General features: G+C 39.4%; 1 protein-coding gene across 3 annotated transcripts; it reads left to right on the plus strand.

The window, feature by feature from the left end:
- Window positions 1-6,519: 6,519 nt before the first annotated feature.
- On the plus strand, window positions 6,520-120,541 carry SUCLG2 (succinate-CoA ligase GDP-forming subunit beta). Of its 3 annotated transcripts, XM_032120810.1 has the most exons (12): window positions 6,613-6,629; window positions 26,298-26,386; window positions 27,319-27,460; window positions 57,145-57,244; window positions 57,372-57,462; window positions 63,513-63,665; window positions 64,629-64,718; window positions 67,158-67,254; window positions 70,600-70,761; window positions 72,182-72,324; window positions 110,617-110,737; window positions 118,584-120,541. In XM_032120810.1, exons 2-12 carry the CDS (start codon window positions 26,354-26,356, stop codon window positions 118,697-118,699), a joined length of 1,248 nt encoding a protein of 415 aa, XP_031976701.1. In that variant the 5' UTR covers window positions 6,613-6,629; window positions 26,298-26,353; the 3' UTR covers window positions 118,700-120,541. The 3 variants fall into 3 exon arrangements, with proteins under 3 accessions (XP_031976702.1, XP_031976700.1, XP_031976701.1); XM_032120811.1 differs by lacking the exon at window positions 26,298-26,386 and having other exon boundaries at window positions 6,520-6,629; window positions 118,571-120,541; XM_032120809.1 differs by lacking the exon at window positions 26,298-26,386 and having other exon boundaries at window positions 6,521-6,629.
- Window positions 120,542-144,179: the final 23,638 nt, after the last annotated feature.

Genomic DNA, 144,179 nt, shown 5'->3' on the forward strand with positions numbered 1-144,179 from the left:
GATTTACAAACCTCTGTATAGGGGAGATGATGCTTGCAAATGTAGTAGGAATTCTGTTAAAGTATTTAGGCTGTATGGTCAGGAAATTATTTACAGTCCACCATGGGTATGATCAGTTCTTAGTCAATTATATTCAGTGTTTTCATCAGATTCCTAAAGGCTCCCTGTATGTAATTTGAAGGGATCTAAGAAAGAGTCACTGTCTGTTTGTTCTACTCCAGTAACTGACATTTTGACTACATTTTCATGTCTGAAGAATTGACACATTAGCTGGTAATTGATACATTAACTAGCAAAAGAGACACCTGGAAGCACCCCTTGCCAGTACCATATGCAGGAAGATTGCTATTTACTGGTAGTTTTATTCTAAAGGGAACAGACTACAAAACAAATCAGCACAGTCTGTGTGATTGCATTTGTAGATATTCTCCTTCTTCTCACAGCTGGTCTGAGAGGTAACACCATACAACACAAGAAAACCAGAAAAAATTTACAAACTTTGGCCTTTTTATATAGAGGCACTGAGATCTTTTCAAAGCACTGGTGATGAAGTCTGCTTGCTGTTGTGACTGAGGACAGCCCAGCTCCAGCAGCTGTAACTGCTCTTGCCACCAGCTAAGGTAAAAAAACCTCCTTTATTTTACACACTTGTAAATGTCCAAATATGCTGTCTAGACAACAAAGCAGTGAGCATATGCACCAAATGCCATAGTAACTGTTGTCATCCTGCTTTATGTTTAGGCAGTTCAGTTTCCTCTGGTGGTGTATTCAGGTTTTGTTACAAGCTTTTTCACACAGTGCTGCACTTCTTTGTTAGGCTCCTCAGAAAGGTTATGGTTTTTATAAACTTCCATGATCACTGAACCGCTTGCTGGTGTCCAACCAATTGCAGTGAAAGTGAAACCTGCCTCCATGACAAAAGATTTCATTGAAATAGGAAAACACAGCAAGCAATCTACAAAATCCACAGAAATAGTACCCCATGACCCCAAACTAGGTAGCATAGTAAGCTACGTTTAGATCAATACTTCATTTGGCAGAAAAATCAATTTCCCTGCCTCTGCAATCCATAAAATTCATCAGGAAAAAATTACCCCTCACATATTAGCAGCCCTTTCACCTTAATGGTTTTGAAATTAATTACAATAGACAATTTCAAACCCTGTAACAGGTTGGGGCAACATGCTATAAGGTATTTCACAACTTGTGGATTAAAACATGGATTAGATGTGATGGGAACACCTATAGCTTTCCTGACTTGCCCAGCCTGCCTTTGGTAGGGGCAAACACTGCGTTTTTAGCTACAGCCTTCAACAGTCTCAAGCAGTAACCAGGTTTCATCCCTGGAAAATGCTCACCTGTTTGCAGATACTGTGCAGAATACACACAACCCCATAAAACAAAGCTTTTTCTCTCAACATCCAAGTAATTTCTCTAACGGTGGTGACATCTTGCCTTTATTCTTCCACATGGGGATGGCAGCCCTCCTGGGAAAGGGTTAAAGAGCTTTACTGCATGGCACAGGTGGAATTCACAGATTCCTATCAGTCAGCATGGTGGATATGGAGGTTTCACATTTGACTGCCTCGGCAAACTTCATCTGGAAACTTTCCTGTACACTCTGGAGAGCTTGCTGATAGGAATGTTTCTAAATATAATGGCTTGTTGCTAAATATGTTTTTAAATACAAATGTACAGAAGATTATCGATCTAGTCAAGATTTTGCTTCATATTTAATAAATCTAATTTATTTTTAGAATGTTTTTCTACATAATAAACTGCTCAGCAGACACAACAGAGCCTGTCTTTTCATTATGTCACTGTTTTGCTGCTACTCTAACCTCCATTCCTTCCCCCAAGTAAATTTAGCTTTATTTTTTAAGACTGTTAGACATTTCTTTCCTGAATTTAGATTCACTGTATTTTTTAGAGACTTCAAAGTCTTTGTGATGATATAGTGACATCTTACCAAAGAGGTCCAGCCTTTGAGAGGTTGTTTTCTTCCACTGTATCCCACAGCTCAGATCTTTACACTTTTTGTATTCACAGTCCTGTATTGTCTCTGACAGAAGTTCAATAAAATTGTCTTTCTACCCTCAATATCAGGGTTCTCAGCGTTGTTGGAACTGAGTGTTATAGACCTACAGTCTATCTCTGCTGAGAAACCTGAACTCCCCTGTCTGCCTCATTATACAGCAGGCCACTGGAAAGAGGTAGCAGTAGCTCTCCTGTAAACTGATGCATCACTTCTATTGTTTTCAGCCTATCAGTTTATGTCATCATTCCTGAAAGTTTTGTTTTTACAAAGTCAGGTGGTTAGATAGCAAAAAAAGTGGAGCATTGGTGTTGCTATTGCTACCCTCTTGCTATACATCTTTTTAAAATTCCTTATTCCACTATTTTTCTCTTTATTCCTACATAATATTATTTAAAGTCTTCCCGGTTTTAGACACTTTTCACTTTTCAAGTCAAAGTTATCACACAGTGTTAAAATGCATCACCCTGGCTTCCCACAGAATTGAGCAGAAGATGCAAAGACTGTTTTAAGGCTTCACTTGGTTCCTTCATTCTGAGCCAGACACAAGTTCCACTATGTACAGCAGAGGTGCAGACAATTTGAAAATGAAAAGGGCAAGCTGATATTTACATACACAGCCTAGTGATGCAGCAGTACACAGAGCTCCTGTGTTACTGCAGACAGCGCAACCAGGACATTTGATCCTACCTAGTCAAAACCACTCTATCCTGCTTCCTTCCAGGATACCTTCTGGTATATTTCAAAAATGTTTTCATGAATGGAAATTTTGTGGCCATATGTAATGACTGAACTTGGTGACCTAGGAGGCAAATTTACAATTCTAATACACTGGTTTTCCTTCCTTATTTTCACCCTTCCTTTTAGACCCAAACATTATTTTAATCCATTGTTACCCTTCCTCCAACCATTGGTGTATTTACCACTTACCACACATTTTTCTTTTTTGTTTAACATTTGAACAGAGAAAGGGAATGAGAAATAGCAAAGGACTGACAGAGCATCATAGTCTGAGAGGTGCTTGTGCATCAGGACCCACGCTCTGCAGTGACACTGTCAGACTCACCCTATGATCTTGTTTCCTGTTCCTCAGCCACCTACATTGGGACTGTTCTACTGAGTTTGCTGCAGCTTTATTACCCTCACTTGTTATTCTTGGGAACACTGTGTGTGGGGTATCTTTCAAATAAACTTATTTATTATAAACTTATTCCCTATGAAATCTGTGTGAATATGAAGCTCAAGTTCTGTGGTTAACCTAAGAATAATATGGAGATGAGGAAGTGCCTTTCAGCCCACTGGTTCCAGTACTCTGAAATGAAACTACAACCCATCAACACCCAGCTAGAGCAACACATTATAAAATTTAAAAAAAAAAATTGTTTGGGAGGTAGTCTGCACAGATAAGAAAATGAATATACAATGTCACTGCAAAAACACTTAAAATTGTGCTTTACCTGTGATAAGGTGATTTTTTTTTTGTCTTTAAATGTTTTCACTTGAACACTACCAACCATTTAGCCTTAAGGGTAACTTCTAAAGAGGTATAAACTTTACACAATGTTCTTTTTTAAACTTAATTGCAAAACCATTACCAGTTGTTTTGCATTAAGTAGACCACTGCTAAAAACTTAGCTACAATCTAGCCTTTTGTGCATCCTGGGGAAGGTAGAACAGAAGCACACTCAAATGCTGCATATCCATGAGAGATACAGGGAGGAATGTCTGGAAATCTAGAAGCAATGACCTTTGAAACCAGCCTCTCCCTCTATCCTTTTTCATTTTGCACTTCGCTTCCCTCCCCTCCTCATTTGTGAGGATGGTGTGTTGAGAATACTCCTTAGCTGTTCCCGGATTCCTGCATTTCAAGCGTGTTCCCCAACAATAATTCATAATTTGTCCCTCCTCTCACACACCAACATATCCCGTACCTCATGATCCAAGAATTCTGGCTCTTGCTTGCTCTAATTTCGTCAGAGACCTGTTTCATCTAAATTTTCTTTGGTTTACACATACATAGAAGGAAACTGGATGTGAAAATTATGAATCTCTCTATCTTTTCTCCTCATACTTTAAAGGTCAGCTATGTTCTGCAATAGATACAAAAAAAAAAAAAAAAAATCATGTCTTGGTGACTACTACACACTGTGCATTTGCACAGTGGTTTTCCACTAAATCTAAACAATAAAAATATAGTAAAGTAGGTCCTGCATTATTTATATTAAGCAGTGAAAATGCTCCTCATAGCATTAAAGGATAGCCTTGCATGCAATTCACAGACATTATCTGAAAGCTTATATACCTGCTATATATATAAACCTAATGCAGACAGCCATAATAGTCTGTATGAATAGGGAACGCTGTACTTATTGAACCACAGGCATGAAACTAAAAATGAAATTATAGTTCCTCCATCATAATACCCAAGTCAGTATATAATAATCTGAAAGAACAAGCACACAGTAATACCTGGGTTAATACGGGGTACCATACATTATTGCTCAATGCTATCAAAAACTAGCATCTCCAGATTCTTTATTGAAACATATTACATTACTTAAATTGTCATGACAAAGACAAAAGTGTTCAATTTCAGACTCTTCTAGCACCTCAGTTTTTATGGAATTGGAGATTTTTTTTCTAATAGATGTATAATTTATTTGCTGATTAAGTACCAATAAAGGATTTGTTTGGTCCTGATTTTTTAAAAAACATTTGGGAGTGTAAGATCTAAGCCCTGCAATGAGCATTCTCCTTTGTTCCCACTCATATCCTGGAGTAGAAGATGTGGATTTAAGTGTTTATCCAACTATTTCATCATAAACCACTGAATAAATAATGTTCAGCATAAATAATGCCTCCATATAATGCTAACTCTGCATGCTTCAATATAGGTGAATTTCACATGAACCGTTGTAAAATTGCAAGCGTATCTCATCCACTGCTAAATTTTAGCAATTTTTTTTCAAACCATGACTGTAAATTGACCATTTGTGTGAGCTATTTGGTTAACTCTCTGTTACTCATAGGTGGGTTACCCAAAGTGTGCACTAACCAGAAACAGATGAGGAAATGCTCAGCTGGGGCACATATAGAGACTGTAAGCGCAAAGGCCAGGCCATCTCACTGTTGAGTTTGCTTCAGATTGTAGACATGGTACACCTGTATCAACACCAGCCCTTAAGTCATTGCTGATGGATGGAACAATGTTCTCAAATCCGACTTCTGGGACTCTCTTTCATGAAACCTCTGCTCAGACTTGGAACTCATGTTAGATTTGAAGTCCACGTGATGGACGTAAAGCTACCAGGGCTCTGCTCTTCTGCTCCATCCCCCAAGTAGGCCTGAATTCAGTGTCTCAGGTTTGGCATTAACTAACAGGTTTCACAGAATCATTTAGGTTGGAACAGACCACTGAGATACTCAAGTCCAACCTGTGACCAATCACCACCTTGTTAAATAGACCACAGCACCAAATGCTACACCCAGGCCTTTGTTAAAAACCTCCAGGGATGATGACTCCACCACTTCCCTGGGAAGCTGACTGTAATGCCTGACAACCCTTTCTGTGAAAAAGTTCTTCCTAATGTTCAACCTGGCATTGACACATTTCACCTGTGGATGAAGAACAGAGGCATTTTATGCAATTCAGATTAAAGTCCCAAGAAAAATCAGCTGGATTCCAGCAGGCCTTATTAGGGTTTATTAGCTTGGGTTAATTTGATATGTCCTAATAAAAACCAAAAGAACTTTTAGTCATGAAAAAAGAAGTCAGAAGGCAATACAGCCTCCAGCAGTTCCAGGCTGTCACCTCACACTCCCCAGCCCCTCCACTCATTGCTGCCTGCATTGCTCCCAGGCCCTGTCTTCTCCACAGAGCCTTTTCCTGCTCTGGTCACCGCACTGGGCCCCAATCCCAAACCCGGCCGTGCTGGGCACAGTCATTTCAAACACAGAATAGGTCAGGCGCGAAGGGACCACAGTGGCTCCTCTGGTCCAACCTCCCTGCTCAAGCAGAGTCATCCCAGAGCACATGGCACACGATTGTGTTCAGACAACTTTGGAGTATCTCCAGTGAGGGAGACTCCACACCCTTTCTGGGCAATTTGTTCCCGTGGTCGGTCACTGCACAGCAAAGTAGTTCTTCATGTTCAGGCAGAATTTCTGGGCACCAGTTTCTGACCATTGCCTCTCGTCCTATCGCTGGCCACCACAGAGCAGTGCCCGGTCCATCTGCTTGAAATCAAGACTTTAGACACCTGTACACATTAACGAAGTCCCCTCTCAGTCGTCTCTTCTCGAGGCTAAACAGGCACAACTCCCCCGGCCTTTCCCCGTCAGAGAGATAACGCACCTTCTCTCACCCGGGCCGGTACCCCTCACCACGGCGCCGACCCCCCTGGCCCGGCCCCTCAGGGCGCACCCCGACCCCGCGGCCCCGCCCGGCCCCTCTCCGCCTCCGCCGGGGCTTCCTCCCGGGGCGCGGGGCAGGGCGGGTACGGCGGGTAAGATGGCGGCGCCCTTGGCTGGGCAGGCGGGGGCTGTGCTGCGGGACCTGGCCCTGCGATCCGCCCGCCTGCGGGGAGAATTCCCGGTGAGTGAGCGAGCCCGGCCCCGCATCCCGCCAGCTCTGCCGCCGGCAGCCTCCGCCCCGCTCGCCGTGCCCGCCTGAGCCCCGCGGCCGGCGCGGCTCCGCTCGCAGCCTCCCCGCGCCCGTGTCTGGCAGCGGGAGGAACCTTTCTCCTCCCGCCTGGCTGCGGGTGCTCGGGCTGGAGGACGCGTCCAGCCTGGAGCCCCGGCGCTTGCGGGGTCGGGGCGAAGCTCTGGCGGCGGCGGCGGCTCAGGGCTGGGCAGACCAAAGCTGACCGGGAGCGCCAGCTCCGAACGCCTTCCTCCCCCCACAGCTAACAGAACTCCGACTTATTTCAGTGGCAGAGCTGGGGAACGCTGTGCACGAAGTGATATCGTTTGTCTGACAACGTCTCGGGTGGCCCCAACGGGTTGGTTTGGCTCAGTGCGGGTGGCTGAGGTCAGGCTGGGGTGAAGATGCCTGTTTGTGCTCTCCTGGGAAAATGGATCCTAGCTCAGGCTTCCCGGTGGGCTTGAACCTCAGCAGAGCGATGGGAAAGAGTAGATGAACCTCCTGGAGTGGTTCAGGGGCTCTCTTAAGGTGTAGCAGCAGTTCATTATTCATGTCGACAGCAGCCATGCCGAGGTAAAATGAGATACGCACATTTTATACAGCTCTTATGCTGTTGGCAACCAACTGTTATTTTACCTTTTCATCATGAGCAGCTGCATGAGAATCTACTTTGGTCCACACTTCTGAGCATAAGTGTTTTTCCAGAGCCAAAAGCCTCTGGAGCAAACAAAGCGTGTTTGTGTCCGGTTCTCTCCGCAGGTGCCATTGCAGGGAATGCTCCTGGCTGCAGGTGCAGGGCTGAGAAATAAAGAGTGGTGTTGGTGCTGAGCTTGTGTTGTACAACTGCTGCCGTGTGATTTATCTTCTAAGTCACCCACCTCGGTTGCAAATCTGAAATCTTTTGTGCCCAACTTTCCTGTTTGAATGCTGGGTACAGTATGTGAGAACTCAATGCAATTGATTTGTTGATTTAGCATTCGTCCATTTCATATATGTATGCATCAACAGGGAGACTGTTTATGTGTGTATATATACACGCACAATGATGTCTATATATATACATTTATCTGTATATATACAGATTTAATTTCATTAATGTAGATGGGCAGTGCTGTCAGTCATAACAGTGTTTGGGGAATATGCATTGTATGGTTGAAGATGTGTTCCTGCCGTCATGGCTTAGGTGAGTGTGATCCTACAATAAGGATTTCGGAGGTAATATCCCTGTTGTTGTAGGGCTGTGATATGGAGGGCTTGGAAAGACTGGAGTATGGAGCATTGTCTGGACAGAGTTATCTCGGTGTGAACTGTAGAAGATGTTTTGGTTGAGGTGCCTTGGTTGGTTTCAAGCCCTGTCTTTATCTGGTGCTGCAGTGGGAATTTGAGATACAGGTGGAAATTAGGAACTCATGCTCTATTCTGTCATCTCTCAAAGCATGGAGGCACTCTGTAAATTACCCCACTGAAATAACTGGGTATCAGCTCAGATCCTCAAGAGTATTCTTAGGATATCATGGTGGCCAACTTAAAAAAAAAATGTATTTTTTTGTGCATTATTTTTGAATTAGAGATGTTGAACTTGTATTATAAATCACATTTTGTTATTCTGCTTCTGAACTCTGCCAGATACTGAGAGCATCTCCCAAGATCAGTGCTTTCCAAGTAGGCTATTTTCAAGAACCACATCAATACTGTATAATAACAAATCAAGTTCTTGATTTCAAAGCAAACCATTTTGTTTTATAAAGGTCTTCAATTTTACAATGTTGCATAATAGAATTCCCATTTAAACAGTCTCCTAATCTTCCAGTGGCTCAGACTTTAAGCTACAAATAAGTTGATCAGCCAGAGTCTGGATTTCTGTGCTACAAAATAGGATAAAGAATCTGAGAGTAAGAGCCCTTCCATTGAAGGTTTTTCTCATTTGTATCGCTCATTCCCTTGCTCAAATGAGAAGTTACACTGTTACTTTATTTAACATAAACGTTCAAAACCTGTCCTCCAAGCCCATCACAGTGTTTCTTTCACAGATGAGGGTCTTCCATATGGTGTGGGTGTGATAAAGAAATATCAGTCTTAAACTTTGTTATTTCGGTAACCCTGTGTGAGATTTAGAATCTTGCCTCATAACCCTTATGACTTCCTGTTGGAGTGGTGTTTCTACACTATTGCAAAATTTTGTATTATTTCAAAACTGTTGCTGTTCATAGCTGTGAAATTTGGTTGTATGTTGTAATTGTAATCTGCACACATATTCCTGTGTAACTTCATTTTAGGGCTGGAGTAAATGGTAATTGATCCTATCGCATGAAAATATTTTATCATCCTTCTGCTTTCCCTTTACTTTTTTATAACTGTTAAACATTTTTTACTCCTTTTGCTGTTTATATTCTTGGTAGATTCAATTCTTTGTGCTTCTAAAGTTTTAAATCTGACCAAGTGTTTCAAGATGATAAAAGATAGATTTGAGTTGTCTACAGTGCATGTGGACAGGAGCATTCAGGCCTGCTCTTGCTGGAGCAGTATTTGTAAAGAGCTGTGACAAACGCTCCTCCGGGCACCACTCGGCAGCAGAATTCAATCTTGTTGGCTGGCAACAAATAGGCTCCATTGAAGGCTGTTTATTTGAATGGGAGTTGGATTGGGCCCTTCGGGAGAATGCTGTGTTTTCAAAATAGCTTCAGATGCAGTGAAATTCAGCGATGAATATAAATGAGGAACAATTAGAATCATAAAAAAAAATGCTTACGGTAACTCCAGTATTGTAATAGAGTGAGCAGGTTGGTTGGTGCGTTATGAGCCCTATCCCAGCCTTCAAAATGGGCCTCAGTCCTGCCAGAACACATCCAGATTCCACGTGTTGAAAATATTAAAAAAAAACCAAAAAAAAAAGGAAGGGGGGGGAAGATTAAATTAAACAATACTTCTGTTATAAAATCTGCTGGAATCTATAGATTTTACAAATAGGGAACTGTGCAAGGTTGCTCACTGCAGATGCCTTCAGTTCCTAGACTTGGATATCTGTAAAACCTCATTAATGTTGAACAGAGAAAGTTCTGCCTTTTTTAAGAAACTATCAGCTGTGGTAGCTGATCTTCCATGCAACACAAAACATTACTGAAAATAACTTTTCAATTCATGGCTTCAGAAGCTACTTTAATGTTGAATTCTTATTTTTTTCTTAGTTTTCTTTGGAGTTCTTGAAAATTTCTTGAAGGTTTGGACTGCTTCCCTATTTGGCTTTTCCTGGTTGGCAGTTTTGCTATATTTTCAAGGTTTTACATTTAGAGGCAGGAAATACATGAGCCTACAGACTTTCACAAACAGCTTTTTCTAGAGGCTCCTCATCCAAATGACAGGAAAGCCCTCTTCAAACTCTAGACAAAACTGAAATGCCAAAGTGGAGCAGATGTTTGGCCCACTCCTCCCCGGCAGTTCCATTAAACACATGGTTATTGAATCCTATTTTGAGATGAAAGAAGGAAATGAAAACATAAATATAACCTCAGACTGTGATTTTTTTTTTTTTTAATAATTTTTTCCCCCAGTTAGTTTTATACTAGTGGAACTTCCACCTTGGGAGCAATCTGGCTCTAACACAGTCAGTCACAGCTTTGTCTTGAAGTAGAAAAGCTGCACTTTGCTGCATTGATTTGTCTTCCTTTGTACCTCATGGAGGTATAATCGGGGGATAGGGCTAACTAGGTAAGAGGAGACAGCCTTCATGAATATGACATTAGACTGAGAATTAGCCACACCTGTAGTCTTAAACCTGGCTCTGAATGAATAAATCCTTCTTCTTGACCCTCCAGCTGAACTGCCAGCCAGTTTATCTAGAGACTCCTTGCATCCTTGGGTATGTTTAGGATTGGTTAAAGTTTTTTTATATAAAAGCAAGTGGGTTTTTTTCATTGATCTGCCTCCTGAGGAACTAGACGAAGTGTCAATAGACAAACTGTGCTTTCTTTACAGTTATCTGAGTGACTGTTTCCTCCTGTTTTTCTCTGGAAATGTCAGTGTATGTTGTAATTTTTTTTTTTTTTTTTTCTTTTTCTTTTCTCTTTTTTTTTTTTCTATCTGGCTGATGACTGCCAGCAGGGATTTTATGAAGAATGTGTGAAGATACTGAGATTCTTTTGGGAATACAGAGAAGTGAGATGAAGGTTTAGAAGTTTACACTTGGGGTATAGTTGTTTCTTAGAAGTAGTTCATTTCTCTGCTGTTTTATCCTTTCTCTTGTTTGGAAGGTTCATTTTCAGCAAAAATGGCCAGTGTCCTCATTTAGTTTAGAGATGAGATTGTCTCCCTCCCCGTTTTGGAGACTCACTTGTTCCAAGATGATTTAACCTCAGATGATAATTTTTATTGTTCGCCACACCTGTAATGAGTAGCTCAGCTCATTATTGCCTTGGCCAGTCCAATTTTTCTGTGCATATTTGTGACTATCATCTACAGCTTTGAGCATATACTCTGAGGATTTTCTCCAGAAAATTTCCTCCTTTGATACTCACTGCTGAGAAAAGCAGTTTCTAACCATCTGTGACTCAGCTTACACCCATCTCTTCCATAGCATTTTAATAAACCACAGGACAAAGAAGTCATATTACCTGTCCAACTGCTTATGACAGTAACTTTAAACTGGTAATTAAACATTGATCCATGATTAACTGGCTATTGATTTTATTTTAACTAGATAACAGCAGGAGTGGGTATGAAACAAATAGAAGTTAAGATTGACTATTGTGAAAAATTCCTTAATAGTGGAGCTATGTCGTGCTGCTGAATTCTTTGTTGCATGAGTGAGACTTAAAACAGATTCTGAACTGCAAGCTGAAGCCATCCTTTAATGTGGTAATGAAAATGAAAACTCTGGGTTGGTGTTTTAGTTTGCTTGTGACATTGTGCTGATGGAGATGTTTTTGTATAATTAGTGGTTAAATGTTAACTGTGAAGGAATTTAAAGACTTGCTATTTTTCCACCTACTTGTTGGAACATCTTTTTTAAATCTTCAGTCAACAATTTATACTGATAGCACAAAATATGTTCAATAAATGCAAGTTTTGTTTAAAAGGTGCTGCTTTGAGCAGATTTACCCATGAGCTTTTTTCTTCCTGTCCTCTCTCTGGTCTCTTTCTAATTGCTTATAGGTTTCCCTAAACTGTAAGTCTGTATCCCGAAATAGAATTCAGTTTTATTTTATTTCTATGAAGATCTGAGAGTTTACAAGCTTTGAATCCAAAATCATAAAGCTCTAGGCACTCACAACTCCATTGGGCATGAATGTAGGTTGAGGTATTTAACTCAAAGACTGTTTCTTAAGACTTTTTAACATATTTTGTGATACATTATTACTCATTTGTGTTTACTTACCTTGCACATGGGTAGCACTTGGTGACAGATCAATTTCTGTCTATCCTGTTTGTCTTCAATTTGTGCAATCACAGTCTAGGTTGGGTTGGAGTCTGAGCAACATAAGCTGTGGGAAACAGCCTCAGTTTGTGTCAGGAGGAGAGAGAATCACTTGCACTGTAGTTTACCTTTGATGTCTTAACTCCTGTCCACCTAAATTCTTCATGAGATGCAAAAGTTTTGTAAGAATTGTCAGGAGAGGAATGAAAAATTAAGTGGGATTTTCAATCATGTTTGGTAGATTTGCCTGCTTATCCAAGACTTTTGACTGAAAAATAAAGCTGCAAATTAAATACCAGACACAGATTACTAATGGAACACTTCATCATCTTTTGCTATCTTCCTCTGAAGGATCTGTGGACAAAAGGACAGTTTAATTTGACATCTGCTAATTTCATGGCAGCCAAGAAAGCAGTTACTGCCTTGTGGGGGGGAAAGGAAAAAAAAAAAAAAAAAAGAGTTGTTCATACAGAGTACTGCTATAAAAGTATCAGGGAAGTTCTGGTTATTGGAGGAGTTCTGTGTGCAAATTGTACATAATGCTGATGGCTATAGGTAAAAGATAGAGCTATTCATGATAATTAAAGATAAAAGGGCTATTTAAAGCAGCCATATCCTTTTTATTGTCAAGATAGTACTAGCTAAGGTCTGAAGATGGCATAAAAAATGTATTTTCCGTTAAATTTTCTATTGTCTTCAATTCTGTCACTCCAAACACATTGGAAACAGTGAATCTATTTAATTGAATTCTTTCATGCAGAGTTTCAGTCTAGATTTGTTTTTCAGTTAAATGGCTTAGCTTAAAATAGTCTAAAGTAATGCCATAAATTTTGGAAGTAGAGGAACAGATATTTGGAGCTTGCTTTAAACATGATGTGAGATGATTAAACATGATTCCAGAGCGGCTGGAGTGCTGGAGCTCCATCTAGGGAGAGTTGATGACCCAGCTGAGAACCCACGAGTCAGAGTTTGTGGGCAGACCAACATCACTGACAGGGTTATTGTACATTCCTGCTGCACGCACCTTGATCAGCAAGAACCAGATGAAGCTGCAGACAGCTGAAGAAGCCTCAGTCAGCAGGCCCTGGTCCTCATGGAGGACTTCATTCCCTCCAGCATCTGCTGGAGTGACAGTGCAGCAGGGAGCACATAGTCAAGAGTTCCAGGAGGTTTCTGGAGAGCTCTGATAACAGCTTCCAAATGCAGGTGTCTGAGGAGCTGACAATAGGAGACATTACTGAACCTCACATGTGGCAACAAGAACTGGTCAGGGCTCTGGCAGCTCCCTCTGGGGAGGTGTCTGGTTTTAAAGCTGAAGGAAGAACCATGGTTGTTTATTTCTATGGATACAGCATGGACTGCAGTAAGACAGAAGGAACAAGGCTGGGCATAGTCCCAATTTCCTTAACCAGTGGAGTAATGCCATCATCCTTTGGGCTTGGAAGTGCTGTTCCATTGGATCAAACTTTACCTTCCTCTCCCTCCATACAGTCGGAAATGTAAAAATCTGCTTTAAGGTCAGAATTTTTGAGGATGATGAGATGATGCTTCTTGTAGTGTCCTAAGCTTGCTTTGAGATTTGAGAATGGCAGCAGGGTGAATTTATATAAATAGGTATAAATAATGGAGAAATATTAATAAAGAAATGACCTGCAAAGGAAAGAAAAATATTCTTAATGTTTGACTTCCTATTAAAGGCTTACTTTCATTGATTATTCTGGGCAGTTTCTGGTTACTCCCCAGCTCTGCCCAAGCAGCTGAAGGCTCTCTACCTCTTGTGTCTTTGTCTCTTAGAGTTTGCTTCATGTCAGTCTACGTCAAATGGTCTAATTAAAACCAAGACTTATTAACAATAAAAGGTGTGAAGCACTCAGATTGAAACAAAAAATGGGTAGCAGTATTTTCTTTTCTTACTGCTTGCAGGAAAGAAATTGGTACAGATCATTCTGCACTGGTTTGATAGGCCAGTTATGACTTAGGCATGCAGTGAAACTGTTTCTGTAGATACTTTTCTGTGTTTCTTTATTTTACTACCGTGGGCATTTGCATTTTTGTTGCTTCGAAGTGTTATGTTGCTTACTGCTCAAAGTCATATTCTTCTGTGATGACATAGTTGGGTAGCGTGGAAATTATGATGATTTGACTTCAATATTAAAGAACTGAAACAAAAAAGCTGTGATTATGTTTCATATTTCCTTCTCTGTGATGAAAAATGGAGCTCAAATGGTCTAAATTGACATTTTATCGGTGTTTTTCTTAAAATATCAGCGACTTCTAACACTTGAAAAAGCATTCTTCCAGGGTATGGTAGGCGTGAAACACTTCTTTGATAGATATGATTACTTGAGATATGAATGCAGAAACATTTCTGTTCATCTTATTGAATATGCTCTGAGTTTCGTAACAATTTAGGAAGCTTAATTTGCATGCAGGAAAGAAAAAATTGATAGTGGCTACTTTGTCTCATGTTTGGTGGTACAATAGCTTTGGAACTATTTTTTCCTGGCTATGTTTGCTGTTTAGAACATTTCTTCATAGTTGCATAAAAGTATAATTTTAATCTTGTAAAATTTAGGAAATTAAACACTTTTATAAGATCAGAACAAAAATATAAAATTTCCCCTCAAGATACTTAAAATAAAAGAATATTTCTGATTTATGTGGAGAAGATGGCTTATTTCACTTTTTGAATGTGTTGTGCATATCACCAACAATCTTCTTTCGTTTTCCAGGGCAGGGTATGTGTTACAGTATTTTCTGCAACTGATTATGCAGTTGTGTATGGTAGTGAGTTTATTTTCATCAGATACTTCAAAGCCTTACATTTTAGGTCAGGAAAGTATGCTTCTCTTAAAGCTTTGAAGTTTGAAATAAGCGAAATGAACATAATTTGGCTAAAATTAATTACTAATGCAAAGCAGAACTTCTGATGGCGAGCGCATTGACAAAAGCAGAAATTGAATCTGGGAATTCATGTTCTTCCTTTACCCAAGCAAAGGCTCTGAAAATCGATTCCAGAGGTGTAAAGTTTCTGTAGACACGCTTGCTCTTTGGGCATGTGTGGATGTACAATAAGTAATTTTAATACTGTTTTATTCAGCTGGATTTTGGTTTAAAAACACAAGGAAAAAATATTTTGCTATCAGTTTGTGCAGTAAGGACAGAGGGCATCGTTTAGCCCTTCGAGTGTTCTGGCAGCTTGGTGTTTGGGTGGCCAGCTTTGTTTTGTGACATCCTGTTTGTGATGTGACCTGCATGTTGTTTGAACCAGACAGATTTCGTGTAATCCCACAGGGTAAGGAACCTGCCCTGTTTCAGGGTTTTTAGAAGCTGCTAATTGTTCACTGTTCAGGTGAAGGTTTGTGGGGTTGGGGTGTGCTCAGCCCTGCTCAGGCAGCCTGTCCACACTAGCCAAAATGCATCCCAGAAGTTCTCAGGGTCACAGGGGTGCTGCCACTTAATTTGCAGAAATTTAATTTTGCTGATCGCATGTGAATAGAGGCCTGAATACTCCCCTGGGTGGGGAGCAGGACACAGTTGTCAGGGATTTGGTAATGTCCTGCTTTATTTGGAGGTCAGTCTGTAGCAGCCTGACTGAAACAGCTGCTGAACAATAGGCTGGCAAGGTGTGGGAAATGAAGAGTGGTCAGGGTCTTACTGTTCAAAGGGACACTTCCCACCATCTTCTCTTTTACTTTTGAGGACTGTAGTCCTCAAAAGCCATACATGCAGACACCCAGAAGGATCATCCAGGTGGTGGCTGCTAGGATCTGGCTTGTAGGGCCCGAGGATGTGGGCTTAGATTCTGGTTTTGTGAGATAAGGAGAGTAAGAATGGCAGAAGGAGCTCAAGTCTGACCCTGTGCATGTTTCTGGTAGATTACAATGGAGCTTAGTGGGTAGGAGAGTGTATTTACAGAACAGCTGTCAAAATCCCTGAGCGTAAGCAAGCTGTAAATAAGTCTATAAAGTGTAATCGTTACTGGAGACTTTAAATCTGCAATGAGTGAAGGACTTGCTTCAAGTTCATTCTTGTGTCTGCTTCCTTGCATGAGAAGTAAACAGAAGGATAAATCAGAAAGCTGAGTTTATACATATATAGGCACATTGGAAGATATAAAGGCACATTAGAAGAGAATTATGTAGTTTCCCTAGTGTTTTCTGGAGCTAATGACCCAAATGAGCCCTGCAGTGGAAGAACATCACACCACCCTACATCATGTCCAGGAGAAGGCAGAGGTTAAGCCTGGCATCAATCAGTTTGCAATCAGACTGATTATAGGTGGACAAGGAGGAGTACAAGATCAAGTCAAAAGAACATAGTAGGGCAGGCATTCAGGAACCCTTGAAATGAAAGGGTTTCTAGCAGTAGACAGGGAGCAGGAACATTCAGGAGAACTGATTATGGAGTCATGATGTTTTGTTAAGAATGCAGTCAGGATTTTCAGTCACACTTCCAGCCTGACTACATTTACTATCCTTACTATTTCATCTGCAATACTGTGAAATATCCATATAACTGAGGTGTTTCTAAAACATTGTGGGTTTTATGTGCATATTGCTATGGTTTTGTTTAAAGGGAAAGGTTCATGAATAGATACTGTTCTGGTTTTTTTTAATCCAGTCTATATGGTTTTGTAATCTAAATTTCAGAATTGTGTAAGAGATGGGTGCTGTCTTCTGAAATCCTCTTCTGTTTCTGTGACATTTGTTAAAGGACAGCGAAATTCTACTGTTTCCTGTTAGAGCCACTGTGGAAAGATTTAGAAGGTGGGCTTTAATGAAAGAGAGAAATAAAGCAAAGAAAGCCTTGCTAGCATCCAGCCACTTCAGAACTGATGGATATGCTCCTGATGTTCCTCTTTCCCAGCTGAGGGATTCCACCACTGAGAGAGGAAAGAAAGCACTGAGTGAAAAATAAAGAGGGATGTTGAAGTATCATTATATGTTTCCTAATAAATATTGATTTCTATGTCATTGCAGTTTAATCTATCGTTTAGTGGAAGGGAACATTGTTTTAGAGGTGGAAGAGGTAAATCCTCATGAATATTTCATGTATTTATTAATGAATTAATTTTAAGGTAGTGGGTAGTGAATGAAATGTTTAAACCCCCCAGTAATGGTGGTATTTTAATTTTAATGTGAAAAAACTTCAATAGAGCCACATATTTTTAGATTCAATTACCTTGGAAAGCTGGCAGTTCATCTAGTGAGCGAGTTTTGGGAAGGTTCTCCCACTTCAGTGAGCAAATCGGGGGAGAGTGCGGGAGTTTGATTCATGACTTGACTTTGGGGTCAAATCCAGTAGGCTTATTTCTTTAGTTAAATCATTCACTTTCCCAGGTTAATTTTAGCATTCTGGGTAGGCTGTTCAGGTTGAGGCTGAAACTGTTCTTTTTATAATTGGTTTCTGCAGGATCTTGCTGCTTCGAACTGTCCTGTATTACCCAAAAATGTCAGACCTTCCTACTCTGCCTAAAAGTGCTCCCTGCTGCAGTCCCTTGTATCTGACTTTGTATTTTCTTTTTAAAAAGCAGAAATGTGGCTTATGTGGCCGTATCATGCAGAGGGTATTTCATAGGTGTTTATTTGATAGAAATTTCTGTTCATTTCTGTGGTATTATTGAAATAAAACTCCTTTGGTAAGACTGAAATTTGAAGGACAACCTAATACTGTTTCTCATTTAAATTGTGTAAGAATAAATGATTACAAATTGACAGATATTGCTTGTAGTGATTCCTTTCTTGAGTGAAAAACCAATTTCTATTTCCTTCTTAATTTAGGAACTTAAAATTATGAAGAGAGAAAAAGAGAAACTAGATGCAGCCCCAACACAAGCAAAACAAACTATGAATTGAAAATGTAATCACTGCTTTTGTTTTCAGGGCCTTGTTGCATTGCACTAAATCTGCAGATGAACCAGCTTTTACTCAGGATTTATTAGTAACAAATAACAGAGGTACAGCAGGTGCTTGTGTGGAAAATGCACTATACAATGTTCTCCAGTGTCCCTGCGGAGTCCCTCAGCCTCTGCCCTGGTGGGCTCAGTGCCCCCCCTGGACACTTTCCCTCCCAGTTCAGCACGTGCCTTTGCAGGGGTGTGCAGAGCTCTGGCATTGTGCACCAGGTAGGCCCAGTCTCTCACCTGTGTCCAGGAGCATCCAAATCCCTGGGGGTGAATTCCTAGGAGACATTTGCTGCTGGAGCAGTAGGTGTTTGGGTCCATGCACTTCTGAGAACTTGTGTCTTTTTCAGAGAGCTCACCCAGAGGATTCGCTCACTACCGGGCTTTTATTATTCCATTAAATAGTGTACAATATTTTCTGGTTTAATTTGTTTTGAAATAATTCAGCCATACTTTATAATGCCTTATGGAACTCATCAATATTGCCTGTGTAGCTGTCTAATGAGAGTTCAGTAAATTAGCATATTCATTAAACAAACAAATTATTGTTCCTTTAGTAATTGGTGACTGCCTATTTCTCAACAGTGGAGTGATGTCAACTGGCATCAATTAGTTAGTTTAGTGTGCTTTGTTACCTGGAGTTAGGTAATCTGTGGCTGATATCTTGGCTTCATTAGGTTGTATTAGAAAAATCACTGCTGCCTGGTGATGGGAGAAAAGTAGTTTCTCTTGACTAAAAGGATGAGATCCCTAAATATACCTTCTTTAGCTTTTCAGTTAAAATAGCTTCCTTCTCTAAAATTGACATGTTACTAGTTTAACAAAGCTCTTCTCTTCATTTCTTTGATGTTTGTCACCATCTTTGTTTCCTGCTGTGATGCACTGTGATTCCTGTCTTCCTCTGCCTGGTTTGCAGTGGCTCCTCCTAATAAGAATCTTGCAATGTGTGACAAGAGAAATTGGCTTTTCCTTGAACTATGGGAAAGTATTCAGGGGAAGATTTAACTGAGCACTTTTGATTGCATGGACTAAAACTAAATGGTGACACAAACATCTAATATAGTAATAAAAAAAATCCTGTGATTGTTTCAAACTAGATTTCTGAAGTTCTTCTGGAGTGTTACTGTTCTGGACAGTGAGTTGCAGTGAATTTGAGTAATTGCTTTGGAAGGAGAAATGCACTTGAGCTGGTAGTTTCATACTGTCTTTCCCAGACTTGGTTTGCAGCAGGCAGTGCAGTCTCATTTTCAGCGATGAGCACTTCTGGGCAGAGGTGGTGGCCTGTTTCACTCCATTAAAGTTTTTAAACTTAAACAAAATGTACGCTTTCCAAGCTCTTGGCCCCTCTCTCAACTGTTTAAGTCCAATGTTTGTAAACAATTTAACAGTAGCAATCCTAATAATTATAGTAACTGTGAGCTCCTTTTATAACCAGGCCCCCATTTATTTGTCTGTGTTTTTTGAGTATATGAAGAGAACCATTTAGTTATTTAACACAGGCATCTTGTTTCAAAGAGTCATAGATGTTAGGAATAGTAATAATTATCCACCAGAATAGGCAGTCCAGATTTACTAAACAAAAATATAAGGGCATACTTCATGTGTGGTTTTTTATTTTATTTGAAGTTAGATTTCATAAACCTTTGTTGCACTGACAGATCTCACTCGTTCTGAAAAGTGAGTATATGGTTCAGTGGTATAAAACAGTAAATTGCCCCTGCAGTTTATTGATCAAAATGCCTTAGCCTTCAGAAAACTGGGAAATGTGATAGGTTGGGCTTTTTTTTTCTGACAGGCATACTGCATTTTACTGCTCAAGATATTTTGTGTGGTATATTTTTAGAAATAAATATGGAACTAAAAGGCCTATAGCTGTTAACTAGAGTTTGTGTGCTGGTTTTAATTCAATTAAAATAAATTCCCATTTGTAGGAATAGGTAATGGAACGTAACTGTTTAAAGGTCTTCAGCTGTGCCTGTAGATTTTAAAATCAAATGCTCTTGTTTAAGGCCCTGTCTGCTTATGGTGCTTTGATACAGACTAAAAAATAAGCAATTCCTGACTGCTGTGAACAAAAGTATGGAAACTGTTTTTGTCAGGGAAATATTCAAGACTTCTTCCTAAACTAGCTCACAGAATCAATTTTATCCCTCATAAATATATCACAGAAGTCTAGATTGAGGCTTTGATCATAATGCTCAGTGTTGGATGAGGCTGCTGGACTCTGCTGATACCAAAGGGACCTTGCTGCCATATGGCATACCAGCTAAAGTGGGCAATTTGGGATGTTGATGGAAGACAGTTTCCTCTGTGGCTTTTAAATAGGATGACCTGGAGGCTTGCTCCTGCTTTGGAAGATTAAAATTGCTGGTTTGTGGCAGCCAACAGGACGTGAGTTTGGAAGGACATTTGCTGTCCTGTTTTCCATAATGAGCCCCCAGGTTTACAGTGTTGGCCGTCTCTGGAGAGAAGGGGATGTGTGGTTTGGCTCGATGGGACAGCTCTTACAGCCCATGAGCCTTACCATGACTCTTTCCATTCTTTTGTGCTTGAAAGACTTGCTTTCCTACAGAGCATATTTTTGCTTTTTATGACTCACATTTGTGATAAACTTCTGTTTAGTGTGGTGCCTTTTTGCTAAGTTTTTGTTTCTTGTCGGGTTAACTTACTCATTTTGTGGGCACTGCCAGCAAACTGAAATAAGTGGTTTAGTTTGTTTTCAGTGGCCTGTGTGGTGTATTTTAAGTATATGACCTAATAAAATGTATACCTGCAGTGGTTTATATTAGGGTATTCAGTTTATTTCGTTTATTTCTGATGGTTTGTTTTTGAGAGAAACTTCTACATCTTTGTCAATTGCAGAAGCTGTATGTCAATAAATATAATAAAGGTTTATGCCTCATATTGATGGATGGCCTACTCTTTCATTACTGTCATCTTTGTGTATCTGTTTTCCTTCATATGTGCTTGGAATTGCATTACAGGTCAGAGTACACAAATGGAATAAACTGGAATGCTGTAGGATGTGTTGGCTAAGCAAATAGATTTTTACTGGTGACAGACATTTATTTTTGATCACATACACTAAATACGCCTCCTTTTAAGTTCAGATACAGAATACATCTGAAAGACCTCAGGAACACCACAGTTTTTATTCCCAATTTACTTATTTCCAATATAACCATTACAATAAAATCCAAGTTTATAAAACTTGATACTTTATGTATTTGACATATAATTTTCATTCATGTAGAGTTAATTTGTGTTGCTAGAGCTATTTCACAGGATCTATGAGCACAGTTAAAGGTACTTGGCATCAGTGGAGCAACAGAGGAGGAAGAAAGAAGTGGGCGTTTATTTGACCAGCTTTACTGCCAGGTGCTTTTCAGAGGTCCATCTTTGTTTTGTGATATTAATACTGACTTCCATTCGTACTTCAAATGAAAAGGAAATGTTGGATGTTAAAGTGTGTCTTCCTTTTAACAGTTATGCAATAAAATGCATTAAGCTATGTTAATGAAAACAGTAGAGCTGCTCAAATTATATAGGTGTGTCAAGGGATGTTCAATTATCCTAGAAATTTGCTTAGTGGTGGTTTTGTTTTCCGTAATAGTGTTGATTAACACTGGATTCTCTTCCCCAAACTAGAATTGTTTGGCATTTTACAAAAGTAGAGATTTGACCTGGAGAGTCTTACCAAGGGAAAACCGGTATTTGAGATTTTTTTAGGGAAATGATCTACACATGAACACTGGACTTGATAAGGTGAAATACATAGTTGTGGATGGTTAGCTGAGGTAGTTTCATGTGGAATTAGGCATAAAATGGCACTAAATTTTTTTAAATTTGATTTTTTTAAGACCAAGAGGCCTCAGTCGTAATAGAGGATATAATTTGAATTTTCAGTTGCTTGTCAGACTTGACCCTTCAGTTATTCTTTTTGACAGCTTTTTCATATACTTGTTACAGAACACACTTAAGATTCTATTATATTTATTCTATTTTTAAAAGTCAGCCTTGGACATTTTACCAGGGAGGCCAAAGAATGAGAAAACCTTACACCGAGTGTATAGGTTCAGGTAAGAATTAATCAGTGACATCATCTGATGAAGTTTGGGTTTACTGATGCTGCTCCTGTTTTGTGCTTATATGGAGCATTTATTTTCGAGCAGAGTTTTGCTGAAGTAGTTAACATGCAACTTGCAAACTTCTTGATGAACGTGTTAAGACAGTTTCTCCTGGTTTTATGAGCATGTGCTTTCTTTTTCCAAAAGTAAGCACTCAAAAGATACCTCCTGGGTCATCTGAAAGATATTGTGCATCAGAGTAGTTAATGCTGCATATGTAACCACGATGTCTCTGCTGCGGTGTTTTCTAAATCTGTTTGGGCTTTTGGGGTTTTTTTTTTAGTGTTTTTTGGTTTTGGGGTGGGTTTTTTTTGTTTGCTTCTAGCAGAAGCAAATTTCTGCTAGAAAATGTATTTGTAGTTCCACTCCTGTTTAACTAAGTTGTTATTTTTTTAGCCCTTATTATTTAAATAATACAATTTTTTTTCTTGTCTTGTGACTGCTAAAGAATTGGCACATGGAAGAGTGGAAGAATAATGCAACTGCTATCCAAATACATTATTTCTGCAGAGTCTTCAGCATTTATGAAAAAAAAAACCAAACCAAACCACCAAACAAAGAGGAGGTAAATTAGAGATTATTGCAGGTTATATGAAGAATCAATTTTTTCTCTAGCAGTAGTCAATAAACCACTGATGCAATTCTGCAACACCTGACCTTGTCAAGATGATCAAAAAGAAATGTTTGATTTCTTGATGTGTGTGCCACTCATTTAATCATGTGGGACCAAACATTGTCTCTGCTTATATAGAAAAGGAACTTTGAATGGAAGACTTGTCCAGAGCAAAATATGCAATTCCTAGTAACAGCAGTTTTCTAAATCCTCCTTACTCTATGTACTTTTGTTCTACATTAGTGTGATTCTGACTGGTAACAAAAATCTTGGAGGTTGGAGAAGGGAAGGAAGATTAGAAGTGAAACCCAACCAATCCTTTGTGCTTTTGGAAAATGCCAAATAATTCTAGCCAGCAGGAGAAAATGTGGTTTGAAATTTGTATTTGATTAAATAATTCTGACTTCATCTCACTTCGTGTTACTGCTTAGTTGAGGCCTTTTGTTCCACTTACTTGAGTTTTGGGATTTTTGATGTTGTTGTCAGGCTCTCAGGAAATGTTATCAGTTGTAAAAGAACCCTGTTTAAGTATATTAATCTCTTTGATAAGCACTTATGTTAGAAATTTAATCTTAAGGAATATCTTATTAGGATGAATTTAATTCCTCTTTAAAGCTTTATTATTTTAAATAACATTTTATTTTCTGTGTACTGCTAGTAATGTTTTCTTAGTTTTACAAACTGATTTATTCTTAAACCTTATTTGTGGTTTAAAAATAAAAAACAAAAACACCTTTTGATTTACCAGGCAGATCTGAATCTCAAATAAGAGCCACTCTGCATCTACAATGTGTACATCAATACACAACATGAAGTTCCCTTATGAAGGATAACAGAAAAATACCATCAATGGAAAATTTTCTCATTTTTTGTCTGTCATCTTATGAAGATGAAAGAAGAGATGTCACACAGGGAGTCAGGGTTTACTGAAGTCCACACACAATTTCCAGTCTCTTCTTCGCAGGCTGGTGGGACAGGATCTACTCCTTGTGCTCCAGCCCAACCTTGCAATAAGGAAACAGATGAAGCACAGACACATCTTGAACTGCTGGAACATCCTGGCTTTCAACTGGGACAGAGCTTCATGGAAAGATCTGAGAGACCTCTGGTGTTTTCTGACTAATATGTGGGGGGAGGAGATAAAAGTATTCAAGCAGGGATAAACTGGGAATAGAAGGTGGTGAGAATCAATAATGAACAGAAATTACTAAAAGCTGGGCTCTGCATTCCTGTGCTTTAGGTTCTCTTTTAGTTGCTTCCCCATTCCCTCTTTCAGATTGAGATTATTTTTCTCATGGTGATTTACCATCTAATTCTTGAGTCTGTCTTTGTTGAGAGCTGGAACTGAATTGGCAAATCTAGCAGTGCTGTTCGATGCTGCTGCGAACAATGAAACAGAGCTGTAAAACAGGAGAATAAGCAATACAAAGACAGGTGATGGCAGAGTTGTGTTCTGTGCCAGATTAAAGTCTCCTTCTGATAACTTTCAGGGGGAAGGGTTGGATTATGGCTGCCTGTAAAAGACTATCTATGGGAAATTGCTTTCTCTCAGACCTTTTTAGACTCTTCCCTAAGGTTTTTTTAAGCTGTACCTTTGTGCATTACCACTCTTACTGTCAGTCTCAGGTGTGGATTTATCTGTAGAATGCATAAAAGTTTATGATGCCCAAGAAATGCCTAAAATGGGCTATTTGAAGCCCATCTGAAATTTTTGAGAATCCTTGGTATAAATGTATTTGGAGGGTAGGGATTCAAGATTCTTGTATAAATTCAGATACAGATTTATTGCAACGAAAACATCTTTGGGTTGGGAATTGGTTCAAAGAATCATCTGTTTACTCATGTTTCTAAGTTTACATGGTCACTTTTTTTTTGTCGTCACCCTAAAATGTATGTCCACAGCTGTTTTGATTTTTCAAGATGGTCTTGAAAGAGCAGTCACCTTTGCAGATTCAAAGCTTGTGCTTTATTTCATCTCTTGTAACTGCTTTAGTTTTCCTGCTGTTCTCATGACATACTGTGTGTATCTTGCAAGGGCTTTAAAGCAAGTTTTTCCTGTTCCTTGTTCTTCAGAGCTTCTGGTACAGACTTCAGACACTTATTAATTTTATCAAGCAGTTCATTCACAACTGGGAGTTTTTTTCTGCAATAACTTGATTGAAAGTCCTCAAAAAGTTGGCACTCAGTAAGACAGTCTGTCTTAGAATTATGTAATATAGCAGGGGGTGAAAAAAATGTGCTCACTAACCTGGAGTTTGTAGGCTTTGCTTTTCTGTGCCAGCAGTTCTTGAGCAGACCTTTGTCTCATCACCCTTAGGACTGCTTTGACACTTTTCGAAGGAATTATTCTCTTATTTCCTTTCTGTGTTCCTCAGACTGGCCTGGTTCATAATTTAGGAAAGAAATAGTGTCATAATATCTTAATATGAATTGTCCAACTTTTATAAGAGAACATTTGTCCTTATGCTTATGTATGTCTGCACTTTATGCATATGTAATAAGATTTTTAGCATCCCATCAATGGAGTATCTCTGTGGTACATTTTGAGTTATATTTTTGGGTTGTAAAATATCTGTTGTATCCCAAAAGCACCCATAAAGTGCCGAGAGGTGTTTGGGAGCAGAGGTCACTGCAGTTCCCATCAAGCAACAGCCATAAAAGTCTTCCCCAGAATGAAATTTTTTGAATGTTTTCCTTCTTATTTATTTGATTTAGATCAGCTTCATAATACATACATGTGAAATTGATTTATTGTTCTAAGTTATGAATAAAAGCTGTTTTGAAGACTTGGTCTTAAATTATAAAACCAGTGACCGAGATTTTATCAGCTGTATTACTGATCTGTAGAAATTTTTAGATAAATTGAAAGGGTCCCTCCTGGCCCCCAGTGTTAATCCCTTTGTGGAAATGATCCTGAAGTAATAATTGTTAGAGCCTACCAGAGAATTTATAATAGGAAAACAAATTAAATGTCAACAATTATGAAAGGGACTTTAAATTTTGACCCTACATTTGAAGCATTGCATAACTGTAATAACACATTGTCTGTGAAGAGCGTGGAGGAATATAAATCATATGAGGTGTCTGTATGATGTGTAGAATTAGAGATAGCCGTAGAGCAAACTGACAATGTCATTTTGTTCCTCTAAAATATGTTAATGAGGTTATGGATAAAAGGATTTAAAATGTCATCCTGAGCTATTTTTAACTGTTCAGGTTCAGTCGGAGTCACTTTTACAGAAAACATGCAGTTATATACTGTAAAAAATGGGTTGGTGTTTTCTTTATGCATCAGTCTTTTGTGCTGTGTTTCAAAGAGAATAGAACAGATGAGAGTTTGCTTTTGAGGCAACTCAGCCTGTAAACCTTGAGTGTTGTGAGAGCATGTGTGTTACTGGAAGACTTTAGCATGAAGGGGTTTTGTTTTCAGTATAAAGTTGCATAAGGTTAATAATTTTTTTTATCATGCTGCTAGAAATCAAAGCATTAGTATAGTAAATAATCCTCTTTGTCTAACATTTCTAAATACATAGCACTGGCTTGCATGCTGTGTTTCTTACTTCAGGAGAAACCAAGAATTGATTGTGGCTGGCTGCCAGGAGGACAGCAGTTTGTCTCTCCATGTGGGAAAAGCATCTTTTGCTGGCACAAAAGGTGATTATACCATTGCCAGGAGCCAGCTCCACCTTTGCCGTTATATCATTGCCAGGAGTCAGCTCCAGCTCCTTATTTATTGCTTTTGTGTGAAATAATTTTTCCTGTGTGGAGAATGTGTCCTTTCTTAAAACCATTCAGTAAAGATCTTGTGACTTCTCTAGTGTTTCAAGGTTTCCTGCCAGCACAAGCTGATGTGATGTCTTTGTGTGTGTCAGGCTGCTGTGTCTTTGTACCCATGCGGTGTAGATATCTTTGTATTCCCACGGGGATACCTAAACTGGCATGTTGGGAATGAGGAGGGAACTCTTCTCCAGCTGTTGTTGGCCTTGCATGGCTGATGTGGCTGTGCTGGTGTGCTCAACAAAACCTACTTAGAAGCACAACAAACAAAGCAGAGATAGCAGACCACTGAAAATATGTGTATTAGTGTATAGTTTCTTACAGAATAATGCTAACTTAATGTCAGTTGTTTTTCTTCTCAGATATGCTTCAAGAAACACAGATAATCAGTGGAAATAATTTTATAGGGAGGAATTAGATGAAATGTCATATAGTAAGGATATTTAATATGAAACTGGATTTGTTTTAATGTAACAGTCTGTTAGTATTTTTATAGCAGAGGATAATGTGAAAACATAAATAGACTTTAGATTTCAAGCCAAATTTGCCTTGATATTAAATGCAAGACATTTTGTCTGGCCAAGTGAGCCTTGTGTAGCTTTTAAAAAAATATCTGTAACTTTCAGAATACTTGGGATGCACAAATGTTAAGAAAAGGCACTTAGGTAAATCAATATGGATTTTACCTTTTCTCTGGGCATTGTTTGACTGCTGGTTTGAGATAACTGTAAGGTGGAAGATCTCAGTGGGCTGTCTCATGAACTGTTCTTAATGAGCATTATGTTATTTTCCCCTCTTGTTTTTTCTAGACTGTTCAATTAACCCCCAGACGATGGCTCAACCTGCAGGAGTACCAAAGCAAAAAAATAATGGCAGACCATGGGGTTACAGTTCAGAGATTCTTTGTAGCTGATTCTGCAAATGATGCCCTGGAGGCTGCTCAGAGACTGAGTAAGTTGCCTGATAATGGGAGAACTCTGCTTCACTGGATAGCAATCTGGAAAATAAATTGTTTTCTAATAAGTTTAAACAGTCTTTAAATTCATGCTTACTGAAAATGCTTAATTTTGTATGTGAACAAGTTTATAGCAGCAATACTTAGAACTTTATTTCTCAAAAGTTTTGCATGCAGCATGTAACATGAGTTCTTTAATTAACATAATAATTCAGAATGTCATGAATAGTTGCTGAGGAAATTTTTTTTTTTTTTTGCATATTTGATAATAACTTAAGGAACTGAAATAAATGAACTGGTGTAAAAAGCTGTTTTCAAACAAAAATTTGCTCTATTAAAAAGCAAAGAAAGGAAAAGGTTGTGGCCTCTCCATTTTAAAAATATAAGGATATTTTTAAAATATCTAAGGATATTTGTTAATGTGTGTGTGTCCATATGAAGAAATAGAAAAGGTGAGTTACTGTCGTGAAAGGATGTGACAGTGGTTTGGAGAGAAGACCCTGCTTCTGGAACTTTATTTTGGTTTTCTAGCAACATCCTCATTCTAGCATGGTGAACGTAAGATGATAATGTGGGTCAGAAATGGTTTTATGTAATAGCTTTTTTCTCAAAAAGAAAGTGTTGAAGTACTTTGTCAATCCATTCTAACTCTGAAATAATTTTTCTCCTTTTTAAAGTTGAGTAGTTTGTACAGTTTTCCTCTTTTCATTTAGCTTTTGTTAATATATCAAACATCAAAATGCCAGAGGCCAGACATTATTGTAGTCTAATTGTGTGGCAACAGGAAGGTTTTTTGGTTTATGCTTTACCTAATGCACAGGCCACTTAGTTAAATGCATTTCAATTTTGCACACTGGAAGGTAAATTAACACAACTTACTCATATCCAAGATCTTATCAGAGCTCAAGTAGCTGACTAGCATTAGCATAATGGCTTGTTCAATCTCTAGAACTTCATTAAGTTGATACATTTTTCAGTAATCAAAGCCTTCTTATGACAATCAGTGTATTTGAAAATATATCTGAAACAAAAAATTAAGTGCAAGTGTTATGGTCATTTAGCAGTACAAAATGGAAGAGTTGGACACAAAGCAAAGCACATAAAATTGGAATGTTTCCTCATGTCTGGGTGTCTGAGAAAATCAAGGAATGCTAACTGAAGCTGTGGCAGGTTTATCACCAGTCTTACAGCACTTAAACTCTCCTCTTCATGATTGAACTCATAAATGGATTAGTCTGTCCAATAACTATTGCTATTCTTGATCTCTATGACTGTTTGGAGAAATAAATTACTCCATTAAAGGCAGTGAACCTCCTCTGTTTTATGATGCTAAGTTTATTTTAAATAACCTCTCTAGCTTGCTTGCTTTGCAAATCACAGAAATACCTGTCTACTAAAAACAAACAAACTGTGTTTAAATAATCAAAAGTAAAATCCAGAACCAAAACATATTTGCTCTTGCAACTTTATCAGGTAAATTTTATTTTAATTGTGTGGGCTCGTTTGCACTTCAGAAAGTGTAAGTTAGTGGTGCCTTTCTTCGTTTGATGTAGTTGCATTCAGCCATGGTGCACTACTGAGCATGAAAGAATTGTGGTTTATGGTGTGGAATCTATTTCATGTTGGAATGACTGACACTCCATTGATCCACTTAATAATTAACAACATCCTCGTAATCATTCTGATGGTGTGCTGTCCTTGTACTTCTAACACTTCTAAGACTTTGAAAACTAAGAATCAACAAGAGCATCAGTTTTGCTACCACGGTCATTGTTGTTCCAAGATTTTGCCAGGTTTATTATGTTCTTTATGATCCCTCAGATTAATATTGTCTCTGTCACTCAGGTTTGTCTGCACACTTTGAAACTTACCTGCACAACAGGAAAGTTCAGCCCACAGGAGGCACGAAATATTATGAAGTAAGATAACTGGTGAAGGCAGTTTGGGGATGCTGTTGATAGACAGGCATTCTGCAGTAAAATATGGGGAGAGGCCAACCTCCCCTGTCAAGTCCTGGTCAAAATCGGATGGTTTAGGTGTTGTGTGCCACATTGCAGCTGTCCTTAACTTTGGCTTCTTCAAACAAGAGAAGATGCTTGTCAACATATTTTAGAGATAAAAATAGGATAAAGTTCTCAAAACTTGAAAGTCAAAGGTACGGTATTTTTCTTGTGAAGGGAAATTCTTTCTATAGCCTTTATATTCTTACAGCATTACCTCACTCATTCGGGTCTGTGTGTGATAAAGGGGTACAGATAAGGGGATAGGAATTTCTGTCATGGAATTCTGCATAAAGTCTGGAATTCACAACTTAATTTCACAATTTTACCAACTATTTTGTGCTTGATAGAGCTGTCTTTACTGCTGCAGGGCATGTGCTCACCAGTTCTGCTATTGTTGGATTTCCTGTTGATGCAATGGAAAAAGATGAGATTAGATGATTTTTGCTGCTGTCTTCACTTGCGGGAAGGTGTTAATGCATGTCTTCTTGAAAGGGTTTGCCTTTACCCAGTATCAGCAGTTTTGTTACACTTTGCTCATTTCCTCTGTTTCTCTCTATTTTTATTAATATGTACACTGAATGTTAATTTTCTCAAAGACTTTCAAAACTTACCAACTGCATAAAAGGGAGTCTACAAGGAATTTTTAATGGAAAGAAAGGATTGATTTTTTTTTTTTCCCTTTCTAAGATAAGAATGGCAGATGTGAAGAAAATTAACATGACGTCACTAATACCGACTTCAAAAGAAGTCGTACACAATAAAGAATACAGAATTAAGCCCCAAGGAATTCATTGCCTTCTATGTGCTAAGCAATTTTCAGGTGTAACTCTTGTAGGGAAGGCAATATTTACAGACTGCCAAGAAATTCAGTTACAATAGTTTTCTGGTTTATGTTAAAATTCCTTGGTTTTCAAGAGAAGAATGAAAAAGATGTTGTGCTGTTTTGCTGCACAGTATTGTGTTGTTTGATCTGCTCTCTGAAGAAACTCAATTTGTAGACAAGTTCTTACAATTCCAGTGCAACTATTTAATAGGAAAAAAAGTGAAATATTTGGGAGCCAAGTTTTTGTCTGAAATATAAGCTCATCTGGCCGTTTTTGTATTAACTCACAAGTCTTCTGATCTTATTCTCACTTAATTTAGGGCTTGTTTAGCCAGAGAAGGCATTTCCTTACTTGCTGTTTCTTTTCTGTTGTACTGTAGTAGCAATACCTAAGGAAATAATCCTTATATATGATATGTGTACCCCTGAGGGTGTGTGCATTGCCCCTGCCTGCACTGTGCATCATTGCAGGGCCATCATTTGCTCTGGGCTCCTCCAGCAGAAGCCCTTAAGTCTCGTGCTCTGCCTGATGGAGAGGTTATTAAGGGACCCATCATTTTAAACTAGGAGGTGGGCAAAGCTGAGAGGGGTTGTAATTATGCTGGAGGGGGTTGCTGTGCACTGTCATTTGGCTCTTTAAATCAGTAGAGAATTTAGAGGTGGCTGGCACTGCTGACAGTCCTAAATCGATGCCAGGAACTTGGCATGTGTTTCTTTTTCTGAATTTTAACAAAAGCAATAGAATGCTGCCTGTTGCCACTTAGTGTTTCATTGCATTTAGGAGTCAGTCAGGTGCAGTGTTCACACTCTATCACAGAGAAATGCAGTTCAATTGAGTGCAAGGTTTTTATTCACTCTTCTTTTAAAAAGAAATAAAACAAAACATAGCCTCTGCATGTCCTATTTCTATTGCTTATGCATGAGGGAACTCATAAAATTCAGCTTTGGACTGAAGGCATGCTTTTTATATCAGGCTGGAGAGGTAAGCATGTATTTTATAAAGAACAGAAAATGTTTATTGAAGCATCTTTTCATGAGGTCATTTACCTGTCACCTATTATTCACCATTTTTCAGAATATTGAAAGAGTTCTTGGTCATGTGAGCACCAGTCTCCTTCCTATCTCAGCTCCTGAGGTTTTTTTCTTCCCATGGCTTTTTAATTTAAAGGGAAGGCTGCATTTTTAGGTGCTGTTTTAGATCCCTTATCTGAAAATTCACCTCTCGAGTACAAGTTGAGAAAACCACTTGAAATTTACGTTTAGAAGGGTTCAAAAATTGACCTTTAGGTTTGTCCTTTTTGTGTAGATTATGAAGAATTTGTTGGTGATAAGCTTTTATGCTGGGAAAATGAAACACATCCTTAAACCTGATGTTTCTGAGGATATTTGAAATGCGAATTCAGGCTCTTTTTTGTTATATCAGGAAGAGCTTTTCTATGAGTATCCTGTACAGAGTGGCCCTCTATATAAAATTTTATTTGAGAAACTTGGCTACTTAGCTGATCTTTTTTTACTGTCATCATGGGATTGCTTATGTGATTTAATTTCCTCTCTGTTTCTGTCCATCAGGATAGATAGAAAAATTGCTTCTTTCAGCATTTCTATGATTTCCTTATTTCTTTCCATTGTGTGCTTCACTGTGAAGTAATAATTTTTCACCTGTGCATAATGAGTTATTTCTCAAAAACCCTCATGGACTGAGTGGTTATAGCTAGTTATTTTTTAGAGCCACTCAGGTTATCCTTTTCTGCATACATGGAAAAAATCGTGTGTTGCTGCAATAGCATTCCAGGGAACTGTACACAGAGAACTTGCTTGCTGGTGAGGAACAGCTCTTCCACAAGTCCTCTCATTTTCTCTGACAGCTTTTATTAAAGTTCCTTAGACTTAAATTGTAGCTTTCTGAAACTGTTCTTTCAGGCAAAATAATTCTGTAAGTTATTGACTAATACGATTCTATTCTCAGATGGGTAAATATTTAGAAAAGTCTTTTAAATTTAGTAGAAAACTGGTGGTGGATGAGCTGCCTTTGGACCACGTTCACTGTTACTGAGTATGAGTATTTCTCTATTCCACTTAATGGATTTTGCCTTGTCAGAGTGATGAAATCTAAGATTAGAGTGAATTTGCATTTTCCAGGCACTTCTCAGTGATAGAAAATACCTGTTAATACTCCGTTATTTGCAGTCTTCATAGGCATCCCTTGAATGCATCAGTTCAAAGCTCCACAAAATTTGTCAACGTCTGCAGTTTTACTTTTTGTCCCTTGTTCAGTTCCCTGTTGTTTCTTAGAGCACTTTCCTCCCTGTGTCCCTTTGCTCATTTCTTCCTCAACCCTTCTCCCACTTCATGAGTTCTGATTGAGAAAATCCTCTTCCTTTTTTTTTTTTTTGGTGCTAAACAGTCAGTTGTTACCCTATTTAGCATAGTTAGAGTGCATATTTAGCAGTTGTGTACTGCTAAAAACCATTTGTATGCATACTGGTTTTTTGCTTGCTCAGACCCACATTTGCTTGACTTGGCAATCATAGAAAGTAATGTTTCTGTGTATGATCAGAAGACAAACACTGATTGGTAACCAAGGTTTAAATTATATTTAAATATTGTCAAATAATATTGTTCAAATAATAGTTTTTTTCCTACATTTGTCCATGTTGCAATGATTTAATTTTTGGAAAAAATTCTGAAATATTACGGTTGTGTGAACAACTTTAAAATTCTCACTTGTGTCTGAAAATGATGAAAATAGTAAAGTAGAGTAAAAATTATGAAGGCAACATGTTGTTTGCTGCAGTTAAAGTAATTCTTTGTAGGAGGCTTGGTAATCAATATGTTAGTGATCCAATTTATTTACCTCATCTACTGGATGAAAAAGATCAGTCATGGAAAATCAGAGGAGCTAGGAAAGGTGTTAAAGGGTTCTGTTCACCAAACGTGCTTTGCTAGGGAGTTTGTTAGAAAGTCCTGGGGAATTAGCTGTGATACAGCTGCAGAACAAACCAAGAGTAAAGCACCTATGCATAGTAGTTCTTTTTATTTTTGGTGTTTTAACTTAATCTGTCTTGGAAGCTGAACTGCGCAAAGCACAGTCAAAGTGGAATTAGGATTTCATTTGAGGATTTCACACTCAATCCCAGTTGGTGCTCCAGGACCATTCCCCTGGATAGGAGCCCTAAAGTGCTGCTGCTTTCTCCTCCTTGTGTGCATGGGTTGGTTGGGTTTGAATCTTGTAATTCCTGCTTGTGCTCCCTCCCCTTTGCTTACCTTCTCCCTCTGTGTCTCATGCTAAGAAACTGCTTCACAGAGGTGGCAGAGAAGTGGCAAACTTCCATGTGCAGCAGTATTTAAGCAGTCCAGCACCCTTGGTACACCCTGCAAGGGCTTTCTGCCTTTGCTTTCCTGCTTGTTCATTCCACCTCTGCAGCTCAGCAATGTTTTTCCACATAAAGCCTTGGCACCTCTGTGGAAACCAGGCAGCTGTGGAACCACATATGCATTTGTTGGTAACGGCCACATGTGTTGCATCCTGCATGCCAGGAAAAACAGGCAGAGAAATTTGCAGCTTCCCTAACTGGGAGTTTGAGTTTTATTCTTTTCCAAAGAAAATTAATAATAGGTTTTGTCAAAGCTCACCACTGGGTATTGTTTTTTTTTCAAGTTGAACCTTTCTGTTTCAAGTTAACTTACAAATTGTGGCTTTTTTAATATTTTAGATACGAAAATTCTTTGCAGGACCCTCTGTCTCCAGAGGAATTACAGAAAGAGTTAATTTGAAATGCAGTGTTACGGAAAACAAATTGTTTTGTTTTTATTATCTGTTCCCTTCGTTAGAGAATTACATGCTGAGTGTGAGTCAGTAAATGCAAGCTTGAGACTGCTTACATTAGTTAGATATTTTATAACCATTCTTTGTCACCAAATGTCTTCATATTCAATAGATTTATAGTAATATGAGTAATGGCTTGGGGGCTAACAAATCAAAATCTCATTTCAGATGTTTGACACTAATGTTGAGCTGACTTATTGTTCTCTGTGTTGGATTTCTGATCAAATTACCAAAATAACTACTTGAAAGTAAAACACAAAGTCAAAAATACTCTAGAAATGGGGTACTGAATTCAAAACATAATGTGTGCCACAGAGTGTGGGCATTTGCAAATTTCAGTTGTGTTAAGTACACTACTGGATTTTCGTTCATAAAAGAAGGAGGCAACAGAAATTATAGTTTTTTCATTTCAAAACCAATCAAATTCTTGATTCAAGAATTTTATCAGGTGGTAAAAAATGCAGTTTTACAAGAAAGGTACAAGATGACTGCTGGTATTTATTCCACTCTTGTCACACCATATTTTATGGTTCTTCAAGGTAGTTTTGCAGCTGCAAAACAATAACCAGATGCGTAATTGAGAAGCAGCTGCATGAAATTGTCATTTTTTTATGCATGAAATCGGAACCATTAGACACACTTTATGTATAATATATGAAATGTATATGTATATATATGAATATGTATAATAATACGAAATACTAAACAACGTTTTCTCTGTAGTATTAGCAGCTGTGTAAAGGAGAGAAATCACTCCTTCTGCATTCTCTAGATGCCCATCAGCTTCTAAATATTTGGGGACAGTTACTGAAAGCAAGTTTCATTCTTCTCTGGTTTTCTTTCTTATTTTCCTTGTTTGTTACTCTGTGCTGTGTAGTGCTGCATCTTCTATGTGATCAGTCTCAGTGGATAATCCCATGTATAGGGGTCTCAAATACAAAATTGATGTTTATGCCTGTTTTTCATTTAAACTTTTCCGTGGAAGGACTAGTAGCAAAATCATGTTGAATAAAATCTAAGCGAGAATGATGGCAGTCCTAAAATAGGATAGTTTATAATTGGCATTGTCACAATTTCCCTAATCTCCTGTAGTGTCCCCCAAGTGACACAGGGTGCAGCAGGAAGATATTGTTGTTAGTTATCCACTTTCTATATATAATTTATTTGGGAAAGTTACTTTTTTTAAATTTGTCAGTTGTTTCTGTTAAATTTATAACACCTTTTGTCTTTAATGGACTAGGTGGTGGTTTAGGATGGGCTGGATTGACAAGTAAGGATATTAACTTGTACATTTGCTATAGAAGCACATGATTTTGAACCAAGCCAGGAATCTGTCACAACTAACCTTTCACCTCATATGAAGCTCAGGGAACACCCAGCATCCAGCCTCCATACTATGATTCCCATCCCCTATTTCCTCCTTAGCCCTCTCCAGTCAATGAGGTAATAATAACTAGTATTTTGCAAAGGTTAGGATGACTTGCAAGAGCTTGTTTTATCTTTAAAGATGGGAGTAAATTACAAGTTGAATATATCAGCAGTTGAGAAGTATGATCATAAGAGGCTGTGATTATTTTTTTTTTTCTGGTAGATAATCTCTACCTAAAATGGTAGAGCAGTTTTTGAAGCTAAGGATGTTCTGACATTTTGTTAATCTGCTACTTCATATTTGAGAAAGTGCTGTGAATTTTAAATATGTTTATCTACATTTCTTCAAATATTTGCAGTTCAAGAAAAGTAAAATATTTCAACACATTTATGAATACAAAATGTGTCTTTGTAACCCTGCTGGATTCAACTGGGAGATATTATCTGACTCTCTGCATCACAGTATATTTTAAATGATGCTCTAACCCTTGAGAGTGTCATCACAAAAAACATTTAGTGAGAATCGTGTTCAGAAGTTAGCTATGCTCTTATTTTAAGTGATTTTTGTTTTATTAAGAAAAATCTGAAGTTGACAGTTTTACCTATATGTGGTATACTCTCCCTGGTCCTACAGTTAAAGTCAGCTTTTGTTCCGTGCATCATTATGAAGGGGAACATTTTTCTTGCACCTCCCCTGGGCTTAGTTGCACTGCTCACCTGAGTAAGATGAATATGGCTAAAATACAGGCTATAAATCTTAAATATATTTATTGTTCTAAATACTTAAGAACAGCCTTGGGGGTTTTGGAGAAAGAGAAGAGAAAGGCAACCACAAACAGTTTGCTGTATAAACAGTTTACAATTTAAAGTCACTGGGAAGATTCCCACTGCTGCACTGCACTCCCCTCTACTCCCTGCCAAGCCTTACCCCTCTATTCCTCCAGTTACTCATCTGTATAGTTTAGTAATAGCTTTCCTAATCTTGGTGTGTTGTGCTTTGTCCCCACAGATTATCGTCACAGCAGTCCTGACGCCACATCTGCTCCTCTTGTTCTTGTTACCACAGATAAATCCTGTATCCAGTTTTTTGGTTTAGCTCATTAGAATGTTCAGTGTGGTTGATTTTCTTACTGGCCTTTCCACATCTTGCATTCAGTGTAATACAGCTTTTGCTTGGATATGTTGGAATAAAAGAGGAACAAGAGAGACTTGAGGCTGATCACTGCAAATTTGACTGTCTTAGGAAAAACTAGTCTTATGCAATCTCTCCCCTTCCCCAATTAAATATAAACTTAAGTCTCATGCAATAAAGTAATCTTCCATTTAAATATGATGATTAATGTATACTATAAATAACTTACTTATTTTATCTTTTGAGTCACATTCCTATTGAAGTGCATATGCAGATAGTATTTATTTAGTTGTTTCTTTGATCCGTAAGAAACCAGGTTAGGTGCTTAAAGATGTTTGTATGGAAAAGTTATTTTACAATTTTAAAATGAAAAACTTTCATGTGTTTTCATATTTTATGTTGTTGGTTTACAAGATGAGTCTCCTGTGTTGTTGAGCTTATGCAGCTTTGTGACTATTTTCACAATTTTGATGTTACGGGTTCCGATTTATGGCTGGGTTTTATATTGAGTTTCTGATGTTTAGTGTCCTGTAAATAGTGAGATGTCTGGACTTGTACAGACTGGAGTGAGTATTCCTTCAGAAATGTCTTTGCTGATGAAGAAACAAAATAAACCAGTCAACTTAAATACTGGAGAGAGACTTTTAAGGGCCAAGGTTCAGGGGTAATTTAACACGAGTTGCATATCAGTGAAGATGTCTCGATGATGTCGGAATTTTCAGTTGTGCAGAAAGGATGCAATTAGTGCAGTTAACAGCAGGTAAGGCAGCACTAATTATATGTTCTTTTGTCTCTAGAAATTGTTTTAGCTATTTAGAGCCTTCTTCTTTTGCATACTATTAAGTAAATTATACTGCAAAAGACTTTCTGAGAGTAAACTGTAACCACGATTTATACAAGTGTAATTTATACTGCCTTAGATATCAGTTCTGAACTTGACCTTGAAGTGAGAAGGTTGGAATGGAACAAATGACAGAAGCACAAACAAAACATCATGCAAAAGTGTTGCCTCTAAAGAAAAATTGCCCTGTTGCATATCTGACACGTCAATAAAGTCTGGAACTCTTTTCAGCAGCATAGAGAGAAGGAATAATCTGCTGTAGGTTTATTTTCAGCTGTTACCTTGTCTAATTCGTAAACCAGGCAGACACAATTACATGACTCTGCAGAAGCTGAGAAGTGGGTTTTCTGATGTGGTAAAGCAGCTTGCTGACCTAAAGTTAATGAAATATTAGCCAGTGCTTAGCAGTTGTCAGGATGACACAAAGCATCTGTTTTTGAGGATTCATAGGAGGGGCCATTGGGATGATGCTTAGGGCACACACTTGTCATTTAAATTGCAGACTGGCTGAACCTACACGCTCAGCTGCTCAGAGTTACAAAGCTGGTGTACAGGTGTGATCATCTGCTGCTGACAAGTTTGACAGAGATTTGATCCATGGTCCTGCTTGTCTGAAGCTGAGAAGGTGCTGAACAGCACTGTGCACGAAGAGTGTGACCATTTGAGATATTACTCACCTCTTGTGTCAGTCCTGTTATAGGTTCAACATAGGTTCAAGGCACTTAAATCAGCTGCACATTCTCTTTCTTTGCAAACAAAGTTGGTGTTTATTCCAATTTTTCATTTTTACCCAGAAAAGCTCCATTTATATGTGAGTAATTGAGGAAGTTCCAAATTCCACTGTTTTATATGACTGCTCACTCTTTTTGGTGTTTAGACTGTGCAATTTCATTAAAATATGTAGAGTTCGATTTCCAAGCATAATACTTGCCTTCAAAATCCCCACAGAGCTCAGCTTGCAGGAAGCCTAAATGAAACAGCTTTGCTGGTTTCCACATCACATTAAGATACATCCTATCCTGCAAATGCTGATTGCCAAACCAAAAGCTAATGCCTCTCTCTTGCTTTTATATTCATTTTTCTAGGCTAATTTAATGTTATGAAACCTGTAAAACATGAAGTTTAATGTATATAGTTATATATTTTCTGCTGAAGTGGTGATTGGAGCTGAAGATACCAATGCTAAGCTGTCAGAACTGAGGGGGTAGCATGTTTATATTCCCTCAAAGGACTGGGAAAGGGCTGTTGTGTGAGAAAGGCATGTGGGCTTCTAATTAAGCAGGGCAGCAGTATTAATAATTGAGACTTGTGCCATGTGCCTTGTGAATGTATGTACTGCTCTCTGTCTTTTAACTAACTGCAAAGTGCCCTATTGAGTACTAGAAGTTGGTTGTCATATGTACCCTTCCTGCTCTTTCCAAGTCCTAAACGCTGATCATGTATCTTAAGGAGAATCACAGATTGCATTCCTTGGGTTTCAGCTGAGCTGTGGTTGGCCTCACTACAGCCCGCTGGATCATAATTACATTGAATTTGCAATGCTATCCAGCAAACTGGCCTGAACAGAGTCCTGTGTGACACATCAGGTGCTGAATTGATTCAAATGAAATGCTTGAGCAAAGCTATGTAAACCCTTCTAAGTTCACAGGAAAAGAGAGATTAGAAAGACTGGAGTAGTCAAGGGAAGCACTGGGAAACCTGCAATTGGCAGGAGGTTCTTGTGCTTCTCAGTGGGCATTTGTGTGTCCTCAGCTTTCCTGCGAGGTTCAGGAGCAGGTCAGCAGTTTGTAAGCTCACATTTCTTAAAAGACTTAATAAGAATTTGTGCAAGTAACACAGGAAGTTTCTGGTCCAGGAGTACCAGTAATACCCACAGGTGTTAGGGAATGTTGGTTTCTGCCTATATCAACACATTATTCTGAAATACAAGTTGTGACAACAATCAAATAAATTAATTAGTAAATTCAATAATTTTGGTCTCACAGTGGGTTAAAATGTGTCTCAGCTATCTAATGTCCCTCCCACTCACTGTATACAAATAAACTCAGGGAGCATGGATGAGTGGGAAGAAAGAGCCCATTTTAAAAGAGTGAGGAAGAAGGAACCATCAAAACAAATATCATATTCCTCCCAACAAAGAACTCCAACAAAGAACAGCCCTAGACCAGAATGAAACTGTCCACCTTTGGATGCTGAAGTGCAGTGGAAGAATGAGCATAACACCAGGAAAAAAGGTAGCAATTAGGAAATAGTTGTATAAGAATTTTAACTGCATTATTATAGAGGTTTTTCTGCACATAAAAGCATTTATTCTTGTTCTATAATAAGTAAATCTGGAATAAAAAAAAGACACAGTTGAGATCATGGGTATATTTATAATATATTCTTGGCTTTATATGTGTCTAAATATGTAAATTGTGTTTTCTCTTTGCCCAGAAACAAGGTTTTGAGTGTAACATTGCTCATGGCTTAGGTTTATGCAAACGCCTAACAAGTGTGACCTGCTTCCCTGAAGCTCAGCTTCTGTACCTCTAGAAGGTTCCTGAGGTGTGTGTGCTTCTCTGCAGGAGGCCAGTATTTGGATTTTTAAACACCTTTCCCCTTTTTTGTTATGAATCCAGAGTCAGTACACTGAAAGCATTCCCCACTTGGAAATACTTTTTTAAAAGAACAAAAAGACAGTTTCTTTTGTATATAAAGGAAGAAATAGGCTTATGTGCAGGAGTGAAGGATTTTAAATAAAACATTGTCCTTTTTCTACCTTCGTTCAACTGGGAAAATCAATTTTTGGTTCCTCAACTGCAAAGAAAGATCAAAAGGAAAAACTGACAATCTAAACAAAGGGCAAGGTGATGTGGGCTGCTTGCACTCCTGTTCCCTGGTGTGCTTCATACAGGCACTTTTCCAAGCAGAATATATTTACAGAAGAATCAAGGGTATTTTTTTTTGTTGTATCTCTGAATCAACGATGTTGGGACTAAAAGTGACCTGAATATAAAAGTAAAAAAATGCTACTTTATGTTGCAATTTGTGGAGCTCTTTGGTGCAAATATAGGCAACAGTTCTCAGATGTGTCAGGTTCCTCATTGCAGAATACTTATGTTTTAAAGAATTGTCATTGATTTTACTTCACTAGAAATGGCCAAAGCTGGTACTTTTTTTTTTAGCATGTTATGTAATGCAAGAGAGAAAATATTTTTATTCTTGCTTAAATGCCAACTGGATTCACATTTAAATCTTCATATGAAAACTAATTTTAGTCACTGTGGAGGGAAACTTTATGGAGATTGGCTTTCCTGCTTTGTATTGATTCCTGTTTATATCTTTAATAAATAAAACATGATTTATTGTTATAAGCTCATATTTACAAGAGATTAAAGTGTCAGCAGGAAAAACAGAAAGGAGGAGTGTGAAAACTCTTTAAAACACACAAATGAAAAAGCACCCCAAACTGAAAAACAGCTTGAAAAGCTTTTATGAAGTATATTAATTACCTTCTGCATAAATGTAAAAAGTTGAAAGTAGTTATAAAAGTATTTGATTTTAATGTATTTTCACATTTTTGAGAGAATTACTGTGTAGACATCAATTTTTTAACCATACTGAATGTTGATTCAATGGGTATTTGTGGAAATACTCACAGCTTTTTACCGGCTAAGCTCATAGTTCAATGCCTTAGAAAGCCTCGGGCACCCTAGAGAGGCAGCATGGGCAATCCAGCATTTCAGTAGCTCTGAAAGCGGCAAAATGGCAGCTGCAAAGCTGATACCACCAGCAGAAGCAAAGAGGGAGAAATATATCCTTCAGTTTGCCTAATTCCTGCAATTAGAAGCTTTCAAACAGAGACAGATGCAGATGTTCGCAGAAGGGATGCAAAGCCAAAGAGCGCAGGCCCTCTCTCAGGTCCTTTCTTTTATTGGGAGAAGGGGAAAGGGGCAGACTGGGGGCAGACCCGGGGTGAGCGGCCAGTCAGACACTGCTAAAGAGTCTGAGTTACATTTGGTTTTGTCCTCACTTGGAACAAAGGGGTTCAGAGCACATGGCACAGGCAAGTCCTGGCTTGTCTTGGGGAGGGGGAAAGGAAGCTCGGAATAGGCAGCAACAGGTATTATAACTATAAAATAAACAGGCTGCATCTGACTCAAGGCACATCTTTGCAGGAAAGTGTTTTTGTCTGTATGTTGTGTATCAGTGTCTTGGGTCTTTACCCATGCAGGCAGAATGCATTTGCATTTGGGCCTCTGTGTTTGGCATGTCTTGGCATGGTAGGGATGCAAATAACTATGTACAGAATGCTCATTTCAAATACAGATGGTCCCAAGTTTCAAAAGCAGCAACTGTAGCTGTCAGCTCTGGGACTTTTGGGAGTGTTTGCAGGGAAGGGCACTCTGCACTGTAGCATTTGAAAAACAGAACCTTTAGAAAGTGCCTCCAGATGATTGGCACAGATGACCAGTGATTTATAAAGCCTGTGATTTTTTTCCTCAAGCACTGATTAGCTCCAAGACCTCCTCCTTCTCATCAGGTGTGTCCAAGGAAAGTTTTGAAAGCAAATCCAGTGATTTAAGGCCTTAAATTTGTGTGCCTGCATAATAGCTTTGTAAGGCTGATGTCAGTATTATATAATCAATAAAGTATGTCTGTATGTTTGATCTGTGTAGATTTTGAGGCATTTCAAACTGCTTGCAGCTTGTTTATTGTGCAGTTAAATCTTAATTTGTGATGACAAAGTGCTCTGAATTAGGTGAGTGGTAAGAAGCCATGTAGGAAAATTATGATGATAGTAGTGAAATGTGCCTGATTTTGTAACTGTGCTCATTTGCAAGATTTTTCTTTCTTTGTCTATTCATTAATTGTTTGTGTAACAGGAGAGTTCCTGGGAGATGTCAACAGAAAACTGGCAACTCCACCTGCTCAGTCTGCAGTGCCATGGAAGTGTCATTGTGCCACTTTCTCACTTCACTTAGACAGGAGAGCAGAGGCTGGCTGTAGCTCTCTGCTGAAAGTAATGCACTCTTTGTTGTCCTGCTTCTTCTTTCATTACGTCTGGGGCAGCTGGAAGCTTTATGAAAAGCTTATTGCATGGAGCACATGTGACTGGCCGGGGTGGCCAAGGTCAGAGGCTCAGATGTCTTGTTCTCTCTATCAACACCTCTCCTGCACTGCTGTCTGGAGCTTCTCTCCAGAGCTGCCCTGGACAGAGCTATGAAACAACGCACTCCTAGGGGAAATTACTTGATTTCACACAAATATTCTTGTTCATCCCTGATACTCCTCTCATGCTGCCAGGTCCCTTGTCCCCCTGCAGTTTTCCTGGGTTACAAGCACAGTGACAGTGCTTTGCCCTGAGGTTGGGGACCTTTATGTCTTGTTTTGTCTTCTGGCTTGGCCCTGTGGGTTCCACACAGGCTGCCTTGGAGGGTGGAACATTTAATTTTGCTCAGGCTATTGTTCTGTAACATGCTGGGGTTTTGTTTAAATCTCTTTGCCTCCTAATGTTTCCTATGCTGAAAACTCAGGAAATTGTTGATATTTCAACCTTTCTACAGGCTGCAAGTGAGTAGGACCTACCCTCAATTAAGTTGCTGCTGCTTCAAAATTCCTTCAACAAATGCAGACTTGGTTCTGCAGAAATGAGCCAAGGTAATGTCAGAAAAGCACTTCAGTGTTAGTCAATTGAAAGAAAATACATGATTGTAGATGTTCAGTTTCAGATCAATGGTAATAAAGTAAAAAAAAATTATTATGTGCATTATCAGATTTCATTTCTTGTGTATCCAGATTACTTGGCTTTAAAACTCTAGTCCAGAGGCTTTGCATGCAATTTACTTTGAAGAAAAATCTCTTAATATCACAGCAGCTACTTTTGTGATGAATTTGAAAGTCTTTCCTTGTGAAACAAAGGAATTTGTACATACAAAGAAGAAAAAAATAGATAGTGTTTAAAAAAGTGCACAAGAAGAAAATAAGGAATGGTTGAGATTCATGTAGGTTTGTTTAGGACGTGGTAATCTGTCTTAGGGGAAAAAACAGGAAAACTGGGAGTGTGGTTGATAATTACTGCAATATCCTTGTCATTCTGGGATAAGTGACTCTATACCAAGATGGACAATTTTACTAGCAGCGTTCTGTAAAGGTAAAATGGTGATTTTCAACATTTGTTGCGAGTTAAAACATCAATAAATTTTATAATGTCCCTAATGCTGAGAGAGTAACCTTTAACCTCCTATTGATTAACATTTGGGTTTTCTAAGATAGAACCATTTTTTATTTTTACTGTGGAATTGTTAAAATTCAACCCCTGGGGTTTTCTTGCTCTTTTTTACTTGGGACTGCATTTGCAACCAAAGAGAATGTTACTGATTCTGTCTTTGCCCTGTAAGCCAACACCAGAGAATTTGAATTCTCCTCCCTGTGTTCCCAGCCAGATAACTCATTACATCACGACTCTTAAGACAATGGTGTAAAGATGTATATCCAGGGTGAATTTGTTCATAAATTAAAGTCTTAAAATTACCTTGTAAGATGGACATTTTCCCGTGGTTTTGTTGGATAGCTACAACTCGAAATATGAAACACAGTTGTTTCTCTGTGTAGCCTTAATCAGCTAATTAGTTGCAGGCCTCTTAAGAAGAGATCTTCAGGAAATACTTAAATCTATCCCATTAATTGGGGAAAATGTGCACTAAACCAGGGTTACTTAGGAAATTGTAATCTTCTTTCAGACTGTATCTGTTTTCTCTAGCAAAAAGTGGTATTTTAGTTCAAAACTTTTCAAAGAAATTCTGAAAGGCAGAATGGACAAACGAATGTGATTATCTCTGAGGTGCTGTATCCTGCCAAAGGGCTGTGGCTCTTTTCTGCTGAGGAAGCATCTGTGGAGACCTGCTCTGCACCAGGTTGCTTTCAAATATTTTCTACTATTGTGTATCATGTTCTAGCTTGGCTTGAATTGTGTAGGCTGAGCTGCAGGTTCTGGAAAATCTAAAGGGAATGCCAGCATGAAATACCAAGGAAAGTAAATGGAAGCAGTGGACTGCCTGAATTGACCCACCCCTGAAGTGGATTGCACCAACTGATCTCTGTGTGTGTGTGTATAAACCAATATACTATGTATATATATATATGTATATATGTGTGTGTGTCAGAGACTCTGCCCATTAGCTTGACTTCCAGTAGAGGACAGCAGTAAAAGCAGTTCTCCCAGGTGCTTCTAAGGAGTTTCTCCCCTTACAGATGTTTTATGAAAATAACCATTCCGATGGTGCAGGTAGTTTTTTATTTCCATTTTACAGTAAGAGACATCAAGATTTTATGTAACTTCAGGTACTCAGATGGGACTCTCAGACCAAATTGCTCTCCAATCAGCACATACACAAGATGTAATAAAGGGCAGGGAAGAAGAAGGTGGCTGTTGTGGGGTCATTTAGAGCAGCAGCTTGCAATGATTTGGAGTAGGATGGTTTTTCAGCTGCTGTGTTAGGTAATGGGAATTCTTAGTCCCTGTAAAATGACAGGGCCTGTAATGAGCTGACAGGCTCCCAGTCCAATTTTGACCCATGGACGTTATTTCCCTGGCAGAGCTCTTCCAGATCCTTCTGGCTGGGCAGGAACCATCCTGTTAGCAAATCCATGGAGTGGGTAAAGATGAAGAGTATCAGAGTCACAACACAGGTTGTGCTACATAATTCATACCAGCTGTTGTTGTGAAGTCCCACTTCTAGAAGAAAAATCTTAATTGTGATCTTTGAGGCATGCACTGTGATTAATTGTAACCTCCAGTGGCTGGCATGGACCAGAAATGTGTGAATGGGAAAAAGGCTGAGGAAGTGTTTGGAGCATCTTAGACATATGCAGACATTCCAAAGCATAATTTCCTTTATATCATTCCAACCATATGTATTTTTATGGGCTTTTTTTAGTGCCTAAAAATCAGAAAATAACTTTTAATTGTTGTTTATGAAGCACCATATGGCTGTCTGTAATTTTGGCTTCTCATGGAATGAGGAAAATGAAATTAATAGGAAATCACACTCAGAAATCTATTATTAAGTTAATGGAGCTAACAGCTTGTCCAGTGTCCTCATACAGATCATGTTGTAGCTGCATATAATAAAAAGCAACTCCTTATAAAACCACTGAGAAAACAAAGTGGCAGAGAGAGGCCGAGCCAAGAAGCTGCATGTGTTGGTACTGGGCGCGGTCATGAATGGCTCAGCTAAAAAGCTACTGGTGAAAATCAAGGATACAACATGTATTTTGGCACTTGCTTTACCATGTGTTCTCAATAATTAATATTTTCTTCTAGGTGGTTTATGAATTAAAGGCTCATCTCAGGACAAAAATCTCTTGTCCCATTTTTTATTTTCATCTTTCAAGTAGAAACTTGTTTGGTCAACCCAACTAAGTTGTTCAAAGTTCTGTGCTTTTTTTTTTTTTTTTGTGGCTTACATTCAATAACTAATGGGAACACTTTAAACCTAATTTTTTTCTCTCTTAACCTGTCCTAATAAGCAGTGAGTTTTCAGAGCTGAATCTGTAAAGTTTTCATTATCTTACTTCCACCAAACATTCAAAACTGAAGACTCTTAATACAATGGTGCGAAAAAAGGATACATCACAAGATGAAAGACTATAAAAATTACCAAGCTATGAAAAGCACAGCAGGATGGGGTTTTTTCTCCCCCTTATTTGGAGCATTCCCTAAATTGCCTTTCTTCAGCATTTTTGAAAAGTGTCTGCAGATGATGTGATACTAAGAAAAATATCACAGAACAAAAAAGAAATGTAGAAAAAATAACCAAAATAAGGGTTTTTTTCTTAGAAGGCTAATTAATATTGGCAGGGATACACTGTTGGAATGTGTTCTGGATGGGTTTATGTTGAATGTCTTGACTGTATGTGTGAGAAGGAATTGGATAGGTTGGGTAATTTTATAAATCTGTAAAAACAACATTGTTCAGGTAATACAGATTTGAAACTATGTTCTAAATAAAATTTTTTGGGTATTGAATCTAAATTAACTGGTGTATCATTGATCAGGGAGATGGCCTTTTTATGGAGTAATTGAAATATTGAATTAGATATTAAAGATTCTTATAATAGGTCTCCTCTTAACCTTTTCCCAGTATTAGATTATTTTGGCAATTGCTTCTATTTCACATATGTGATGAATAAACAAAAACAAGAGGAGGATGATGGTGCATTCTCTCCCTTACTACTTGGGCTCAGTGATTACTGGTGTTATCTGACATTAAGTTATAAACACAGGTGCTTACCACAATTGAAACTTCATCTGTCTTCAGTAGTTAATATTTACCAGTTGCCAGAGGATTTTAGTTTAAAATATTTCTTTTAATACTGCTTAATGCAGTAGGAATTTTTATGCAATTAAAAGCTAGATACCATGAAATCTTAACAACAGGAATCCTTAGAAGGTTTTTATGCAAACTGTGCAGGAAAATATCTCCAAGAGTAAATATGGTGGTTATTCCGGTTGCAGTGTTTCTATCTTTTAAATAGATATTTCTCCATTCATGTTTGTGTTCCATTGCCTCCTGTATTCTTTAAACCTTTATGTGGTGAGTTTTCTCTGTCTGTTTCTGGATACCTCTGTTTTCTAGATCTGGAGCTCTGGAAATGAATGAGCTTTTGCCCAGAGTAGTTAACCTCCACTTGACAAGAGGGAAACATTAGAATCAACTCTGTTCCTGGTTCTTGGATTTTCTTTTCACTCTGGGTAAAATTCATTGCTACTCTAGATAGCCAGAGCTATACCTGTTCATCATTTTAGTCCCACTTTTACCTGCAAAAGAACTTGAACGTCGTGTAGCCCTGTGCAATCCCTCACCCCAGCATCTCAGTTACTGGACTTCTCCATCTGGCTTTTACACCTGATGTCAGGTGTCTGTTAGAAGCTGTGCTGGAAAAAGATTCTTTCTTTAAATTGAAATAGTGTTTATTTTCATTGTGGAGTCTGATTTTCTTCTTCAGATAGAAAGTACTTCCGTAAACGAGGCTACATCTCAGTGCCCAATACTGGGGTCATAAAAAGTCCTCTTTTAAGTATGTGATTTCTGTCTGTAAATTGTGAAGAAGGTTGGGAAGGGGTTGTTGGTGGTCATTGATTGTGGGGAGGGGAAAGTCAGGTATTTTGGGTTAGTTTTGGCAGGCAGTGGCAAATCAGTGTCTTGCTTCAAAATCAGGGCAAAGAATCAAGGGCATATGTAGAATAACAGCTCCAAAGTAATACTTTTCAACTTTCTGTCTTTAGCACTACTGAGGCAGACATAAATTCTTCAGTGTGATCATTTTCCCATCCAGATGTTTCCCAGATAATGACCAGTCTAGCATGATTCTCTTCAGGGGCTCCATAAATTATTTCAGCAATACATTGAAAACTTTGTACTTAATTCCGCTGAATAAGCTGGATAATGAATCAGGCTACTGGAGGACATTTCAATCCTACTGGGCTTGGTTCAGATCAAAATACTGCCAGATTTGCTATTCTTTTGCGTGTTTCTAGTTTTGGATGTGGATTGATTTATTTATGGTCTGAACATCAAAATGTGTGGTATCTATTGCAGCCCTACACAATGAAACAAAAACTAAGGGACACAAGGCTAAGAGTTAGAGTAGAATTGTATAACAGGAACTGTCTCTGGGAGAGAAATGTTAATTTTGCTAAAAATGTAAATTTTCAGCTAAGAGCTGTTCAGTATTTTCATTGCTTTGGGTAAAAAATGCAAACTGTAGAAGAGATTTGGGTTTGGAGCTTCATTAAGAAATTCTTCATGAAATGTGTCAAAGCCCCATTGAGGGAAATATTTATGCCAAGCTGGCATTAGTGTATGCTTAGAATTAAGCAGGTAACTACCTGTTTGATGAAAGCATCTGTATTGTGTCACTGTAAATTATTGTAAAGAGGAGAAATGACCACTGGTGGTGAGTAAAGAAGTGAGGTCCCTTGAAGTGGGGCAGTGCATGCACATAGCTACCTGTCACATCACTTTCTCTCAGCTTTTACAAGGCAGCAAGAGAGGATGAATCCCTTTGAAGGAATTTGGTCCTGGCCTAGTATTGGCAGCCTTGCAGAAACTGGATCTAAAGTTGATGCACATTGAGATATCTCCCTTTGAGCCTGTGGCCTGTTCCTCGTGCTTTCGAAGGCTGTTGGATGCCCAGCCTCCACTGTGTGATGTCCTCCACTTTTCTTTAAGCTTTGGCTTCCATTTTAATGCTTACTTTTAAGGATCCTGCTGGGCATAGCAGGCCTGTATGGAAAGACTGTGCTTGGCAAAGGGCTAATTATCAAGTCTCTACTTGAACAGGGTTCAGCTGTCACATATTACAGTATGGATTTGTTAACACTTCTTAAGGGGTGGTGGTAACATTGCAGCTGTCTTTACTCTCTGCATATTTTCATATATGAAAGAGAGTAAGTTTAGGTTTTATATTATTACTGTATCCCACAGCCGTAGGGAGGAGAGAAGATCCAGCAGGCAGGAATTGTGCAGCAAGATTGATTTATTTAATTATTTTACAAACTCTTTTATAGACTTTTTTCTTCATAGTCTAATTGAACAAAGGATCAGCCACCCCCTGGTTTGACTGGCTAAAATCCTAAACATCCATTGTCAAAATATTTTTCTATTGTACCATTAACATAGTTCTACAAGGTCGGAGGTGTTCATAGTTTATAGAACTTCTGCTAAGCTCTTCGTGACAGAGAAAGGTATCCCACAGGCTTAGAAAGAAGCAAGAAAGTTCTTGCTAGCAGCAATATTGTATCCACATTATATGAGGAAAAAATTCTCTGCCATCAGGGAGGTGATGCACTGGAACAAGTTGCCAGGAGAAGCTGTGGTTGCCCCATCCGTGGAAGTGTCCAAGGCCAGGTTGGACGGGGCTTGGAGCAATCTGGGATAGTGGAAGGTGTCTCTGCCCATGGCAGGGGAGTTGGAATGGGATGGGTTTTAAGGTCCCTTCCAACCCAAACCAGCTGTGATTCTATGATTCATATTAACTTGCTTTTTCACCGTGTGAACTCCCTGGTTTCTTGCTTAGGTTTTTTATTTCATGCTCCAACTACAACAACTGCTTTATGATTAAAAGTGAAGTGTGAAAAAAAACTAATATATGTGCCTCGGTTTTTATGTACTTGACACTACATACAGGTTTTTCAAAATCATCTCTGCAGTTCAATAATGGATAAAAGAATTAGAATCAGTCAGAGAAGGCTTTGTGTCTCTTGTGCCTTACATATAATCAGAAAGAATGAAATTTTGAACACGTTCCAGGAAAGCAGGTGTGTGTATTGTTGCAGCAAGGGGCGAGAACAGTGTTTGTTCCTAATGGCTGCTTGACTTCAACACTACAGATTGCATAAAGCCTGTTCCCTGAATTGTATTAAAACAAATCGTGTTATGGTATGCAGTGAAGAATTTAGGACACAGTTGATCTGCCTGAGTCTGCTAGCTCTAAAATATATTTTACTGGGGGGGGAAAAAAAGGTTTGCATGTTATTTTGGCAAGGAAAACTTGAAATCCTTGTAAGCTTTAAAAGGTAAAGATGCAAAGAAAACTGTCAGTGTATTCGTTTCACTTTTTTTTTTTTGTAGTTTAGGGAAATGGGAGGGATAGAGAGAAATGTCTTGATAAGAATCTGTTAAAACTGACAAATTTTTGAACGACAGTTTTAGAAATCAAGTCTTGTGATTTATTCATGTATTTTATAAGGAAAGCAGGTCTACTAAAGCATATGAATTTGCATCCCCAGGTTTCTTACTGCTTAATAGAGTATCCTGAGAAGCTTCCATGGTGGTATTGTCAGGTCATAGGGATTGTGACTAATACAGAAGGAAAAGTTTTCTTTGCTTGCTTTTGCAGCCTCTTAAAGTGAAATCATCAGAAGAGGAGAAAAATAGTATTGGCTTGGGCATAATATAAAGAATATTTTGAAGTCTAAAAGTAGCAAAAATGGACCTGTTGGGTATAATGATGGAAGAACCCTGGATCCCTTTGCATGGATTTTTCCATTTTTGTTCAGTATTTGCTATTTATGTGCTGTAGGACACCAGGATGACTCTGCAGGTTACAGAAATTGCCTTTCTCTGTTTTGCCCATAGAATGGATATTGCTTTAGACCTGGCAGAAAGAGCTTTTTCTCTCTTGTCAGTGAACTTCCGTGCTCTTCCACAAAAGGACAAACTTGTTCCTTTCTTGATTGAGTTTCAAACCATATCTACTCTCAAGTTTGTAAGCAAATGTGAAAATAGTCATTTTTCTAAGCCCTTTGTCTATTACAGAGGAAATTTATGTAAAAAATAATGAGAAGTTAGGTTGAAAAAAGAAGCTGTTAAAAGCTGAAAAAGTCAGAAGTAAGATATCCCATGGAGTTTCAAACAAGCACATACAATGAACAGTTTCAATATGAGAACTGTTTCTTTTGGATCCCTGCCTTAATGTGCATATATTTCCATGCATTATAGTGGTGCTGCTGGATCTAGTGAGGCTCCGTTTGCTGTATAAGTAATTTATCAGGTTTAACTTATATGTAGGATGTGTGAATACTTGATTACTTTGAGAAGGTTTAAGACTGCAATATTGAGAGTGAGCTTTAGCTTAGCTGATTTTATCTACACCGGTGAAGTGTGTAGTAATGGCTATGAAAGCAATTAATAATACTGGTGACAGAATCAAGAGACTGACTAATTTATCATTATAGATTTTAATGAGGCTTATAATCTAGCAATAAATATACAATATATTCAAAAGTATGGAGTTATAAAAAGGATGATTTATTTAACTTTCATTCTAAACTAGTCTGCAACCCAAAGGTTGTAGAAAGTAGGCTTGTAAGAACATAATTCTTTTGGTGTTACGGAGCAGAAGGATGAAAATAACAGAGGAAGAGAGTTTAAATTAAAGGGGGGAAATCAATTGTTTATCTTCATTCAAAAGGCCTTTAAGCACAACAATAGTTTTGTAGATGTGGGAGGCATCTTGTGCACACCTTCTTTTTCATCTCAATCTGCTCGCTTGGCAGAGCGTGGGAACTGCCTCGGATGCTGCATCCCTGCAGTTCTCAGAAGATGGGGAGCAGTGGAAGTGGTAGCAATACCTGGGAAAAGGTGTCTCAGATTTTTGACCAAGTTGTTGTAAAGAGACCCAAAATGTGAAAAGTTATTTAGCAACTTTAAGATTCAGTGTTCAGTTTGAAAAATAAGCTTTACTATAGTTTTTGTATTATTGTATTTTTCTTGTTATGGTCTTCCTTATTGCTTTTATTCTTCTCCCTTCTTTCCTTGCTGGACTAAGTCTACAGAATGTCTCTGGCCAGGAGTGGTGCTAAAATGTAATAAGCTCCTGACAGGATCTTGCCTGAGCAGTGTAAGAGAGTGGCAGAAATTTGGAAAATTAATTATAGCCAGTCTTGCCCAAAGGGGAGTTGGAAACTCAGGTGGTAGGGGTAGCATTAAAACAAGAAAGAAGCAGCAGTAATAAAACAGGACAGATGAGACCCCAAAAAGTAGGTTTTCCTAGTGTTGGATCAGCTAGATGTAAGTAATAAATCCCAAAACCAATCCAAACTGGACCCTTTTAAGGCTTGTAAGGGGAACCCTGGGTTCTGGAAGGAAGGCTCTGAGCTGCAGAGATGCAGTTTGGGACATTATTTAGAACCCTTACAGGACACTTGAGCATTTGTGGGTTTGCATCAACAGTGGTGAGGAGACAAGTAGGAATGGCATGTAGGTGTTCTGGGGTTTGTTGGTATCCTGATAGTTCTTGTGCTATCCAAAATAAGGCATAATTGCTGTCAGAAAACGTCTGTAATGTCTGCCTTGTTTTCTTCAAATGTCATGTTATGAGAGCAAAACTATGAAGCAGGGTGGGGGAAAACCCCTTGCTTATGGAAAGGAAGCACTGAATTTACTTCTGTTTTTAGGAAATCAGTGTTCAGCATAAATGCTTGGGGGATGGAATTGGTCATCCAGTGAGAGTTCCAGCCCATCCTTCATGCAGTCATATTCTAGACAACCATGAGAGAAATGTGGACTAAAGCCTGACTGGCCAAAGCAAAGTTTGAAGTTGCACATGTCCAAAGAAAGAAGTGATTTGTTTTCCTCAGAGCAGTTTTACCAGGTAAATACATGTTTAGGTTGCCCTCTGCCTCTTTGTGGGGTGGAGAGTTTGGAGCTGGTTGGAGATTCCTGTACCTCATCTGGCTCTTTTGGGATTCAGGGAGGAGGAAGCACTCCAGGAGTTCTGCTCATCAAGCACAACCTAATTATTTTACCTAAAGAAGGGTGACCATCAAAGTTCTTGAAACCGGTGACCCTCTGCCTGGCCACTGTGGGCTGGGGTCCTTCTGTGTGTCCTGGCACCCAGCTGCCTTTGTGGACACAGCTCTTGTGTATTTATATACTCAGTGTTTGGGTCAGTAAGGAGACAGGGCTTCTGTAAAACCTTGATTTGGCATGTCTTCAATTTGCTTTCATTGTGTGGCTCCCGTGACAGTGGGTTGCTCTCATCTACTTTGCAATGTGTGCTAAGCTCATTCCAAGAGAGATCAGGGCATGTTCCAGGGACACTTTGCTTCTGGTGCAGTACTTACACTGGAGTCAGGGGTTTGCAGTGAACCCTTCTGTGCTCAGTTGACTTGCACTGGGGTAAAAATACACTAATGTAGTAGTGAAATGAGTTCTGCATTTTTAAGAAGGTGCAGGCAGTAATTCATCTACACAGAGCCCCTGCAAACAGAGAGGCCAGACCACTGAAAGTCGCACGGTGAGACAGAAGTTTGATTGGGAATTCATGTGAGACCTCCTCCCTTTGTCCCAAGCTATAATTCTGTGGTGTGGGAGGTCTTGTCAAAGTAGTCCTGAGTTCTCTCTGGTAGAAAGCCTTTTGTTCATAAACAGGGAGTGTGTGAGACCTGTTCCTGTGCAGTCCTACATCGTGTGTTCTTTACAGCAGTTTATTTTTGATAAGCTACAGCACATTTTAATGTAATTGTTAACATGCCTAATTTGCAGCCACACAGTCGTATCAATAATAATGGAAAGTTGTTCACAGGTAATAAATTAGCATAGCATATAACCAGCAGAACTCTGCTTCTCAGTATATTGTTTCACGATCAAGAATTCAGTAGTTAAATATGCACAGCAGTGGGCTGAGAACAAGCTGTTCATTTTTGCTGCAAGCAGTACCAGTGGACCAGAGTAATCATAGCTCCCAAAAGCAGGACTGATTTTATTGATTTTAAATAGGCTTTCATTATAGCACTGAGCTTATTCCAATTGCAAGAAGTATCACTGCTGTTTGTATTCACAGCGCTGACTGAGGGAGGGAGAGGTCTTGTTGGATGCAATGTAGAGGCTGTTTGTCCCTCAGTGTTCTATTCTGCCCTGCTGAAACATCTGAATTTATTATAGAAAATATTTTTTCCTATGTGGTTAAAGTTTTTTAGAAATGTAGAGTCAGCCACAGTTCTGAAATTTTGAATTCTGACTATTCTTTGGAGGAATAAAGGTCTTGCTTATTTACTGGCATCTGACTTAGGGACCAGCTGTATTTTGGTTCCATTTTTTAAAGGATTCTTTAGAAATCATGGAATCACTTTGCTTTGAAAAGACCTCTAAGATCACCAAGTCCAGCCATTTAACCTAATACTGCCAAGTCCACCACTTAACCATATCCTTAACACCACACCTGCACCTCTCTCTTTCTCTATAGGTTAGTGTAAAAAAGGCAAATGTGAGAGCTGCTCAGTCTGAGATATTAATGTATTCGGGTTATAATTAGTTAAGAACACATGCTGCTACCAGCAATGCGTCATTAATCTGCATGGAGCAGTTTGCAGCTATTTGTTGCTAAATTAGTGACACTTAAAAGCTGTTGTGTTTTTGTATTTTTTGTCACAGTAAAGAAAATTATAAATCCGTGACTAAAAATCCACATATGCACACTTAAGAAGCGGGCTGGTGTGTTGTTTGGTTTTCTTTGGGGTTTTTGTGTTTGTGTTTTAATTTACACAAGGCTGGTCAGTCAATGGCCATACACAAAAGTTGGTTGAAGCCTTAATGCTGTTTAAAATGTGGTACTGTACTTTATGGTGATGTAAAGACATGTTGCTTGTGATAGGTTCTCCTCAAATCCTTTATGTGTAACTGCACAGTCCTGCTTAAACATTTTTCCAGTGTTACTAGAACAGTTTAGAACGGTATTAATAGAAATTAGTTACACCTTTCTGGTTTTAATGGATTTAATACTGACTTTGGGTACCTTTTTTATTTTTTTTTTTTTCCTTAAACCTACAAGTGAAGGTGAATTACTTCAGATATTCTAGATAATCCCACATTTTTGTTTTGGCATGATCTTTCATAACATAATTTGGGAATTCAGGCAGGAGCAAACATAAAAATTTTGTGTGAGCATTTCTAGAAATCAACTCTTTAAATAAGATGGTGACATTAAGTAGTGAATCAACTTGGTAAGTACTGAATGATCAAGCCTAGTTACTGTAAAATGAGATCTGGATGGTTTATTTCATTTTACAGAGTTTGGGCAAATAATTATGGAATTAAATTGCTTCCTGTTGGTTTCCTTCAGGGCATGAAGAACCTTCTACTGTGCTCTGCTGAGCTGCTGCACTGATTAGTTCTTCAGGTCTAATCTTTATGTGGCTGTGCTCACTTTCTTGTCTGTTTGTTTATGGGTTTGATAGTTGTTTTTCTGAAGTTACTGTATTGCCTTGATGGTCCTCTAATGGATTATAAAAATGTACACATTAATTCCTTTCTCTAACTTCATTTGTTGAAGCCTAGTGGAGATAATTGGTGCTCATGGAACCAATGTGGTGGTTGGGAATGAGGGTGATGATCACTCCCAGAACTGATACCACTCATCACTGATAATCAAAGCTCACATTGTTGGGATGGTTGGAAGCTAAAATTGATTTAATTAAATGCTTACAGCATCTATTAACAATACCATATTAGATTCTTTATCACAGCAGCTACTTTGATTTTTAGAGTTTGCTTCTGCAGGTTGAAAAGTGATTTATAGTTTTAATTCATCTTAATTTGTGTGCTTAGGAAACATTTGATATAAAACTTTTTGTTGCATTTAAATTTCCTTGTTATCTGCCCTGCAGTGGCATGAGTAATAGGGAGCCCAGAACATGAATATATTGAAATGCATTAAATATTTTCAAGGAGAATGCTTTTAAGGTCCAGAGTGATATATGTCAAATGTTACTGAATGGATAAACATATGGAGATATTTTACCCTCAAGAAGCTTGGAAATTAAGCATCTCTTAGTACAGTATCTATTTTAAAAATAATTAACAGTAATAATAGAAATAGTAACTACTACTACTACTACTACTATTACTGCTGTGTTAAAGTACAATACCTGTCTTAAATAGAATATTTGTTTCATATTATTTATTCTGTTCTAAGGTTCAGTTTCTTTTTGTAGCTGCTGAAATTTATTATACAAGCATTTGAAATGATGCTGTGTCAGAGCTTGTCTGCACCAAAAATTGCTGCACCTCTAAACCTGTATTTAATAATCTGTAAAATGTTTTTACAGCCTAGAAAGTCTATGTGTGTTTGAATGAAAGTATCTGTATCCTCTGTGCCAATTAAACAGTAAATTTAACAATTTAACAACAAATTCTTATGTTTTCTTGATACTTAGATAAAATATTATGGTTTGAGGTGTGATGTAATCCAAACACCACTGAAATCAAGAGATTTCCACAGACTGCAGGAGAGGGTAACAATGAGCCTTTTCTAGGCACACCTAATGATCTGTTAATATTAGGATGTCAGACTTTGCAGAGCACCCAGCACTATTATGATAAATGTGCAAAGTGACAGTAGTTGGTGATAATAAACATCTGAAAGGCACCTGAGAGGCGTTCATGGCTCAAGAAGTCGCTGTGATCCAGAGCTGCAGAGATCATGAGTGATGGTTTGGTTTGGTTGGTTGTTTCCTCTTCGCCGTTTCCCCCGTGTTTGACTCTGTAAGGATGTCAAGATTGCTTTTGTTTGGAATGTAGGACATGGTGCAATTGCTTTTGTCACTGTCTTGCTGCACTTTCCTGTTACTAAGAGACTGTTACACTCAAATTGCCAAAGATCCAAGTGATGCCTCACAGATGAAATGTTTTCACAGCTTCTGCCCTTGCTCTGCTCTCACCTGCCCTTTGGAAATAGGGATTTCTGCTTTAAGAACCACACCCATACATTTCCTTCCATGCGTTCAGAGCAAAGAATCAAATTTATTTCCCTTGATGAGCACTGTTTTGTTGTGTGTTCAAGACAAAATATGATCTATGTTTAAAAACCATGCTAGTGTGTCAGCCATGGAGCTGTGCTGGTTGTGTGGTTTGTTGTGCAGGCTGTGTAGCTTTAACAGCATGGTTCTGATCTCTGCAACGACTTATTTATCCATCTAATAAGCTGTGTATATTCATCCCTTAACTTCCTTGAGCAATTCTTTTTTGACATGGTTGCTTTATAGAAGTGATGAATTTACTTTTGTTTCATTTCTCACTAGTAATGAACAACTTCTTGTTGTTTTAAAAGAGTCCAACCTGGAAATGCTTTTTAATCTCATACTAACAAGCTCAATAATTGATAAACTACAGAACTGCAACGTGCTTTTCTTTTACAGAGGCAAAGGAAATTGTTCTGAAGGCACAGATTCTGGCTGGAGGGAGAGGGAAAGGTATTTTCAATAGTGGATTGAAAGGAGGAGTTCATCTAACTAAAGAGTAAGTACTTTAAATTAAAGAAACATAAATAAATTGCTCCTTGTATAATATTTAGGCTATTTACAATAGCTATGGACTGTTTATTTTAATATCTGTCAATAAACTAACATTTTTTCTTTGTTTGTAGCCCTAAGACTGTTGAACAGCTTGCTAAACAGATGATTGGGTACAATCTGTCAACCAAGCAAACTCCAAAGGATGGTGTGACAGTTAAAAAGGTAAGATTTTAGCCTCTTAAAAGTTGAAAACTGTTTTCAGCTGCAATTTTGCATTAATAAGCTGGGATGAATGACGTAGATTTTTTTTAAATCCTTCTCCAATTCCGGATTGATTGCATCTAATTGATGAAAAAAAAAAGAAAAGGAAAATGTTACTTCTTTTTTCTGTTTGTGTATGTATTTTGTTCATCAATTTTGGCATACCCACTGATGAAAAAATAAATTGATTTCTGCCATGTATATTGAAAGGAATCCTTTGTCGTAGGCTCATCTTCCATCAAATGCATTCTATATGGTGATATAAGTTCACATTGCATTAGCTGTACATGCTCATTAACATTCTGCTTACAGAAATAGTAGATACATGATTACCTGTAGTAATAATATTATCTGTATTTCAGTCACCCTCAGGTCTGGGCAAGGCTTAATAAAGCAACAGATGAATCACAGAATGATTTGAGTTGAAAGGGGTCTTTAAAATTCCTTCAGTCCAACCCCCTGCAATGAGCACAGGCATCTTCAACCAGATCAGGCTGTTCAGAGCCCCATCCAAGCTGGCCTTGAATGTTTCCAGGGATGGGGCATCCACCACCTCTCTGGGCAACCTGTGCCAGTGCCTCACCACCCTCACTGTAAAAAATGTCTTTCTTATTTGTAGTCGAAATCTATCTTCTTTAGTTTAGAACCACCTTGACCTATTACAACAGGCTCTACTAAAAAGTTTGTCCCCATCTTTAAGTATTTAAGTTTGTCCCCATCTTTAAGCCCCCTTTAAGTATTGAAAGGTTTGCATGAGAATGATCTCAATTGAAAAAAAAGTGTCTGAACAGGAGATTCTTCCTACTTATTGCAGATACAGACCAAAATATGTTCATGGTAGTGATTGAGGTAGCACATGGGAGTTCATTTTCCAATGATGGTGCTTTCTGTAAGGCACCAATATTCGCTTCAGCATAAATGGGTTGCTCTGTATTGGCCTAAATAAGAGAAGTAAAGATTCAGCAAGATTCTCCTTCAAATTAGTAAAATTCTGTGAGTCAGGAAATCCTGGCAATTGCCTATCTGCTGTATCTGTTTTTATCTCTTGCTTTGTTTTACTGAGCAAGAATCCTTATACAGGTAAGTAGGCAAGAGCCACCCTGTATCTGATGCCAGGAAATAATTTGGCATGGGCTGAAGGAACTGCAGTTCACATTTAATATCCTGTGAACAGCTTGGTGTATTAGCATAGAAGGGGAAGGAACACCTGTCTGGAAAGATCCTGTCTAACAAGGGCTGGAGGAAGGTGTTCAGGCAGTTCTTCTCCTGGGGAGCAAGGAGAGCAGATTACCATCACTCCTCAGAGTCGTTGTTAAAAAGAAGTACTATATATTGAAATAGGAGAAACAGTATTAGCATTAAGGCATGTCTGTCGGAGATCCTGATAATACTAAGGATATAAGACAGGATATCCCTTTTCCATATTAAGGCAGTCTGCTTGGGAAAATTAGTATTTTAGCTTTCTTTTATAAGTTCTTTGTTTTTATTCTTTTGCCCTAGTTGGCCTGCCTTGAATACATCCATACACAGATTCTGCTCTTTTGTCAGATTGCAATCCTGTTCATCATTGACAGATTCAGTTCTGAAAAAGAAGCTTCTAACTTTCTTTGAAATTGATAGAAATGGAAGAAGGGCGTGGGTGTTGGGGGTTTTTCACGTGGATTATTCAAAGGATTTATATTAGGATGACTTTTGTGCCATGTACAGTGTAGATATAGAATATTTAACTTGTGGTTCCTTTCTTCCCCCTCCACATGTTGTTTGTATGAATGAACAGTAGGCAGGACTAAGCAGCAGGGGCATAGGTGAAGTTTAAGGTGAAGTTTGCACTACTGAACTTCAGATATTTATTTTGGTGGTACAGGATTATGTACAGCCTTGAGAGACTGGGTATTCTTCCTTTGCTATAGGGTTCCAGGGAAACCCTTCAGGAGATGGTTTGCAAGTATTTTAATGTTGATCCATGATAAACCAATGTGATGCTTTTCGCTGGTTGAAGCTGATCATCTGCTGTCATAGACTTTCATTCTGATTATAGAGTTGGCTTTTAAAAGTATGTTGGCTTTGAACTAGTATGTTTTATAGTTTTGGAATTGAGATCTTGATTCTTACTAATTAATGGTAAGAGCATACACCCTGCTTTAATTCATTTTGTAGCAGTTTGCACAATGTTATGCTTATTAGATAGTGAAGAAAGCATATTTAAAATTATGCACTAGGTCATCAAAAAACTATTTCCCAGCAAAATTATGTCTTTTTTAAAAGCATTTCTTGTTTACAAAGTTAGCTCATGTTGGGATCTTTAAGGTAGTTAGAGGAGCTGAAGCACTCGGGTTTGTAGTGTCAGGATTACAAAATCGAGTACTGGCATTTTAATCAAGGGGCAAACTACAGTAATATTGTTAAACATATAAATTTAGCTATGTCTGAGATACCATTTAATGCAGCAGGAACTTAGTGTACTGAAAATGCCAGGCAGGCTCTTTGGGCTTGCTAAGGGCAGTGGGAAAGATGAGAACAAATCGCTGGCATTTTTGTTCTATTTCAAGGCATGTGCTTTCTCTCTGCATGTATGGAAGAGTTTGTGTGTCTACATGTACTTAAGGAAAATTGCATCTCAGGAAGAAAAGAAAAGGCATGTTTTTAGGGTTTGTGCTTTTTAAACTTTTCAGTGTTCTAGAAAGTTTGAGTAGTTTAAAATACTCCTATGTTTTAAAAAATTTAAGTAATAAGCATTTTTCAGAAGGAAAATAGTTATTATGTCGCTTTCTGTGAGGCAATCAATGAGCTAGTGTCAAGTCAGGGAGTGGAAGTCATGTACCTTTTAGATATATTTGTAAGGAAGGTATAAAAGGTAGAGATTTTCTACAATTAGAATAATTATGAAACAGAAAATGGTGGTTTCAGCTTTCTTTCTCAGCTTGTGCACCTGCTACAGAATTTAAAGTGTGTTTGTGCTTCTTCAGATTGATGTTTCTCAAATAAATAGCAATCTCCAATTCCCTCATAACTTGGAACCTGTTTTGTGAGTTTGCATAAAATCCTCTTATGGCAGTTTGGAATTTGGAGAGCCTGGCTATCTGTGATGACAGTCTTCTCTTATCATGACAACCTGAGAAGTCGCTACCTGTGTTTTCTCTCCAAGCAATAACAGAATGAACATTTTGCATATTTGATTCTGTTTAAAAAAAGCTGTTACAGTTACCCTCATGAAATTAGATGTGTGACTTAAACTTTTAGGTAGCAATTTGTTGCAAAGAAGGAAAGCTTGGAGTTGTCAGGAAGTTTTAATGAAAACTGATTTTTCCCCAGGACATTTTAAATATAGATATGATATGGTAAACAGATAATGATGCGTCATATTCTTTATCAAAAGCAAAACAGACAAAATGTGAGAAGAGTCAACAGTCTCTAGATTCAATTTCACTATTCTTAACTGTTCATCAGTGTGTTTGCATTAGTTCTGTCATGTGAGTGATAGGTAGGCTTAAACAAATAATGTTTAAAGACCTTGAACACCAACTTCCCTGGCTTTGCTCTGCTTCAAACAGGGAGGATGGTGAGGACAAGTTACTTTGTTGGGAGAAATCAGAGATATTTCAAAGTCTGACAATTTTTGTTCTAAGGTTGCCTATTGCAAAGTAGACTCTCAGTAGTTTTGTGAATTAAGACAGAGAAGTATCTGATGATGTTGACGTTGTTAATTAGCAACAGTGAGGACAATCACTCCAGTTGGAAGTTGCAGTTGAAGGTACCTGATTTAATAATGTTAGTTCCACCTGCTGTGCCTGCAAATGTATTCCTCAAAACTTGTTGAATGTATTCCCCTCCTAAGTCTGGCCCTCACCCTAAGCTCCCACAAACTGTCTGAACAGTTCTGACAAGATCCAGCAGGATCAGTTGGTTGTATATGACCTGTGTCTAAAGTAACTGACTCACATTTTTCAGATACATTGATGCAGGATATGTAAGAAGGTGAAAACTTGGATGCAGGTAAAAATAGTAGCAAATCAAGGATGCTTTCCCTACCCTTGCTCGTTAATTTGACAAATCTTGGCACGTAGCCAAGCTATGTCTCTGAAGTTGTCTTTTAGCATCCCTCTGTAGTAAACTAAAATAGGCAGATGCTTTTAAGTAGTGCAGTAGTTTTTTGCATTCTTGGTTCTCTCCTTCACCCTGGCTTTCTTTACTTTCCTTTTTGAACAGTCGCTTATTTGAACTATTCCTTTACATCCTCTTATGTTGTATGAATAAAGCAAGGTAAAAGTAGAAGGAAACAAAATTACTATAAAGCAAATTTCTTCCAAGTCAAAATGACCATAAATAAATTTCATCTTTCCTTCAATTCTGAGCACTGAGGGCTTTATTTGATTCCTTGTTTCTTACACTTTTTTCTCCTCTTCTCTAATACATACTGCCTGGCAGAAAGTCCCTACATTCTTTTTTATGTACTCTGGAATAGAATGTCAAAAAAGCGACTTGGGTGAAAGTATAGTGCATCTTTCTTGTTTATAGTCCTTGAACTATGAAAACCCCAGAAATACTCATTTGATGGAGCACCTTGTGCTGGGTAGGCAGAGTTTTAAGGCTGCAGGTATAAAAATGCCTCTTGGATCTGCTGACTGAGAGAATTCATTTCTCCTTGTGGTACATTCAGCAATGATCTTTGTCTGCAATCATTGTTCAAAACTGTCACTTCATAAACAGACCGTGTTAGAAAGATGTTGCTACTTAGTCCTTCTTAATTATATTCATATTTGGGAAGTGATTTTCCTGATTTCTACCACTTCCATTGAAAGTTGGGAAGTAGTAGCTCTCTTAAGGAAGAATGTAGTGCTAATTAAATTGTAGAGGTGGCTGCTTCACTTTCAGATTGAAAAGCAAAACTGTCGTGCAGAGCAGAACTACAGTCTTTGCGCCTTAGATTATGGCATCTGTTATGATCACAGGCAACAATTGTTAATGATCATATGCAGATTTTTTCCTAAAATTAAGAATATTTGGGGAAATTTAGTATTCATATATCAGAACAGTTTTGTGAGTCCTTTGCAAGTGTAGAACTACTCAGTCTCTGAAATTGCTTCAATAGCTGTTGTTAAATTACTGCAAAAACAGTTCAGGTGAAGAGGAAGGTACAGTTATTGTAATGCTAAATTGGAAAGGACTTTGTGTTGTTTTTGGGAGGAGGGAAAAAAATCGTAGCAAGGACTTGGTATGGGCCAATTTCTGTCCCTTTTAATGTGGTACTCATAGATTCCAAATGTGGGATTTGAATCTCCTTTCTGTTTTGTGCTGTGGTGTCTGTCAGATACTGGTACCAAATGACTCTGTAGCTTAGAGTAATAACTAGAAAGTAGTACCTCTGTGGAAAAATAGATATCTGTGTTTCTAGATTGTGCCAGCATCTGAAGGACACACACCTGTTTGACTCTCTAAACTGAAAGTAAAATGCTGGATGGCAGAATTATCAGTAAACCCATTTTCTTAGGAAATACTTGGGTGGGGCAGGAATTTAGTGCAGAGATTACAAGGGCTGGGTGGCCTTTGGTCAGAATAAGGGAGGGAATTTAAGCTTGAGGTTTACTGGTGAGGAACAGCACTGCTGGTGAGATGCATCTGAAAGCCAACGTGCCCGTCCTTGTATCTGTGTGATCTGCAAACCGCGTCCTTTGTGACTCACGTCTTTCTGGGGGCACATTAAAGTGCTTGTTGGGATGAAAAGGTAATATGGATGCAGCAGCAGCTGTTGGAAAATCCCCAACGATGAGGTGGTCCAGGTTTACATTGCTGGCTGCGTGCCCTAGTGAGAAGAGCAGCATTAGAGGAGTCTCTTGCTTAGAGAGAGAAGATTTCTTGGGAAAAACATCACGGGATTGTAGGACTGTAGTAAAAGCAGTGAAACAAATGTTTCTTTGCAGGATAGCAAGTATCAAACTGCTGCATTTAAGGCAAAGTAGAAGGACCAGTCAGAACCGCTGATGTTTTCTTTTCTTCCCTCTATTCATTTTTAGGTGATGGTTGCAGAAGCACTGGATATTTCCAGGGAAACATACTTTGCAATTCTGATGGACAGAGCCTGCAATGGACCTGTCATGGTTGGCAGTCCTCAGGGTGGTGTGGACATAGAAGAAGTTGCAGTAACTAGCCCAGAACTTATCTTTAAGGTATTGAAATAGTGGTTTACAATGAAAATTTTCCTTGTCAGTTGTCCAAGAGAATATTTTTTCCCCCTTTCTTCTCCCTTTTTCCCTTCTTCCATGTAGAAAGGAGACAGGAAGAACCATAAAAATAGTGTTTCATCAAATACAGGGTCAGACCTGTCATCTAGTAAATGAAGCATATTTAACATCTGATTTTATTAGAATTTTTCACTTAGAAAAAGATCTTAAATCTAGCTGTTATGTGATATGTTAAACTTCATATCTGAAATGTTTTATGAGTGAGTTTCACTTTCAGGAAGGTACACGGTTTTTTCACAAGTGGGTTGGTGCCAATATACTTATTGTTTCTGTGTCCATTTTTCTCTATTTTACAGAGTTGTTAATTATTTTTTTGTACCTGCAAGACTTTTCCATCTGAAATACAACTGTTGTAATTACTTTCTTAACGATGACTACACCGAAGTATTTTTTATGTTACTGTGGCAAGATAATGAGTAGACAAGCTATTCAGCTGAGAAAATAATTGATACAATCAAGTATAATTATTCAAAAAGTTGTAAAAATATTTAACGTGCATTTTAAAATTATATAAACTTCACAGTGTTACTGGGCAGTGACACTCATTGCCTTGAAAATATTCCAAAATATGTCATAAAAATTAACTAGACTAAATATTCGTCAATGCCATCTGTACAGTAATTAAAAGTGAAAACTGGTGTCACATTGTCTTGTCAGCGTGCAGCTCTGAAGAATTATATATTTTTTGGAAGGACTGTTTCACAGTCAGTGTGGTAATTATAACATCCCCTATAGGCAGCTGCTATAGCCTCAGTCTGGGGGAGCCTTGGCAAACAGCCAGGCTTTAATTACTAATTTGCACATGTATGCTAAATGTTTTCTTTTTGAAGTTATAAACCTCCATTCAGATTGAATATTCAGTTATATTTATGCATGTTACTGTTGCAGGAGGAAATAGATATTTTTGAAGGCATAAAGGATCATCAGGCGTTGCAGATGGCAAAAAATTTGGGATTCCAAGGACCTTTGCAGCAGCAGGTAACTTGGCTCTACTCCCTTGATTTAGGCTGAAGACTTTTTAGCCCAGCTCTATGTTCAATATTTTCCAGCAGGCAGGAAAGGCCAACTGTCATTACATCAGAATCACTTTGACATTCTAAATACTAAATTGCACCTATGTAATTGTCATTGGGCTTTAGCCTAATTGTTTTAAAGTGACAGTCCCTAGTCTTTGAAGCAGTCGATGGCAACATGCTGTTCCACCATGTGGGATTCCTTTGCTTTCATTGGAATTCCATTGGAGCTCTGTGAATGGTATGGGTAGAGCTGGTTTTGAAAATTGGCTTTTAATATAGGCAGAAATAAAAGTGTGTCTGGATTTGTGATTGAAACCTTTTAAAAATTTTTAATCTTTAACTCAAAAACAAAGGGCTGCCAGCTTGTTGTCTTTTCAGTATTTCTTTCTACACATATATATATTTTGAATATATGTATTTGCCTTTATGAATCATTTTGCAGAGAAGAGAAGAGAGCTCATTTAAGCTACTTTGGCCTGGTTTTTTTCTGTAGTATCAAACTGTCATTTTTGTAGAACTCATTTATTTTTTATTCGGCAGTTTTAATTATTTTCTATCCTAACATACAATTAACAAATGCATAATGATTAAGTTGATTAACACACATTTGAAGATTTAGCTGTATAGCTAATGAGGAGGAATGATTATGTAGAACCTTTCAACCCTTGAAGAGTTCTGGCACTTGAAAATTAACAGCAATATATGTATGGACTTTTAAACAACACATTTAAATAATGCTGCAGGAATGCATTTCTTTTCTCGTGCTGTCAACTAAAAGGAATTTACTGAAGCATGAGGACATAGTTTTTATCCGGACAAATCCTGGTATTTACTTATATGTTCTCTAGTTCTAGGATGGGATTTTCTGCTTTGCCTTGAAGACGCTCAGTACTTGTAGACCTTGAAGAGAAATGTTGACATTAAGCTGCCTGATTCAGACAGGTGCTGAAAGATGGAGCAGCCCTTAATAAAAATGAAGTGATTCTGGTGTTCTGGTGCAGTTGCAGCGGAGGACTGTGGCAACAGCAGCTTTTCAGGTGGCCCAGAGTCAATGCTGGGTTCATGGTGGGGCTCCCTCCCCAGTATCACTGCTGAGAGCCTCACCCCTGTGCTCTTGGGGTTGTTTGTCAATCTGAGTGTTTGTGCCAAGGAAGCTGCTGCACATTTACAACTGATAATTCTTTTAAGTCAAACCCACTGAGAATGCTTCAATTGATAGCTCTTGGGCAGGGAAGGCTTCCTAAGCAATCTGTGTGCTGCTTCCCAGCTATAGCTCTTTAAGGAATCTTATCACAGAATCACAGAGCAGTTTAGGTTGGAAGGGACCTTAAAGACCATCCAATTTCAAGTGCCCTGCCATGGGCAGGGGCTCCTTCCACTAGATCAGGTCACTCAAAGCCTCATCCAGCCTAGCCTTGAACACTTCCAGGGATGGGGACTCCACTGCCTCTCTGGGCAAAACTGGGATTGGGGTTGAGTCTTTCCAGTTGTGATGTTTTCTTTTGCATGACTAACCTTTAAGCATAACTAACCTAAGCATATCATGACTTATGCTTTCTTTTGTCTAATTCATTTTACTTATCAGGAGAGGTCCCAAATATTTTTGGGTTGTGTACTTCAGTTAGCTGATCAGTAATGAGAGGAAAAAAATTGAGTGGTTCTTTATTAGTGCACTTCATCTGCAAACTTATTTCAGCTAATAGGTTCACAGTGTGTAATGAACCAAAGGGATTTTTTTTACACGTGTTCATGTTGCTGTTTTTAAGTAATTCTATTAGTGGAAGAATGTTAAAAGATTAAAAGACTTGGAAATTAGTAGTCAGTGGTGTTACTTTTGGCCACGGAACGGGGCATGGAGATAGAGGATGAGGAGTAATGGGGAACAAGCAAGAGTATCTTGTAATGAGTAAATAAGCATGCTTCAGGCATCAGTTCTTCAAGAAAACATTTCATACTGATGTAGGAAGGAGAAATAGATATTTTTCCTTAAGTCACCAGAGTGCACAAACTACTTTGTGGTTTCTGCCTTTAGACTGATGAACGTGAAGGCAGCTCAGATCTCGGCGTACCTGGGAATACTTCATTGTGTTGGTGCCTAACAGTCACTTCCCAAATCAAACTTGTCATAGTAGTTGCACTGTCTATTTTGTAGAAAATCTCCAGTTTATGCAGTATTTAAATGCACATTTACTAAATGTTACACAGTACCATAATGCTGCATTATAGCAATGTAAGAGACTACATGAGTATGGTTAAGAAAACAGAAATAAAAGCAGTAATTATCTAGGACCGGTGTGCAATGTAATACATTAAAAATAATCGATAATGGTTTACCTTTGCCTTGAAAACATGAACTTCTATTTTTCTGTGTGGTAACTGTAAATCATTTGATCACATTTAGGCAGCAGATCAAATTAAGAAGCTGTATAATCTTTTCTTGAAAATTGATGCCACTCAGGTTGAAGTCAATCCCTTTGGTGAAACTCCAGAAGGGCAAGGTAAGAAATTGAAGGAAACGAATGCATTATAATTCTTTATTTATGCAAGCTATAAATTAAATTGCATAGAAGCATGTAGCAGCAGCTTTGTATTAATTTCATTTTGTAATGTAATTTAAGTGACATTCATAAATATTCCCATGGCAGATTTTATCTTTCAATACCTTTTGTTGTTTCATCCAAATACGGGAAGTATTGGCTTCTACATGTTCTGCTTGGTGAGAGACAGCAACATTTTCTGCTCTTCTGCTCTGTATAAAGTTGGGGTTTTCTTGATTTTTTTTGATGGGGTTTTTTGGGTTTGGTTTTGTGTGTGTGTTAACGCTGCTAGAATTACTGAGATTGTGTGGAAAGAAACTTGTTCTTTTATGTTTGCATTCATATGGGTAATTTAAATTTTAAGGTGCATGACTCTGCAGCCTGCTAGAGCACAGGACAAATTTCAGTTGGAACACTTGGCTACATCCTTTGGGAAGAAGAAGAGCCATTGATCTACCTGCACCATGACTACAGGGCTGAGGAGGTGTAGGGTAAAAATAAGGAGCTGAATCAGCTTTCACCTCATTATAATATTTGGTTTTCCGACTGAAACCTTTCCTTCTATTTGTCATTTTTGTCCAAGTAACTCGGACGAAGGTGAAGAGGGGAGGATCTAAAGATGCCTGTGGGATATTGAAATAGAGTAGGGCTGGTCCATGGGGATCACAGTTACCTCCTTATTGTTTCATTTCACTGAGGTGCTGAAGGCTTATTGGTGGGTACCAAGGGGGGAAATTGGGTGTGCAAGTAGAGGCAAGTGAGGGAGAGGACAGTAAGTAACAAATGTGGTCCTTAAAGACTGGAAAGAACCGTGGTGGTACTCGCTTTGCATCCTTGCTGATGTACTGTGAGGTGGCACTGTGGAAATAAAGATTTGGATAAGTTACCAAGTTAGCTCTTCTGGAATGGCTGTGCATATTTAGTGAGAAGGGCTTAATTTGAGGGATGGTAGGAGTTTTTATGCTGTTTTCTCTGAGGTTTTTCCCCATGTGTTTTGCATCCAGGAAGCTGAGGAGCAGAAACAGAGTGGGTTTCAAGCTGTGAAAGCCATCTTGCTCGCAGAAATGCACAGGAGTCTTCCTGTGCTTATTTCATTTTGCTAGCAGTTTCTCCATCTGAAATGTCTTAAGGAAGAATAAAGACAAAAAAAATGGAAGAACATTTGAATAGCTTAATGCAGCTCTTCCTAATGATAAAATATAAGTCTCTTTATAAAGCCCATTATTCTTGTCAAAGTAATGGATAAGATGGATTTATTTCTTGCTGTGTTTTGTGGTTTTCACTTGTGTGGATTTCCATTAGGTTGTATGTATTTCCTTGTTTAATATCCTAGCAAATGCCTTGTTAATCTTAGTGGGTCAGAAGCCTGGAACTTTCCTTTTTTTGTTGTTTGTTTGTTTTTGTTTTGTTTGCTCTCAGTGTAAACTGTTGAATTGGCAGATGACAAAAATCCTACACCGCTAACAAAAACAACAGAAGTACTTCATGAATATAAGTGTTGGAGCATTCTTCCATATTTGTTTAAAAGAAGAATCCATTTGTATAATCTATCATGCATGTAACAATGTGCTTTTGATAGTGAAAATGGTTTAATAAATATTAATACATGTTTTTGCTGCTACTTTGTACAGCACAGCCTTTGTTAAAGATGAGTGTTCTGTAGAAATGAGTTTCTATTAATGTGACATTGAGGATGTTTGTATGTAGAGTAAACAGAGCTCTGAAACTGCAGTGGTACTCTAGCTTTGAGTTGGTTTAGCAATTTAAGCACCTGAAAGCTTGAAGAAGAAAAATGGTCTTATTTCATTGCTGAAAAAGTAATTAAAGCAGCTCTAGTGCATTAGAAGTGTATTAGGAACTGCAGATATTTCTGCTTTTGGCATGTTCCCACATAATGGTTGACCAGGTAAGATCTGGACTCTTCCAAGAGATTTATTATACTCACTCACAAACAATTTTCTGAAACTGCAGTCACTGAAGTGAAATTTGATACTGTTTTAATTTAATCTGTTATCAGTTACAAGTCAAAAAATTAAAAAAACTCCATCAACATCAAAAAACCAAAACAAGAAAACCCAATGCAAATCAAGATATACATCTGAGACTCTCCTACTTGTGTTAATGTTTTGTTTGCTGTCTCCTTAGCTATTTTTTCCTAAGTTAAGAAACTGTATATTAAAACGAGTTACTTCTCCACCAAACAAGATTATGTGTTTTATTTTAATTGTGTATCTATATCAAAGACTAAAATTGTCCTCTTAATTGTCACTGATGTCCAGATGTGTGCAGTGCTCATGAACACGTGCACATGTACCATGTATGTGTTCCAATGGCAATGTGAATAAAAAACCCCAGCAGATAGAAAAACTATTAGATTTTTATGGACACAGCATTTAAAGGCACTTAGATCTGATTGGTTTGCCTTGAGAAATCAATTATGCTTAAGTCAGTAATTATAATCTGAATATAATACAAGGAAAATTACTTGCATAGTAATATGATAAGTATATAGTCTTACGTTTACTTAGAACATTTTAATGAGGCATTTGCCTATGCAAACCCATAGAAATAATGAGTCAGAAAATAGGCAAATAACACTCCACAGGCATTTCTGTTACTGGTGTGTTAATGTGAGTATTGTGGCTGCTAGCCAGTCCTTTGTATCTTTTATTTAATGTAGTCAGATTTAGCTACTTTTAAATTTGTTTTTACAACCACAGCAGATCGTTATTGATGAGAAGATTTGTATTTACTTTCTTAATTTTCTTTATTTAAAAGTAATCTTTTGGTAATTTTTAACATATGTTGGCTTCAGGTTTTTTGAGCTCTTTAATGAAATAATGTGTGTTCAGTTAATAACATCAGAAATTCAACATGTGGCTAAGGGGAGAGCATTTTGCTCAGCTCTGAATGACCGCGTGTTACCACGCATGGCTTTGGGTTGGTGCTACCTGTTCTGTCTGTTCCAAATTTGGAAGGTAAACTCTCCTGTGGCACCACTGCAGCCCACCTGTCCAAATCATAAAAACTGCCCTCATACTGTACAGGAACTTTGTTTGTAACAAACACAGAAGATTTTCCTGTGTGGTGTGGAGATCTTGCCGTGCCTTTTCTCAATAGAGGATTTATGGAAAACCTGCCCTTTCCTGCTGGAATCAATGCTAGAACTTCAGCTGCTCCTGTGTTGGAGGCAGCATCACTCCCAAAGCAGCCTCCCCCTCACTGCTGGAGTAGCTGTAATATTTCAGAAACCCTGACTGACTGTAGGCTCTAAATGCCTGGATGTTGTTTTATTTTCTCCTCCAGTTGTTTGCTTCGATGCCAAGATAAACTTTGATGACAACGCAGAATTTAGGCAAAAAGAAATATTTGCCATGGATGACAAGTCTGAAAATGAGCCCATAGAGAATGAAGCTGCCAAATATGACTTAAAATATATAGGACTGGATGGAAACATTGCTTGCTTTGGTAAGAACAAATACATCCAAAAGACATTTGAAGACAAATTTATACTTGTTCAGTCTATAGACTTTGTTTACATCTGACATTCAGGCCACCCTTGACAGTATTTCAGTCTGTTTTGCTGAGTATTTCTGCTGTTTTGTCTGTCCTTCCACAAGTTCTTGCAGGAATGAAACTAAAATTGTGTGGAAACTGTGCTGATGGCCACAGCACACAGGCAGGGCAGGAGTGGTGTCAGAGGGAAGGTAGGCTAAGGGGTTTCAATTTCTGAGTTTTTAACCTGATGTAATTGGTCTTTCCAGAAATTAAAACAAGAAAAGTCATCAAAATCTAATCAGTAATTAAAAAAAATGAGTGTGTTACTTAAAAGACACTTGAAAAGTATGTGTGTATAAATGTGACATTCCCAGTTACAACTGAATATTAAACTCCATTTCCCTTTAAGGAAAGCTGCTAAAGAATCTGCTTGGAAATGGCAGGTTTTTTATTTTCCTGAAGTTTCTGTACAACAGAAATTACTCTGCTGTTTAGAAGAGATAAGTGGAAAAGTCAGCTATGCTCTAAATAATCTTCATTTTGTTCAAATTCTTTTAGCTAATACAGCATTTATTAATCTAACTAAATTAGGCTTTTTTTTCGACTTGATGAGAAAATGCCCAGCATTTATATTGGCTCAGATGTGTACTCCAAACACAAATCTAGAAGATTCTGATAATGTGTTGCAATTGATTCAGTAAGTGAGAGTGAGACTTTAATCTTAATTTAGAAAAAAACAACCAAAAGACCCCAAAACCCAAACAATAATTGCCAATATTGTGCTATTTTTTTAGTGCTCTGATTTCCTGGTGACATAGGAGTCATTGTCCAGCAGGAACAACAGGAGCAGCTTAAAGAGGACACATAATTCTCATCTACTTTTCCCAGTTCAAAAGATGTTCTTACCCATGGAAATGCTTCTAGACTAGTGCAAATCTAAAATAAAAGGCAGTTTCAGGAACATCTGAGGTCTGTCCCCAAAACTGAGTTATCTGTGATGCAGTAATACAAAGCATCCACTGCTATCAGACTGATGGGAGAGGAGCTTAAAGAGTCAATTTGTCCTTCACATCACTATTCCCAGAAGTTTTTATGTGTCTTTATTTTTAATAAAATCAGAAGTTTTTTTAATTCCAGAATTACCATTCCCATGCTCATGCATGCTTAAAAGAAGGTGCACATCTAAGCCCTAAAGAAACTTAAATGTTGGTATGTTTGCACCAGAATTTGAATTATTTGTTGCATTGGATATCCTTGAATAGCTACTGGCCTATTTAGAGATAGCTGTGTAACATTTTGAGCCATGTTCTGGGGTTGTGCTGATACATTTTAAGCCTTTTCACAAATCATGTCTATGTGAAATACAAGCAATTGATGTTTACAATTACAGTCAATGGAGCTGGACTTGCAATGGCAACGTGTGATATAATATCCCTGAATGGTGGAAAGCCAGCCAACTTCTTGGATCTCGGTGGAGGCGTGAAAGAAGCACAAGTCTACCAAGCATTCAAGCTGCTGACTGCTGATCCAAAGGTAAAAATGTTGGGTTTGGACTGGGAGCTTCCCCATGCAGCAGTAGAGCTGAGTAGGATCATGAATAGTGCACCGAAAAACCCAGATCACGGTGAGAACACTGAGGGTGAGTTACTAAAGGGGTGATCTGGGAGGAAAATTATTTCAGTATGAACCACTGGACAGCCTTTTCAGTTCTTGATCTGCACTCAGGTTTGCTGGTGAGTTGTGAGTGGGAACTTTCTCAAGGCAGTTCAACACAGAAGTGCAGGTGTGCTAATGCTGGGCATTGCAGTGTTGAACTCGGAGCACTTCGCTCCTAAAGTGGAATTTGTGAGATTTAGATGCTTAAAATATCATTCCTAATAGTGTAGTGCCACAGTAGACTGAGGAGAAAAATGGGAAAATTAAGCAAATAGCTAATTCTAAGGGCTGATTTGTACTCTTTTAAGCTCAAGGTTTCTAAAATATCTGACTCTGCACTGCAGGATAGTCTGTATTTAATTAACATTCCCAGGCTGGAATCACAGCCTGGAACATTCTGACACTTCCTTTTGCAGATGGAGCTGCAGTTGCTCTTTTCTTTTTCGAACAAGAGGAGAAGACATCAGTCTGTGTGTACTGAGTAGAAGTTATTTCTAGAGATGTGTGTTGAGGTCATTGGTCCCCTCTGCAGACAGAACTGGAGTATCTGCTGAGAGAATATTGATCAGGCGTGGGCTTTGGAGCAGTGCCAGCTGCCCATCCTGCCAACGTGCAGTTACGCTTTTGTGTGTAGCCAGGACTTGGTTGCTGTTGATATTTTTACTAATGGAAATCTGTCGGAGGGCTTTGATCATCTTTCCCATCTCCTGCACCAAAGCATTGCAGCTGATTTCAACATATTGCCTCTTTTTGTGGATCTGGCTTCATCTGCTTTATCTCACTTTTTCTGTGATTCCAGTCATTTTCCTCATGTTCATTGTGATGTGATGCTAGCTTCTAAATGCCACCTTCCTGTGACAATTACACTGCTGTAATTGTATGCTCTGTGCAGCAGTAAGTGACAAAATGTTGGGACTTTTCAAATAGAGGTGGATATTGTTTGCAGCAAAATTTCAAGGCAAAATTAGGGAGAAAATTTACAGTACAAAATAAACACAGTACAGCTTCATATTGTGAGTTCTTTGCAGCTGTAACTCTCCCTGCATATTTTTTAAGCACCTGGTACCTTGACGTCTCAAGTGTCTGTTGTTTTGGTTGTTTGAGTTGCTCTGCAGTGCGTGCTTCTTGTGATGATCTGGGTTTGCCTGAGATGTAATTTAGTTCTGAAACTTGTGTTAGTGGTAGAGAAGCAGGTGCAGTAAAGTCTCAGATACACAACTTAGCTGGTGATTATCACTGTGCCAAGTAGTTTCTACTGTCTGCTGAAGCACAAACAGCAGGTATTAATTTTAGTGATGAAGCTTACTGAGTTTAAACAATTTTAAAACAAAGAGGCATTCTAGTAGCTCTCAGCTACAGAACATCTGTGTGCCCAATATTTGACTTGTAAATGTATCCTTCTATTATACATTCTGCTTTTATGTTAGTGCTTAATTCCAGCTGCATACTACCAGGGCTAGTGAAGCTTTGCTACTGAGAGAAAGCAAAAGGGAGCATGGAAAGGACCTGGATTAGGCATTTATGCTGTAGCTGTGCCATTCCTGTCACTGACTGGCTGTAGATGCAGAAGGCAAAAAATTTCATATTTTATTTCATTCTTTTCAGAAAATATAGCAAACGTCTGTTATTTCCTCTCCTGATACCCCATGTCCATTAGCTCACTAATATACAGTGGGATAATTGAATGAATCCTCTCTTTTCTTAACTAATGGAGGGGCTTCAGTCCCAAGAGTCTTTGTGGCTAATGCAGCATTTACAGGTTGTATCTGGTCAGTCATTGCCCTGTGGCCTTTAACTTGATTCCCACCTTTTTCGAGAAGATAAAAGTTTGTTCTTGGGAACTTGAGATTCAATTAATGCTTGCAAATGTCTAAATATCTAGAGACTAAGAAGTAAACAAAAAAAAAAATGCCTTCAGGGCTGTAATGTGGAGAAGCACTATCTTCTAGTTGTGCTGGCAGAGCTAAGGACATTGCAGGAGAAGAAATCTTCCAGAAGGAGATGTTCAACTGCACTTTGAAACAGATCTCTTTCTCTCTCTTTAGTTGTCTTTAAAATGTCTATTTGTTTTAAAGCAAAAAAAAAAACCACAAACCCAAGAAACAAAGGAAACTAAACAAACCAAAAAACCACACAACACCCCCCTCCCCCAACAAACAAAATAAACAAATCAATGTATGCCATGGTTTGATTTAGTGAAGCTGGGGATGTTGTTTTCGGGAAAAGTGAAGATCTGGGCTGGTTTGCTGCTGGTTTAATCTGTCAGTTGTCAGTGTCTATAATTCTTGGGGAAAAAAAAATGTGTGAGGGTTTTTGTTGCAAAAGGTTACCCACTGGGTTTTGGATGGAAATGCTGTCTCTGGAGCTAGTGACCCTTTTTATACTCTGCTCGTCTTGTTTGCTGTCTGCCATATCCAATACTTCCTAGGTTAGACAGGTCATTGCAATGGTTCTGAATTGCTTTCTATTCACTGTCTAAATTCCAATTGCTTTTTTTCTTCCTTTCTTTTTCTTCTCCCTGCCTGTCCTGTTTCTATAAGTTTGTGCTGTGTATCTGCTCAGGCAGGAAATGTACAGTCTTCCCTCTTTCTAGATACTACCAGGAAAGATGGCTCAGTTCTAGGAGTTCAAGCTGCTGGGAGACACTGCAGGAGCTTCATTTATCCCCCTTTGTCCCACAGTGAAGTAAAGTGGTTGTTTCCTAAAGTATTTCTGAGGTTCTGGGTGGTGCCTGCCTCTCCCCTGCACGTGTGATTCCTGCTTCAGGCATCTCCACGAAGTCCTCATCCCTGAGTACTCCCACATCCTTACCAAGCTCCACAGGTGCTTGTTTTTGTTCATGCTGAAGACCTGGTTGCCATATGATGACTGTAGGATTCATCAAGGTTTTTTGGAAAGGCTAAAGCTGAAAAAATATCTGCTCATCCCTCATGGATCTCCATGGACTGCAGGGGAATCTTGGCTCTGGCATCTGGGGCAGTTCCTGCCCCTCCTCCTTCACTGACCCTGGTGTCTGCAGGCCTGTTCCTCTCCTATTCTCACTCCTCTCTCCAGATGCTGTTTTGCAGTTTTTTGTGCCCTTAACAACTCTGTTATCCCAGAGGTGTTGCTGCTGTCCCTGATGGGCTCAGGCTCTGTTTCAGAGCTGATGGCATTGGCTCCATCGGACATGGGGAACCTCCTGGCAGCTCCTCACAGAAGCCACCTCTCATTCCCCTGCTACCAGAACCTGGCCTCACAAACTCAGAAAAAAGCCAACTAAGCTGCAAGCAGGTTGGTTTTACCATCATCAGACTCTAGCCCTGATCTTGGCAGTGGACTCCTATTAGAAAGTATCACTGAAGCACAGGCAGTTGAAGGCCAACATGGTTTGTTGTTCTTTTTCTCCTTTTTCCACTAAAGTTCCTTTGAAGACCTTTTTTGAAGCCTGTCATTGATGATATGACTAAAGAGTCACCAAATTAATTGATGTTAACAGCTGTTAGCTTATTATTTAGGCAAAATACTATTGACAGAAAGACAAACGTTTCTCTGGAAAAAATATTCCCTATTGACATCTTTTAGCTCATATCCAGGGAATAATTAATATCAAACACACACAAGACTTTATTTTTTTTCTTTAGCAATTATCTGGTCCAAATTCAGATTATTGTCTTAATTATATGGACTAGACAATCTTATTCCTGTCACTTTGCTTTGCCTGTTTATGTTCAGATGTATCTCTGTGCCCACCACATAATTGGCACTGATGTGTCTCACTGTTGTGTGTCAAGCAGAGGTTTTGGGGCTTTTGTTTTCTAGGCATCTGAGAGACGTTTCAGACCAGAATTCTGAAAGAGGATACCATTAAACCATAACTTTGCAATTCCCTTCTTTTCCAATTGTGTTTGGTGTGAAAGTAATACAGTTTATACATCCTTATTATACAAGACATTTTTATCGCCGGTTTATCCTTTGCCTTCAGGGATTTTTAGTATTAGCTTTCTTAACATTTGCAGTCTGTTCTGTGGCAACAGAAGGGATAACATTATAATAAGAGGAAAGATTTGGGATATTCTTTTCTTAGATTTCAGAAATAAAAATAAAGTTGCCATGTATAATATATTTGGTCTTTATTTCGGTGAATTAATTTGGAATTGAGTGAGCTAGTTCAGTTCAGACCATTCAAAACATCTCCAAACATTCAGGCAGTTTGGAGTGTAGTAACTATATTTGTGTGTGTCTGGACTGTTTGCTCTTACTCTGCAACTTTAAACAATGACCTGCTCCCAGTGTTAGGGGGAAAAAAATATAAGAATTCCAAATGCTAGATTTCTGTGATAGTGAATTTCATCAGCCCAGAGCTTAGGCTGGCTGTGGACAGTTTGTCTGCATTTAGTTGTCAACAGTGGATTTCTCAGTGTTACAATAATGGAAACTGCTAAGACAGAAGGAACAGATAACCTTCCCTATCACATGCAGCCTATATCAGTGTGCATGTAATGTTGGAGAAAAAAGGGAAATGTAAATAAGATTCAGTTGTGAACATAAAATAGAGTGTTAGCACTGAATTTGTTTGAGTTGTCAGATTTCATATCATTTCAGATAATGCAGAGGAGTCCTGTTCTTGCAGACTCGTTAGGAATCTTTTTGGCTTCTCATTCACGTCACACACCCTTTACAGACTTCATTACCCAGCTCTTCTTTACACAGCATGAAAATTCTTTATCCTTTGTGTGCTTCTCTGATTCACACAAGCGGGTGAAGCATCCTGTGCTGGTTTGAGTACCCTTAAACACTGTAGCTGAAGAGCTACTCTAGTGCACAGTATCTGTGTGCTGTACGGCACTGTTCCACAAATGTTAACTGCTGGTGCAGTGTTCACACTCTGCATGGCCCTTCACAGCTCCAGCTGGGTATCTCAACACAGTGACACTTGAATTTAGTGGACACTTTTGGAAGTGAGGGCTCTGACTGCTATTTTTACCCCTTTGTGTTAACTGTGGGTTATAATACTCATCTACCATCGACAAACATTGATCAAAAATTATATAGTTTGGTAAAGAAGTTAAGTGCTATGAAAAATATCAGTTATCACTGCTTATTGCACAGCCCTGTCCTCCTGGCAGTTTAGTACTCAGCACTGGTTTTGTAGAAGTGCAATATTAAATTTTTAAAAACAAAATCAAAATCTATAAACCTGTTGTTTTTTGATAGCAATTTTGACATTTCTGTAAGATGTTGTCTAATCAATCATTGACAAATTCCACATAGTTTTTGGAAGCTGGATCTTGCTACATCATCTTAGTATTAACTCCTAATAGCACATAGAGGGGCCTTTCTGTCTTGGGGGGAAGCAAACAGGTAGGTAGAGACCAACATTTTCTCTGATTTCAAATATATAGATGATTCAAGTGTTGAAAGAGGAATCTGACACAGAAAGGTGAAGGAGCCTTCAGTTAATCTGGGCAATCTGCCTGGTGTTGCAGGTCAGTGTCTGCCTCAGGCAGGCAGGAAGCAGTAAGGGTTAAGAGCAGCAAAGAAATGTGGCTGCGTAGGGTAGCTGTTCTGAAAATTGTCCAGCCAAAAATGGTACTTGAGTCCTACAGCAGTTTATTTTAGGAATTTATAGGCTATCCAGCACCACAAGTTTTAAAGACTAGCTAAACAAGCAATTATCCAGGATGTTTCAGGGAGAGTTGATCCTGCCTTGGAGCCAGTGAATGCTCTGGACATTCCTTTCTGTGTTTCAGAGAACAGCTCTAAACATAAAGCTGTGATTAGTAATTTTGTAAGGGCAGTAATGTCTTGACTTTGGATGTTTAAGATTATTCTCATAAATGGACAGTTTGTGGAGGTAGAAAATACCTATTAGAGTGCAGAAACATCTTGCAAAGCTGGGAAAAGTTCACAAAGGCATATTGGGTTTTTTGTCTCAGAAATTTGTACAAATACTTTGCCTTTAGCCAATGGAGCAGCTCATTGTTCTTTTAAAGATACTGCAGGTTTTGAGTTTATAGGAGTAACTTAGGAGTTTCCCCGCATTTGTATTAGCTCTGCATTGGTAAGAAAATACAGACTGATAGAACTTTAACAAGGATTTTTTTCTGATGTGCCTTTGCAGTTTTGCAGAATTAATATGAAATGACTATTCGTCTTTTAAAACGAATAATGACTTAAAATAGTAAAAAGTCATTCTTTCATTTCGCTGAGGCACTTTTAGAGACTGATAGCATATTGACAATATTTATGAAAATGGGAGGACAATTGTGCATTTAAAATGCATAATTGAGTTGTCTTGATTTATAACCAAAAGTAAAATATTTTTCAAGAGCATGTGTAGTGTTGAGTCCTAAGTAATTGATATGTAAATATACTTTAACATGATTCTGCCATTATTTATGGGCACTGACAAGTTGAATGCCTTTTGGCATTTTATAGTAGGCTATAATGAATCTTAAAAACTGGATATGAAAATAAAATTCCTAAGCAAGAGGAAAACTTGCAATGATTTTGTAATTGCTTCCTTTGTGGCAGAATAGAGAAAATACACAAATATTTTCATAGATGGTAAATGCTGGCAAATTTATGGAAGAACCACAACACAAACTGAGCTGTTAGGTTTGGATGGAATTGGAAATGTTTGTGTGCTAATTATCCTCTCTGTAGTGTTGTACCTTCTGAAACAAGGAGAGACGAGCAGGCATTTCCATTTCCTTGGAACACAAAAGGCATCACCCTCCTCAGACAGCTGCTCTCTGGTCAAGGCTTGTTGTGTTTTCCTGCTTGTTTGAAGGTGTGCTTGATCAGTGATCAAAGTGAGGCAGGATTTTGTTATTGGCTTTGGTTGTTGGTGCTTGGGATTGGAGAATGTGGACTTTTCTGAGGTCTCCACTGATGAGCTGGGATGGCTCAGCCTGTGGTGGGAAGCGTTTGAGAAGTACCCTGGAAGGGTTATGGGACAGTACCTGTCTCTTGTAATGTCATAGCCTGGTGTCACCATCTCGCTCCAAACTAGGGCCTCAGATGGAATGTAATGGATCCAGGCAGTAAATCTCCATCCTGAACACCTTCCCAGCATCTCTGACTGCCAAAGGCCTGATGTCATGTCCAGAGTGTGCAATAGAATGTGCAGTTATATCTGCATGTCTTGGGATTGCCCAGTAAAAAGAAATGTCATGTAAAATACAGCAGAAAAGTGTTTAATCCTTTACTGGGGTTTCCAAATTGATTAAATTTTGAAAATTTATGTGACTCATTTCACAATTAGTGAGGATAAAAAGAGAAGATATTTTAGGAAACTCAATTTGGTAATTCATCTTGGTGAGATGAGTAATTTATTATGAATCTACTTTTAGATCATCTATCTAGCAGACATACAGGAGAATGAAAGACAAATAATCTGATAATACAGGTAGGAACTAGTATATTGAAAGAAAAGTTGTAGGTGTCCTTACTTAAACTCTCCTGTAGAGAAAATCGCATTTTAATTCTCGTTATTTTTAAGTGGGCGTTATGGCTGTCTAGGAAAGTGTTTGTTCTTTCAATCAAAATGAAGAAATTTAATCACCTTGCCTCCATCTGTTCCTGATGAACTGGCCCAGACGATGCACTGTGTATCTCGAGTAGGTGCTTTCAGCCATTTGCGCTAGGTTAGGCACACTCTTGTGACAGTGGAATAAATAACAACTGGTTTTACTTATCATTTCAGAAGCACCGTGGATGGATGGAGCACAGGTAGATAGGACTTCATATTTTTCTTATTGATAAAACTCAATTTGGAGAAAAAATGGTAAACCATGCCAAAATTAACAAGCGTTTTCCCATCATAAAATTATCTTTTAATGACAGAAGGGCCTGATATGGCTAAGATTTTTAGAGTAAAGATACATCTATAATTTTTTTTTTTTTTTTAAAAAAGGGTATCATAGGGTGATGGAGTTTTGGAAAAGACAAAAATTGTTTGAAATACAGCTTATTGAGAGAGGAAAAAAGCTATTTCTCTTGAATCTCTGTTTTGCTTCAGGTAGGGCTGAATTATTTTACAACTTCTTATTCATGCTTAAATTCAACAAGAATTCAAACCTGTTTCAAGTTTTAATATTTTATTATCTATTATTCTGAGTGGATGGATAAAGCTGAAATAAATGAGTCTGTTCACTTTTGAAGCTTGTCATGTGCTTAAGTAGTTGGCAAATTAAGTCCACATCTACCACAAATGAGTAGCTCTCAGTCTTTTTCCTAGAGGTTTAGTTTCATCTTAGAAAAAACTATCCTCTTACAGGAAGGTAAACATAGTCCTGCTCCTCAAAAGTGTTATATTTTTTGTACTGGCATGCTCAGCAGTCTCTAAAGTCAGGTGTTTTCTTTAGAGTGGTGTGAAAAGTGAACAGTTTATTTCTTTTAGTGCTCCTACTTTTGATAGCAATGTGCAGAAAACAGAAGTGATTTCATTTCCATCTCCCAGTGGCCAATTCTTTCATGTTTGTAGCCTGGGGTGTGTGCAGGAATATTCCCAACAGATTCTGTGAGCATCTTCCCACAGTCCCTTCAGTTGCTCAGGGGTTCAGTGGATTTGAGTGGCTCCAATAGTTGTGTTAACAACTGTGAGTAGGGAATAGTGGAGTGTAGAGTCTGTGTAAAGTAGCGTGAGGGTGTAAAGGATGAGGTCTGCAGGAAGAACCACTTCAGTCAGAGCTGGGCAAAGCCTGGGGACTGTCTCTGTGAGTATATTGGATTTTATGGTTATCACAGGGTTATAATCACACACCAAACCTGGAGGAAAAGCTCATAATGTGCTGTTTGTGTCAGGTGCAGTGAGCACATGTCAGTCACTTGATCTTTCAGTGACTTTGGCTTGAATTGAATGTATTGCCCTTAATCAACTTTTCCAATGTTTGTTAAGGTTCTACCTAATACCTTTGGGGAGAGAAATAGTTTTCCCATGGATGTTTTGTTCATTTGTTTTGTAAACTTTTCTCTCTATATTAAACACCTACATGTGTTTGTTTTTCTGTCCCAAACACCATAGCAGATTCTGGCTTAACTCTGGTGAACAGAAAGCAGGGCATTTTTGCTGCCCTATTTTTCCACTCCTTTTGTGACAACTCAAAAGGATATTTCTTCTCTGTCCCCTTTGTTCAACAGAATTGAACTCTTGCTTGCTATGTGGGTACCTTTAAAAAGCACTGGAGGGGAAGGTAATCTTAAATATCTGTATTTAAGGAATGCATTCCCTCTCCATTATTAAAACGACAGTATGGATTCCTTTCTAAAACGTGGACAGAAAACCCATTGAATTGCAGGGGAGTTACCTGTGGTTGTGGATGCCCAAGGAAGGGACTGCATGTGGGAGAAGGCAGCAGGTAGCCATGGGGCTTGAAGGTACAGACTGGGCTCCTGCTGCCTTTTGGCGCAGGTTACATGGCTGGGATCCTATACAGCTTCTGCTTGTCAAGGGAAAGCAGGGTCCCAATTCCCAAGCATTTTCCTATATTTCTACTGTAAAGCAGAATGGAAATGCAAAGCTATTTTTTTTTTGTTGCAATGGTAGAACCTAAATGTTAACAGAAACTGTCACTTTACCTGAAGGATTTCATTTGGAAATCTGAGATCCTTTTAATGGAATCAGTCGATTTTCCTTGGGGTTGGTGGACAACCACACTTTTCAGGGGAAGAGAACTGACTCAAGGAAAAGAGCTAAAAACTTAGTTTTTCATAATATTTTTTATAGGAAAAGATTAAACCATTTTGAGCCAAATTACTTGGAAAATTCCAACTAAAAGGCAATTAGTGCCTGTATATGGAAAGACAGGTGGATAATGTCTGGCCAAATAGATTTTGCTGAAATTTCCAAAATTATTCAGGTGTTTTCAGCAGAAAAATACCAAACATTTTAATTTTTTTTTTTTAAAGCAATTAGAGGAGTTGATTAAGAATAAGGTAGTAGCCTTACTTGTTGCGAATAGTCATATAATTTCTGTTCTGTAAATGTTCTGTTTGGCCAGGATGGAGCAGGTATTGTACTACTGCAGCTATTCCAAATGAATTTAAAAGATATTTGACTGCTTTTACAAAACCATTTTCACCTTGAATCTTCTGCTATGGCTGTCTTATTCTTTTTCATTTGCATACGTATTTTACTCATCAAATAAGTAGAGGAAAAAGATAACTTTCTTTTTAATTTTTACATGCAGTTTGCTACAGTGAAGGTGTATCTGTGAGTAAATCTGCAGGTCTATACCTGACTGCTGCTCTGACAGAACTTGTGTGCACATTTCCACAGCCTGTTTTGTATGCAGTGCTGGCTGTTGCTGTACTTTAGAAACCATTTCTAATTATTTAAGGGTAAGCCTGAGTAACCAAAGAGCTGCAGAGCACCAGATGTTCATTCCCTGGGAATGTGGGGGAGAAGGAGCCTCTTGCTGCAAAAATACTGCTCAGGGCAGAGGAGCTGGAGCTGTTGTGGCTCCCACCATCCTCTGCCATCCTCCCCCCAAGAACTCTGCAGTGCCTCAGTGCAGGAAACACAGCAATCCTGCTATCAGTGCCATAAAATTGGATTTCTGGGTGGCTGACAGGTGAGCTTACCATGGAAGTCAGTATTCACTTTACCAGAAAAGGGAATTAAGTCTGCACCTTCAGACAGGGCCCTGCTGAGAAGGTTGTTCAGCAAAAGTGCGCATAAAGCTCTGTCCTGTGACACAGTGATGCCAGCCCTGTGATTAAAGCAGAAACCTTTGTATAAGCTATGGATGGCACTTGTGAATGGTAAATTTGGAATTAATAGTGATAACATGGGAAAAGAGTAAAAACATCTCATTAAGAAAATAGATTATATACATGCTTATGGGGTGCAAGTTTTAATCTAGATAAGATTAAAACTTGAAAATGCTGAGGATTTCTTTTTTCTTAACTAAATCTTGATTAAGTCAACCTCCTAGAATACTGTTGGGGGCCTGTAAGAGGCAAAAAAAGAAGAATCAATTATTGGGTAGAAATGAATGAATGTGCAGAGTCAATATTTGATAGTAGGTGGTGAAAGTTGAATGCCTGATGCCCAGCAAATCATTTGATTTAAAGGTTTGGGTCTGCAATGCTTGGCTTCTCATTGAAGAAATATAAAGGAGCAAATTACTATTTGCTGAAAAGTCACAGAAACCTTATCAGAATTGTTTAGTTCCTGCTGCTCCCTGGAGGTTTTCCTCTTCAACCATTGATTGAGTATGTGCTCTCTGAATTGTGAAGGATTTGCCTTTAATCAAAACTTCTGTGGGGCTCTGCACAATTGTGCTGGGATTTTTGTGTGTATTACTTTGAGAGAGTCTCAAATACATTTTTGTTTTCACTTAGTCATACAAATTGTGGAAGTAATTGAACTGAAGAGATAAAAGCAATTAGAGCAAAGATGGTGTCTACATATCAGCAACATTCCTTTAACTCTCTTAATAATGCTGAACATCTGTTGAACTTCCATAAGAAAAGCAGATGGGTTCAGCCTTGCCCCTGACCAGTGGAACAGCTTCCACCTTACTGACTACTGCAGTGTGAGGCTTTCCATCAAAGAACTTCCTTCTGCCACTTGTAATATCAGTGGACAGCTCTGTCGTTCCCTTCTGTCAAGAACTATTGGGAGTTTTGACTCAAATCCAAGAAAAAAAAAGGATTTTTTTGTGTGAATATCTTTTCATATTTAATGTCCTCAAAAAAAAGAAAAATTACATCTAGAGAGAGATTTTCTGCAGCTCACTCTCATTAGGGGTAAAATCTGCTGCATTTTTCCACCCTTTGTTTGACACCTGATTTGGTATTTCATTTATTTTTTAGTCTTGCTGAGTTCAGTGTGTTTTACCACACAGCAGTCCAGAGTGCTCATCATAAAAAGCTGGCCACCAAACTTCCATTATTCATAATTTACCATTCCAAACCAAAGGAGAAAATCTGGCACAAGTTTGTTTTCAGTAGAAACTATGATTAGTATCCTGCTGGTATTGGTGCTGCAGTTCTGTACAGTGACAGAACTTCCCTTTCCATGAAGTTGAACAATACCAACACAAGATTGTCCCAGCAAGCCAAGAAGAGCAACTCCACTATTGAATTCTCAGGTGCAGCATCTTGGCATGTAAATCAAACCCTGTGTAATTCTAGTGCCAACTTCTTGGTCAAAATCTCAGCCCTGGTGTTGAATTTAATTACACGGTGGATAAAGAGCATGAAGTACTTTCATGTTATTTAGGAAATCGTGGTCATGACTACTAAATAGTTTTTACTCTTCCCTGAACTTGGTACAGGGATAATTGTTTATCACTCACCAAGTCCCTCATTTTCTCACTTTTTGCAGTCAGAGGTGCTATAAGGCCCCAGAGTCACAATACCACCCTCAGCAGAGGAAGATGATGTTTATCAGAAATCAGGGGAACTTGGAATCAAGCTAAAAGTGCTTCAAAGGTGGGGCTGTTTTCCCTCTCTTAAGAGAAGGCAAGGAAAACTTCAGTGAAAATGATTGTGCTGTCTCAGTTCCTTCTTTGTTTTTGATGTACTTTCATCAGCTGATTTGCTCCAAAATAAAATGCTGCAAATGAATTATTGTAATATAAAAGTAAATACTGCTTTGGTCAGCTCTTCCTTCTCTAGAGGTGCATTTTATATGCTAATGCAATTTTTTGGTTACTTTGGGGAATTGTATTTGCAGAAAGTGGGGATTTGTTTTGGAAGTCAAATATTCCACTCCAGTTTCCCACTGGGGAGGAGGGGTTGGTTGGGTTGGGGTTTTTTTTAAAGCATTTGTCAGGCCAGAACAGCTCTAGAGGCTTTAAGTAAAGTGCTGATTGCCCTGTCAATCAGGGTGCTGAGGAACTGGGAACGTCACAGATTGATGCTTGACAGAATAATTAGAAAACTGTCACTTGAAGTAACCACTCTGGTGTTCCCTAAAGAAATGTGCCAGTGCCAAATGTGTGCTGTCCAGATCTAGAGGTTAAATGTTCACTAAGACAAAACATAGCATGTCACCAGCTAAAATTACTTCCAACATGCTGTGGAAGCGATGCTCCTCAACTCCCTAAACAGGGACTACACAGTTTATTGAGCTTACCTGCTTTGATCTTGCTCATGTATTCAAGAGCTTTTCAGCCCTGAACGAGGGGGTTTAACTTGGTAACCCACTGAGGCATTATCTAACATTTTAGATACCAGAGGGTGTGAAAGGGTTTGAGGCAAAAGCACTTAAAGCTGTAACAATATTTTCCAGTTCTGGAAAGGTTTAAAGGCAATTCTCTAAGTATTTTTGAGTACTTTTCACTTAAAATAAATGGATGCAGGTATTATCACAAGTTCCTTTCTTAATCCCTAGCTCTTAAGGAAACTAGGATGTATTTTCCTGATTTGGGTTAGTTTGGAGACTGCTCTGAGGAGCACAGGACTAGGGCTGTGACATTTGTGTGCTTTGGTTTTCACTCGTGTTAGTGCTGCATGGTCTGCATGGGGGCTGGCACATCAAGGCTTCTAGGAATCAGTTGTGGAATCTCAAGCTGGAAGGATCCAAGTAAGGTCTCTCCCAGGAAGAGTTTGTATGGCAGAAAGCTATTCTCCTGAATGAACAAAGTAGGTTTATCTTTTGCAACCACACTTGCATAGTCACTGAGTTGAGGTTTGCCTAATTTGCAGCTTGGAGTTTATTTTAAGGTGTAAGGGGCTTTTTCAGTATTAATATTTTACCTAAATTGCTTATGAATCCTCCAAGTAGTAAATACAAAAGATAATTCAAGATTTTAATTGAAAGCAGGTACTTTCCTATTGATTTGGAATTTTATAGGAAGATGTGCTTTATTTTGTCACTCCAATGCTTAAGATCTCTTCATACATGAGAGTGGTTTCCTGATTGCTGTTATCTGTAGGGCCGAATCTTGAATTGTGCAGTTCTCCTGACGAGGAAAAACTGCTTCAGTAAGTTAGAATGAATGAGGTGTAGATGCTCAGGTTGCATTTCTCAACACTCCTGCTGGAGCTGCTGAGACTGTGTTTTCAATGGATCTGTCAGTCAGAAGCGCAAGTGTCTTTTTCTTTGAACACTACAGATACGGAAGGTCAGTGCTTCTATGGATTTAGCTGAGAATAATTTTGAAATTTCTATTTTCAGAGTTGGAGATGAAATTTCAAAACTGCCATAGGGAGAGAAAAAGCTTTATTTCCATGAGCAGTCAAAGTCCGATTCTCTCCTCAGTGAGCTATTTCTATTATTTATAAATCTCCTGCTACTGGAGTATTAGTGCTGGTTTGCATTAATCTGCTAAAATCATACTGGATCCTTAATACCTGTTTAGTTCTCTTCTGTGCAGAGTGAATTGAACTGATTTTTTTCCTAGGTAGTGCACCTATGCAGTTATGCACATGTACAGAGCCTGAAGCAGTGTTCACTGTGTGCACACCGAAGCCAAGTGTCCATGGCCAGGCTGGACGGGGCTTGGAGCAACCTGGGATAGTGGAAGGTGTCCCTGCCCATAGCAGGGGGTGGAATGAGATGAGTTTTAAAGTTCCTTCCAGCCCATTCTATGATTAATTCTAACACAACAGGGTTCCTATGGTCACAACAGCTCTGTAGCAGCACTTCTTGGAAAATCATTCTAGGAAGACAGGAGAACCTATGTCAGCTTTCGAGAAAAACTGGAGTGATTTCATTCAGCTTAGAAAAACCATCAGGAATAGGTGAGATGGGGATGATCTGTTTCTTGAGACTTAGGATCAAGGCAAAGAACTTGTTGAAGGCAGGATTCCTCTCTCGTATAAGGTGGGATGTGAAGACAGAATCCTTCCCTTAGAACTGTGTCTGAAGGGTCCAAATTCTGCTGGAGCTGGAAATGTTTGAGTTACTGTTCTTTCTCAGCTGCTGGCTGCCTGTGGAGTGAAGGGAGCATGTTTCTCCATATGTTGGGTGCAATGCAGTGAAGAACTGATTGTCCACTGGGTCAGGGCAATTAGTGCAGCCACAGATAGAATACACATTTCAGTACAGTTTATGTCGTTTTTTTACCCAAACCACCCTTCAGATTTCAAAATGGTACATAAACTAACTTTTCACTGACCCAACTTTTCACCTGCTGCATCAATGACAAAATTACAGAAACTGATTTCCTCCAAAGACCAACATCAAAAAACCTAAATCAAATAAATGACATGAAATAGAATGTGATGGTGCAGATGCTCTATCTTTATGATTATTGTCACTCATGGGGGGAAAATCCACATAGGACATTCCTATCTCTGGCACCCATTAGAGATGTTGTCACTTCAAGCTCACAGCAATGAAGCCTTTAGAGGCTCCCACACCATCTCCTATTAATTTTTATTCCCTTTTTTTTCCCTATCACACATACCAGTTTTCCATGCATGCTTCATACACATTTTTATCATAACAGTTTCAAGCAAACGTCTCTTATCTTGCTACTATTCTCTAGTCCAGAGTTTTTAAAGCTCTAGTGTACCTTTCCTATCCTGAGCTACAGTAAAAGTGTTCTCTCTTTTTATCTTGTTAATATTTTTTAAAGGATTTGGTGAATTTTGATTGCATTTTGTAAATATGTGAAAAGGGAAAACTTTTATTTACTGTCCTTTGAAATCATTCTTGTGTAGATTTTGATAAATTGGACCTGGCATAAATGCCTTCATTTTGTTCTTCTGTCAAACTTCCATGTCTGAATAAATCAAAGAAAACATCAAAAATAATGGAGGCAGAGGGTGAAAGGGTTATAGGGAAGTGGTAAGAAATTATACTCCCTGGGAGGAGGGACATGCTGAGCATTTTGAAGTGTATAAAAGGTGTAAACATGAAGGAGGGAGTATAATTATTTAATCTTAGTAAAACTGGAACTAAACATTTTTAAAAACAAAGAGAATTGAATATCATAAAAAAAAAAAAAATCCTATCAGCAAGAGCTATAGTGTGAGACTTTGATCCTGAAATTAGCTCAGTGTGTGCCCTTCCTGATGAGGCAAGGAGTCTGCTGAGTAGGTTCTTCCCCTACTCAGTCTGCATTTCTGTTTGCAGAGTCCTGCCAAAAATCACTTCATATTTGAAATAAAGTGCAAGCCATCTATCTGGAAAACTTTAAAAGTAAGTAGGCTGGAAAAGGAAAGATATTTCATGGTCTGTCAAGTGAGAACTGGAACTCCTTGCAGGTATTTTTTGGGGTTGAATTAGTGATCTAGTTGCATGCACAGAAGATGGCAGGTGTAAAATGTTGTTTCCGTAGGCTGTGGTATAATTCCAGATTTGCATCTGGAAACAGGATCTGGCTTCAAATGTGTTCTCTCAGTATGCTCAAACTTTTGTTGGAGTTACTTACTGTATGGTTCCTCCTCTTCTTCTGAGTTTTCAGCCTTTTCCATGTGGGAATCTGTATTCCTAACATCTTTCCATTCCTTCTTTATGGATTGCCCTTTCAGCCCCTGTGGCGCGGTTTGCAGTGGCACTTGTGAACACAGAGCCAAATCCACCACCCTGGTAGAAAGTGGCAACCAAGTACATCTCTGTTCAACACCTTGCTGGTATAGGAAGCAGAGACTGAAAAGATTATTAAGGAAGTGGGAATGGTGTCATTTAGAGCCAGTGTCAGGGGTTCAATCCATTCACTTAAGTGCTGGACTCGATGATTCGTGTGGGTCCCCTACAATTCAGAATATTCTGTGAAGATGTGTCTGGGTAAGGTTTTGTCAGGTTTGGGTTGTGGGTTTTATGTTCTCTTAAGAGATTGTTAAAACTCCCCAACTCTTCTTGAAATTTATTCAGTTCTTGGGGGAAAAGTCAGTGTCAAAGTGTCAGTGTCCAAGGCTGAAGGGTCCCAAGATTGGGATCCCAAAGTAGCTTCGAGGAGATGACAGATCTCAGTTTCTGGGACAGAACCATGATACAGACGTGCCTACGCTGTTTTCCTTTGATTTGTGTTGGATATTACCTTTTTTAGAGTTAATATTTTTGAGTTAATCTCTTTGTTTGTAGCTCTTATAGCAGAAAGGAAGTGATATATTTCTGTCTATGCCTATTAATTTTCTATCTTTATTTCCCGGTCAACATGCACCACATTTCTGCCTTATCTTAAAATCAAGGCTTTGCTGGTGCTGGAGTAAATGTTCTAATTGAATCCCTCCATTTGGCACTCTAATAGCTTGTCAATTTGCTCACGTCTGACAGCCAGCCCTGCTGCCTTCACAACTAATGCTTGTTGAGTGCCAATATAAATGAGCATGATAATAGTCTGATACTACGTCTAGTCTTTTTCTAAATTTATTGTCAACATTTTTCTGAATCTGTTGTGGTGTTTTCCTCAAGGATAATGATTGAGGAATAATGAAATCTTGCTGTGTTTGTCATATTTGTGGACACTGAACCCTACAAACAATTTTTCATTTTCTTTCGAACATCAGAGTTGTGAACACTTTGTAAAACATATCCTATTAGCTAGAGCATTACAATAAGGAAAGAGTGTAAAAATTGGTGTCCATTTAAAAGAATAAGAGAAAGGGAAAGAAAAGGATGAAGAAAGGCTACCCTTTAGATGATTGATGGGCTGCCTAGATCAAATATGTCTAAATTAGAGACATTTGTATAATTGACCTTCTGAATGGATATAGATTAAATGTGATTGATGATGTCACTATTTAAAGAAAGACTCCATTTTTTTTGCCATTTTTGATGGCTTATTCTGTATATAAAGCAAATTATTGTCATGACTTAAAAGACTAATAAATGGTGTGGCGGAAAGGTGAGGAGTTGTGGTGAGGCCCTGGCACAGTTTCCCAGAGAAGCTGTGGCTGCCCCATGCCTGAAAGTGTCCAAGGCCAGGTTGGACAGGTCTTGGAGCAACCTGGGATAGTGGAAGGTTCCTACCCATGGAGATACTGGGTGAGCTTTCCAGTCCCTCCAACCCAAGCCATTCTGTGATTCAATGATTTTTACATGCTGTGCCACTTTGGTGTACAAAATTGTGTGCAGGAGAAAGTTGAGTTTAACGGGCTCTTGGAAGAGATTTGTTGTAATTGTTTATGTTGAAGTATGGAATAGAAACCTGAGCTGAAATCAAGGTCTCTCCATCCTCATCCTACAGTTGAACTCTTCCTTTCCTTAAGCAGTTTAACCTAAACAGGTAAAGAATGAAAGGAAGGAGTTCTCTGGAGGTGGCAATACTCTCCCAAGTTACCCAAAAGCAGCCAGAGGCAGAGCTGTGTTAGAAACCAGGTTGTGTGACCTGAGCTGTGCAATGCCACATCCTCCGCTGTGGTCTCCTGCCGGGCTGAGCTGAGGGAGAGCACGTATTTATAGAGGTGTCAAAGTCCTGCTGGCTGAAGAAGGTTTGCTATCTGTATTTTGACAGGAAAGGAGATGTTATTTATTAATGCCCAAAACAAATAAATGCAAATAAACACAAATAAATTATATTCTGTGGTAAAGTTGAGGAGAATGCCTGTAAAACGAAGTCACTTTCATCTCATCTATCTGCTTTGTTGAAATAGAGGTCTATGAAGAGAAAAAGGTTACTTTCTGAGATTTAATGCCCTGAAAATTTACAGGCTTGATGCTTAAGCAGTAATAAGTGAAGCATTAAGGCGTTTCTTGTGGATTAATGACTGGCTGGGAGGAGTTGATGGTTTGAAGAATAGCTGAGGACCATTAACCTCCACTGGTCATTAATCTTCAAAGGCTGCCTTGAATACTGAGGTCATTATTGCTATGGAAAATAAATATTTGAGGAGGGGGAGAGACGAAGGATTACACAGACTTCTAAAATAGATGGTTTGAATGGTTTAGTAGCTACCTTGTCTATCATATGTCATTGTAGGTGGACAGTCACTAATATTATTAGTTTACAGGATTAATAACAGTTTTCAATTTTCACTGCTCAGGTTGCTTTTATTTTATTCACTAATTCAGCTGTAAAATTCGTAGCATCAGGATAAATACAGTTGTAGAAATGTGACTGTAGGGTGCATACAGCTGCCTGGTCAGAGAACTGGCCATGGTGCTTCTAACATTGTTTTCACGTTTAAAGGAGATGTTGTGGCTTCCATTAAACACCCTTTGCTCTGCAGCCCCTTTGCCTGTTCAGGCACATGGTAGGTACATGCCTGTGTCTTATTTCCCTGCCAGAGGACATACCTTTCCTTAAGTGCTCAGCAGTGTTATTCTCAGCAGTTCTTCGCAGAATAATGTGATGTAGCATTTCATTTGCTGCAAGTCAGCTTTGCTGTGTGGATGAAAAGGGCTCAAAGTGGCTGGTGTGCCTCAAATACAAATGAAAATCAAGCTGGCTGTCCTGCTGCTGTTCACAATTCCTGGCCTTCAGTTGCAGGACAGAGAATAGTGACACCTGGAAGAGAGGATGCACATTTCCAGTCTCACCTGGAATGGTTCTTTCCAGCAACCTCCCAAATGCACTGCTTTTATGTGCTCTTTGTCCCAAATTCAGCACATGAGGAGTGTTTATGCTATTAAAGGGGAAATGTCAGATGAAAATCAGCTCAGCTTTGTCAGGGTTACAAAACTGAGGAAATTCATACGCAAAACATTTGGGGCAGGGGGGTTCTTCCCCCCTTTGCTCCATTCAGCACAGCTTTCCATATATGCTGAGTTTATTTTCCGGGTTGAACTCCTCTGCTCTCATCTCGTGTCCTGCCATCACAATGAGCAGTCAAGGGAGCAGTTGATGGATATTTTGATGATCGGCTACCTTGTTACTCTAGAGTTAAAACAAATTTGTGTCAGTAATATGCCAAAAACACTGAGGTACATGGAGGTTATACAATCCCAAATCTGTATGTGCTCCTTGAGACAGATTTGAAGGTTAGGAAAGACCTTTAAGATCATTTAGTCTGACTTCCCACAAACATTTGACCAAAAACGCCTGCCTTGAGCTCAGAGTTCTGTGCTTGAATTAGTATATGTCTTTTTTAGAAGAAATTCTCCATCTTCATCATTAGTTTAGGCAGATACCACATATATATTCCTGGAAGCTTTTCCATAGTTAACCTCCTGTACTATGTTGATACCTTCTGAAGTATTAGCTGTCTCCTGTCAAAAGTTATTCTGTGGTGTTCCACTCAGTAGTGTAATAGAATGAATTTCTTAAGTGAGGTTTTTCATGTTCTGAGTAACTCCTCTGACTCCATTTTCTTGCCAAAAATCTGAGAATGTGAGACTTAATTGAATTCTAAGAGGAGCAAAGACTGAGACAACCATTGCTTTGTAGTCCTCATATTTTGCACAGGAAGGAGTATCCAGAAAGCAGAAACTTCGTGTAGATAACAACAGCAAAATTAAGTTAAAGACTTCCTTAACAGCTGTGCATAATATCAAATTTGAAAGTGTGACAAAAATGCTAAAAGTCCTTTTTCTGGTTCAGTTTGTAAGATCTGCCTTTTCCTACTAAAACATTTTAAATGGGAGACTTTACCTTAAGTGAAAGATGAATTAATCAATTTAAGCCTAAGGCAAGACAAGGTATGTGTCAAGTTACGAGTTTTTGGTGAAGAGCTGTCTGCTGCTGGGGTTGATGTGTGCAAGTTGCATAGCAAGCTATGCAATGGAATTGAAAACTTAGGTATAAATACGTGTCTGGTGTTGAAAAGTGAATGAAACAGACCTGCACTGACACTTAGTGCTCCCAGGAAAGACTTTTTCTTGTGGGAATGAAAAATTAATGAGAAACAGGCGACAACTGCAGCATCGCGTTATACTGAAAACTGCTACCCGTAGTTTTTTCATAATTGGGAAACTAAAATAGCTATCCAGAAATCAATACAATGGGTTTTGTTTCTTTGAGGGTTTGTACACATTTAAGTCTTTACTACTTGCAGCTTTGTGCAGTGTTGAACGGTGTCCATGCTTTTTTTTTTTTTTTTTTACTATTTCTTCGAATGGACCAAGGTGTTTTTAGAAGAATGCTTACAAATGCTGGCCATACATGAGAAGGCCTGAAAATAACCAGTAAGTGAAGTGAAAACCCAAACATCCTGGTGACATCCACATTCAGCAATATACAAGCTGAACTATTGCATTATTCTGTGCTTTAAAACATTTTGTCCTGCCTACACTGCAACTGATGACTGTAGCTAAATGTAGATCCTGACTGAGGAATTGTATGGCTTGTGATTTAACAATAAGTAAATTCTTATTTGTTTGGCTGTAAAATTTTTGAAAGAATTCCAGTTCCTTCCTCATGTGAAGCATTATTGACTGTGAGCATTCACAGCTCTGCCATTAGATGGGTTTGTAGAGTTTTTCAAATAATAAATGTGGGGCATAAAGTAGGTTTGGAATCCCTCAGTGGTGGGTGGGGCAGAAGGGTTTGGACAGACACAAGAAGGACTTGCTGGGTTTTGATTTCAAAGCCTGAAGAGTGGACAATTATTTCAGAAGTAGCTTTGTAACTTGTGTGTGAGTTTTATACCAGAGGGAGAGCAGCAAGCTCTCAGAGTAGAACCACTTTGGCATTTTCTGCCAGTTCCACTGTTCTCCAGAAGTCATTTTCACAGCTGCAGCCATAAGAGAAAATCAGGGATACTGGATTTGCTGAAGTCCTGGTAATCAAAGCCTAGCAGGTAATAATAGAGGCTGGCTAGGATGGTGATTAACTGAACCATAGCTGTTTTGCAGGAAGGGAGATTTTGTGGAAACTTGAAGTCCAGGCAGAAAATAACTGAGGTCGTGACATTGAATGAGGGCTCTTTGTAAGTAAGTGCAAAAAACAATGGCCAATTTGAGGTGTGTTTAGACCAAGAATCCAGACATCCTGGTGACAGTCAACTGTGATGTCCTTGGTCTTGCCTTGGCAATTTGCATTGAAGGATGATGTTGACTAAGCCTCCTTTGAAACACCAATACCGTGAGTTTGCTGTACTCCAAGTGCCCATCCTTGAAGGAAAAGAATACAGAATCAATAAACACAGGACATGAGCAAAAATATTGCCAGTTTGGATCAGAATTGTCATCTCTATTAGTTATTATATCTCTGATGGTAACCTTTAGCAGATGGCTAATTAAAAGAGAAGGGTTAAAGAAACCCTGTAAGAGGCAATTATGAACTAAAAATAAAATATCTTATTCAGATTTCCTGAATTTTTTTTTCATTTACTAAAATGTTGTATTGACTTTTCAATTATAAAATCCATATGCTTGGAGTGGTTAAATATATTCATAAAGATGGATCTAAGATTATAATTTAATAGCAATGGCTTGTTCTAAATTGTTTAATATATTCTCTGTACTTCTGATAGTGGTGACTATAATAGAATGTTCTCTTTATGTGAATGAGTGAATATATTCATTCCATAAGAATTAATGAAATACAAGTATATTTATGTTGTTTGCTCTGTCAAGTACCACACCTGTTTACATTTGAATCCATTGCAATGAAGTTCTGCATGAGACTTTTTCTTATCTCTGCTGAACTGAGTATTTGTAAACCTATAGAAAAATAAATAATTTTGCATGTGTATTTTGATGCTTTGTTATACAAACTTGATTACCTGGGCTTTGAGCAGGTTTTGGTTTTTTGGCAGGATGAGTAAACCACTGCCATGTACATTAATCTCACTGCTCTACTTGAGCAGAGGAATTAATTCACAGGTGAAAGAGTGCAGGAACTGGTAAATCAGATCATTTCAATATCACTGTATTGTTGTTCCTTCTGTTTTCCATCAATTATAACCGGTTAATTTGCTTTCTTGAGACCAACTGGTTGTATCACTCTTCACCTTTCTAGAGAACTTATATTTTGAATTAAACTTGGAGACATTCACTGGTAGATATCTGCCAAAGTGAAAACTGACCCTTTTCTTTTGCATTGTGCTTTCCAAATCCATCCTGTTTTAATCCCTGGAGAGTCTATTTCTTCCACATTGAGTTACTCCTTTGGTAACTTCTTGCAAAGGGACCTTTACAAATGCTTGTGCATTTCAATTGCAATGCATGAGTGTCCATAAGTTGCTGACACAATTCATTCTTTAATTCAAATTCCAAGGCCTCTTGATGTACTGTTAATCAAATATTTGGGGTTTGTCATCTGGCGGGTTGAAAAATCAAGAAATAGTGACTATGAAGTATTTGAGTATTTACAAGAGATGTACTGACTGTTTCAACAAGGACCTACCACATTTTTCCAGTGCTTCTCCTTTCTGATTTGCATCAATTTTGTCTGCAGCAACGTGTTGCCTGGAGTTGTGACTGGTAATCATCGTGTTTCTGAGATAGCTTTGATCATGTGCTCATAGAGGATTTTGTGAACAATCTATTTAATTCCATATGATCAGAATAGTCCCAAATGAAAGCAGCAATGCATTAATCACTGTACCATTTACCTTGGCTTTAATTTGTTGATATTTTTCCTTTTTAAGTAGAAATTTTTCTTTATGCTGTTTAAGTAGTGTTTCACTCTTAGTTTTGCAACAAAACTGAGGAGAGCATTTTTCTTTATTGGCATGAGCAGCAATTTTCACTCTTTTTAAAGTGTTTCTGGTGAATTACATACAATAGAGCAGATTTAAACACACACACATTTCTTTTTGGACTACTTAATGAAAGTCCTTTGGGGTTTAGGTACACTTCTAATTTGGATCAAAGTTGGAACTAGTCAGAAAGTTGTAGAGCAAAGAGATTTTCTTGATACATTACTTTGGTTACGTTATAAATTTTTCATCCAGGTTGTGTTTAATTCTGAACAGAACCAGCATTCCCGGAAATTCCAGGGAACAGCCTGCTGGTTTTTCTGTTAGGTACGATATAGGAGTTTTTGGGTGTCCTGAAGCAAAGTCTTGAAACATTGCCCAGTTGTTTGTGGAAACAATTAAATTCATAGGCTCAAGTTGAGGGACTAATTCAACAGCGTTTGCCAGTTTGCAACTGGCAGAGGATTATAAATGAGTGTATCTGTCAGCTGCAGACACTGAAGACAAACGACAAAGTGAAACTTTGATAATGAATGTTTTATTATCTGTTGTTATTCAAGAATCATTCTTGTTGACTTCATGGATTATAAAGTTAAATTGTTTCTCTGCCTTTCCCACTTCTCTTCCACACCAAGGTAAACTAGTTTGTGATACTGTACATGAGTTACAGGTATCTAAACAAAATCATTGATTCTTAAGTTTCTGTATTAAATTTCTGAAGCAATCTCGCATTAAGTGTCTAAGAAATTTGGTGTTTTGTTAGTTCAAGGTTACCTATAATGGAAAAGGTCTTTTAGACGGAGGTGGCATCATGGTGTTCTAGTCTAGGTCTTGGCACATCTTCCATGTCCTTAACTGTATGTGTTGTAGCTTTTTGTTAGTTTATTTTACCAGCAGAAGTTTTTTTATCTGTCAAAGATGTCACTTGGTCAATATGACTGCTTATTACTTTTATTCTATTTGAATGTACTGAGATTGTAAAGATCTTGTACATTTACTTTTCCTATTGAAGTGGAGAAAAAAGCCTGCAAATGCTGCCATTACGTTCAGCACCGTATTCAAGCAGCGGATTATATTTCTGGTCTAGTTTGGATTAATACAATATTCCTACAAACAATTTAGTCTTTTCCCATGAGGAATATGGTTTCCTCTGTCTTCATATTGACTCCTAATTGTTGGTATTTCAGAAGATTAAAGTCAGGTCTTACAGGGAGTGCAAATCATACAGCCTTTCAGATCTAAACATCTTGTTGATACGGAAAGCAAACTGTTCTTGCAAATTATTTAAGCCTGAAATTAAATAAATTCTACTGAGTATTTTTTCATTTCTGAAACTCAGCCTTTATGCTTTCAAAATAAGACGGGATTTTAAGCAATGACAACTTTTCACATCTTAAGAGTTACCTTATTTTTGCAGAATTAGTCTTAACCCATGGCCTTTAACATTTACCCACTCAGGCAGGCATTTTTCAATTAATAAGAGGGGTGGCACCTTAGCAGTGAATACAGACAGGGAAGCCTGCAATTAATAGATAACAAGAAACAATAGTTTTAATAGCCCATGATTGAGCGTATTTAATAAGTAAGGAGATTTTCTCACTTTAAACAAAGAGTAAGTGAATGTGTATGGGATTAGCAGTTTGCATCAGGGGAATGCCATTGTCTGGGATGAAAAGAGCTGCACATCTGTAGATAGTTGATAATTCAGATAATTATTCATTTATGTGTAGCTGACTATTTCATAATAAGAGGGGATACAAGTTTGGGGGTTTATTTTTTCTGACTTAGATGGGGAAATGATTAATTACAGAGCTGTATTTCATGTGAAGTTGTGAATAAATATGTTTAGCATTCATATGGTTGTTTACAAACAGGAAACCCACACCGCTTGCCAACAGTTTGATTAAAAACAAAAACCATTCAATTCATCACTAATTCTCTGTAGGAAAGATCTTTGCATTTGTGTAGTTTGGCATTTTATAATTAAATTCTTTTAAAACATTTTAATTAGGCAGAAGTAAACCAGAGTCCTTTTGTGTGTTCGTAGTAAGCACTCAAAGGTGTCACTGAGGTGAGAGCTGTTGAGAGTGCTGAAGGGTATCTTGGCTATGAAGACTGCTCAGCTTGAGGTTTGTAGTGTGTGTCCACACTTCGTTGGGAGATGGCTTTATCAAATCAAATAATGAATCCAAGAAACCCTTTTTCAGTTCAAGTTCCTCGACTATGTGTTGGTTCCCCAAAGTGTGGTAGAAATCTTTGGGCTGACATCTCACAGAAATGTATTTGTGATGTTTTCCATGCAAAAAAGAACTGTCTGAAACAGGGACTTGCAGCAAAGCAGTTCGGTCATCACCTGGCAGGACAGAATCTAGGCAGCACCCTATGCTGTTGATGCTTGAAAAAAGAAAAGGTGGGAATAGCATGGATCTGTAGGAACAAGCCCAGAGGAGGGCCACAAAGAGGATCTGCGTGCTGAAGCATCCCTGCTATGAACACGGGCTAAGAGAGCTGGGGTTGTTCAGCCTGGAGAAGAGGAGGCTCCAGGGAGACCTTAGAGCACCTTCCAGTGCCTAAAGGGGCTCCAAGAGAGCTGGAGAGGGACTTTCTCCAAGGGCCTGGAGTGACAGAACAAGGGGGAATGGCTTTAAATTGGAAAATGGTACATTTAGATCAGATACAAGAAATTACTTTTTCCCGGTGAGGGTGGTACGGCCCTGGCACGGGTTGCCCAGAGAAGCTGTGGTTGCCCCATCTCTGGAAGTATCCAAGGCCTGGTTGGTGGTGCTTTGAGCAACCTGGGATTCCTACCTTGTTCCTACCCAAGGCAGGGGGTTGGAATGAGATGACCTTTAAGTTCCCTTCCAACCCAAGCCATTCTATGAATGAGATTATGGTGGGCCATTAAAGGCCTTGGAAGCGAAGTCAAGGCTGTCCTGGTTAATCAGCCCTGCTATTGCAGACTGTGGCTCAGCATGAAACACCCACTTGGAAATGTTTTATGTAATCTCCTTTTTATGTAATTCCTCTTTAGCCACTACTGTGCATAAGTACTTAAAAAGTAATTAACAGAAACTACATGCAATGCATGCATTAAGCTGTTTCTGCCTGCATTCATTTCCTTGGTTATAACCATTTGTGTTGTTTTCTTTTGAAATACGGACTTTCAAGTCACTTCTACAGTCTAGCCCAGATCACAAAGTTTGTCTTGGTGCTGTGTGTATTGGAAAACAAGATGTGTTTCTCAGATGAGGAAATAGATTCTAACAATGGGAATTTTTTCTTTTTGTGAATCATCCAGCAGGAAATTAAAAAAAATGTCACCATGAGAAGATATAAATGTGCAATTTCGCTTTTATGCTCTCAAATTGTAGAATAAATAATCTGCTTTGGATGTACTTGCTTATCTGATTTTGAGATTAAAAGGTATGAGACACTGCTGGACTTGTGTGCTTAGCATTAAATATTGCTATGAATTTTGCACTATATTAAGGCTCTGAATTAATTTTTATTTGGGAGTTGCCTCTTTGTATCTTTGGAAACCTCACCAAGGAACTACATTCAAGTTGCTGATACCCAGCAGAAAATCTGTATTTAGAAAAAGTGCTACTGAAGCCAAGTGACAGCTTTTGGCTGTGTGAAATGTGGTTGGTTGTATAACTGAGTATTTGCTGGCTATTTGTTTGTTTTCATCATACTTAGTTTCAAGTGTTATGAGAGCATACATTTGAGGCTTGTTCTGACTTTTTTTTTTAATTTAATGTGGGAGTTTTAAATCCTGATAAGCTTTTTCCAATTCTCATTGAAGATAACAAGTCTAGGAGAGCCATTTTTTGAGATAGATATTTTCCTTGACCATACTGCAAAATCACTTGTAAAGCAAGGGAATATGTTTAACAGGGACACCTACAATTCCATGTGCTGTTCTGTACAGAACTGGGGTGAGATATAAGAAGCAGCCTGTGATTTACATGCATCTCCTGTTAATTTTAATGTGCTGGACTCCCCATGGTTGCCTCGAGCATCTCAACCTTGATTAATCTAAAGTTAAGTTCCGTTGTGCTGGCTTATCAGTGATTGTTTTAGGCTCACTCCATCTGTTTCTTAATGTAGCTCTATAACTTCTTTCACAGTTCAGATTTGCTGATTATATCACTTTGGGGTTGTGGCTAAAACATTCAGTTCTGGTTTTATTACAAGATGCTTTGATAAACTTGTGAAAAGTGGATGGGAGATTATTATCGAATAATTATTTCTCTGAAGGTGATTCCCTTTTTAATGCAGAAAATGGGTGAAAAAAGTTCAGTGAAGACGATAGGTTCAATTATTAGGAAGAGTGAAGTGACATCACTGATTTGTACTTGTCAAAGATTCAGGCCAGTCTTTTCCCCCTTGCTTTAAGGAAAAAATGTTAAGTTGCATTTTATGTTTTTGCAAGTAGCAAGACAGTCCAAAAAAGTATGTAGAACCACTTTGGTTGAACCACTCAGGTTGAACTCCTGAGTCATCCCATTTTGCAATAATACAATTCTTAGCTTAGCATCCTATTTGTGGGGATGTTATTACTGGCCATTAAACTGTCACTTTTTTTTTAGTTTAAATTACTTTATCTAAACCTTGCAGAAGATAAAGATCATTATCTGTCTTTCAGAAGTCCTGTCCAGAGCTGAATGTCTTTAATATACAATGCCAGAGTGGACAGCCTTTGGAAGAGGCATTTCTGGAACAGAAGTTCTCACTAATGTTGAGGCGGAGGCAAGTCCTGCTGGTCACTGACTGCTGGTGACCACTGGGAAAAGTGTGAGCTGCTGGGTGGTCAGGGAGTGTTACAGGCTGAATTTAGCAAGGTGGGAGGAGAATGTCCTAATTCTACTTAGTCTGTGTTCCATCTGGAGCTTGGTATGTCCCAGGAACAAGCTCCTGTCCTCTGGTTGAGCACCAGAGGCTGGATGAAGCAAGAGGAAGAGGGCACATAAGCTCTTCTTAAGCTTGTTCCACATGTGGACAAAGTCATAGGCATTAATTTCTGTTCCCATCTTCTGACTGGGACTCGATCCTTGAAAGGATAGGAAAGAGCAAGGAATTAATTGTATTAAAATAAAAGGAGAAGAAATCAAAATCACAAATCACTTGTCCAGTGCCACATTCCTGATTGATGCTAAGTGGTAACTGCTGAGATTAGACAGCTTTGTAATCAGTGAAACTGATAAAGTTTCACTGATTACATGTGACTCAGACATGCAACTGTTTTGTGATTTGATTTGGAAAAGGGTTGCACTGATATATTAAAGAAATGTAAGCTGTGTTTTACTGAAAGAATGTAACTGCATTGAGTAAGGTTTGGATCTGTCTTGATCTGATCTGTTTTCTCCAGCAGTAGCCAGAGGCAGGTAAAGAGGAGCACAGGGAGAGGACAAGTGTCTGAGGATGCTTCCTAGTGATCTTTGATATCCTTGTATTTACAAGTCTTTGGTGGTTTTCTTTCCAGGAATTTGTTGCTGTATATTCTCAGCTCATGTAAGCTTTTGACAACCAATATCCTGTGGCAGCATTTCAGACTATAACTGTATGCTGTATTTGAAAATAACAGTAAAGGGACCCCTTTTGTATTTTGACCATCTCATTACAAGAGCTAAGGACTAAGAAATAAAACTACCTGGAGGCAGGCACAAAATGGTTGCACCTGGTTCCCTTTTTCCCCTGCTGGTTTCAGTCTTGGCTCTGAATCCTCCTTCTGTTTCCTTTGCTAAGATGGAAAGTTGTGGTATATTTAGAATATTCTGTGTACAAAGCTTGTCCAGTGTCTTTATCACTCTTCTAAGTACCTTTCTGAGTTTTACTAGTTCTGCTTTGGTTTACTACATGTTAAAAGTGAGCTGATTTTTATGTGGTAGTAATTTGGAACCTAATGAGCACAGCAATTCACATTTTTGATGACTACAATGTTACTGTAAAAGAATGTGTTTTAATTATTTGGAGATTTCAGATGTGTCTATGCAGTTCAGTACCCATGACAATGCATTTTTATACTTTAATTAAGCTTCTTGAAGTACAGAAGTCCTTTTTAAAAGTTTTTCATTGTCTCAGTAAGAAAAGCAACCTGACCTAGATAGGAGCTTCTATAGCATTTCATTCTCTTCTGCATGTGGAGTAGAAGTTAGGGATGTTTCTCAGGTGACAAAAAGGAACATCCCAAGTCTTCCTAGAGCACAAGAACAACTGTTCTTCATCTCTCTTCTCCCTTGTGATGGGTACTTTTACTTAGTACTTTGATACTCCAAATAAACACAGTAGTATTTGTATTTCTAAAGAGGAAATAAAGATAGGTTCTGGTGACTTTCCATTTTGGGAAATAAATTTCACTAGTGAACCTCAAATATTATTCACATCAAGATTTCAGATCTTAATGGGGCTTTGGTTTTCAGTGGTTTGGTTTTGGTTTTTTTCTTGGATGAATTATGAAGTAACTCTTTGTTTGGAGCAAGGCACATTCCAGCTGGAATTGGGAAGAAGTCAAATGAGTAGGGAGAGAGAAGGCACACTTTGAGATGTCTCCAAATTGATAATACATGCATTTTTAACTGGCTCTTGAAGTAAACACAAAGTCTTGTACAGAAAGTCATCAAATCAACAGCTCTGTTTAGTCAAGCCTTGTTGTGGGTATTTGTGAATGTGCCATTTATTGGCTTTGCTAATCTGCCAGGTGTCTGTCACACACCACAACACACCATCCAGTGTACCTCACTCTTTGAACAATTCATCTGGCAGCAGCCCATGATGTGGATTCTGTCCTGCACCAGCTCCAATTCGTCATGTACCCATGCTCTCCAGGTGCTGCCTCTTTTGAGGAATACTGCACATTTTTAGTTCAAACAATTCAAACTTGTCTGACCTTTTTTGCCTTTTAACACACCATAAAGAATGATGAAACTGTACACAGAGGCACCCCAGGGCAGACCATGTTGCTGAAATAACAAGGACACGTTGCTACCTCCTGTGTCACATGCGTCAATAATGATGACACTGCCACATTATTTTTCAGAAAGCTGATTATTGTTTAGCAAAAATCTAACTGAAACTTCAGACAGTAAAAACATTAGAGAAGGTGTATGATGTGCCTCTGAGAAATTAATCTGAAGTGCAGAGGCAAAATTCTGAAAATATTGGATCAATTTTTATAGACTTTCGCTGTTGTGGAAGAACTACTTGCAGTCATGCTGCTGTATAAACTGTCTTGGATGAGTGGGTTTGGAGGGTGTCTATAACTTATCATGCTAATATGGAACAGTCAATATGAGTTCCCTGAGTATTTAATGACCAACGTGTACTGCTTGTGCCTAAAGAGGGGTGGCGTGGGTGCGTCTTGGTTTTGCTGGATTAATATCCTCCAAATCAGGCCCAAACATGCAACTGCCCTTAGTTCTGGGTGCACAAAGAGGAATTTAAGGGCATTCTGAAATACTGCACTCTCATCTGACACACAAGGACTGTGACGTGTGTTTTTTCAGTCTTGCAATATGTGGTTGTGCAGATTGTTCTGAAGTCTGCACTGCTCATCCAGGGCTGATCACATTGAAGCTCAGATATTTGAATGAGAGTCAGAACAAATTTATTCCAAATATCCATGATCTGGTAGAAAATCCTGCCATATTTGCACCAAAAATACAATTGTTCTAGCGACTACCTGCTGCATTATGTCCCCAAAACAATGCTAAAGGCTATTGTTCTGGTTCTCAAGTATACTTCAGAATGGTTCTTTGTGGTCTCAACATTTTATTTTCCCTCTCTTTATTATTTCCCCTTATTATCATAAATAAGGATTATATTAGGAGCTGGTTGTGCTTCCTATCAGGGAAAGAACATGCCTGCATGGTTGCAGGCACTTGTCTGCTCTGCCTGGATCACAAGGTGGGATTAATTAACTCTGCTCTGTGTTAATGTGGGGGATGTGGCTTCTGGACAGGACTGAGGCCTGGCCGAGTGGCAGCACAGGCATAGGAAGCATGGGATGGTTTTCAGCTTCCTAAACACATCTCAAATGTGATCCCCTAATAAGAGATGCAGAGGAATGATGGATTATCGTGATGGATGTGTTTGTGCCAGGGCTCAGGGTGGGCACAGTGTGTGTCCTGCAGATGAGGAAACGTTCCCAGAACAGGCTTGGTGTGAGACTTGTCACTGAAATTCATTGAAAAGGAGATTCCTGAGATCACATGGCTGCCTGCCAAGGTATTTTGGAATTTGAAGGAGGCTGTGTGTCCGGAATTGGAATATTTCTGTTCCCAAAACATGCACTCCTTGGAGTGGGCAAAGGAATGTCTCTGGGGACTGTTTCCACTGTGGTACTGTGATGTGTAATTTGCCAGTCCTCATTTCATCTCATTCCCTTAATGAGCTCAGATCCCTTTATTTTTATTCTTGCATCAATGCTACAGAGAATTAAGACAAAATCCCACAGCAGGGATGTTCCTGGTGGTCCATTCTGGGAGGTATCTTTGGCATTGAAGAGTACCAGAGCTCTCCCTGCTCCAGACCCCTTCTGGCCTGCCTGTTTTTCATACCCCAAGGAAGGGCCACAGTCTGGATCTGGTCAGTTAGCAGAGGATTGTTGCTGAATTGTTTTCAAACCAGCAAAAGCCAATAAATTCATATCCTATTCTAGGGCCTGAATTTGCTGTAAGCAAGAAGGACTGAAGACTGTAGGCTGGCTGTTTTAGCACACCAGAACCTGGAACTACAAAGTTTTTTCTCTGCAAAAATGTGGTATTTGGGACTCTTAGCATGGCACTAAAGGAGTTGCATTTCAAAAAGGCCTTCCTCCAGTGCCAGCCAGGTACTGCCCTCTCACCTGCCATCCAAGAATAGGGCTTCACATACAGCAGTGGGATGTGGCAGAACCAGGTATTTTCTCTCAGTGAGATTTGCATTGCTCGGGAATCTCTTGAATACAGACCAAAAATTAGCTTTGGACAAAATCCTTAATCTGCTTTTCCTGCAGAGCAGTTGGTGCCCCCAGACAGAACAATCTGAATTGTGTTTTGGAGGTTCATCAGAGTTCTTTTCCTGCCATGGCTACAGGGTGCATTACTAGTGAATTTTAAACCTTGACCTGTTTTAGAATAGTGCAAGACATTCAAAATTGCATTGTATCAGTATTTCTTCACCTGACTGCAAGTGTTCTTGCTTTGCTGTTCATTGATTCAACCTCTTTAAATTTATCACTTTCAGACTTCTAAAGTTCCATCACAAAGAGGCAGAATGATATTTTGCATAATTTTTATAAAGCAAAATCATATAGTTTGGCTTTAAGTAGAAAAAATAACTCTGCTCTCCTCTCCAAAGAGATTTTTATATTCCTTTTCCACATTGAATTGCACTGTCCTCTAGTGGGCGTTTTAAGCAAATGTTTTTGTGTTTGTGAATCTTTCGTACTGCTCAGATACAGAAAGCTTAATCTTTATTTTCAAATGAACCATAAATGTTGGCTGATAGAAAAAGATAGAGGATTAGAGTAGTATTTCAAAACTGAATAAGAAAATGTTACATTTGACCTGTGGTCCAAGCTGTAATAATACAGAGATATATGAAAACGTTTACATCTGATTTATCAGTTGGAGCAGAAGGATAAAGAGTAAAGATGCAAGTGTACGGCATCTGTCTTTTATTACATTTTATTACTTTGTATTGAGAATTGGAGATAATCTGCTTCTTTCAAATTGAAACAAATTTGGTAAACTATGAATGAATGAATATTAAAGACCAGTTAACTAATAGGAAGGATTAAATGCACTATATTAGATTCAAAGTGAAGAACTATGTATCCCATTTTACCCAGTAGTTTGTTTTTTTCTTAATATTGCTATCTACCTCTTAAAAGGCAATGCCCTTCTTTTAACTGAGATTCCCTGGGATGTGAGGTGTCAAATAGCTCTGAAAATCAGAATGGGATACAAAGTTTTATGTGACAGTGATTGTCAGGCTTCTGGATGTTTGCAGTACTGGTTGTCTGGATCCAGCTGTAGGTGACAGCACTTTTACTTTCCTTCCATGGGCTGGGAATGCATCTGGATCTTCAGTGCTTTTGTCCCAGCATCCAGCAGTGTGAGCTTCCCCCCAGTCTGTGACATGTTTGAGTGATTTGAGATATCATCCTTCCACTGGTGTTTTTTCTGTTGAAGGAAGGCAGAAACAAATGCCTGGCAGTGAGCTGCCAACCTGCTTTTCTTACTTATTTCCTGGCAACTTAATGACTTCATTTGGTAAAAGAAGATGCTTTTGTAGACACAAAATATGACTCTGCTGACCAGAAAGACTGGGAGACACGATGCATGCTTTAACCTCAAAAAATGCTAGGAGCCTGCAGGCAGGAGCATGGTTGCCAGCTGTACCATGCAAACTCACTATCTTCCACATAGATGTGCCCTGTGGCATCCTGGAGAAGAAAACTTGACTAATATAATCTGCTTCATACTGCCTGGGTACACTTCCAGCCGATGAAGGAGAAGTGGTTAATGAATTAATTCAGTTTGCTTGAAATAAAAGGTGTTTTTTTTCAGACTTCAATCAGACAAACCATGTGCACGTCCTTTGCTAGTGTAGCTTTTAATGTGCTGCAGATGTAGTTTTACTGACAGTTGCTGAATAGCTTGTTTTCATCTGAACTACATGGATTGAACTTCAAAGTCACAATTTCCAGCAAGGTCAGAGATTATATTGGTGATTTTATAATATTTATACTTCACTCTCTGAATGCTCATGCACCTGTGTGCACATATAAAGGAAAAGATGTGTACAAAGTCTCAAGGCACGCATGGGACACTGAATAATTGGAAACTGTTGCAAGTCTTTGATGTCATCAGATGAGATAATGTGGGGAGGGTAGTGAAAGAGGTTCTCAAACATACACGAGCAGAAACTAGGCACAGGAGAGGAGTGTTTATGTGCTGGGAGGGAGAGGGAAAGCAGGACAACTTCTTTATGAGGCTGCCCATGTTTGGGTCTTCTCCCCGTGCTGATGGACCCCAGCCAAAGTTAAACTGCATCCATGCTTGGGTGTCTGCTTTATGTGAGATTCAGAGCTCTGCCTTGGAGGAAGTACCTGTTGGTGCTGCAGCACGTTGTAATCCTACACCTGTTGGAGTTGTTCTGTGGTAACAGCAAAGGTGGAAAATGAAAGAGGAACAGCAGCTTGCCAGTGCCAAGCTTTTGTCCTCTCTCTTTTTGTGTGCAGAGCTGGTGTGGTTGGTGCAGGCTCGGAAGGTCAGTAGAGGTGAAAGCAGTGGCTGCAGCCAGCCAGACATCCCCGGTATGGATTTATAGATGGGCTGTGGGAAAGGTGAAATGCTTTACAGTGCTGCCTCTGCTCATCCTAAAGTGTGTGATGATCACATCTCGGTGTGCATTTCATTAAGGCTGGGGACATTTTTATAGAAAATAGTAAGAAGAAGAGAATATAGTAAATGCACATACACTCTATCTGATTTTAGAAAGCAGCCAGCTATGCAGAAGCTGCTTCTGCTCTACCTAAAATGCCCTTAGTTTTGTGGAACCTGGCAGCCTTGTGGATCATGTTGGTGATCCAATACAATTGTAGCACTAATCTCCTAACACCATTACTTTGGTTAGTACACAGTTACATTTATTTGCAGTGTGGGGGTTTTTTTGGTGCCAAACATTCAAAGTAGAATTGCAGGCTTTGTCAAGGCTGACTTTACCAAAAAGTGACTGGAAATTAAAACTGTTAGTTTTATTAATGAAGTAACATAGATTTTATATAGATATAGCTATACATAAATATATCTACTTTTATATACAGAGAAAATACTCTTTGTGTGCCTGCATATCTGTTCATACAGCACTTAGGAGCTGTGGGATTAATGGCTGTTCCAGTATTTGCAATGATTTAATACAATATCTAACATGAAGATAGTGATACTGCAGCACTCAATTTCTATCCCTTTGGCTTCCCAGCATTGGTGCTGTGGCCTGGAAGACTGCGGGGTTTTACCAACATTGGTGGTGATGTTTCCATGCCATTGTGGGTTCCCTTATTTCTCCAGAGGAATCCATGATCACTTGCAAGTACATTTGATGGGGATTTCACATCTGTCAGTTGTTTTGCTGCATTAAAAAAGTTTGACCCATGGATATGCAACTATCTTTTTTTTCCTTGATAATGTTGCTGAAATACAAAAAGCATTTATAAGGCATTCTGGTAGGTAAAAATGGTTATTAGAGTAATGATATTATTTAGTAACCTGTCTTGTATGCAGGCAGTTTGCCTTCTCCTTCATATGTCTAATAGTCCACAGGCATTAGATGCTGAGCATGTGGCTATATAATGGTTCTGATATGCTACAGGAGGTTTATTTTTCTCATAGACTTAAGTAATACAGAGATAGTGCATTCTCTGTGCACATGAAACACTGAAAGCCTCTTCATCCATCTACTGTGTCTGAATGCTAAAGTTCTTTCAGCTGGAAATGCAGGATCTAGTCAGGCTACAGAAGCATATATAAACAATGTTTACAGATTTCAGCAGAGTTAAAGTGAATCTCAGCATCATTTGAACTGATCTTCTGGTTTATTTGGAAGATTACGATAAAACCCAAGATCGAATTCTCTACCTGATTCAGTTTCTTATTGATTGAATCCTTTTAGACTCCTCTCTAATTTAACAGTGTATTTTTATTAAAGCCAAGCACACAAACATCAATTATCCAAGCTGCATCTAATTTCCTTCCTTTTTTTTTTCCTTTTGCTGCCAATGGATTAGAAGACATGATTAGAATTCAGCTTGAAAGCTGAAAAGCAGATCCCTAAATGAAAAAGTCTGCGCTAGGAATTAAAATATCCGTAGTGGGCATAAAATCCTCCTCCTTATCTCTAATAATGTAAACACACTTGGTTAAGTTGAGCTGTCACATGTCTGGTGCAATGTCCCTGAATTAGGAGGATGTATTAGAAAGGGTGGAGTGGTGTCTGTGGCGTGTCCCACTGTTAGAATCCATCACCAGGGTGTTTTAACACCAAAGTGTTTTGCATAGAGGTATCTCTGCCATAAGGGTTCATGGGATAAGAGTTGGAAGAGCTCCGTTTTTTCTCTTAGATTTTACTTCCTATCACCAGGAATGTTTGTGTGTGCACAAGCAATGGGAACATAGAAGGGGCCTTCTAAGGTTTTGCTCTTGTAGCTTCTGCAGAGTTAAGGATTTTATAATGCAAAGGTGAAATAAATAACTGCAATGGCATCACCAACTTAAGATCCAGAAAACCATTACCTGGTAAATGCATGCATTTAACATGACAAGAAAGTGTCTAAACGATAAGGAAGAGTTATAAAATCAATTAAATTGTATGTTCTTGTTTGACCTGTGCTCTGCCTGGGATGAGGAGGCCATACCATGAGCCATACATGGGCTCCATGAACTGAAAATGCACTGGATCATCTTTTGGGCAACTTGGTCTAGTGAAAGGTGTCCCTGTCTTATGGGAAGTAAAGCATTTGTTGACATGTTTTGTTTTCCTTGTGTACTGTGGATGGCAGTATTACTACCAGTGCTGAACTCTGTGTGTGTGAGTGCACATCACAGGAGTTAATTGTCACATTTTGTCTGTGGAGAAATATGAAACCTGATTGTGCAGAGCTATAAACGTGCATGACCTCAGGGAATTTTCCTGGTGCTGGTATGAGCCTGGCTACCTGGAGATGGTCAAAGTGAATGCCCTCCTCTGGTGCAGTGAGTTGAGCATAATTGCAGCTGACATCATGCACCAGTGCAATGCAGTGATATTTCATTCCTTCAGACCTAATCCCTTCTTTATCTTATCAGGTTTTGAGTCAACACAGTTCTGGCAAAGCTTGTTTGTGACACCCAGTGACACAGTGTCACCCAGCTTCTTGTAGGGCACCCCAAATGCGGATTAGCCCCACTGTGGAATGGGAAACAGCTGGGCTGCATCCCTATGGTGTCCTCCTCAACATGATGAGACATGGTTGGAAGACTGGAATATGGGCTTGGGTTAATCTTTTGCTACCTTACCAAGTGGAAAGAAATCATATTTAATATCTTTTATGTATTAATGTCTTGTATGTTGTGAAGGGCAATTTAATTGTGAATTGGGTGGAGAAACTGCAGTTTCCAGAAACTGATGAATAGCGGTTTTTTGAGGTTATCAGTTAACCTGCTGTAATGAATGCTCTTCATTACATGCCTCTCCTTGTTAATTAGAAGGGATTTTTCCTCCTCTTTATCAAGTCAGGGCAAGTGTATTACCTTTTTCTCTGTAGTGCTTGTGATAAAGTGAAGATCCAGATTGTTTTGTGAAGTGTCCTCATGAATATTTCATTGCATGTGCATCACACATTCACACCCTGTGTTTTCTGAGCTCCAACCTCTGATGATTATTCAACACATTTTAAAAATAATCAAACTATAGATTGTTTAAGGTCTTTTTATTTATATTTATAGGTAGAAATTCCCTTTGTTTTTGTAGAATACTTTGTTTATGACATTAATTACCATGCCAGTTTAGACCAAGACAATTAATCACTGCTGCACACTGGAGCAACAATAGACTCAGACTCAAGTTCTCTGAGTGCAGAGGTGAAGCTTGTACCATCCATAAATGAGAACCTGCCAGACAGAGGGGAATTGGTACCCTGGTTTGGATCTTTGACCTGTGTTTATTTAAAAAACAAAGTCAAAACAAAACATAAACAAGCCCCCACTTATTTCCTCCTTGGTTTCTCTCCTACAGGTTGAAGCAATCCTTGTAAACATATTTGGTGGGATTGTGAACTGTGCCATTATAGCCAATGGTATCACCAAAGCCTGCCAAGAGCTCGAGCTGAAAGTACCTCTGGTGGTCAGACTGGAAGGTGAGTGCTACTGGATTCAGACCAAAATCATCCCTCATGTGCCCAGTAATCAATTTGGGATTTCTTCCATATCAAAGTGATACACAGAAAAGACTCCACAATTTGAAAGTTGCAAAGTAGGTATGTTTTAATCAGCTGAGGTGCATGGGGGAATCTTTCCTCCAAAGACATGTGCATCTTCAGCAGCTCTTGGCTTGGTGTTTATGTGGTTACAAACTACATATGCATCAGAGTACACAATACACCTATACATATTCATTGCCTGTCCCCGCTTCATATTACAATTAGCTCTAAAGTCATTAACATATCGGTGCGCTTGCTCAGTGCTGCCTGCTGCTCGCGGGCCGGGGTCTCTGGGATGAAGTAAAGGTCTTCCTCAGATGAAGTAAGTAGTTCTCCTCGGGTTGAACTTTTTACCTCACCTTCTTGCGCAGACTCCTTGTGTTCCTGGCCCAAGGCCAGACCTCAGAGCTGGCTCAGGCTGGTTTCAGGGTCCAAAAGCAGGATCTTTGGTCATGGTTTCTTCTCCTTGTCCATGGTCTTGGATCCTCCCCTTATCCTCCCTTACATCCTTCCCTTTGCCTGGCAAGCACAATGAGTGTTAAGCAAGCGATATAAATTGTTTAGCAAGCAGCTGCAAAATGTAGCAATACTAGCAATACCGTGGTCAGTAGTTAACTCTTAAAATTCTAAGCCCCCTGTATCAAAAGCACTAAACAGATTGGTCCCTCGCAGTGAGAATATGTCCAATTCTTCAGCCACAGCACAACCTGAAGTCAATAAACTCATATTTCCTCATCTATGGTCCTTGATGGCATTGGAAGCAATGAAATTTTGCAATGGAAACATTGTGAGTTTGCCTGTAAGATATGCAATGCAAATAGGAATTATTTTGATGTAAGTTTATGTTTACTGGAAGGTATTTATGTTTCAATTTTTTATTTCTTTTTACTGAATGCAATTCCGTTATTGCTAAACAATATAGTTTTCTTACGTTTACACCAGTGCCATAATTAAAAGACAGATGTTAGAAACAGTATTTGTAGGAGAGATATTACTGTAACATGTTCCTCTGCCCAATCCAGCTAAAATCCATTAAAAACCAGAAGATTTGGTAATGGTAAGGAATATTTTATCTTTAGTGCATCCAGCATTGTTTCACAAGAAACAAAAAAGCCATAGGGAGGGGAGGACAAGCACTCTTTGGCAGTTACAGACTTTAATGGCAGTGGGTGTGGAGTTCTGCCTCTAATTTCTGAGAAGTGCCCTGAAGGAGGGAGAGTCTTCTGCCATTGAGTGAAAAGTGCCTTGATTGCAATCAGCACACAACCCTGGTAAGCTGAAAATATTTCTTTTTGGCCAAGTAGGTTTGGAAAACAGAGAGATTTCTGGGTGAGTTTTAAGGCCTCTTACTCAAACCCATCCATATTCAGGTTTGTGTGTGTGTAAAGAGCATAAAATGTCCTGTCACTCAGCATTCATGATGAACGGAGGAAATGCATCCCTTTATGGACCTGAGATGCAATACTGAGGTGGTTTTTCACACTGTGACAGAAGGGGGAGGAAAATATGTTCTGAACACTTCAGGCTTTTTCCTTTTCAAAACTTCCCCTCACCAGGATTCCTGAGGATGCATGGAGAGTGCCCATGGAGCCCTTTGGTTAGGGGGATGCTCGTTTTATGTTTCAGGAGAAAGCAGAGCTTTCCCCTCCCTCATTCTCATGCTACGCTGCACGTGCTGGCACGAACTTCTGTTGTGGTGAGTGCAGGGAAGTTTAAATACTCTAAAATGGATTTTAGAAACAAATCGTGAACATTTTCTTTGGATGATGCAGCACTAGTCAACACCTTAAGAGACTGCATAAAAAGTTTAATATGGATGAAGGAGAGACTGATGGATGTTGCTTAGAAGCAGAAAAGTTTCATTATATTAAATCTCATTGTTTATCAGCTCTAGGCAATGTTGTTTCACTTTTTGTCATAGCAAAAAAACTTTTCCTGTCTTTCACAGCTGGGAAAAAGTTTATCCGTCAGATCTGCAAGACTTCTCAACTGCTGTAACTGCTCCTTTTTAAGTGAAGATACTGAAAAAGCCATTAGTTTTTCCTATGAACAAGATGTTTCTGTTGTGATTTTTGAAACTGTTATAAGAGAAACAAGAGGAGCAACTTGCTTATTTTAAACTACAGTCTGCTGGGTCTGCCACTGCATTTGCTTGGCCTTTCTCCAGTAATCTTGATGATTCCATGATTGTACAGAAGAGTGAAAGCCTTGCAGAGGTGCCTGTTCCTCTTGTGCCTGCGACCTTTGAGTCATTTGCTGCTCTATCCACAGAGACCAAAGCTGAATCTTCAGAGTGTCAAATGCAGATTTAAATGCAAACATCTTTGGGTTACCATCTTCCCAGGATTGCTCACTCTTTGCTAGGTCTGTAATAATGTTTCTCCTAGACTGGTTGCTGACTCTGAAAATGGCAGTACCACATTTTCTTTAGGAAGCTCTCTCAGAGAATAATGCAGCAAACTCCCGCTTTTGCAAAATCTTTATCTCAAAAGTTTTTTTAATTCCTCCTCTTATTCCTCGTGTTCATCCTAAACAAAGAGCTATGATGCTTACAACCTTCAGCTGTTGTACTTTGGAACTGTTAACGAGTCACTGCTGCTTTCTCTGCCTCCTTAATCACCTAACCAAGCAATGCATGTATGTTTGGTCCTTTTAATCTTTCCTCAGAAATCAATCCTTCTGGATCCTTAATCGTCTTCATTGTTCTTTGAACTCACACCAGGTTATTTAAACTTATAAGGATTTTGAATTAATAATGAGTACTGTGGAAGTAATCAGACTATCCAAGACTTTTTAAAATGTCACTGATGACATTTTACAGTTCAAAAGGAGAAAAAGGAACAAGCACTCTTTTGGGTTTCCGTTTTGAACATTTTCCCAACAGAAGGTTTGTGCTTATTCCCATAAATCTAACAGATTTGTGACCTGCACTTTAAAGACTCTTTGCCCACATGCACTGTACTACAAGTGTCTTGATGACTAGAGTTTTAATCAGTCAAATCTGTCTTGATTTAGTAGGATTCTGTGGACAAATCTTTGTTCTCAGTTGTATAATAATTACAAGCCGTTTTACCAGTGGATAAAGAAAGGATTACTCTCCTCTTTGAAAATGGTAACTTTATAATTGCATATGTTTGCTTGACTTATCAGTAGAGAACTCACCAGCTGAGACACAGGATTATTTTTTAAAAAGCTCATGGACAAGTGGAGAAACCACATATTCCAGATTTCATCTTCTACAGATAGAAAAGTAACTGCTGCTGAGTTTATGCAGGATTTTTTTCCCTTTAAAATGTAATACACTTCAGTTAAGTTTTGTGAAAACTGACAGGAGTGCTGAAGGGAAGCCAAACCTTGCTTCTCATTTATGTAGCTCAGAATTAGATGAAAAGAGGGAAGAATAAAAAATAATTGTGAATTAGAGATCTGCTCCTATGCTGGAAATTTTACATCCTCTCTCTTTCAAAAAATGAATTCTTTCCTTCTCTGGTCATAGAACAAGAAGAACTGGGAGGGATCATAACTACTTAATATGTTGAAACTCAAGTAGAAACAACTTGGGTTTTATTCACATCTGAATGCAAATTTTTTCATATTTTTCATTCATGTGATTAGTGACCTTGTGTGTTCTTCAGAATCTAAAATTTTCTAGTATCTTCAGAAATCTTTTACACACAAGTGAAATTTTGCTCCAGCTTGTGTATCTTGTTTGCAAGTATGGTTTAGTATGTATGCGTGATTTTTTTGATTTTTAGTATCCCAAATTGCCTGTCAAGAGGGAAGAATGGGATATTGCAAAGTCACAACTTCATTCAGATCAGACATCTTGGGCTTAAACATTCAGCACAAATTTAAATGTGCCCTTCCTTGTTAGGATGTAAACATGAGGCAGAGGGAAAGATTAAAATATTCTTTGGGGAAAGTGTAAGGTAGAAAAGGGCAAATGGAGTGGACAGAATAGAAAGAGTTTAATTGTCTCTTACAGGTAGGCAGTGGAAGTTGGTTTATTCTTGACTGCAGAGCCAACAGGTGTAAGATGTGTAAGCCACCAAAACTTTGTATGTTCCCTACCTAAAGGTTACTAATTAAAGCTTGTCTCCAGCCAAACCTCAAATCAAATGTTGTTGACAGAAGGTAAACGGTGATAAACTTCAAACCTTATTCTCCAATACCTGTCTTTGGGACCTGAGAGGCCACGAGTTTCCAGCTTGTGGGCTGACAGGACTGGCATAGCCTGGATCCACGCCAGGGGGAGATTTGGTTCTGTGCACTCAGCAGTGCAGCATGCCAAAGCTGGACCCTTGCTATGGATACTGTAACATGGGCACAACCTGCTCATGTCACCAGTAATTTTTGACATTCTGCATATTGTGAAATTTTTTGTCATAGCAGAATGTTTTGGGTTGATCTGAGTATTTTTTATATTATTCATCTATTTGTTAGCACATACCAAATGTATATAACTGTGTCTTACGCCCTTATACCTTATTTACCTGAACAGCCAGAAATTGCATTGCAGAATCCTGCATCCTCTCTGACCATCAGCATTACACAGTGATAATTTAGCCTGGTCCTGATGGGTTTATGACAGTGCAAGTGAATAAGGATCCAAATTCTGCATATGGAGTATGACTGGGCGTGTTTTATTTGTTTGATTTTCATTCAACCTCTCACAAAGTGTGCTTGTGTGATCTTACCTCTGGTAGAGACATGCTTAGACAGAATATTTATTATTGGGATTTTTTTGGTAATGAGTTGAATACATTTGCTTTGCTACTGATAGCAGAGATTTCAGGTCCACAGAAGTGTAAATGTGAGAGATTGCATTTACACAGACTGAGAGTTTGTTCCAGAACCCAGGTTTCAGCAGGAGGATGTTTAGATTACAAAGCCTGAAGGTACATGCCGATAAAATTACATCTTTCCAGGTTTTCCATGGAGTGTTGTTGACAGTAATATGTGTCAGAAGACAAAAGCTTCTTTTTCTAATTAGAAAGCCATTCTCTTCATAGAATCCAGTTTAAAAAAAAACCACACACACACAAAAAAACCCCAAACAATATAACCCAGCAACAAGAAAAGCCCCACAGCCTCCAGCCCTGTGAATTTTCATCTTTTCTCAGTTGGCTGCAGGGTAGGTGAAGGGCAGATTATTCTGATAGCCTGGATATGAGATTCTGTTTACAGTTCTCTGACACCATCCAGTGGCAGGAGGTTAATGCTGGAATAGTGGGATTCTTTATTTGTTTTTTTTTAACATGTTGCAACAAGATGGTATTCTTTGTAGATACGTAAATGTTTCCAGCATTTTCTGAATGATTAATTTTAAATCTTTTACCTCTGCTATTAGCAGGCTCATTATAACTTCCATATTCTCCACATAGCTAAAATAGTTAATCACAATGAGATAAAAGGCTATCACTAAAAAAAGAAGAAAATTATAGCAAAGGAAATGCTTGCTGAAAAGTGTGTAGTTGTATGGCCTGCCTATAAAAGTGTTTTATTTAAGAAATACAAACTGTACTCATACTCTTTTGACTGCAGTAAGAATTTTTTTTTTCAGCTTTCATCATTTCATTTCCCTGCATAAACTCCCTCTCCCTTCTCAGGGGCCTGTGTTTTGTATTGATTTTGTAATGCATGTTAGACAAGTGGTGTGGAGAGCAATCAATGCAGTGCAGAACAGATCCAACATATTGTTCCCTCTCTGACCTGTTAGTAAATTAATATTGGCCACTTAGTGAAGAGCAAAAGTTAGTTTTAAATACATGGCTATCACAAACAGCACAACATTTTTCCTCTGTTGGAAAATTTCCAGGAAAATTTCCCTCTTTCCATTTTTTTCTCCTCACAACACTTTGTCTTGTAGAATCCTATTTGAGAGATCAGTACAATCACGACTGTTTCAAATGTTTATCACACTTGTATCTAAATAAAAGACAAAACCTTCAAGGCTTGTTGGGAATCACTGTATGAATGTGAGGGACTCAACAGAGAAGAGAACCTTGGGAATGGCTCCTGCCTTCCCTGTGCAGTGCTGGGCTGACAAGTAGCAGCCTCCACATTATGTTATATAGGATGATTGAACAAAAATCAAATATTATGTTCTCTTTTTGCCCATAATATTATTTTTTTTTCTGTAGAAAAAGTTCTGTATAGTTCTGGGTGTTGCTGAGCAACCAAATCCCCCTTCTGTCAAAGATTTGAGATGTCTTTGACCTTCCTACACAAACCCTACAGCGTGTCCTCTGCTCAGCAAGGGGAAGCATGACCTGGGCTGCCAGTGCCTTTGCAGAAGGAGTAGATGGGGTCCCACATTTCTCTTCCTGACTCCTGCCTCTCCCATCACAAAGTGCTGTGATAGGGATGTCTTTGGTCCCTTTTAGCACCAGGAGTGGGAATCCTGACTTGAGCATGCTGATGAAACAGGCTTTTGAAATGCTCTGCTTCTGTTGTACCATTTCAGATGTTTTATGAAGTCTGCCCAAGAAAAAAAAAATCATCCTTTAAAATGAGCATTCTGGAAGTTGCACAGTAAAGAGTATGCCTCTTGCTTGGTTAATAATTAAGGATGTAATTAGTATATAGCTCCAAATATAATTAAAATTCATTTTGCTAGGTCTAGGAATTACAAAGTAATTAAGCATTTTGACATGGCAAATGAACAAGGAACATGACATGGAGAAGGAGGATAGAAATTATTTTAAAGAGGATCAGCTCTGGGTCCTTGTGCTTGTGACTAGTGTGTGATCCCAAAGTGGATTCTGCTTCCTCAGTAGGCTATGTGGCTCCAGGTTCTTCTGTGGTGCAGAGCATAGCAGTGATCAAAAGTTTCACTTGGCTTTGCAGGGAAAGCTCTGGTGAATTCAGATTTTCTGTTAGTCTTAGTTTTCCAAAAAGAATGAGATAGAGTAAACGGGAAGGTGATGCTCTTGTCTTTTAGACAAGTTTGAGAAGTGGGGAAAATGTATTTTCCTGAAATATCTTTTCCGGCTTTGGATTTTTTTCCTTCCCTGTGCTTTAGTCTATTGATTGAAGTTGAGCTTTTTCCATGCAAAATGGAGCCCCTGTGCTGTGTGACCATACATTCTCCTTGAGGTGGAGTGGACGTGGTGCTCAGGGTTTATTGGTGGACTTGGCAGTGCTGGGTTTCCAGTCATACTCAAAGATCTTAAGGGTCTTTTCCAACCTAAATGTTTCTGTGATTATAATAATATACTGCAGCAGAGGGGAGGGAATGGTGTCGTGCTGAATACTTCAGAGACCTTTGTATTCCCTGTTTTTAGGAAAAATGCAAAAGCATATTCAAGAGCAGCTTAAACCCAATTATATTTTCAGGATTACCCAAATCTTTGCCTTTCAACAGCCCATTTTGCAGCTTTCAGTTGTCACAGGTGAATTTTAGTTATTGTTCACTCACTGATGAGCTGTAACTGATTGTGGCTAATAAATGCCATTAATAGAGCCTGGTACGTGGTCCATTATCCACTGCTCTTGTTGGATGTTCCTGCTGACTCTGGGGGATGCTGCATTGACCCTCTAATCTTCACAAAGCCCCTGTTGTGCACACAAGTGCCATTATCAGATTGCATTGTCTGTCACGATTGTCATTGAATTACGAGCTCCTTCTTCTCAGCCCAGTCTAAGGCACTCATTTAATCTGTTGCTAAACTGAAGTGATGTGTAGTTTGAAGCATTATCTGATTTTTCAGAGATGTGCTAGGAGATGTTCATTAATATTCATTAATATTAATTACTAATTCTAGTCAGTGTTCTTTTTTAGGAACAAATGTCCACGAAGCCCAGCGTATTCTGAGTGAAAGTGGCCTCCCCATCACATCTGCCAATGACCTTGAGGATGCAGCAAAGAAGGCAGTGGCAAGTGTGGCCAAAAAATAACGCCTTGAAGATTATTCTCATGGAAAGTACTTGTGTTTCACAAGGCATCATTCCTGCTGTTATTTCAGAGGATTAATGGAGTTCTCCTCATCAGGCTTGGTGGACTTAATTGGAGATACGTGGCCAACTCAGGCTTGCAAGTTGGGCTTCAGAAATTTCGCAGCTACAATCTTGAACAGCTCGTATGTCTGTATCTAATTTTGGTAATTTTGTTAGTCACAACTGTAGTAAGTAATACTTCACTCCATAAAGCTCTTGTTTGTCTCTCCTTCCAAAATTGTCACTGATAAACTCATGATAAGACAAAATAAGTAATTATTTACTTCTGTCAACACAATTGTTCTTTAACTGAACACATTTAGGTCACCTAATTCACAATATTTTCATTCATGTTTCTATATTGTAAAGGGTCAGCAAACTAATAGTGGGTTTATATTTTTTACGGACTTTTGCAATAATGTAAAAAGGTGTGCTTCCAATACTGTTTTTATTCGAATGAATGATGTTTATTTTCTTTTTTTAGAAATCACTGGTTTTGCCTTAAGATTATTTTCTTTTGTTGATGCCAATGGATACCTCACAATAGGAAAAGGGATTGAGTAGTTGGTAGTGAAAGGACCTCCCACTCTTACTGTGCCTATGAACCATTGAAATGTGATTCATTTCTTTCCTAGTTTTTGGAAATGCCCTGCTGTATTTTCAGATGTAGCAGTGCCATACAGGGGGCTCTGCTACACAGGAAGATGTGTCTGCCACTAAGGAAATGGCTGCTAACTTTTTAAGATAACCTCTTTTGTAGCAATGTCACTGCTGTGAGGTTTTAAAGATGAGAAAACTGAAGCAGTTTTCTCTCAGGAGCATGGAGAATTCTTCAGTTGATTTAACTTCCAAAAACCATTTCTAATTTATTGGGAATAAAACACAAATGAACTTTTCAAGTTTTAAAGTATTTGCTTCTCAGGCATCAGTAAAAATATGTATAAGAAAAGAAACCCTTAAGTTTCTGTACTCAGATATTGACCAAGATTCATTTTGATTATATACTCTTTTGTAACAGTCAAAATTCAAGCTGTTAGTTACACAAATCGTTCATTCAGGGAACAGAAGGCAATACTAAAGAGCTTGTGTAACTAAAGAACTTGCTACAAATCTCTCTCTGCCCAGGAATTATGTGCTGAAAATCATCAATAAATTTGAACAGTGAACAAATGAGGGGATATCATGATCTGGTCTTGTAAATGGGCAGAGATACAAAATTTTGTGAAATAAATTCCTAATTGTGATTTTTTGAGCAGCTCTAATCAATATGATGTTCTGCTTAGAAAAATGTAAATAAATTTTTCTTGACATTTCCATTAAAACTGTTACATTCAAAATAAATTATCTGCACTAATCTTTGGCTCTCGACACAAAGAGTGCTGATAGGTTGCTATCATCAATTCCTGCAGGTTTTTCCTTCTCCATTTCTTTCTCTACATATTGCTCAAGGAAAAAATGTGTGACCATTAGAACAGCAATAAATATGCCACTAGGTCTGTAGTTATTGACAGAATGAAGGAGAAGGGTATCGTTAGCAGCTTTTTTGAAGGTACGTAAAAGCCACACTGCTCTGAAGGAAGAAATGTTTACCTCACCACAATAAATACAAGAGTTGCACTCTATTTTATATATTTTAATACTGGAAAGATAAGATTCTGTGGAAGAACTGTTTGTGCAATGTTGTCACACACTGTGTCCCTAACTCTAATCTCCAAACCATCCACTGTGCATACACAATTATTATTTTGCAAAGATTAATCTGTGTACACCATTTTGTCAAATAAATGTAAAAATGAACATGTTTATTGTCTCTGTGCTTTCTATAAAATAGAAAAATGTTTAATTTGCCTGCGCTCTTCCATGCAGCATTTTGTGACAGGTGGGTGAAATCAAATGCATTGGAATTTAGTTTTAGTTGGGTGATATTTCTATACTCCAACATATGTGCCTTTTATCTAAATAAGTAGATCTTTTTACCTCTGTATGTCTTTTCTTATATGTAGGCTAATGACAGTACATACAAGCTTTATCCCTCTTAAGCCATATACAGAATGGAACAGTATAATTTTTATTTTTCAGATGTAATATGGAAAGTTCCCTAAGCTCTGGTTTGGTATCTTTGAAGGTTTGGTATTTCACAGGCACTGTGCACTGGCTGTAACCAGAGGCTCGGTGTGGTGTTGTGGACTGGTTTGTTTTATTTGTATGGATTGTTTCTCTCAGTGTGCAAATGTGCAAAGTTGGTTTTGGTCTCCCTGGGAAATGTGTTTTTAGTTGCATTTTGCCCACACAAACCAAACAGCAGCATAAGCAGTGGGTAAGTTCCAGCTAATCCCCTCTGTGAAAGCTTTAAGTGGGATTTAATTAGCCTTTAAATCTGGAAATTTCAACCTGTATTAATAAAACTCCATAGGACAGGACACTTTGGAAGGCAAAACAGGAGGAAACTGTTAATGCTGACATTGTGTTACATCTTTAACAAGATACCTTTAAATTCTCACAGCGAAATAGTAACAGCTGGGAGTTCTGGAGTAATGTCCTTAACGAGCACTTACTATCCTATTTGTCAGGCCTGTGCTCCCCTACATCCGGCAAAGCAGCTGGTATCATGCAGAATTGCTGTGATTGGAACAGCATGTCAGTGCAAATCAGTCACAGGATGAGATGCCAAGCAGGGCTGGCTGCCTGGGCCCTGCCCTCCGAGCTGAGCCGTGCCTGGTGCCTGGGGGTGTCGGGCACCTACAAGAGCAGCTGCTGGTTGATGTGTGTCAGGCTGGCCTGGAGGGTTCTCTCGTGCAGGGAGCTGAGCACTGAACTGGCTGAGGGTGCCCAAAACACAGAACTGAGCAGCCTTGCTGGGCTAGGAGAGCCAGGAAATCTGTGCACAGAGCCAGGCAGTGGCCAAACCCTGTCCTAGAGCAAAAACTGTCAACTTACAGAAATCCCCAAACCTCCAAGGCTTAGGGCTTTATTACATGACATGTAGTATGCAAGTTCTCAGTGCTGCTGTAAGCCTCAGCCAATTGTGAGATTTCATTCCTTGTTTTCCTTTTTGCTGCCTTTCAGGAAATTGGAGTGTCTTTTGCAGTCAAGGTCAGCTCTAGCATGGCCAAAGTGGGGCAAAGCAGGTCACTGCACTTTTCAATTTATCATCCAGCTTCTTTCCCCTTCCTCTTCTAAACTTACTGGGTTTTTCCCCCACTTTTCCACCCACACAGCTCACTTCCTGTATTTCATCACTGCTTGTGGTGCTGTTCTCAAAACTGGCTGAGCCCACACCACTGGGTTTTGCTGGGTTCGTGTGGCTGGGCTGGCTGGCCTGGGGCTGAATGAGTTGTATGAGCATCCAGCTGCCCACCTGGGAACTGGGCATGCTCTGGTCAGCCTGTCTGGCGCCAGTGGCAGGGTGCAGGTGGTGCACACCAGCCTGGAAGCCATCCTGGAATTCTCTCAGTGCCTGTCCATTGCTGTCCCGGGTGACAAAGACCTCGGTCTCCTGAGCTCTCCACTCACTTCTGCAGGACAGGAATTAAAGCAGGAGCAGGAAGGGGCTGAGGAGTGTTTGACTTGCCTGTCCTGGAGTGCTGGGCTCTGAAACAGGGCTGAGTTTTCAAGGCTATAGACTGACATATTTGGAATAAATGAGAGGAGTGAAAAGCCTGGGAAAGCTTGGTACCAATGTTAAGGTCTGCTTCAAAGTGAGGAGAAATACTCATCTGCAAGGAGAAAGAGTCTCCCCAAGTTCGGTGTGGACAGGACAAGCAGTGAGGAGCTTTGGCTGTGGTAAGGGACATTGAGGTCAGACTTGCAGGCATGAGGTAAGCAGGGATGGCTTAAGGAGAGTTGATTTTTGCCTCAGGGCAGAGGGATGGATGAGGTGACCTTCCAGCCTGATTTGATGGGATTTAATGCTTGTTGGAAAGGTTTTGTTTTCTTTTTTCCTCCCTAACTTACAGGTACAGGGAGGAAAAAGGAGGACAGATCTGGTGAATTCTTGAACGAAACTGTTTTTAATTTAGTCACCAAGAATGATCTGCAGCTGCCAGGGAAATGAAAAGCAGATTATGCAAACTCAAGACTTTCCGTAACAATGGGAGCAGTGTTATTGCAATGCATAAAAGGCTGAGCAGAGAATTAGGGGTATCTATCAACTTTAATATGTTTAATTTAAAAAGGAACAGGTTGCACCAACAATTTTTTTCCTACTTAATGAGGCCCATTCATAAGTAGAGTAACAGGATTTGCCTGTCACCCAGAGGAAATCATGGCATGTGTGTTTGTACTTTGGTGCAAAACTTGTGTTGATTGCAGTGATTTAAAACTTTTTCCAGGCCAGACGCAGTCAGTTTGATGTCAGGATCCTTTCATCTGGAGACAGATGCACCCTTGGTAGAATCCTCAACACGTCTGTGTCTTTGTTCAGTCTCACAAAGTACCAGCTAAAGATTAAAAATAAAAGTATACATGGATTATTGCATGTTACTCCTCACAGACAACTGCTGCGAGATAAGATTTGACTTATCCAAGACCTTGTAGCAGATTGCAGAAGGATCTCTAGTGCATAAGGGAATTTGGCCTTCTGCATTTCTGTTCTGCCTGTGTTGGTGGGTGCTGGGTGGTGTAGGGACAGTGACAGCGGAATATTGCACAGCATCTGGCACTCCCCATGTCCTGGGGCCATTCCTCTTCTATAGGACTTAGAGCATTGAAGAGGAAAAAGGGTTTTTGTGTATCTTGGATGAGTGTCAGGCTGGAGACAGGACCTATATCCATTCTGGTGTGTGGATAGACACAGGCTGCTTCCACTGAGTTCCCCCTTCCACATTCTCTTTCATAAGCATGAAGTGGCCTTGATGGGCAGGCAGAGGGCAGAAAGCTGGGGAGCTCGCAGGACTGGGTGGGGATGGCAGGAGGATTCTCACCGGGCCTTGGGCAGGGCTCTGCTTATCATGTCTGCTGTACCTCACTCTGCCTGCAAGGAAAATCCTCCACATTGGAATTGTGATGGTTTCCCACATCTGCCTTCCTTGTGTCCTTGGAGTCCTGACACTTCATCAAGACAGAGAAAGTAAGAGCAATGCTGTGACGATAACAGTCCCTGGTACAGAAGATGCCTCATTCTGGATCTCCTTGTGTTTGCAAAGATGGGGGAATTGGCCCTCAATTCTCAATTAAAACCATGCTAATCTGTAATGAAATCTAACAGGGATAGCCAAGACTGAAGAGAAGGAAGCAACTGACAGAAATGGGTTGCTCCGTGAATTAAGTGCTGTTGGGATGTGCAGCATGATGGGATTTGGAAACTAGGGCCCTTGTATTTACCAGAGCAACTCTTCTGAATGCATGGATGAATACAAGCAGGTCATCATCAAGGAGGTGACAGTGACAAAGTATTGGTAAGCAAATCTGGGAAAAGAGGGCTCAGAGAGATCAAGTGTAAGAAATTTTGCATTTCTCTAGATACAGAGGTGAGAAAATGAGAAATTTGATCTTTCTATTATAGTCAACAAAGAATTACAGGGCAGCCAAAGGCCACACAGCTAAACAAAGCTGTTCCCTTTAAGTTTATTTCAAATGTCTCTCTGCTTCAGCACTGTGTCCTTCAAGAGCTTCCCTCTGTAATTGCATGTGGCAGCCTCTTTACAGCTAGGTGCCGACTGCTGCTCCAAAACAGAAACAAAAAATAACAGGCAAGAAAGGGCATTGCAGCTAGTCCTTAGGAGGGATGTTCCTCCTTTGTTTCACAGATGGGTAAGTAAAGGGGGTTAGAAAATGCCATTTACTTCAGGGGCACTGCTCTGTTTGGCTCCATGACTGAACATGGGCCAACACTCAGCAGCTCAATCCCAGTAACAACTCTCCTTCCTTGAGCTTCCATTAAAAGACCTGACCCTGGAGGGCAGCACAGTTCAGGAAGCAAATGGCATTTGGTGCCCTGCCTTACCTGGCTGCCTGCTTAGCAAAACCAACCTTGTGGCCCAGCAGCGTGGGACCAGAGGCCTCATTCAAAGGGTATTGGCAGCAGCGTGGAGCTGATCACCCACTGCTGTAATATCCTGGGCTGGGGGGAGCCATTCCTGAGCAAGCAGCCCCCTGCAGCTGTGGAGGGACTGCTGCCTTTCAAGAGGAGCCCAGCAGTGCTGCCACTGAACATCAAAGGGCTCATCCTCCCTCTGCCACCAGCACTGGGGAAGATGGGCTTGGCATGGCAAATGCAGACCAGCACTGTCCTGCCCTTATGGCGTCTGTGCCATGCACAGACAAACTCAAACTTTACTAGGAAGGTGTAAATCTTTTCTTTATCATCAACAGATGTCAGGCCTAAAACCCTCTGACCCTGCATAGGTCGTTAGGATGTCCTGACTTGCCCCTGAAATGGGTGCCAGGGAAGTGGGTTGGTGTCGGCAGCTCTATGCAAGGAGCTCCTGGAGATGTTTGGGCAAGATGAGCTGTGGACTTGTCCCTCCTTTTTCCTTACAGAGAAGCTGATGGGGTGATTTTCTCTCTGCCCCTTTTTTTTACATTTTTGAGGCAGACATTAAAAAAAAGGGGCCTTTTAGGAATTCTGGTTGTAGCATTCCTTTCTGATGTCAACAGAAATTATTAGGGCTTGCCCAAAGAAACCAGTATTAATACAAAGTCAGACAAATTCCCAGTATTTCTCTTGGACTTTCTTAACTCTGTCCATTCACTGAAGTTCAACTTCATTGATTAGAACTGCTCAGCCTAAATCTTGTATTCCCGAAGTGTTGGAAAGCCCTCAGTGCAAGAGGCTTTTTCTGCTGTTTTCCCAAGTGATTTTCCCATATCGTACAGAAGGAGGAATGTGACACAAAGATGTTAATCCCTTTTGAGTTGTGCTCCAAACAAGTATGTGCAAAACACAGGGAAAATGAAGCAATACATTATTTCGCATTTGACTTTTCATACCTATCATATTGTAGCCCTGGTGGAATGCTTGACATAACACACCTCCACAGTTTGTCTGCTGAACATCTGGCAGTCAGTCCTAACATTCGCTTCAGAGAATACTCAGAGCAGAAAGCAAATTTTCTCAGACATGCAGAATGTCACTTGTAAAAGAATGAATCTTTTTTCTGTGTTTACCATGGTGGGAGCAGGACAACGCTGTTCTCATTCCAGTGTCCAGAATGCCGAGTGCTTCCTCATCAAGACAAAACTGTTGAGAGCAAGAGCAGAGTAGTGTCACTGTCAGTTCTCCATGTGCCCAACTCAGCCCTAGAGCTTCAGTCCTATTGATTTCCTTAACAGAAGCCATCTTGATCTTTTCGCCACCATCATCTGGATTATATTCATTGTAGAAATTGCTGCTCTTGAACCTGAAGGATTCTCACTGTCATGCTCCATCTGCTGAACCTGGCTGGCTTGCTCTGCGTGACAGCTGCATTGGATTTTCATGTTGGGAAATTCCCATCTCCATGTCATGAGGCTGCCCTTCGAAAAGGGCTCACTTTGAAAGGACACAGAGGGCTCTGCCAGAGCAGTGCCTCCTTCTAATGATTGATTTCCAGGCTTCATGATTAAGCCTGAGCTTTTTCATGTCACAGCTTAAGTTCTTCCCCAGTTGCTTCCAGATCTTTCAAAGATCTGAAAATGCAGCAACAGCAGGAAAACCCACATTTGCAGGACTTTCATGTAGGGTTCCCTTTGTCCTGCCATCTGTTACTGGTGTGACAGAACCACACACACCCTGTGTTCGAGTCTCTTCTAGGATGGGTATTAAAAGCAGGTGATTAAGAAAGTGCCTGTATCACTTCCAGCCTTCAGGACAGAGCTGTGTAATGTTTCTGTGATGTCCCAGGACCCCCATCCCTAACTCAGGATATGTGAATCACAATGAAACATTCATGTGGCTACTCAAGAGCAGGTGCTGCTTTAATGGTTTGCAGTAACTCCCATTTACAGAATCACAAAATGATTTGGTTTGGAAAGGACCTTCAAAGATCATCCAGTCAAACCTTCCCCGCCAGCCACCTTCCACTAGACCAGGTTGCTCAAAGCATCATCCAGGCTGGCCTTGAACACTTCCAGGGATGGGGCAGACACAGTTTCTCTGGGCAACCTGTGCCAGGACCTCCCCACCCTCACAGGGAAGAATTTCTTCCCAATGTCTAATCTAAATTCACCATCTTTGTGTTTAAAACCTATACTCCCTGAAGAATAGCTCCATTTCTCTTTTGTGTGGCCTCCTTTAGGCACTGGAAGGGGCTTTTTGTTGTAGTATACATAAATGCCATACCATAAAGAAAACTTCAACAGGTAGGATTTTTCCAGAGACTTCACCCCTTCAATCTTCCTTCCATTCTGTCTTTCCCCAGAAAAGGCAAAAGAAACCCCAGACTGGTAAAAGAAAATTAGTAAATACATCCTGTATTTACTGTAATGTTTCATTTCTCAGGCCTAAAGCACAAGCAGTGTGCAGGGTGAAGGCTGCCCTCGCAGCCCTGGTGGTTCTGATCTGCTGCCACTGGGTGAACTCTGGGCTAGGAGGAGCTGCTGTGGCCCCTTGGTTCCCCTCCCTTCCCTGCATCTCCAGACTGGCTGGGGGCCAGCAATTAGAAACTAATTGAGAAGCTTTAAAAATGCATCTTTCCCATTCCTTCTGCTCTGTTTAATCCTCTCAGAATCCCCAGCAGAATTCTTCACAAGGGATTTTGCACCGCATTCATGTTTGCTCGGTGTCTGCAGTTGAAGCAGGTGTCTCAGCAGAGTGGGGCTCTTTGGGGACCTGGGAGGGACTCAGTTTTCCTGGTTTTCTCTGCTGCTCTGTCCTCCTGGGCACTCTCTGTTTTGGCACAAACTGGGAGGGCACCTGCCTGCATAAGCGTGTCCAGGTCCAGTACCTGCATTGATCGGGGTGGTGTGGAGATCATGACACGGATCTGTAACACTGGCAGGCCTTTCTGTGCTTTTCCCTTACCTCAGTTTAATATTGAAATCTGTTGCTATTGATAGCCTGGGAACTTCCCAGACGCAGGGAGAAAGTGGCTTCATCTCCTCACTGTCTTCTGGCCATTTCTGGATTGTTGCATCCTTTGCCTGGCAGCGAGGAGCCCTGATCAGTGACCACCATTGTACCCAGCAGTAGCCAAACATGCAACACTAAAGCCAGGCAGTGCCTTGGGGAGCCACAGATCCCCTTCTGCTTTGTAAGTCTTCCCCCTGACCTGTAAACCATTCCTTCCTATTATGATTATTCCTTAGTTACAGATGTTTATTCCCTGTGTACAGCAGGGAGTGCAAATATTCACCCCCTCCCTGCAACTTCTCCCTTGGCTCCACATCTCCTTCCTGCTCACCCCTCTCCTGGCATCCTCCTGCTGCTTTTGTCTAGGCATTCCAGATTGCCAAGGGAGGGTCAGGAGTGTGTTGAACCATTGTTTTCATCCTTAGGCTCTGCCAATTCCATGGAGGATGGGTCAGACCCCACGTTATCGTTGTCACAGCTCTTGTCAGTTTTGGGAGATTTAGCCTCCCAAAGGAAGAACTTTCTGAGCACAAGCACTTAAATGCTCAGTAAGTAGAAAACAAGAAACTGCTTTGCTGTTTAGACCAAGATGCTCCCTAGCAAGGGGGAAGATGTCCGGAACAGGTTTTGAAAGCACAGAACAGGCATGGCCACCCTCATCCTTCCTCCTCCTGCAGAGCGGCTGCACAGGAGTGTCCGGGATTGTGAGAAAGCAGCTTTGTGTCACTTCGCTTTTCCCTCTGTTTGTTTCAGTTCCCCAGCCCACTTACCAGTGGAGAACCTGTTTCCGTGGGTTTAGTGCTCACCTCTGATAAAGCTCATCAAGAGATTTATGAAAGTAATGTATTAACATCATGATCTGTCAAGTGTCAATAAGCAAAATAAAGCACTCAGACATTGCAGTTATAGACATCCAGCAATTAAGGCATTTGATGAAAGTATTTTATGAGGGTATATATTAGCATTTGGTTCAATTATTCTGCCATTAAACATTAAGAATAATTGAACCAAATGGTGCCTGATAGAAGGAATACATCTGCTCTGATGAATTCCTGCCAAAAGGCACTTGGAATCTTAGTAGAAGCATTTTGTCAACCAAGATAACAGTATTTTTCTCTCCAGCTGATAAAGCAGGGCTTTTGAATCTTATTTATGACGTATAAATTGGCTAATTTGTTACCAATATCGAACAGCTCATAAGAATCAGGCAGTGTAATAGCTAACAAAATACTGACAGCTTCATCACTTGCTGACTGCATGGAGGACAATATATGCTCAATTAATAGAGAGTGCAATTATCACAGAAACTGTGAGCAAGAGCTAATTATACAGAAGCCAATCAAAACCAGCCCAAAGCAAGGCAGAATCTATTTCAAGAAACTTGAGGTATTTTTTTTCTATTTTTACTTCTTGCTGGGTTTTTTTCTGATCTCCATATTTGCCCCACCTCCACAAGAGAAAAGGGGAGGTGGCACCAACAGGAAGAATAAGTCAAATTCCTGTCCATAATGCTGTGGTTCCAATTTCCAGTAGCACAGGTTCCAGTTTCCATGTGAAACAAAATCACACTGCTTTGCTGTTTAAACACATTGCAATTTTGGTGTAACAAGGGATAACCGAAACACAGCTGCATCCTTTCCCTAGGATATGAGAGATTTGCACACAGTGACAGATGGGGACACTTTTAAAGGAGATTTAAGAGAACATCTCAATATGTATTTTCAAAAAAATTTATGTGCTCAAGGAAGTGGGAAGGGAGTGCCCTCAGGGAAGGGCAGCTTTTAATTATGGGATAAATACAGCACTTGGCTTGTTAAATTCCGGATGGTCTCTTAAACACTCAGTGGTGGCTGAAGTGAGAGGTCAATCTGCTGCTTTCACTGAAGCTGAAGGAAAAAAAAATCTATATGAAAACATTGATTTAATCGATTTTCTTTGGCCTTGATTTCCTGTAGCTCTCATACTTTGGGTAGTGTTGGTCAGTCTTGGAAATATCCAAAAATATGAAAATCTGGAGAAATTTTTAAAAAAAGAAAAATCCCACTGGAGGCAGATCGTGTGAAGGGCCAAGAATTCTCCACTGTTTCAGAAACTATTTTGAATGATCCTGGTTATATTCAGCAAATTAATGATCATTCCTGACCCTGGAATTATTTAATTTTCCATTAATGGGAGTTTTAATTAGAAATGTTGATCTTTTACATACCACCACATTTAGAGGCCAAAAATTAAATATAATAATAATAATAAAAAAAAACCAACCAAAAAAACCCCCAAAAAATAAAACCAAAAAACTAACCCTAAACCACCTGAAATCCATGACCTGGCAGCCACAGGTAGCCTTCTGCTCAGTAGAGTCCTTTCTAGAATTAGGAAGCAAAGTGTTTTACTCACAGGTGACTGGAAAAGGGACTTGTTTTTCCCCTCTGAGGACAATAATCTTCACTCGAAGTACTGTGGTTGAAGATTTATTTTTGCAGTTGAAGATAAATGGCCATTTGGAATGGATGTTATTCACTGAAAGTTAAGAAATAAGAGTTTATACTGAAACCAAAGGAATGTTGTCCTGGTTTTGATTGATTCATATGACAAAACCTGAGTTTTCCTGTGGTAGAGCCAATGCCTATTTTCTTTCCTGGAATTTTTTGCTGTTGCTGTTGTTCTGCTTCGATAAAAAGACTTTGGATGCATGAATTGTACTCAAGATGTGCTGTTACATTTTGGAAGCTTCTCTGTGTCCTTTATTGGAAAAGAAGTTGTTGGGTTCCAAGGGATTTCAGAGAGAGGTGGGGTCAAAATTTTTCTTTCCTTATTTTTCTTTTTAATTTTATGCTAAAGCTATTCCCTGAATTTGCTGGCTGCAAAACCCTCTAGTTCACAGCCTGCATCTTTGCATCCGTGTATTCTCTGCTTGGTGAAAAACAAGGTTGTTTACCCGTGGAAATGATCAATGGCTCCTGTGGGCCCCGGCTCAGCAAAGACATCCCGCAGCAGGAAACCACTTAAGCATGTGCTTTGCTGTAAGCAAAGATGGAAGGGAGAAGTTGTGTTCCCTGAACAACGATGGATAGGTGCTGATGGGGTTTTTTAGCTCATTTTTATCTCTGAGGGGTTTATTAGATTTTCACCTACTTCAGCTGTATTGTAACCGGGACCTGCAGAGGAGTTTATTGCTCGCACCACCTGGAAGAGCACCTTGTCCCCCTGGACCCGGTTCTCAGAGCTGTCACCCAGCACTGCTGCTTCAGGATTAAACCCTGGCACTATTTTTGCTGGAGAACTGATTCTGGTAAGCTGCACCCCTGGCTCAGTGCTGGGTGATCTGACCTGGTGGGAGTCCCCCTCATGGTTTAAGGTGTGTGCACTCCATGTGCTCTGCCATCCCTGAAAGCACATCCACAGGGCTCAGTGACTCTCCCAGGGAGCTGAAAATCTGGGCCAGATCCTGAGATGACTGGGATTTGGAAGATAAAATTAGTGCTGCCCTGCGGCTGAGAATGAGCCTTTGTCAGCTCTTGAGTGGTTTATCCTGCGTGCCAGCCCTGATGAGGGAGGGATTCCAGCTGGAGTGGGACCAGAGCTCATGGGCTCACCCCACTGCCATGGCAGGGAAGGAGCTCAGCCCCTTCAGACCTGAGCTCTGCTGTGCTCTTGAGCATCATCATCAGATACAAAGCTGTGTGGATGGGCAGAGTTGCTCACAGGAAAGGCACTGGATGCTGTGCAGGAGACCTGCCTTTTGTTCATGGCTCTCAGCTGGTCTCCTGGGGTACCAGGACAAAACCCCTTTTTATTTCTTTGTACCTCAGTTTGCTATCTGCAAAATGACATTGGTTTCTTTTGTAAAACCCAGGGCTGAAGAGTGATATTGCTATTTACTGCTGTATTAAATTCACCATTGTTAGCTTATTCAATGTCATTTTTTCCATGATTTAAAAAATACCCTTAGTGGTTGCATTTATTTTCTTCAAACCTTTAGAGCTGTGAAGCCTTTCACTTTCTCTGACAGCCATTTAAATCCAGCTTTTTTCAGTTTCTGGTATAAACTTCCAAAGAAGAATAGTGTTGGCATGCTGGGTTAAATAGTTATTTGATGCTTAATATCTTTGCACTTGCAAGTTCTCCAATATAACTCCTCTAAACTCCAAAATGAGTTTTTCTCGGTCCATTTATGACTAATCACATTAATCCTCTTCTCTGGGTCTGATGCTAAAATGCAGCATTTCTGTGCTCTTCCTGAGACACATTGTCAGAGCAGCAGAGAATGGAATGGATAATAATGCTCCCAAGAATTCAGCCCCCTGTTGTACCTCTGCCAACAGAAATTCCAGGGCTGCTACAATTTGCATGGACTGTGAGATTTGCAGAGTTGAAAGGATTGGGAAATCCTTCGGCAAAAGCAAAAACAGATTTTCCCAAACATTGTTCCTTTGCCTGGACACAGCTGTCCAGCAGCATTCAGTGGACAGGAGTGCTCAGGGCTGGCTCAAGGCTCCTCTGCAGGCAAAACCAAAGGAGAGGTAACCCATGGCTGGGTTTCCTGGGCACAAAAAGGGAAGAAGTGCTGTGAGCAGGGAGGAGAAGGCACTAAGTGTTTGGGAGCCTGTTGTGACAGTTCTGTTATTCCCATTGCAGCTCAGATCTGCTCTCTGCAGTGTTTCATAGCTAAGAATTTGCAAAGCAGGGACTGGACTCCATTTCCTGATTGAAAATAATGTTCCACTGGCATTGGGTGCTTGCTCTGCCAGCTGGGACAATCAGGCAGGGCATTTTCCTGCCCAAACCCCAGTTTGTTTATCTACCTGCATGTGAGTCAGCGAGCCTCACTCTAAGCAGGTGTTAGAGCTTTGCTGGGTCAGAGCTAATGTAAAGCTCTAAGTGCTTTCCAACAAAAAAGGAACAGAACTGTTTAGTCCAGACACTCATTAGCACTGCCACCATTTGTCAAGAACATCTTGCAGCTCTCTCTGCTCCACAGTTTGCTCCGTGCACGTTCAATATTCATGTTTCCATATACGTCATTTGTTCTGTGGTCAAATCTCTCCCAGGGTTCAGGGCCTTGGCTGTGGGCAGCTAATTCTTTGGGTTGTCTTCTCCTATCAGGACATGAAAATGTATGCTTGATCTAGTCAAGTACTAATCAAGGCTTGAATGACTCCCAGTATTCCTCCTGTTCATTTTGAGTTGGGAATATATCAACCGCAGAGCAAAACGGTGTTTCTCAGCAGTGTGTCACAATGATTGGTTGTATAGGTGTCACAATTCTGCAAGAAATACAGCAAGTTCTGCTCTATTGTCAGGAGTGCTGCCTCATGGGGAGGCATTTGCAACTAAAACTGTTGCTCATTTGCAGAATCTGTAAGAAGAATGAAACCTTGACTGGAAATATGCTGGAAAGCTGTCATAATAAATTTGACATAATATGCATGACATGGATGGATAGATCATTGTTTGCCAGGCTTGGCAAATAAAATTGGTGTTGTGGAGTCAGAATTACAGGGGGAGAGAAACATTGTTCTACAAGGCATGTTTCAGAGAGGAACCAAATCTGAAATAGCTATATATTTTACTTGTGCTTAAATTGAATAATAAAAAAGGCTTGCTCAGAAATCTTACTGTGCCTGGGAACACACATTACTTTTTTTGTTCTTCTGAGCTTCTTAGAAAGTTTCCTACTCATAAATAGAAGCACCTGCTTATCTGTTATTTCTTTTTAATGTTATTAAAAGATATTTAAGAAGAAGGAGTGAGATACCTAAGAAAGAGAGCAGAGAAACAGCTGTGTAGTGTTGTACCAGGGAGAGCTGTAGGACAAGAATTTTAAATTTTACTTGAGGTATTGTGCTCCCATTCTGAGTGCTCTTGCAAGTTCCCTGTATGTCTTTGGCAAATTACTCATTCTCTTTGGTCTGTGTTTTGAAAAGTCATCTTCAGGTCTGATGTTTGCATTTCCAGCTGGGTAGCTTCTGGAGGACCTGTGTGAAATATATAAACTGTATGCAACAGTTCCACTTTGGAGTTTTGTACCCTACCGTTTATCTGTCTGCGTCTTTCAAACCAGGATTATGTCTTATTATACGCACATGTGATTTCTAGCCCAAACCAAATCCGAACAGTTGGATGATATAGAGCAGTTACAAGTACATAAGCTCTCAGTAAAATACCGCAGCAATGGGTAAAAGGCATGAATTTGAATAGCTGGGAATTGCAGCTTGCAAAAACAGGCTAGAATTTTGAATTTTATCGTAGAAAATAGCAATTTTCTGTTCTGGAGATTTCAGCAAAATATCCCTGGAATGCAGTACCACTTCTGGCGTGTACAGGGCTTGATTCTGAAGCATGCTGTGGTATTTACACTTTGCTTTAAAAAGCAGCTGTGGGTCCATCCCAGCCACATCCAGACTCCATCCATGAGTTCCAGCTATGAGATTTAGGGCAGCAGTTTTCCAAAGTTCTTAAGAGAACAAGTCTTCAAAAATCCTTAAGTTCTCTGTGTCTTTTCTGGGAACAATTGCACCTTAGAAGGGTGAGGACTTTCAGCAGGCAGCTCTACCTGAATAGGGACAGCTGGAGGACAAAAAGTATTCTTCCCAGAGGAAGTACAGAAGGTATTCTTCCCAAAGGAAGGGCAGATTAATTTTGGCCCCAACAGTAAGAGATGCAAAATCTAAGCAAGCATGGAAATTGCCCTCATTAAACAGCAAAGCAATTTGCAGAGAACAAGCTGCAGCTGATGACATTCAGGGAGAGGGGAAGTCACTCTTGGAGTGTTGACAGTAGGAATACACCTATGGAAATGCTCAGTGAGCAGAGGCAGGCAAAGACTCACTCTCTCTTCCCTCCTGGTGCTGATAAGGGACTCTGGGGCCAGTGGTGCTGCCCAGCCCAGACAGAACATCATTAATATTCCTGACTTGTGGCTCTGGGCTGCTTTGACACCAAGGAAAATGAATCAGCAAAAGAGAAGTTTGTCCTGTTGATTTCTACATTAGGGAGCATAGTGTGAAAAGCTGGTTTTTTACCTTGGAGCAAAATTTTGTGGAAATGTCCAGATGTTCAGACAGGAAGATTCTGTGTGATCCCCAGTCTGTGACAGGTCCACTCAGCTGGGCCAGAGTGGGCAGTGTGAACTCGGGGCCCTTGGCCTCCCCCAGCCTGTCTGCATGGCTGTTCAAGCTCCCTGGAGGGTTCTCCTTGGAGCTGGGTGAGGTGCTCAGGTGGCAGCCAGCCCTACAGTGGCAACAGGGACTGAGGCCCAGGAGGATGGAGTCATTCAGGCAGGAGAGAGCTGGGGATCCTTCCTTCCCCCCTGGAGACATGGCAATGGTTTTGGGATCATGTGGGTTGTCAGCTCTGCCTTGAGTGGGAGAGTGGTGCTGACACAGGGCTGACAGGGAAGATGTGTCCCCTGAGCACACAAATAACATTATGGAATTCGGTAGATCCAGTTGCCACTTCCATGCCCTGCCCAGAGTCTTTCCTCAGCCCTGGGGACAGGCAGTGACTGCCCTGGTGGTGGGAAATGGAGCCCTTGATGGTGATGTATGTCTGTCTCTGCCAGGGGAGAGACTGAGCCTCCAGCTCAGCACACAGGCACTGAGTGCTTTCATGTTATTAATGCCCTGTCTCACCTCTAGTTTAATCATAATCAGTTAATGGTGCAATCCAGGACTCAGCTGGGGGACATCATACCTTTGAAAGGGGATGCAGCCAGGAGCTGGGTTCTGCAGGGTGTGAGGGGCAGGCCAAGCTCTGTAGGATCCACCCCTCACAGCCTCCTTCTTTTGTTTGTTTGAGGAAAAAGGATCTATGCTGGCCATCAGCACCTGTTTGTCAGTGCCCAGATCCCAGACACCTGTCTGAGAGAAGAAGGCTGACAGGAGAGGTGGATTTACACCTTTGGAAGGTTTCATGCTGCAGGTCTCTCTCCTTACAAACCAAATTTTTGTTTTGTACGAGGGGACTAGGAAGCAGCCCAGGCAGTAACTGTCTGGGCAGCCAGAAGACAGCTCCCTTTGGGCTTGGATGAAGGCCACCATCTCACCCACCTGCACAGCAGACACAGGGACAGCAATGTTTTCTTAGCAGCACTGGCTGCTTCCTGTGTGCCCGTGGAAAATTGGGAGAGATAAATGTTTTTGCACTCTCACCAACAAGCTGTCTGTGTGGGGATGAAGGTCACCTTGCAACAACTCAGACCAATTATCTGAAGGAGGTTAGATCTCTGTCCTCTCCCTTTATATTATTCTCATAAGCTGCATTTTTGGCATCACTTAGAAGCCAGGAACATATCAAACCTGCATATGTCAAATGCTATTGACGTCAAATACCTTTCATCGAGCCCCAAGCCTCTTGGCGTCTTTTGAGCTCTGCACCCAGGAAAGTGGCTTGTCAGAGATGATTTTTCCAACTGAGGAAGCAAGTAGCATAATGAGACAGTGTAGCTTCAGCACACACCTTCCAACAAGTTTCTCTCAACTGCTCAGAAACCAAAACATGAGCCTGAATAGTAATTAGCCCATGAAGAAAGCTGGGGATACAAGGAATGTATGAACTGTATTAGCAAAGCATTTATGGCCCCTCATTACCATTCTCTGAAAGCATTTCTGTCTGCATTTCCCATTTTCAGCAGCCAAGATCATAGAATTATAGAACAGAAACACAAAACAAAAATCCAACTGCATCAAGTGGCACGAGCAAGATTGCGGCAGGAAATTACCCAGATGTGCCAGGTGCTGTGCAGATGTGCTCAGCACTCAGGAAAGCCCTCAAGCTGCCTACAGATCTGCTGCTTCTGGGCTTCACAGCAATTGGGAGGTATTTTATCTCCATCCAGGATGCCCCTCTTCCCAGGCTGGAGCAGCACATATGGTCAGAGAGAAAAGCCCATCAGTTTCTGCACAATCTGGATCTGCCCACAAATAACTTTGTTGGGTTTTTTTATATTTCTTCTCCAGAGTAATAGAGGGTGAGCACCGACCTGGGAACACGCAGCCCCCAAATACCTCTGTCAAAGGTATTGTCAAAGGTACAAAGGACCTTGCAATGAGGCCCCTTTTCTCATATCAGCCCTGAATTCCCCAGGTGATAGAACTGCTCAGCTGTACTGAGTTTTGAAGGGTTGCCTGTTGTAAAATCTGAACTCCAGAGAGGCAGCCTGAAGAGCTGGATGCTGCTGGAGGAAGCTCCATGAGCTAACTGAAATAAGTTAATGTTGCTCTGGACAGCCATAGGTCTCATACCACCTGAACAACATATATTACAGGTATTTTCCTTTTTTCCTTTTATTTTATCTTTTTTTTTCCCTCTGAATTCACACAGTTTCAATATTCCACACTTTAGTTTTATTCCTTCTCTTCACACATGCTCAGACTAAAATATCAGGGGAAGAGTCTTCATCTTTCTTTCATGGTCATTTATGAGGTTCTTTATGTGGGTTTGTTTTCTTATTTAAACCATGACTCAATTCCACAAGAAGGAAAAAAATGCTTTCAGGGCTCACCTTCCTCATCTGATGAGATGAGGAACCCATCAGTGAATTATCTTCTCTAATTATCTATTATCTTTTTTAGCTTTTATTTTCCAAGATAAAAAATATGTATGTTCAAGAAAGCTCTTGGCAATGCTGGAAGATAAGGTTGGGAAAGTGAATGAAAATTGGCACAATTTTCTGGACATATTTTCTCAGTCATTTGTGAAAACATTTGTTTATATGAGCCTCTAGAACAACCTGACTTGGAAGAGTTTTCAGTAAGGGACAAATATTGGAAAAAATCTTGTTACTTTTCAGTAATGGCACACTGGAATCTGGGCTTCCCCCAAAAAAGTAGATTTAGCAATTAGCACAGAAATTTGTGGATAGATTGTCTTTGAAACTGCCCAGGCCTTAGGCAAAGTCCAAAATGGCTCTGGCCTGCTCCAACCTTTGCAGTTGCTCACAGAAATACCCTTTTCATCAGCTAGCACAGAAACCATGACTTTCCCTCTGCTGCTGTGACCTGTTCCTTCATCAGGCCACTAGAAGACACTTTGCCCTTGTCTTTCCCCAGTCATCAAAGGTTCTTTCTTCTCTGCCCTCCTCAAAGCCTAAAACCATAAATAAATTACGTATTCTCCCTAATTAATGTGGTGATTTTTACAGAAATAATTTATGTCTCCACATCCTTCACCGCTGTGAGGCTTCTGTGCTCATTAGATTACTCCTTCCCTGTCTGAAATGTTTGATGGCTGTTCCATTGGTGGCCAGCACTGTGCTATGAACTCCCAAAGGTGAGATGCTGAGGAGATGCTGAATGTCTGGAACTGGTGGAGTCTGGGTTTCTGCTGGAGCTTCTATGCAGTGCTGGGAGAAAAGGAACAGGTAAGCAACAAAACCCAGCCCTGATGTGTGTCCAGGGTCACTCAGCAGCTCAAACACCACCAGCAATGACTGGGGTGCCTCCCAAGTCCCTGCTGATTATTCAAAAGATTGCTTTTGTATAAAATAACTTGCAAGATGTGACTCACGGTAAGCACTGCTAGTAAGATTCAGGATGAGCAATAGTTTAATGGTCTGACACACTAGAAAATATTTTTGTCCCTATTCATGCTGTTAACAGTGATTCATCAAGGATTGAAGTGGTGGAGCTGCAGGTCCTTTTCAGACATGCTCAGAGTCCTTTTTCCCAGGGGATGTGAGGTGTGTGCCCTGACCTGATACAAAATCTGCAGTTGCCACACATTTCCTGTTTCAGCCATTAAATGAGCAGTGCTGTTTAAGGAGCAGTTGTGTTCTGAAATGCTCCTTCAAGGACTTGTTGGATCAGTTACATTAAAACTGCAGAGCAATAGTGTCTTCAATAGACTTGTGCTGGGAGAGTTACTTGCCCTACTTAACGTATTCATAGAAAGCTACAGATGTACATTTTGCTTTTTTACAGGTCAAGCAGGGGGAATCACTGCTGAATCAACGTATCTGACTCCTCCAACACCCAAATTTACAAAGAATACATTCCTGCTAAAATTTCTGTCTGCTTTTTTTGATTCAGTCTCACCAGAGCAAATTCGCATAAGGTGAGCCTCTAAAAGGACTGATTTTCTGCTCCCCTTGACTACACAAGATGTTCAAAAATTAATGAAAAAGTGACACCCGTCTGGCTTCCAGGGCATCACATTCATGTCTGCATAAATTCTCCCAGGTCAGCTCAAAACCAGTTCAGGGTTAAAATCTCATCTAGTCACCTAGATTAAAAACTAATTTCTCTAAAGTATATCCTATATTAGAGCCTTTTCATGCAAATAAATAGCCAAGGGCCTCATTCTCTCCTTCTCTATTAGTTGTGCATGTCATGAATTTGAACAGAACATTTTGTCCTGTACTCTAATTACATGCATTATAAAGAAAAATCCATTCCTTGCATACATATTATTAGGAGCAGTTTGGAGGCACCATTCCATCAGGGCAGCCGTCATGGTGGCTCATCCTGATATTGACAGTTTAATCATTTTGTTTCATAGGAGATTAAAAGTCATGCGATGGCCGTTCCTCTGTGGAGCAGCCAGCGAAGCCAATTGGAGTCAATCTGTGTCTAAGTGCCATTTCTGCTCCGAGAACAGACTTGCAGTTTACAAAATATATTGGGTAATTATCTGTGGCTATGGAAGAATGATAAAAAAATACTGGCCTGATGACAGAGTAAATAGGGCTACCGTTAAAAAAAAAAATAAAATAATGCTCATTTTGCTCAAAGCTGTGCTGCAGCACATGTACATGAGGACTAACTGCATTATTTCCTAATGTATTCATGTGCATGATCATTAGCAGCTTCAATTCCCTTCACTTTATCTCACTGGAGAAGGATGGAGCAATTGATACCCCAGCCAGCCACCTAACACCTATTGCAATTAAAGTTGCCTTTTATCAAAGGAGAGAGCCATCTCCTTGAAAAGATGCTGAGAATTTCAATAAACATAGCAAGATATTAGACCTCTACCCTTGTAATTTTGGTTTACAACAGCCTGAATTAACTTCCTGAGGCAATATGTGGTTTAGCCTCTGTCTTTCAAGACGCAGCCTGGGAATAAGAGTGTTAAGCTCTATCTGGTTTTGGCTTCTCAGTGTGAGATACAATACAAGGGATTTTTAGAGGACTGGATAAAGTTCTCTAAAGATCAGTCTGCTCCAAACCATCACATGTGGGGCACCATAGATCTCCTGTTGCCAGTAAAAATGTTGATTAGAATGAAATCCCAACGGGTCCTTCACCTCCCCAAGGACAGGATTGTATGTAGCATCCTAAGAAGGCAGCATCTGAAATTCAGTGTGGGTCTCGTGTGAATGTAGCTCCAGTGTGAATGGGAATAAGTCTGTACCTGCACCAGGTGATATGGGAGTGCTGCCAGTGTGTGTGTGTGATGTATAATCTGCCTGCCTATGTAGCTGTTGATTCAATTTATTGCTACTCTGGGACAGCACAATTTACTTTATATTTTTTTTTAAATCACTCAATTTAGTCTTTTTCTCTAGTATGTTTCAGACATGATAAATACCCTGCATCTTCCAATGATGACCTTAAAAGTTGAGAAAGATCAATAACTGTCCACCAAGAAATTTGTAACTTGACTCCCTTGAGTGCTTTTCCTTCGATGGGGTATCTTGAAAAGTGTAAACTAGTGTGCAGTAACTGCCTTGTTACTGTGAGAGTGCTGTATTTGAGGTCACAGATTAAAAAAACCCAAACCAATAATTGATAAAATGTCTTGTGTCTGGCTGAAATTCCTCTTGGAGTGGATAAAATGTAATTATTTTTATCTTAAATCTCTCTTGGTGGAGTGCCAGGGAAGTACATTTCAGCACAAAAATGGGAATCAGAACTGTTGAAGAATTTCACTGTGCAGGTTCATGGGGTTTTTGTTGTGCCATGTCAGGTATGGATGATCCAGGCAGGCTCCTGTCCCTGTGTGTCAGCACCTGCTTTCTCTCTGAAGCCATGTTTAGCAAAGCCCTGGCAGGAGGGCTTAACAGTAGCTGGGGAGAAGTTTTTATTGCCCACTGAGTGTCTTCCTGCTGGAAGAAATATTCTGGTGGTAGCTCCTGAGCATTAGCCTTTCACTTGGCTAAATCAGCCAGAATTGCCTCTGTGCTGTCAATGTTTGCACAAAGGAGTAGTAATTATGAGAGCAGGATCATTCCTACTCTATCAGAGTGCAGTCCTTGAGTAAATGAATTGTGATTGGGAAACAATTGGATGGTGGAGATGTTTCTGAGGAGAGCACCTTATTGACATTATTTTCAAACTAACAGGACACATCCTTGCAGTGCAAATATTGCTTTCTTTTGCAAATGTGAAAGAGTTATTACTTACTGCTCTGTGAGAGGATAGACCTGCCACTGAGATAATGGCAACTTAGTGTTTTATTGTGGATCTCTCCACACAGACTCAGTGATGTTTATGATAGCAATTGCATAGACAACCCATTCTTCATTTCCAGTATAACTAAATTACAAGTGACAGCAATATAAAGCATGATATTTAATTGCCTCAATGAACACTGACTTCCTTGAGCACGTATTATGCACTCCCTGGCTGACACTCTCCAGGGGTATGTGTCATTCTGAGGAGCTGCGTTTTGGGGTTCCCAGGTTGAGTCACTGGGAAGAGTTCTGCCCTTCTGGAAATGCCTATCATGAAAGATTCGGTAAATGGCTTTAAAGTTAAGTATTTTGTGGAAGGTTTGGGATGCTGTTCTCTACTCCCATCTCCCAGGCTGTCTGTACTCAGGGTAACCTTGGCAGGTACCAGCAAAGGGGAAGAGGCAGCGTCCCTCAAGCAGGTGAACGGTGTTGCTGTTCTGAGAGTTGTTCTCCTGCTCAGTGCTGCACATCCTTGTGGTAAATCCCAGGGTAGCCTGCAAATCTGCAAATCTGGAATATGGTGAAAACAAAACAGAGCAAAACCAGCTTAGGGGAGATGAGAAACTCTGTTATGTGAGGTTTTCACGAGCAAATTAGCCAAGCATCTGCCACTGATTCTGTGAGAGGACCAGAGGTTCCCTTCCCAGAGCCATTGATTTGGTCTCTCTGGAAGAATCCTTCAAGGATTCCCTTCTCTGACAGCAATTCCAAGTAGCTAAAAGCATGCATAAGTGCTAAGAAATACATTTGGAAATTTAGAAATACATTTGCCCTTCTTAACCTGGAGGCCTGGGGATGCCTCTGACAATAATAATCTGCCTGACATATCTGCAATCAGTGCAACCAACTCCATTTTACAAATACCTCTGTAAGTCAATAAATCAAACATATCTCTTATTCATTCCAGACCCTTTAAGTCCTTCTGCAAGGAGAAATTCTGCATATTTGGGAGCCCAAAGCATAATAAAGCCTTCAGCTGGTTTTTTTATGAATTGGAAATTACTGAAGCTGTAACTTTTAAGACAGCACTGAAGTTTTAGCTGATGTCCTAAACTATTCAAAATCATATAAAGTGTAGTATACCAGTAATTATTTTCAAATTTAAAATGACACTTTTAGAGTATGTGTTGATGATGTCTTATGTTCAGGCTGTGCATGGCATGTACATAACATTGTGCAGTTATGAAACTTTTAGTGGGATCATTTAATAAATTCTAGTGTGTGTTTCTCTGTAAGTCTACCTGATATAAATATCTGATGTCTGTTTATCTGTACCAGATAAAGACACACATAAATATCTTAACTGGAAAATATTCCTATGCCAGCTTGTCTACTAAGACCTCATTAACTCTAGATACATGGTAGTCCATTTTGGCACGTGGGTATACAAGATGATTTTATTTCAAGAGCACAGAGTTTCATAAACGCCCTCTAAGATTTATCTGCCCTAGAGACTGAGTTAGTTTTTGATTGATTTCTAGAATTCCTGAGTTAAAGATGCTTTAAACTGATAAACCCAGTTTGTACAAACACTTGAGATCCTATTAGACTCAGAAGTAAAACACAAACAATTTTAAACTGACTGATTTAGTTTTATTGTTTACAGATTTCTACATGGAAGGGATTTGTCCTCTGCTGCATATGTGCTTGTTTCAGAGAGAACAATTTATTTCTGAAAAAATTGCTATAGCTTTGCTTGTGTTACTAGTTTGAAGTCCAATCTGAGAACAGATGAAGTGCCCAGCACTCATTATTCTATTTACACAATTCACCAGTGCATTGTGAAAACATTGGATGGCATTAGGATTGCACATTTTTTGTCATGAAAATGAGGCATCAAAAATCTCCTGTGTCACAGACAATGTTCTGTTCTAACTGATGCCTTGCAGTTTTCTGATTTATTTCACTGTTTTGCAATTTGATTCTCTGGCTACTGTGTTCTCTTTTTGATTCAAAACAGGAAAGGTTAGAAAGTGGGTGGCAATTGCAAGTAGTCTGTGGGAAGAAAAATGTAGAATTTTTTACCAGTTGGATGTAGATCCACTGATTTCTTGGATTCCTTTCATTTAGTCAAGGTTGGACATATCTGATGAGGACATGTTGCTAGAATGCAAACCAAATTCACACTACAGAGATTGGTATCCCAAAACATGTAGGCTGAGTGTATCTGTGATAAATGTTGTCATGAGGAGGAGAAACAGAAGGAATTCACTGTGTCTGAATTCCATGAGTCTTCAAAGAATTTCTTGACCCCAATGCTGTTTTCTTCTCCTTTTCTTATGTTTAAGAGAACTTCATGTTTCTGCAAGAAGAAATAATCTTAGAGAGATGAATGGATTCAACCTTCTACTGAGTTTTTCATCACCAGGTTCTGCAGAGCAAAGGGATTGTCCAGCTGCTACTCAGGAAAGTTTCTTTGATGTAAAAACTACCTGGCTAAACCTCTAAACCTGTATTTGGAACACTGTGGCAGGGTTTCATCCTCAGCATTTCCCCCACTCTTAAAGTGGGGATGGCTTAGTTGGTTTGTGGAATTAACTTTCTTTTGGCAGCTGTGGTGCTTCATGCCTCACTTGGCTCAGCTGCAATGTGCACGTCAGAGAGCGTGGTGAGGGGGAAAGCCTGGCAGAGAGAGATTGGAGGATTCATTCTTCCTTCGAATCCATCAGGTGATAAAAGATCCACATTGGTGTGAATCTTTACATCAATAACACATTAATATTGGATATAAGCCATGCACTCTGGGACAGAGGTGCAGGCAGGTTATTTTTCACAGCAAAGCAATCTTACCTCTGGTTAAGTGACTGGGCTGGGTATGAGCATCCTGAGGACAGTCCAGAGCAGCAGTTTGCTGGCAGAGTCTGATTCTGTGTATTCAGAGCCTTGGTTTCAGAGTCTCAATCCTAGCAGCTCTTAGTAATTCTGAATCTGGGAAACCTCTCCCATTTTTCTTCAAGATACCAGTAACTTCAAGGAGAGAAATACACTCAGATTGAGAAATGCTGCTCATGGAAGGAACCTGCGCTATACATTATCTTCTTATTGAGGACAAAAGCCTA

The sequence above is a fragment of the Corvus moneduloides genome, chromosome 11, assembly GCF_009650955.1.
Source record: "Corvus moneduloides isolate bCorMon1 chromosome 11, bCorMon1.pri, whole genome shotgun sequence".
Lineage (NCBI taxonomy): Eukaryota > Metazoa > Chordata > Aves > Passeriformes > Corvidae > Corvus > Corvus moneduloides.

Bases quoted from the DNA above. Each gene is read 5' to 3' on its own strand.
- SUCLG2 (XM_032120809.1), top strand. From the start codon at position 6,546: ATGGCGGCGCCCTTGGCTGGGCAGGCGGGGGCTGTGCTGCGGGACCTG. The intron at 63,666-64,628 runs GTATTGAAATAG...TTACTGTTGCAG, and splicing joins GCCCAGAACTTATCTTTAAG to GAGGAAATAGATATTTTTGA. The intron at 67,255-70,599 runs GTAAGAAATTGA...TTTCTCCTCCAG, and splicing joins TGAAACTCCAGAAGGGCAAG to TTGTTTGCTTCGATGCCAAG.